The sequence below is a fragment of the Eulemur rufifrons genome, chromosome 7 (genome assembly GCF_041146395.1).
Source record: "Eulemur rufifrons isolate Redbay chromosome 7, OSU_ERuf_1, whole genome shotgun sequence".
NCBI classification, from domain to species: Eukaryota; Metazoa; Chordata; class Mammalia; order Primates; family Lemuridae; genus Eulemur; species Eulemur rufifrons.
The window spans coordinates 228,168,834-228,313,012 of NC_090989.1; the positions used below are offsets into that span (position 1 = coordinate 228,168,834).

At 40.9% G+C, this 144,179-nt stretch overlaps 1 protein-coding gene across 2 annotated transcripts; it reads left to right on the top strand.

Moving 5' to 3' along the window:
* Positions 1–732: 732 nt before the first annotated feature.
* On the top strand, positions 733–60,049 carry RCL1 (RNA terminal phosphate cyclase like 1). Of its 2 annotated transcripts, XM_069476460.1 has the most exons (9): positions 733–1,019; positions 18,775–18,846; positions 21,283–21,458; positions 30,095–30,169; positions 31,106–31,230; positions 39,877–40,002; positions 42,670–42,826; positions 46,276–46,379; positions 55,820–60,049. In XM_069476460.1, the coding sequence occupies exons 1-9, from the start codon at positions 884–886 to the stop codon at positions 55,968–55,970; spliced, it is 1,122 nt and encodes a 373-aa protein (XP_069332561.1). In that variant the 5' UTR covers positions 733–883; the 3' UTR covers positions 55,971–60,049. The 2 variants fall into 2 exon arrangements, with proteins under 2 accessions (XP_069332561.1, XP_069332562.1); XM_069476461.1 differs by lacking the exon at positions 18,775–18,846 and having other exon boundaries at positions 747–1,019.
* Positions 60,050–144,179: the final 84,130 nt, after the last annotated feature.

Sequence of the window (144,179 nt, forward strand, 5' to 3'; positions counted from 1 at the left end):
CTAGGAATGAAGCGCAGCGAATATAAACGAAAGGACCAAAGAGAAAGGGGCAAAGCGAAGTGACTCATAATAAAGTAAGCAGTGGCTTGGTGTCAGAAGACTCAGGGCCCAGGACAGGCTGCCACGGTCAGCTTTCCACTATTCCTCGAACCTGTCCCCACGAGTAAGACGGGATGGCTTTATCTCGCAGAGTTACAGCGGGGAGCGAGACAACCACGCCGGCAGCGCTCAGCACAGTGCCTGCAACAGGGTAAGCGCGCCAACCCAGTTTTCTCATCTATTAAAAAAAAGGCGGGGGCGGTAATACCATCCTTATCCCTTCGGTCGCCGTAAATAGTGATGCTAAGCACCCGGCACATAGTAGGCACCCAACCCCAGTCTGCCGTCTCCCCGTGCCCCAACGCGGGGAAAGACCTCCAGCAGACTGCCAGGGCAGGCGACTCTTAGTTAACCCGCGCCCTCCCGCGTTCCCTCCAGCCGCGCGCTGTTGCCGGGGCCCGGGCACCGCCCAGCTTCACTACGGACCAATGGTAGCGCATATTGTGCACCGCCCAACTGCAGCGCAGGCCAATGGCGACGTGGCGCGGGCACCACCCTTATCCTGCGTTGGCCAATAGCAGCGTGGCCCGGTGCAGAGGCCGCCCCCAGCCAGGCGGGGAGGCGGGGAGGCGGCCACTGGCTCCTCCTCACTCCCCTCTGACCCGGTGTCTAGTCTCTCCGTCTTCCTGTTCCAAACCACGTGGACGCGCCAGGGGCTGTGGGGCTGCGGGAGGCAACCAGGGCCGCCACCGTCGTTGTATCCCCCGCCGCTCGGGTTGCACCCTCCGCGCCCGTCTGAAGTCGCAGCTCCGGGACTCCCCGCGCCTCTGCAGAGGGCGCGCACATGGCGACCCAGGCGCACTGCCTCAGCTACGTGGGGTGCAACTTCTTGCGCCAGCGTCTGGTCCTGTCTACCCTGAGCGGGCGCCCCGTCAAAATCCGAAAGATTCGGGCTAGAGACGACAACCCGGGCCTTCGAGGTAACTTGGGGTGGGCAGTGTGGGCGCGGGGGCCGAGGGGAGACAGAGCTGATGCCCCGGTGGCCGGCACGCTGGGGGCCTTGGGGGTCCCGCGAGCGCGTCAGGGGCGGGGGCGGGTGGCGCCTTGCCCCTACTTAAGAACTCGCCGGAGCGGTGTGGGGAGGCGGGGTCGGGCCAGGAGGGGAGCGCTCATGCACGCTGCGCTTGGCGTCTCCAGGGCGTTTGTAGTAAACAGCTACACGTTTTCTAGTTTTCCGTGTTGCAACAAATCCCTGGCATCGCCCCCTCGCTTCCCTTGAGTCCCTCTTGCTCTCACCATAAACCTCTCAAAGGAGAAAACCAGTTTGTTGGACCAACATGTGATGCATGAGCTGATGGAGAGACATTTGGAGAGAAAAATAACACTGGTTGGTTCCTGCTCTGTCCCAAAGCTGTCTCAGGAGCAGCTGCCCCCCTTGGACACCGGCTGTTCCTGTCGCCATGATTTCTCGGCTGCCCTCACACTTCTCCTTGGGTGTGGATAAAGAATTAAAAAAAAAAATTCTGTGTTTGTTTTCAGCCGTGATTGTGATTGATGTGCGCAGGACAGGAGCTTTGAGATAGATTTTTAACAGTCATGGGCCTAATTGCCTTGACTTTAGAAAAGGGTTGGTGACAAGCGCTAAACTGCAGGATTCCAAGCTCACTTTTTGCCCTAGAAAGGTAGATGGATTAAAAATAGGCCCCATTTAAACCTACATCGCATTAAATGGCGCCGGTTTTCAACTGCCCCCCTGGAATAAGACGTGTGTTTAAAAGCTTCTGTCTGGCTATCCCAAATTGGGAGAGTCGGTTAAAAAAAGGAAAAACCTGTCTGTAAATGGAAGGAGAGGATTTGTGGTTGGTCTTGGTAGCTTCTTGGGTCATGTTGATGTGTTTAATTTTGCAGTGGCTCCTGTATTAGATGGCCAGCCCATTTTATCATCTTTTAGATTTCTGCCCCTCTTGAGTGGTGATTCGTTGCACATAAGGGGCAGAGATGCCATGTCATTGATGGACATAGAAGGTTAGGAAGGAAAGAACCAGAAGATCCCATGTACAGTGATGAGAAACCTATTGATAGTAGGTAAAGCTTGCGTTCATGGTTCCTGTCCTCTGTCTACTGCTCCAAGACACGGAGGAATTAAGAAGATACCACTAAATAGTTTATACTGAGGCTCTTCCTCTACTTCTGTCTGTTCCCTTTATTGTGAGTCTGGCCCTTGGGCTAAGTGATTGCTTGATTGCTGTACTCTGTGGCATTCTCAGACAGCTTTCCACTTCACCGCCAGGTTAGCCCGGAGAATATTAGGTGCATATGGTAAGAAGATAGGCTTCTACCTTCTATGAACACTGGGCATAGCTGGTTTTTTTTTTTTTTTTTCTTTTTGAAGATTTGTTATACATGCAGTTTTAACTAATGCAGCTAGCCACCAATAATGCCGTTTGCCCTGAAAATAAATATGTTCTTTTTCTTTAACTCTGAAAGAAAATGCTTGATTCATAAATAGCATTTACCAAAAATACTTAGAAGATTCACTTTTTAATCTTTCCCGTCGTTAATTAGCATTCATTGTGTATTATTTCCTTTGAAATCTCTGTGAATCTCAAATCTGCCTCTCATCCACACACTTACTCATTAAGCAAACATTTGCTGATTGCCTACTATATGCTAGGCTCACAGATAGCCTGGAATGGAATTACTAGAACTAGGAAGTCAAGATCTTAACGTAAATGGCAGCTTTATCAAGGAAAGTTGATGATGTTTAAAATGTCTGTTTTAAATAGTGAAGAAAAGAGTCTGTATCTTGGGATAACAAAGACCTGAAATAAAATGTGCAGAATCCAGCTCTCTGGCAACATCACATACCAAAAGACATGAAAATAAGGGGGAAAACCTCTGTGTTATCTAAATTAAGGCTGCCACTTATTAATACCTGCAGAAACCAAAATAGGCTTTTCAGGCTTTCCTTAAAGCATGCACCTTATTATTTGACTCATGATTCTAAGTCTGGCTATCCATGCCCTACCCCCCCCCCCCTTTGTTTTTTTAAAGAGGAATGGAAGCGTAGCCGGGAGACCTGGGCTTTCTAAAAGAAATATAGGGCCGATAAGATGCAATTCAGAGTTCGTCTATTGATAGGTGGCCTCTAATCTAATATTTAATGTCCCAAAGGATGCTTCTCCTACTCTCCTCCTTAACTGTCTGTGAGCATCTCTTCAGTGCCACACACATATGTGCTTCCATTTCTTCCAGAAACAGGGCTTTGGCCACTTGGCATTTTCCTGAAAGGGTGCCAGACGTGCTATGTGGGAGAGGTAGTACTGGTTGACAGATGTGCTAGTGTTTTATGAGGAGCGTTACTGTAGATCATTATTTTCCTTACCTCATTCATATACCAGGGGAAAAAAGAGACCCCTAATTTAGACCTCCGTGTGCTGGCCTCAGAGCCTCAGAAATCTTGTAGATGTTTGCTGAATTTCTTACAGAGGGAACTGAGATATACATATATGTGCATATATATATGCACATATATGTGTATGTACACACATATATACATAAATACACGTAGCCTCTGATGCATGATTTGTGGTCATAATCAAGGGAGTCCTTGGTAGCTTGATTGAGGAAAAGCCGATGGGCTGTGCTGCCAGTCATCTGTCCCCTTCTGCCTCTTCCTGACTCAGGTTCTGAGAGTTGGGAAAAACTCACATATTCAATAAAATCATTCACAAGTTTATTGAGCCTCAGTATGTACAAGGCTTGAGGCGGGGAGTATAAATGTGAGAAGCTGGCTGCCCCTGCTGTCAAGGAGCTTGCCATCTAAGTAGGAAGAGGATGTCTAACTTGGAGTAGAAAGAGTTGGGTGTTGTACAGGGGCCCAGTGGAGTTCAGAGTAGAGACTTCCCTGGAAGTTATGAGGGAAGGCTTTCTGGATGTATAATACTTCTGATCTCCTGACAGAATGGAGATGAGAGCTGCCGGAATCATTGCTGGTGAAAGAAACAGTTGTTAAGTTTATTTTATTGAGGTAATATCCATAATTTGTCATGGTTATAGTAGCTTGGTGGTTAAGAGTTTGGATTCAGTGTTAGACTTTGGTTTGAGTCTTGGTTCTGACTTTTGCTCTTGGACCTTGGGTAAATTCTTTAACATTTCTGAGCCTCAATTTTTTTTTTCATCACTAAAGTGAGGCCAAGTCTACTAACCTCATTGGGTTATTATGAGGACTAAATGGAAAAATACTTCGAAGTATACTGAACAGTGCCTGGCACATAGAATAAATGTTAGCTGGTTTTATTATTATGTAGCTGATACTGACTGGCTGTGGTTCATCTCCCTGGTATCCCAAATCTGTTCTTGCTCCTATATGGAGACTTTTTAGATCTGTAAAGAGAATTATACCTTTTCTTTATCTTCTCTTTTCAGTCTGTAGTTTTCCTTTAGGTGATTGTTTCCAGACATTTGTATATTATACGTATAGCATAGTGATTGTCAACCAGGGGCACTTGCACTTTTGTTCCCTAGGGGATATTTGGCAGTGTTCGGAGATATGTTTGGTTGTCACAACTGGGGGTGGGGTGGGGATGCTACTGGTATTTAGTGAGTGGAACCCAAGGATGCAGCTAAATATCCTACCGTGCACAGGATAGCCCTCCCCCCAGACCCCCCTCCCCCGCAACAAAGAATTGTTTTGTTCAAAATGTCAATAGTGCTAATGTTGAGAAACCCAGGCCTATCAGACTTTAATAATTAAGCCTTTTCTTTTCTCTGTATTTCTAATGATTAGGAATAGCAGCATGTGGTACTGAGAAGATGGCACAAGGATTCAGAGTGGATGAGACACAGGTCAAACTCTGTGACTTCAGGCAAATCAGTTAATCTCTTAAATAAAACTGTCCTCTTCCAGTGCGGAGGGGTTATAAATAATAAGAAAAATTTGAACCGCAGAGAAGGATGATCCTGGAAGGATCTTTATAATTATACAGCCACATGTGTAATTTATGCTTCACTCATGAGAAACATGAATAATTATGTTGTCTTATTGTACTCATCTTTCATTGAGGAGGAAGTACATATTCTTTGTTGCTGTTTTACTGAAGGTCAAAAAGCCAAGACATAGTTAAGTGAGATAGCTGGTGAAGTTGAACATCCACTGAAAGACAGAGCTGGAAAGAGAATGTAGCCAGCTCCAGCCTGGAGGGCCCATTCTTCTCTCCCGTTTAACTGCATGATGGACTTGTGTGAGGACATCAGTGTTATAAAGGAGCTGTCCAAAGTGCCTCTTTCTCTGGATTTCATGGACTGTCTCTCAGGGCTCAGTTTAACAATTTAACAATTTCTGTTTAATGTGAGATCTAAATGGAAAAGACCTCCATGAGAATAATTGTTTAAAGTGGGGATAGCAGGAATGATGGACTTGAGCAAGAGCATTGGTACAGGAGTCAGGGGACAGGACTGCCACTACCCAGGATCCTGAGCAGGTCACATGACTAAGCCTCAGTGTCTTCCCCTGTGAAATTAAGAAAAAGAAGTTGTTTGGTCCCCTGGAAGTGCTGCATATGGCTTAAGCACTGTGGTTCCCCAAGCCCCAGGCCATGGCCCAGTATGGGAGCTGTATTTATAGCCGCTCCCCATCCCTGGCGTCTTCACTGCCTCCCCCCATGCCCCCTCTTCTGCCCCAAAAAATTGTCTTCCATGAAACCAGTCTCTGGTGCCAAAAAGGTTGGGGACTGCTGCTTAAGCAGATGAAATTCTGAAAAAGAAAAGCTCAGTGGAGTTTTAATCAAAAGAGTCCTTTAAAATGTGCTGAGGACACATGCTATATAGAGGTCCTTTGAAAGGTAAAACATGTTTTGGTAAACTAATGCATTGTTTTGGGGATAAATCTGGCTGTTCGTATATTAGATCTTTTTGGTTTTAAATTTTTTACTCTTTTTAGGCAGAGTCTTGCCCTGTCACCCCCGCTAGAGTGTAGTGGCGTCATCATAGCTTGCTGCAACCTCAAACTTCTGGGCTCAAGCATTCCTCCTGCCTCAGCCTCCCAAGTAGCTGGGAATACAGGCGCGCACCACTGCGCCCAGCTAATTTTTTCTGTTTTTGGTAGAGACAGGGGTCTCACTCTTGCTCAGGCTGGTCTCAAACTCCTGACCTCAAGCATTGCTCCCACCTCGGCCTCCCAGAGTGCTAGGATTACAGGAGTCAGCCAATAAATTAGATCTTTTAAAAGGAGGAGGTACCTATATTTTATTTAGGCATGGTTTGGGACTTAGAATTGTTGATAGACAACTGGATTTGGGGAATGCCAGATGGCTATGCTCCTAAGTATAGATTGAATATTTTCTTGTTGGTTAGCAATCTATCCTTTTGTACCTCTGTTGACTTCCAAGTGATGATTTTTGGCTACCCCCCTCCCTAAAAAATACTTATATTTTAAAGACAAATGCCAAGAATTCTAATGACTTATTTTCAGATATAGTATTGTTTGGAAGCTGTAAAATACTATTCCAGATGGAACTATCTATCATCTTTTTTTTTTTTTTTAAACCAAACTTTCATTTTGAGATAATTGTGCAGTTGTATTAATAAGAAATAATGCAGACAGATCCTGCCTAAACTTTATCCCATTTCCCCCAGGGGTACTATCTGGAAAAATTATAGTAGACTGTCACAATTAGGATATTGACATTGATGGCAGTGAAGATAGAGAACATTTCCCTTACTACAGGGATTTCTCATGTTGCCATTTTATAACCACAACTACTTTCCTCCTTCCTCTACCTCCTCCTTAACGCTTGGCAACCACTGATCTATTAGCATTTGAAGAATGTTATATAAATGGGATCATATAGTATATAACCTTTTGGGTTGACTTTTTTCACTCAGAATGATTCTCTAGAGATTTATCCAAATTGGGTTTTTTTAAATCTTAGCAAGTTCATTCCTTTTTATTGCTGAGCAGTATTCCATAATATGAAAGTACCACAGTTGTTTCTAACCATTCACCTGTTGAAGAACACTTGGGCTGTTTCCCGTTATTGGCTATTACAAATAAGGCTGCTATAAAAATTTGTGTATAGTTTTTTTGTGTACTTAAGTCTTCCTTTCTCTGGGATAAATGCCCAGGAATGCAATTGCTGGGTTGTATGGTAGTTGCATGTTTAGTTTTTAAGGAAATTGCCAGGCCGGGCGCGGTGGCTCACGCCTGTAATCCTAGCACTCTGGGAGGCCGAGGTGGGCGGATCGTTTGAGCTCAGGAGTTCGAGACCAGCCTGAGCAAGAGCGAGACCCCATCTCTACTAAAAAAATAGAAAGAAATTATATGGACAGCTAAAAATATATATAGAAAAAATTAGCCGGGCATAATGGTGCATGCCTGTAGTCCCAGCTACTCGGGAGGCTGAGGCAGGAGGATCGCTTGAGCCCAGGAGTTTGAGGTTGCTGTGAGCTAGGCTGATGCCACGGCACTCATTCTAGCCCGGGCAACAGAGTGAGACGCTGTCTCAAAAAAAAAAAAAAAAAAGAAAAAAAAAAAAAAAAGAAATTGCCAGTGTTTTCCAGTGTGGTTGTACCATTTTATATATATTCCCAGCAACATATGGAGATTCAGTTTCTTTACATCCTCACCAGCATTTTAGTCATTCCGATAGGTGTGTAGTGATGTCTCATTGTAGTTTTAATTTGCATATTTCAAATTAATAATGATATCTTCAGTGAAATGTCTTTTCAAGTCTTTTGTCCATTTTCTAATAGGATTGTTTGTTGTTGAGTTTTGAGAGTCCTTTATATATGCTAGTTCTTTGGGAGATATGTGGTTTGCTAATATTTTCTCCCACTCTATAGTAGCTTACCTTTTCATTCTCTCCATATGGTTGTTTGCAGAGGAAAATATTTTGATTTTAATGATGTAGAATTTATCAATTTGTCCTTTTTTTTTTTCTTAGGGACAGGATCTTGCTCTGTTACCTAGGCCAGAGTGCAGTGGCACAATCATAGCTCACCTGCAGCCTTCTACATTTGAGCTCAATCAATCTTCCTGCCTCAGCCTCCTGAGTAACTGGGACTATAGGACTATAGGCATGTACCCTGGCTAATTTATCTAATTTATTTATTTATATTTTTGTAGAGACAGAGTCTCACTATGTTGCCCAAGCTGGTCTTCAACTCCTGGCCTAAAGCAATCCTGCCGCGGCCTCCCAAAATGCTGGGATTACAGTGTGAGCCACCGCATCTGGCCTAAAACTATTTTCTGTACCTGAATTTCTTCTTCTAACATCATAATAATGGCTTTTAGAAGGCAAAGAGAAAAGAAGGTGATCTTTATGCTTGTATTGTGTCAAAACACAATTCAAAGGAATTCTGGTCTTCCTCTTCGAATTCACGGATCTAATTTATAACCTGACATCTGCAACTTCCAGTCAGTCCCCTTGGCATTTTGTAAGTCCAGGAATATTCAAGTTGGATTTAGAATTAGAATGCTAGAAGATCCAGTCACAGACCGATCTGTTCTTCGATTTTCGTATTTTGGATTCCTCATTTTTCCTGATATCCATTCACAAATTGGTTAAGTTGGGAACTTGACCATGATTGTAGTGCTTTCCAGCTGGGAGTAGCTCCTATCCTCAACGGGAAGACGATGTGAAAGGTAAAAAATACTGAATTCTCTTCCTGTAATCTTGGATTGTATCTACTGTTTGGGATTTAAAAATGCCTCTTCATGTGTAAAGTGAGGTGGTTGGACCTGGAAAATGCCTGGTAGCACTTCTGACACTGGAACGGGCAGTGCCCTGTGTGTTTGCAGTAGTGTCTGGTCAGTTTATCTGAGTGGGCAAATTTCCATCCACAGCTGTAGCAATGATCATAGCTCACTGTAGTCTTGAACTCCTGGGCTCAAGTGATCCTCTTGCCTCAGTCTTCCGAATAGCTAGGAGTACAGGCGTGCACCACCATGCCTGGCTCATTTATTTTCTTTTATAGAGGTGGGATCATGCTTATTGCCCAGGCTGGTCTGAAACTCCTGGCTCAAGTGATCTTCCTGCCCCAGCCTTCTAAATCATTGATCTTTTGTAATATTTTAGTGTCTATTTTGTTTAGTTCTGCTCTGATTTTTATTATTTCTTTCCTTCTACTAATTCTGGGTTTGATTGGGTTTTGCTTTTCTACTTCTTTGAAATCCATCATTAGGTTGTTTATTTGAAATCTTTCTTTTTTAATGTAGATGTTTATTGCTGTAAACTTCCCTCTTAATACTGTTTTTGCTTAATCCCTTAGGTCTTGGTATGTTGTGTTTCTATTTTTGTTTGAAGACATTTTAGAATTTCTTAATTTTTTCATTTATCCATTAGTTGTTCAGGAGCATGTTGTTTAATTTTCATGTATTTGTATAATTTTGAAAGATCCTCTTGTTATTGATTTCTAGTTTATTCTATTGTGGTCAGAAAAGATAGTTCATATGATTTCAATTCTTTTAAATTTGTTGAGGCCTGTTTTGTGGCTAAATATGGTCTTAATGTTCCATGTGCTGATGAAAAGAATGTGAATTCTACAGCTGTTGGATGAAATGTTATGTAAATGTCTATAAGGTCCACTTAAAGTTTACTTTATTATTATTTTTTTCAGCCCAGGTAGCAAAACTGAGATAAAGTTTATTTTAAATTTAATGTTTCTTTGTTGATTTTCTGTCTAGATGATCTGTCTAATGCTGAGAGTTAGGTTTGGAAGTCCCCAACTGTTATTGTATTGGAGTCTTACTTTCCCTGTAGATCTAATACTGCTGCTTTATATATCTGGGTGTTCCAGTGTTGGGTGCACATATATTTAGAATTGTTAAATCCTCTTGCTGGATTGTTCCCTTTATCATTGTATAATGATCTTTGTGTCATTATACAGTTTTTGACTTAAAATCTGTTTTATCTGATGTAAGTATAGCTACTCCTGCTTGATTTTGGTCTCTGTGTGGAATGTGTTTTATAATCTCCTCACTTTCAATCTATATGTTTATTTATAGGTAACGCGAGTTTCTAATAGGCAGCATATAGTTGGGTCATTTAAAAAAAATCCATTCAGCCAGTCTGTATCTTTTAAGTGGGAGATTGAATTCATTTACATGCAAAGTAATTATGGATATGTGAAAACTTACTCCTTTCTTTTTTGTTAATTGTTTTTTGGTTGTTTTGTATATCCTTTGCGTGTTTTCATGATAGTGATCATCATCTTTTCATTTCCAGATGTAGGACTCCTTTGAGCATTTCTTGTAAGGTATACCTAGTGGTGGTGAATTCCCTCAATTTTTGCTTACCTGGGAAAAACTTCATTTCTCCCTCATTTCTGAAAGTTAGCTTTGCTTGGCATAGTATTCTGGGCTGGGAATTTTTCCCTCCAGTACTTTGAATATTTCTCATTCTCTCCTGGCCTGTAAGCTCTCTGTGAGGAAATTTGGTTTTAGTGTAATGGGGATTTCCTTTATGTGGCTTGACACTTTTCTCTTGCTGTTTTTAGAATTCTCTTTTTTTCTTTGGCTTTTGACAATTTGTCTATAATGTGCCTTGTGGAGGACTTTTTGTTTGAATCTATTTGGGAACATTTGAGCTTCTTTTTTTTTTTTTTTTTTTTTTTTTTATTTCATCTTATTATGGGGGATACAGAATTGCAGGTTACATACGTTGCTCCTGTACCGCCTTTCCCCCCAGGTCAGAGCTCCAGGCGTGTCTGTTCCCCAGGTAGTGTGCGTTGCACCCATCATGTAGGTATATATCCCTCCCTTCCCCACCCCCCCCTTCCCGAGCATTTGAGCTTCTTGAATCTGTATGTTTATACTTCTTTCCAGACTTGGGAAGTTTTCAGCTATTATTTTATTTAGTAGGTATATAACCATGCCTCTTCCCTTCTCTTCTCCTTCTGGAACTTTTATAATAGAAACATGTTTGCTTAATGGTGTCTCATATGTCTTGTAGGTATTCTTCACTCTTTTTCATTGTTCTTTCTTTTTATTTTTCTTAGTAGGTAATTTCAAACAACCTATCTTCAAGTTCAGAGATTTTCTTTGCTTGATTAGGTCTGCTGTTGAAGCTCTTGTACTTTTTATATCATTCATTGAATTCTTTAGCTGTAGGATTTCTGTTTTTTTTTTTTTTAAATGATTTTTATGTCTGTTGAGGTTTTTTTGTACATATTGTGAATTTTTTTGTGATTTCATTGAATTGTCTATTTTCTTGTATCTCATTTAGTTTCCTGAAGATCAATATTTTAAATTTTCTTTCATTGGGGTCTGTAACTAGAACAGTTATTATGTTCCTTTGTTGGTGTCGTATTTTCTTGCTTTATCATGTTTCTTGTGTTTCTGCATTGATGTCTGTGCATCTGGTGGAACAGTCACCTCTTCCCAACTTTCCAGAATAGTTTTCATATAGAAAAACTCGGCTGCAGTTGAGTCTTTATGTGCTGGTAACGAAGGGTATGGTGACTCTGTTTCTCGATATGTATCATGTTATTGTCTTAGTGCAACTTCTTCAGCTGTGGTCAATGTTAGCATTAACTGTGGGTGCCTCAGTGGCCTAGGCTGTAGAACTTTTTGGCAGTAGTGGTGGTATAGGTTATTAATGTACTCAGAGTCTAGGGCTTTTGAGGTCCTCTTGTTTTTCCCATAATGGAGAGACTTAGCCAAGGGGATTCCTTTTGGTGTCAGATTTGACATGACCTACAAGTAGCTACAGTGGCCTTGGGTTCCAGGTTTAGGCACACGGAGCAGCTGTGGGGGGAGGGTCCTAGGCTCAGGGTCTTGTGAACCTATTGTGGCACCTCATGTTTGGGGTGCAGGTTTACTCCTTGTGGCAGGGTTGTATGTAGGTTGCCCACAGTAACAGGATCTGTGACTGAAGCACCTCCTAGCAGTTCAGGCCCATAGGGGTCAGCTTGTAGCTGGGATTCTATCCCTAGGGGGGCAGGGTAGAACTCTTGCCTACTCTGGGAAAGAAGCAGTGTTCTAGAAGTTTGTGCCTCAGGAGCAGGGTATGGCTGCAATTTGGAAACCTGAGCCAGTAGGGCTCGGTGTCAACTTGAGTCCCAGGGGATGAGGCACCATGTAGCAACAGCTCTAGACCCTGGCATGGTAGGGCTCGCCAGTATCCCAGACTCTATGAGGTCACAGTGGCAGCAAGTCCCCCAGAATGGTGAAGCACATTGTTGTTTGGGCTGGGGCAGAGCAGGGAGCTGCATAGTGATGCCCCTACTCCCCAGGGAAAGGAGTATCTCAGCAGCTTAGACTCCAGGGAGCTAGTTCAGCTCCAGGGAAGCTGAGTATTAGAATTGTTTGGCTTGCAGGGTGGGATGTCTTAGCTTACCCATTGCTCTGTTTCCTTGGGATGTGAGGTACTACTTCAGCTCAGCCCTGGGTTGTGCAGCTGCTCATTTTTGCCAGGGCACTGATTCCCCAGAGGGCAATGTGCTGCTTCAGCTTAGGCCTGGGGGGCATGAATGTTCTGGACAGCCCAGGCACTGTTTCCCTGAGATGTAGTACACTACTTCAGCTTAGGTACTGGGGTGTGTGACTGCTCTGGACAGCCAAGCTACCATTTCCTGGGATGCAGGGCACTGCTTTAACTCAGTGACTGGGGAGATGTGACTGCTCTGAGTGGCCAAGATACTGTTTACCCAGGAGGCAGGGTACCATCTCAGGTGGAGGTAGAGGGGTAGGTAGAGTGGCTCTACCTCCACTTACGTCACATAAACAGGTGTAACAGCTGCTGGAAGCTTGGGCTGAGGAGTTGGGTAGTGGCTTAGCCTCAGGGATGAAGGGGAGGTGTTGCTGCTGGACCCCAGTGCAAGATACACTTCAGCCGCTGTTCCAGTTCCACAGGGGTGTAGTGCAGTAGCTGGGCAGGCCACGGGGGCAGGGCACTTTGTTGGCTCCTTCTCTAGGGGAGCACAGCTGTGTGGGCTCCAGGCAGCTCTCTCAGCTGGGCTTAGTGCCTGTGAGGGGTGTAGGGGTTGCTGGGATCCTTTTGCCTTCTTGCAGTAGGGAGAAGTTCCTCCTGGTTCGCAGCTGATCCTGGTTGGGGGCCTGGCATTTCCTTCCGCTCTCTCTGTGGTCATTCCAAGTTTCTGTATTCACCAGAGTTTCTTTTACTTTTCTGATTCACCGTAGCACTCTCCCTCAGTTATTTATTTTCATTAAAATGTAGTTGTTTATTTGCTGTTCTCGCTGTCATTGTGAGCGGCTTCTAGTTGGTCATCTTGCTCACAGCATCTTTTCTTTGATGTATTTGTCAATTGCATATCCTCTTTTGGGAAGTGTCCATTTAGATGTTTTGATCATTTTTGTCTGTCTTACTGATTTTTTGAGTCATTGATATATTCTGGATATGTTAAAGTATTGCAAATATCTTGTTCCATTCTCTGACTTGTTTTCGCATTCTTAATATAGTGTCTTTTGAAAAACAATAGTAATAGTTCCTACTTTCAGTGTCCAATTTGTAAATCTTGCTGTGTGTCCTTTTAAAGAAATTTTGCCTATACCAAGACCATGAAGATATTCTCCTTGAACTTTAAAGACTTCTGCTTTTAAATGTAAACACTTTATTGCATTAAATAAACTCATCTGCCATAACTTTTAAAATAGAATTTTACTGAAAAATACTGAGTTTTATTATGTGCTTTTTCAGTAATAATTAAGCTAATTACTTGAAATTTTCCTTGTGTTTATATGTTTAATACTAGTTAAGGTTTTAGTTTTTCTTATTCTTTATCTGCAGCCTATTCCTAGGATGTACTTTTTTTTTTTTTTTTTGAGATACAGGGTCTTTTTCTGTCGTCCAGGTTAGATTGCAGTGGTTTCTTCATAACTCACTGCAACCTCAAACTGGGCTCAACTGATCCTCCTGCCTCAGCCTCTCGAGTGCCTGGGACTGTTGACACCCGCCACCATGCCTGCCTAATTTTTCTATTTTTTGTTGAGATGGGGTCTTACTGTGTTGCTCAGGCTAGTATTGAACTTCTGGCCTCAAGCGATCCTCCTGCCTCAGCCTCCCAAAGTGCTAAGATTTAGGTGTGAGCCACTGCGCCTGGCCTCTTTACATTAAAGTATTGTTTATCACTTTAGGTATAATTATATATGTATGTATACATAAAATAAATAAAAGTATATATTATTTCCAAGTGAGTGGATATCTTTTAATTTATTCTGAGAATTGGGTATGTGTTTGTAATTTCTACTTTTTTGGATTTAATGAGGAAAATAATCACTCCTAATTTTACTTGTTAATAGTTCACTGTCTTCCAGTTATTCTCTAAAGAAATTGAAATTACATTGTATATATTTTTAACTTTTCCCTTAATATAGTGTGAAGATTTTGTTGTGTAATTATTAATAAATAATTATTTTAAAAACATTTTTAATGGGGTCATAGCCTAATAAAGATCTATCATAGGCTATTTAATGAAAGCAGTTTTGTTGGCTCTTTAAATTGTGCTACAGTACCTTTATTTGTATTTTTTAATTTAAATTTTATGTATTTTTAAAAATACATGCACATGTCACAAAATTCAAAGAGAAGGAAAGGGTTTAGAGCATCTGTGAAACAGTGTTACTAGTTTGTTTCTTTTCAGTACCAATTTTTTTCATAAATAAGCATATATATGCACACATGTACACTTTTCGTTTTTTCACACAAATGGTCGTCTACATCTTCTTTTGACTCAGTATATCTTGGAGATGACTCATATTAGCATATGAAAAACCTCATTGATTATAAGGCTACAGAGTGTTCTGATATATGCTTATGTCATAATTTATTTGACTAGCCCAGTAGTTGTAGACATTTGAGTTAGAACACTTTTAAATTGAGAATGTATTTATTGAAATTAGCTCCTTGTTTTTAAAGTACAGATTTTTAGATTGTATTCTTTCCTCACTCTCCTTTGAGACATGTTTTTGCCTTTCTTAGTGAGGAATGGTTCAGGCTGATGACTGCCACTGTCTTGTAGGACACACAAACACTTTAAAGAAATGATGATTCAACCTCATATTTTAGCACCAATACAAAACAAAAAGGAAAAGAAAAGAAAAAAGAAATGATGAAATCACTTGGGGGATTATTTGGGGGACAGAGAGTGGGAGGGGATTAGGCACGAGAGGTGATATTTAAGGAATCCTGTGATTGATGATCCCAACAGTTAAAGGATCTTTTAAATGTGAAATATAAGGACATATAATAAAAAGATGCATAGGATATGAAAGTAATGCTTCAGGGATTGTGAAATGAACATCTGTGTGATCCCCATCCATGCCAAGCAGAAGTTTGCCAACGTCTGTGCACTTCTTAGCATTCGTAGCTCCCTACTATGCCACCAGTGGTAGCCACTGTCCTGACCATCGTGACATTCACTTTGATTCTCTTTATAGTTTTATAACCTAATTATGTATTCCTAAACAATATAGTAAAATTATGCTTGCTTTTGGAACTTTTCCTTTAAAATTTTTAGATTTGTGAAATTTTATATCCCCAGGAGCATTCATGAAGAGGAAGAATGAGAAAGGGTGTGTGGGACATGAATGGGCAAAGAATCCTACACATCTTGGTTAATGAAGTTTGAGGACTTTGATCCTACTATTAGGTGAACTTGACATCTTTTTCACACCAGGTGATGGAGCTATATCTTCACTGTTGTCAGTGCTCCCGAACTAGCTCTGAGTCTGGTTCTTTGAATTGCTGCTTCTGAAGCACCTGTTTGCTGTGACCAGGGATGGTCCTGCCTACAAGTCTCTTTATGCCCATTCTCTTCCTACTTATGTTCCTGCTGGGCATTTCTGACTGTGTTTGTGCTCAAGAGCCCCTGTGGATTTTCCCCTGCCCCCAAATTTCTAAAGTCATATTTTCTTCTTTTAAAAGCTATAGGGTTCAATCTTGGGCATTTCCTCTTTGCCATTTAGGTGCCTAGAAGGCTTGAGCAAATCAAGGGTGGGTTTTGTGTGTGTGTGTGTGTGTGTGTGTGTGTGTGTGTTTATGTGCAGAGTACCTTGCGTAATCTTTCTCTCTTTCTCTCTCTTTCTTTCTTTCTCTTTCCATGAGGTCTTTGCTGCCCCAGGTGGAGTGCACTGATGCAAACATAGCTGACTGCAGCCTCAAACTCCTAGGCTCAAGTGATCCTCCTACCTCACTCTCCCAAGTAACTAGGACTACAGATATATACCACCATGCCCAGCTAATTTTTAAAATTTTCTTAGCAATGAAGTCTCACTATGTTGCCCAGGCTGGTCTTGAACTCTTGGCCTCAAGCAGTCCTCCTGCCGTAGCCTCTTGAGTCACTAGGATTAGAGGTGTGAGTTACCATCCCATCTCTACCTTGTATTTTGTATAAACCCAACTTGAAAGTGGCATTGTTATAGAGATTGTGCTTAATTTTTTAAAGACAGAATGTTCTATAGAAAAGGACTGTAAAAATAATTTCTAGTTCAATTCCATAGTTCAGTTACTTTCAAACTTTTGTGATACTGCTTATACTGTAACCTAGTACCCATACACATATATGTAAAACAAACTAAAATTTTATGAACAGCACCTTTAGTGTGTACAGTTACTCTGATACAGTCTATTCTGTTCTAATTTATTTTTAAAAATATGATGAGTGATCCATTCAATTAACTACAAGATCCTGCAGTTGCAAAGAGGAAGAACTTGGCTCTGGGGGATCAAACTGAATGGAGGCAAATTAATGTCATGGTGTGGTTAAGAGTGTGGACTTTGGAGAAAGACAGACTTGGTCTCAAATCCTGACTCTGCCTCTTGCTGATCACTTGACCAGGGAAGGCTAGTTGACATTGTTGGTTTCAGCCTTCTATGTAATGGTGTCTTAGTCCATTCTGTGTTACCATAACAGAATATCACAAACGGGATAATTTATGTAAAGAAAAGACATTTATTTCTCACAGTTCTGGAGGCTGGGAAGTCCAGTATCAAGATGTTGGTTGGCAACATGGCAGAAAGTGAAAGGGTGAAAGAGGAGGCCAGAAACAAGAAAGGACTGGACTTGTTTTTTTATTTTTATTTTTTAAGAAGATGAGGTTTTGCTATGTTGCCCATGCCATCTTCAAACTCCTGGGCACAAGGGATCCTCCTGCCTCAGCCTTCCCGAGTAGCTGGGACTATAGGCGTGTGCCACTACTCCCTGTTGGATTCATGTTTATAACAGCCCACTCTTAGTGTTAATGAACCCACTCCTGTGATAATGACATAAATCCATTCACAAGGGCAGAGCCCTCATGGCCTAATCACCTCTTAATGGTCCCATCTCTTAATACTGTCACAATGGCAATTAAATTTCAACATAAATTTTGGAGGGGACATTCAAACCATAGCAAACTCTGTGCCCAGGGTTATGAGGATTAAGTAAAAAAAGGTATGATACAAAGTAAGTGTTTGATACACAGCAGCTGTTATTAGCCATTATTATTTGTTTCAGGATTTAATGAAGTTTCTCTGATTTCTAGCCAGGTGTTTTTTGTACAGATTGCAGAATGTACTATGACAAGAGTTACGGGACAGTGTTAAGTAACAGACTAGGTGGATGGGAATTGCTTAGTTGATCGGCTCACCCTTTGGGATCAGTTTAGGTGACTGCTGGGGTTTGTGTCCGCAAACTCTGGTGGTTTAGTACAGGAGCGGGAACTGCCTACAAGTATCAGCATTCACCGTGCCTTCAGTAGCAGAAGAGTTGGCCTTTTCTGTCTTTGTTAAAACTAAAGGGGGTGTGTATGTGTAAGATTAGCTCAGGGGAGGGCCAGAGGACATATTCCCCTGTCTTGAGTCCTCATTCCTCCTCCCATAATTTAAAATTTAAAATCTATTGTCTTTTCCTCCCCTTCCTTCCCTCCTCCCTCCCTTTTTAAAATAATGACCAGCTTTTATGTTTTAGATAACAATCTGTTTATAAAAGGAATTGAAGCAAATTTGAACATAAAATATAAACATTTAATATGAAATTCATATAAAATCTTACCATAAAGAGAAGCCCATTTGTTGACATTTGGTCATTTTTCTTCCAGTCTTTTTTCATATAATTAAAAAAAGGTGGCAGTAATACTGTATATTCAAGCATGTTTTCAATGAAATAAAAAACCGAATTGAATAGTTATAGATAAGTAGGATGATAGAGGAAGGGATATTGTTGAATGAGAGAGACATTGAAGTGATCTCTTACTGTCTCTGAGACTGAAGGGTGGCCCTCAATTTAATCTCTTCTCTCTAGCATTCTGGAGCAAGGACAAATTTAAGGGGTTTTAAAACCCTTCTCTGTTTTCTACTGTTTGTCCCTTATTTGGGATGCCCTCCTGAGATCAGAAGAACATGTCTTTTATGGGTTTTCTGCTGCTGAAATTAGTATTCCATTAGATTGCTGGTAGAGCTGCTATTTTTTGTGTAATGTGAAAGCTGAATTGTTTCTAAGTTCTACTTGAACTCCTGGCCTCAAGCAATCCTCCTGCCTGGGCCTCCCATAGTGCTAGGCTTGCAAGCCTGAGCCACCATGCCCAGCCTGTTTCTAGGTTCTATTAAACGTGTATGTACCAGTCACTGCTATTCAACTGCCTCAAGTTCCTCAACCTGTGAACTCACCCAGGTCCTGAGAAAAGGCCAGGAATGATGCAGGAAGTAACCTACTCTCTACAGCAGTACCCAGATCAGATGTGCTTCCCAGAAACGGTGACCTGACATGAAGCCAATATGTTTTCTCTTTTCCTCACAGATTTTGAAGCCAGCTTCATAAGGCTGTTGGACAAAATAACTAATGGTTCTCGAATTGAAATAAACCAAACAGGTAAGGTCCTTTTCTCTCTATTCTTAAAAGCACCTACATGCACTACTTAAGCATTCCTGTTTCCTCACTCTTTTTTTTTTTTTTTTTTTTTTTTTAATTTTTTAAAATTTTTAGTCGAGATGGGGTCTTGTTCTTGCTCAGGCTGGTCTCAAACTTCTGAGCTGAAGCAATCCTCCCATCTTGGCTTCTAAGAGTGCTAGGATTATGGGCATGAGCCAGTGCTCCTGGCCTGTTTCTCACTCTTTTTAATGGTATAATATTGTGTTTAAAACTTTACTAATCACTTTGTGTTATATAAGCCAGCATTAAATTGGAATGTTTGGGGGTTATATGAGGAAGATGTGAGTGGAGATCATAATAAAAGCTTATCATTCTGGATCATTTAAAAAAATATGGTGTCAGTATTTTGTCAGATGGAAAGACCCATTATCCGTCTGTGATTTGATTGTCCAATTATGAGGCATACATTTGATTTAAAGAAGTGGGAAGAATGAAAATTTCAGATCAGCAAGCAATCACCTCCTCTTTTTTTAACTGTAAATATTTTCAAAGACAAAATTAAAAATTAAAATAGAATTTAGCACATAAACCACCTAACTGAATTTGTTGTAAGAATTTAATGTGGTAATACAAATAAATGGACTTTGAAAAGTTTTATGTAAATGTTAGGCATAAAATAAGTTTGTACAGGTATATGCAAAAAAAAAAAAAATATGACAATCCCTTTATCTCCTTCCTCTTCCATTCCCCTCTCCAGCAGTAGACACTGTTGCAGCATCTGCTAAGGGGGTACTTAGGTAGTTTAAAACATCAGTGGGGTCATGTTCTTCATGTTGTTCTGCTGCCAGCATTTTCTTGCTAGCACAGATGTCTCAGAGAACTTTCCATGCCAGCACATGCAGGTCTATCCCAATATTTCTGTGAGCTGTGATATAGCATTCCATTGTGTGGATCCATGGTAATTTATTTAACTGCCCCCTACTGATAAACATTTAGGTTGTTTCTAACTTTTTTTTTTTTTCCTATTAGAAATTTTTATCTGCATTGTATGGAAGACCATGGCAAACGTCCTTCGGCCAACTCCATGAGCTCTGTGTCTTTCCACACATATTCCACAAAGGAATCTCAGACCTTTCCCATATTTTGGCTTTCTTAACACAAGCTTGGGTTCATAGGTGGTCCTGTGCCATGTTAGGTGTGCTGATCTATAGCTTTGCCAGCTGTGATTCCTTTAATCTTCTTTGACTTGTTTACTTGAAATTGCTGGAGATCTTTTCAACCACTTTTATTGGTGGTTTGGAGGGCAGTTAATTTTATTCTTTCCTAGTTTTATCTACAGTGTAGGTTGAGAAGAAAGACGTTTGCATGATCCTGCTCGCACCCCATGTCTTCCTTTTTTTCTCCATCAGCTTAGAAGCCTTCATTCTGGTGATCTGGTCAGTTTCTCCTTTGGTCAATTTGTAGGCATAAACAGATAGATTAAAAGATTTCATGGTTATATGGTCTCTTTTTGGCTTTTTGACCTAAAGGATGGTTTTGTGACTCCGAATAGTATTTAGTATAACTGACCCAGAACCCTTCCCTTTGAGAAGTGTTAGTCACTTTCATCATACCATGATCCTTATAGTGATTGTTTCAATTTTGGTTTTTGATTTAGTAAAACCTAAATTTGTTTTTATCAAACTCCCAAGAGCTGTTTCCCATTTGAGTGACTGAACATGTCTCTTTGGTTTTAGTAAATTGTGCCAGAAAACCCTGAAAAAGATTTTAGCAGCAGAAATACCTTATTTATGATTCCTTAAATCATGTAGGGTATGTTACATGGTTTTTCCTCTGTTATGTAAACCTAGTAAGAAACTTTTTGGATGATGTGAATAAAGATAGTAGTTTTCACTAAAGCCATGAAATAATTTTATCTATTTCCATATATCAATATTGAATTAAAACAGCTGCTACTAATGGCATTGCATGCCATATAGTATTCGCCTTTTCTAGGCATGTTGTTTATTGAGTAATTTATCAGAGAAGTCTCATTTCAGGAGATCTAGAAGATGCTGGTTGCTGGTGTGATGGTTTAAGAACATCATTCGTAATTACTCCCTACAGTCAGCCCAGCCTGCAAGTGTGCTGTTGGGAAAATAGGTGCTTACTCGGATCTCTCCTCTGTGCCCTGCCATGACTTTGGCAACTCAGGTGGCTTAGAGAGGGGTTTAATTTATTACTGTTTATTGAATTACACTCACAGTTTATTATTGTTACAGGGGCTTGACAGTAGTGAGTCATCTTTTGGAGTGAAGTATGGGCTCTTAGCGATGGCATTTCAAGCTCCCTTGGATGCCCTTGTCAGACTTTCCCCTTGGGACTAAGTGCCTTCATTACCTTTGTGTACTTAATTTTTTTCTTGCTGAATGTGACTCTTTTCCCTCTGGTTTAAAGGAACAACCTTATATTACCAGCCTGGCCTCCTATATGGTGGATTCGTGGAACATGACTGTAGTGTCCTTCGCAGCATTGGCTATTACCTGGAGAGTCTTCTTTGCCTGGCTCCATTTATGAAGCACCCATTAAAAATAGTTCTACGAGGAGTAACCAATGACCAGGTTGATCCTTCGGTGAGTATTGAGGCCAAACCATGGTGTGATTTTTGTTTCATCTCTTCTCACAACCCAACTTCTCAGAAAAAAATTCGTTATAGAGAACAGTTTTATTTTCAAGTGTATTTCTTTTGCTATTTACCTTGAGATTTAGAGGTTAATCACTCCAGGAGGCAGATGAACCAAGACTTGTAATCATCAAATTCAGGATGATTGTTAACAGTTATCAAGGTGCATTCCATTCCTGTGTCTAAGATCCTTCAAAACAGATGGCTTGCCATCTCATCATGATAACATGAAATACAGCTCTGTTGGCCTGGAGTGTGTGAGGGTAGAGTTTCTATAAGGTCATATGATAGCTGAGACTGGAGGGCAACAGACCAGAATTTTAGGCAGGAAATAATATCTCCTTGACATTGCCACAACATAATCTTGACTTGTCCAGGCTTTAGTAATAAACTCGAGGACTGTCTTGTCTGAAAAGAGTTTGCAGATTTAGAGAAAGGGCTTAAAGGCAGGGAAGGAATGTGTGAGCTTTGATAGTTTGCAGGTACCAGCAAGCTTCTTATTAAGCATGCTGATTTTTCTACAGATATGGGGAGAACAATTTAATATCAAGCTAAACGTTTCATTGTGATCACCGCTATAGCTGTATTAGTGCCAGTCTAAGGTGAGTTTGTGTGTGCGTGTGTATGTGTGAGAGAGAGAGAGAGAGAGAGAGACACAAAGAGGCAGAGTGACAGAGATTGGAGAAGTCCTGTCCAGGCCTGCCAGAGTCCCCACTTTTTGGATGCCCTGCTGTCCAGAGAAGGTGTCTTAAAGCTGGTGGCCTTGATGTGAAGTCCTGACTAAGGAGGCATACTTGTCTTTGCCACTGCAGACATAGGCTAATACCAATGATTGGGCAGCTTTTGAAGCAGAATGTGAAGTATGTAGCTTTTCTAACCAGGGAGGACCAGTTAGGTCATGCAGTGAGCCCCAAGATGGAGGTTGCTGGTATTTACCAAGATACCTATTAGGGGAGGACTGGGGAACTTGTGGCCCTTTAGGTCCTAAAGTGCAGCCTTTTGATTGAATCCAAATTTTACAGAACAGACCTTTTTATTTTTACTAATACATTTTTGTTAATCTTTTGTATTTTTATTTTATTTTTAAAATGAACATATTTAAAATACCAAAGAATAAAATAAGTTTAAACAAAATAATCCTCCCAGATTGACTGGCACAGTTAGAACATTAGTAAACCATAAAGGCTGAACTGATGGCTACTACGCTCATGATTTAGTTCTAACTTCTCCCGCCTGACTAGTGCCACTACTGCATGAGTTGGTGAGAGTTTATGGGGGTCGAGTACCCCAGTCTGTTATCAGCTTTTGACATCGGTGCACTATGTTTCTGTTTGAAGTGGAATTTATGAATAGTTGCACAGCTTGATAGTATTTTTCTTTTTTGAGACAGAGCCCCGCTCTGTCTAACCCTGAGTAGAGTGCAGTGGCATCATTATAGCTCACAGCAACCTCAAACTACTGGGCTCAAGCTATCCTCCTGCCTCAGCCTTTTAAGTAGCTGGGACTACAGGCATGTGCCACCACGTCCAGCTAATTTTTCTATTTTTTGTAGAGAGAGGGGTCTTGCTCTTGCTCAACTGGTCTTGAACTCCTGAGCTCAAGCAATCCTCCCACCTCGGCCCTACAGAGTGCTAGGATTACAGGCATGAGCCACCATGCCTGGCTGACAGTATTTTTTAATTCTGTCTGCTTAACAGCCCATCACATCAAAGAAGACCAAGAGAATGCTGAAGGAAGAAAATAGATTTTTTAATGAGGAGTGGGAATTGCATTATTATCTTGTTTCTGCTAAAGATAAGATGATTTGCTTGCTTTGTGATACTGCAATATCAACATTAAAGAAATTCAGTGCTCATCAGTATTATAACACTCATATGGACCACAAATATTTTAAATTAGAGGGAGAGGTGCAAAAGGTTGTATTGCAGAAATTAAAAGATGAAAAGCAAAAGCAAAGACAATTGTTTCAAGCAGCAATAAGATCTGTAAATAATGCCACTGAAGCAACTTATAAGGTAGCTTATATGCTCAGGAAAAAAGGGAAGCCATTCAGTGATGTACAAATTGTGAAAGAGTGCATTGTCAAAGCTGTAGGATGTTTACACCCTGGTAATGTTTCAAAGTACAAACAACTGCCTTTTTCAAGGAGAACCATAACTGATCGGTAGCATGAATTAGCCTTCAACTTAACAGACAACTTTATCCAATACTTCAAAAGGAAAATATATACTATTCAATCACTTTGGGTGAATCAACTAACCTGATACTACCGACTCGGCACAGGTTTTATACTTCATTTGGGTCATAACAGTTTTGTTTGCTACAAAGAGTTACTCTCTTTGGGCACTCTTATGAACAGAACACGTGGTATAGATATCTTCAACAACTTTTAAGGTAAATGTCATGAAATTGGACTGAATTTGGTAAATTTAGTGAGTGTATGTACAGACGGTGCACCTCCCATGACAGGAAAACATGAAGGGTTTATTGCATAGTTAAAGTGTTAACAGATCCAGATGCTCTCCTTTCTTTTCATTGTATCTTATATCAGCAAAATCTCTGTTCTAAAGCAACTATTTTAAGTGACACTTTGCAACAAGTTATAAGTATTGTTAACCATATTCATGCAAATGCAACAGTGCATTGTCAGTTTTGTAACATGCTAAAGTTGAATTTGCCATACCATTCTAAAGTGTATTGGCTACCGCGGGGACAGCTGGTAACCAAAATTTTATCTCTGCAAGAACAGATAGTTAAAATTATGAAGAACAGGCCAAGCGCTGTGGCTCACGCCTGTAATCCTAGCACTCTGGGAGGCCGAGGTGGGCGGATCGTTTGAGCTCAGGAGTTCGAGACCAGCCTGAGCAAGAGTGAGACCCCATCTCTACTAAAAATAGAAAGAAATTATATGGACAGCTAAAAATATATATAGAAAAAATTAGCCGGGCATGGTGGTGCATGCCTGTAGTCCCAGCTACTCGGGAGGCTGAGACAGGAGGATCGCTTGAGCTCAGGAGTTTGAGGCTGCTGTGAGCTAGGCTGATGCCACGGCACTCACTCTAGCCTGGGCAACAGAGTGAGACTCTGTCTCAAAAAAAAAAAAAAAAAATTATGAAGAACAGAATCAGCAATGTGAATTATTGAAAGAAGATTTCTATGGGAATACAGCATTTCTCTTTGATATCATGTCATATCAAGATGACTTGAATATTTCTTTGCAAAGTAAAACTTATAAGTCTATGTATGATATGTGGCCAAAAAATCCAAGCATTTTGAAAACTATCTTTTTTCAAAACACTTCTTAAAGGAAATTTCAGATGAACATTTCCCCAAGTTAGCGAAGGTCATTGATAAAGTAGGATGATATATGCAAATCATTTGAAGAATACGCAGCTGTATTAGCTCTATTAATTGGAGAATATAATGAAAGCTTCACTTACTTTGAGAATCATGACATCACATTCAAATTAGCATTTCAGCCTCACCTAGTTGATATCACCAAGACACCTAAGGAACTATAGATGGACTTTATTGAGCTCTCAGTAAATGACATTTTACAGTCATCGTTCGATGCTAAGAAAGATTGAATTGAAATATGGAAAAATGCTGTAGAACGCCATCTTCAACATGCCTGAAAAATGCTTTCTTGCTTTTCAACCACTTAATGCTATGAATCTATATTCTCCTACCTAACCCAAATCAAGATGGCCTTAAGGTCACAAATGATGACTCATCTAGAGGATCAGCTGAAACTTCAGAACTCAATACTGCAACCAAATATTCACAATGCTTTCCAACAAAAAGCAGACACAACAAAGTCATTAAACTGTTAGTTAACTTTAAAATTAACAAGTAGTTTTTTTGAAATTATTAAATACATAGTAGTTGGATTTTTGCAAAATACTGTACATTTTAAGTATATCTAATTGAACTTTCTTGAATATGGCCTTATTTGATTATAGCTAAATTAATGTGGCCTTCCAACATAAAAAGGTTCCCTACCCCTGTACTAGGGTATAACCATGATTAATATGTTCTTAGGCAGTAAAGGACTTATTCCTCACTTCTTGGAAATTCAGCTGCATACAGTCTTTTCCCTAGGGCACTGACTCTAGTAGAAGATCTGAAACTCTTAAGTGGTAAAGGAATGTTGCATAAGCTGTTTAGAATTTTTAATTTAAATGACTGCTTTTTTTCCTACATTTTCTGGAAGATTCTAGGAAATGGGGCCTCTGGTTAAAAGTGTGAGAGGAGGCATACATACACTTAGATTGGAAGAGGCGGAGGTGTCTCAAACAATGGGAAAAGGCCCTGAAGTGTACAGAGGACTCCAGCAATGTCGTGTCTCAGTTGCGTACTCTTTTTCTGTGGTTACTAATGAACTTAAAAACTTTTCTCATTGTCAGTATTAAAAAAAAATTTATATAATTAATAGTGACAAAGCTCAGAAATGGTACTTAACTCTATTATGCAGAGTATTAAAAAAATGTGTTTTCATATGCTGTAGGACTATCTGCTTTTGCCAACTGTGTGACTGGTATCTTACTCCAGCCCAGGGTAAAATAAATATGCCTAATCCTGGATAAAGAGTAACTCCTTCAGTCCATTCCATGGCTTCTTCATTTCTAGCTTACTCTTTTCTGTGCGGTTTCCTCATTAGTTCGTGTCTGCATCTACTCTCTGCATATGAGGATGAAATGAATGATTGCGCCCTTAAAGAACTCCCAGTCTTATGGGTGGACAGCTGCGAACCCATCAAGGGAGATTACAAGACTGAATACCCCTGGGCTGTGTTAGAAGTACAAGCAAAATGCTAAGTGTCAGGGTTTCTAGAGGGGAGAAAACCAAAGTTAGTCTGGGTTTTAGGAAGATAATTCTGGAGGTAGAGTGAACGATAAATTGGAGAGGTGATAGACTAGTTTGGATACTATGGAGAGGGAAGTGGAAATGCAGGGGCAGTTATATGAAAGATAGGGACTTCATAATTTGACAACGAATTGGAGATGGATGAGAGGAAATTGCCACAGATGACTCCATGATTTCTGTTGTGGTTGACTAAAAGGATGATGATCAGAAAGAACTTGACACAGGGAAGAGGAAAATTGTGATAGGATAATGGGTGATGTGTTTGATTTTGGTCCTGTTCCCTGCGATGCTGTCATCATAACCAAATGGGGATATCCATTTGGCAATTGGAAATTAATGTTTGGAGCTGATTCAGGCAAGTTATCAGGATCTTACCTGCTGACAGCTAAATTCCTAGGTGTAAGAGATTAATCAGTGCTGAGGTTGAACACTGACAGCTTTTTGGCTGAAGTCATCCTACAGGTGTTTCCTTGCAGTGTGGTAGTGGTGGCAGTGTGTGTGTATCTGAATGGGTTGTTCATGTTTAAAGCCCCAGGTTTCACCTTATAGCAGGGCAGTGTCACAGCACTGAGTGGCTGTTCCTTCATGACAGCCATCAGTGGGAGCTGAGTGGCAGCTGCTGTCTTTGGGTAAGGCATGAGCTTTCCAGCTGGACACAGGTTGCAGTGGACTTTATCATGCATTTAAATTTGGCCTCTGTGGACATTAGAGTTTTTGCCCCATGGTCCAAGGGGCTGAGAATGGAAGAAGGGGAAATGAGCGTTTAAAGTGTGAGTGGGGGGGGGAAAAGGACCTAGTGACAGAGTGACTGTGGGGCTAGAAGTCTTCTGAGAAGCCAAGCAGGAGGCAAATTCCTAAGAAGCCAAGGACGAACTCTTTGCAGGGGTTGGGTCGGGATTGGGCAGTGAGCAGTTTTATTGACCTTTGAGAGAGCAGGGTCACTGGAACGTAAGGACATAGACCAGTCTCAGGAATGAGTAGGAACTAGAGCTGTGGAAAGTTAGGAGGTTCTTCCACAAGGTTAGGGGCTGAGGTATGGATTTTTTTTTTAGGCTGGGCCAGAAAATTGCACTTGCTTGTAGGCTGAGGAGAAGCTGTAATGAAAAGGAACGAATTAAAATAAAGATCTGAGGGCCCTTGCAGAAGTCCAGCTGGGATCGAAAGCAGAAGTGATGGGATGGATGAGCCTTAGAAAGGGGTAGGGACATTTTTTCCTTAGAGGCAAAAGGATAGGAAATGGGGAGAAATTTTGAAGAAAAGAAGGAAAATTCCAGGAGGTCTCCTCTGAATCTCAGTGATATGGCACCAGAGCCCCCAGTAAATATTTATTGGTGCCAAGAAGCTGGTTCAATGGTGGGTGAAGATTCCATTCCTTTTCAGTTCTCTCCTAGAAAGGGAAAAGAAGTAGAATAATGCCTACCACACGCTGGGCATTGTTCAAAGTGTACATGTGTGTATATGTGTATATCCATATTTATTTAATTCCTCTACCAACCCAGTGAGGTGAGTGTTCCTGTGACTGTTTCAGATAAGGTAACTGGAGAGCAGGTTTCTACTCCTCTTCTGTTGGCATGGATTGGCGTGGATCGTCTCATTTCTGCCTGTTGCTTGATTGGCTGCACTGTAAGCGTAATGCCTTTGCCCTGAGGTGCCACTTGGGTCAGATCTTTGCCTTTTCTCCCTGACCACAGAGTGACCACTCAGTGTCCCTTAAGCAGAACTTGCAGGCCACCCTCACTCTGCTGAAACTAGAGTGTGCAGAGCCGGAGAAGACCATACAGGGTGTCCAGCCCAGCCTTCATCTTCTATAGGAGGAAGCGGAGGCCTGGAGACAGGGGAGCGTCCAGGGCCTCAACAGCCAGTGAGAGGCACAGCGGGTCTCAGGGCCTGTGCCTTTCCAGCCCTTGTCCCATTGCCCTGCGTTGCTGCCCTCCGAGTCGGCTGGAGAGTGAGTAGGAGTTACACCTGGAATTACACTTGGGCTTCTGGCTGACCCTTTGAGTAAATTTGGCTTCATCCTTTGTGAATCAGTGTAGAAAGGACAAGCCAATAGGGACACTGTTTTCTCTTCTTTTCCCAGGAGAGCTGGTGGCTGCCTAATTCCACAGTAACCTGCATCGTTGCATCCCCCACTTTTTCAGAATCTGGCTTGGCCTTCTCTCCAGCTGACCTTAATTTAGCCTAGACTGAATTCTTCCTGTTCTGGCAATTAAGTTTTTAGGTGTGTTAGCATTAATATTTAATTGAAATTAGCTAATCTTTAATGGGTTTTCCTAGTCACTGCCCCTGCCCCACCTCATCCATTTAGAACATGTTGCTGGGCCTCACAGGTCATTTCTACCTCTGGTAATTTTCTTTTTTTTTCTGAACAGAGTCTTGCTCTGTCACCTGGGCTGAGTGTGATGGCATCAGCCTAGCTCACAGCAACCTCAAACTCCTGGGCTGAAGGCCATCCTCCTGCTTCAGTCTCCCAAGTAGCTGGGACTACTAGTGCATGCCACCATGCCCGGCTAATTTTTTCTATTTTTAGTAGATTTAGGGTCTTGCTCTTACTCAGGCTGGTCTCAAACTCCTTACCTCAAGCGAGCCTCCTGCCTCGGCCTCCCAGAGTGCTAGGATTACAGGCATGAGCCACCGCACCCAGCGGTAATTTTCTGATATTACAGTGCTTCTTTGGGGCCTCTCCAACTCTTTTGGAGTTGGTGGTAACTTCAGAGACAGCCAGGCTTGAGCCCCTTACCTTAGAGATAAGGAAATTCAGATAGTTGTGATTTTGTTGTCTGAGGCCACGCAGCTAATTAGAAACAGAGTCCAGAGCAGGACTAGGGCTCTCCCTACACTCTCTGTGCTGGGCGCCCTCTCTGCTCCTCTCCATTGGGAGCAAGTAAGGGACTAGTTTTCTTTCCCATGTTGCACGTCAGGCAACATTTGTTACTTGTTAGATATAAAATACATGATTTGAATGTCATCTTTTTATTCTATGAGGAATCCGCAAATGAATGAGAAAGAAGCGGGACTTGCTAGGAGCTCTGAGTGGGTAAGAGATCACAGTAACATGTAGCAAAGTCTTGACATTAGGGTGGATGTTGCAATTGTAGTTGGGGGTTTGTGCTGCATCATGAAGTGTGAGGCTTTCATTCCCCTCCATCTCCTCTCCCTTTACCTGCTTATGTGGTGCACATTATTAAGATTCTTAGGTTAGCTGTTGAATAGTTCATTTGGTTTGCTTTGACCTGGAGAGCTACCAGTTCTAAATATTAAGCAACTATATTGGGAAAAGATTAATGAATAAGGCTGATATTTTCTTCTGTAGTAAAAATAGAAGAAATATTATAGAAATATTAGAAATAGAATAATAGAAGTATTATACCTATAAGAATGAGCAAGGGGTCTCAGTCTATTTTATGTATGAGCCCAACAGTTTATCTATGCTTTTTGCATGTTGCATCTGATGCTCACGGTGACTATAAGGTAGGTGAAAGGTCTTCCCGTCATAAGCAAGGAAAGTGGGCTCAGAAAATCCCAGGGGCTTGTAAAATCGCAGTTTTACTCAGGGGCAGAGCCAGCCCATGTCTTTAATGATAAGCCAGAATCCTTTCTATTTATCATACTGCATTATCTACTTGGTTGCTAAACCTTGCACGCTTCTTGGACTCTTTCTTCTTTCTGTCTGCCCAAGGTTTAATTCAACTTTTTTTTTTTCCTGAAACAATTTCATAGGTTGATGTTCTTAAGGCAACAGCACTCCCTCTGTTGAAACAGTTTGGGATTGATGGTGAAGCATTTGAGCTAAAGGTAAGAACATACGAACTATTGACTATCTGTAGAACTTTCTGTTGTCGACTCATTGGAAGAGCTGTGTGAGTCAGTGTATGTGTGTCAAATTTAAAGTCACCATTTTTTAGAAGACCCACAGGGCTCATGAACCAAATGCTACAGACTCTGAACTGAAAGGGACTCTTTAGTACTGACAATAGTAGCTAACAATTATGTTGTACTTACTTTGTGATAGGGGTTGTTGTAAGCATTTCACGTATATTAACTCCTTTTCTCCTCACTATAACTCTGTTGGTGTCACTCAGCTGATTAGTAGTGGAGGTAGGATTTGGGCATATTACCTCTCTGATCTAAATGATCCTAGATATAATTTGTGTTTAGGGGCTCCTAACCAGGATGCACTTGAGAATTTTCTGTATTTCCGAAACCTAGTAGAAGTAATTTAAGCATGTGTTTGTTATTGAAAGGAATTATATCAATCTAGTGTGGTGTAGCATCTGTGCCTTTTAAATTGATGTTTTTAAACAGGGGAAATGACTTTATTTTTATTTAATAATGTGGAGTTTTGATAGATCAGTTGCATGGGAGGAGAAAAAGGGGTTCCTGATGGCCAAGAAATGGGATCAGCTGATGAACGAGGCCAGTTTATCATTTTAAAGACTAAGAAACAGGCCCTGGTGGTGAAGTGGTCTGCTCAGGGTCATAGGTTACTCAGATGAGAGGCAGAGTCACTTGGGTGATCTGCTCTGACTTTGACTTGGACGTGCTGCTGAGCAGGTGCCCTCTTGGAGCCAACAGAAGGTGCTGTTGGTCTTGAAGGGATCGACAAGTTGAATCTGAACGAACTTCTGCCTTGTCGGGAAGAGCCTGTTGGTGTAAGCCTCCCTGGGTTGGGTGTCAGGGTAATCCACCAGTTTGCTGAGTTCTGGCCTCATCTTTCTCACCCATGTGCAGATTGTGCGACGGGGAATGCCTCCTGGAGGAGGCGGCGAAGTGGTTTTCTCGTGTCCTGTACGGAAGGTCCTGAAGCCCATTCAGCTCACAGATCCAGGAAAAATCAAACGTATCAGAGGAATGGCGTATCCTTTGTGTTTGGTTTAGGTTTCTTATTTTTTTCTTGCCTTACTAAGATAAGAATGACTGGCTGCTTTACTTCTTCCCAAGGTTATTTACATTTTAATCTATTAATACAGTCTTGGAAAAGCCTTAACAGTGAAATTGTAATTGTTGGTTAAGATATGATGTTTCATTATCTGCCTCACTATGACTAGATTGATTGAGTCATTGATTGAGTTTTTTTTTTTAAGTTAATACTTAAGCAGTGGCTCCCGTGTATGCGATACCTTCTTGAGGGCTTTGATTCGGGGGCCACAAATGCACTGCAGTCCCTGCCTCAGAAGAGTCCATCATCCAGTGAAGGAAAAAAATATGCAAATAGTTCTGATATCACTTGCATAATGATGCAATGGATTGGGAGGGCCAAGAATAGAGAGTGGCCTGTTTTGTCTGGAGGACGTAGGAGGGCTGGAATAATAATAATGAACAATTTCTATTAAGTGCTTTCTCTGCATGTACTTCAATAATCACTTTACATACCTTATTTTTAAGCCTCAGAATGATTCTCTGAGTTCACTTACATCTTATTTTACAAATGGGGAAACCGAGGCATGAGACGCTTAACTGCTAATGATGGCAGAGCTTGGATTTGAATCCTGTCTGTCTAACTCTGGAGCCCAGGCCTTTAGCCCTGCTTTTTCCTATAGAAAGGAGCCATGAAGAATAGAGGCTTGTGAGGCTTGCAAAATGGAATAAGAAAGGAGGGGTGCTTCAGGCAGAAACACGGGCCTACACAGAGTGACAGTGCACAGTGGCTCTGGGGAGTGACCAGTAATGCCATGTGGCCAGAATTCAGGTAGGTTGGTGACATTTGATGGTCGGAGATGGGGCATGAAGACAGGCAGGAGCCAGTGAAGAGGTGAAGGAATCAGCTACCACGTAGAGTGCAAAGAGAGGAGGTAGAAGCCTGAGAGGCCACCAAAACCTGAAAGCAAGAGCAAAGTTAGGAGGAAAGTCAGAGAGTTGGGATGAGAACAAGAAAACACAGCTTCCCACGCCAGCACCTTAAAGGGCCTGAGGAGTGAGCATCCGGCTGGGAGAAAGCTGAGGGCTCAGCAGCAGGCCGCCACTCATGCCCTCAGGAAGAGCTCTCTCCAGAGGGTGGTGGAGACCAAGCCCAGGTGACCAGTTCAGGGTTGTGGCGTGAAGGAGAGGGAAATGGTGACACGTGGGAGCCACTCTTTCCAGAATCTTGACAGGAAAGACAGGGAGCAAGAATGATGAGATGCTGACTTGATGAAGAGAGAGTGGGGAAGACTCCCTCCCTTGTGAAAACAAGTTGGTAATGATTTGAGTGTTTCTGTAGGGTGGTAAAGTAGACTTAAGTAGGAGGGAGGGAGGGATACTGGTGGAGCAAGGTAACACGGTGATTGAAAGCCCAGGTGCTGGAGCCAGATAGACGTGGATTGTGATGCTGGCTCTGCCGTTTCCTGATGGGGGCGTTTTGGCCCCAAGCACTGTTGCCTCATGTTTCACTGGGCCTGTTACACCTGCGGTGTGGGGTGTAGAGAATGTTACATGAGGTGAGGTGTAGTCTATAGTAGGAGGCACTGGTGTGTGAGTGAGCATTTGGTAAACGGTGGCTGCGGTTCTTTTTATTCTTACTTGGGAGGGATAGATTCAAGTCCACAGGCATGTGGTAAGGATGGCTCCAAGTAGAGCTGTTTGGAGGTGAGTGGGAGGGGGTTGGGATGAGTTTTCAGTTTTTACTGGGTTAGGACAGGGTTGAGGACAAGGGATGGGCAGGGGTAGGATAAGGGAATATGACAAGGATGGTAAAGATGTGCCATCATCGTGGGACGCTGGCGTGGTGGCTTGGGCCTATAATTCCAGCAACTCAGGAGGTGAAGAGGTAGAGGCAGGAGGATTGTTTGAGGCCAGGAGCTTAAAACCAGCTTGGGCAATATAGTGAGACCCTGTCTCTAAAAAAAATAAGGAAAATTAGCCAGGTGTAGTGGTGTGTACCTGTAGTCCCAGCTACTTAGGAGGATCCCTTGACCCCATGAGCTTGAGGCTACAGTGAGCTGTGATTGTGCCACTGCACTCCAGCCTGGGTCAGTGAGACCTTGTCTCTAAAAAAAGAAGACTTGTGGAATACCAGTAAGTGCTCAGCTGAAGTTAGGATGTTATCATTGCCAGCTGCATGACTATGTCGTTATGTCCAGCAGCAGTTGGCAGCCCAAAGGGAGAAACCAAGAAGGCAGGAGGGCCATTTTCATCCAGCAATGGTGGTGGGTTGGTAGGATGGGTGAGTCCTAAAGGAGGATGGGGTGGAGGGCGTTGGGGTACTGGCAAGTGTCACTGAAGTGATTGCTAGCACAGACCTCACCAAGTAACATAGCAAGGGCTCACCAGCCTGGTGAAAGTAGGAGGTCAAGGGATTGGAAACCTTAATGGGTTTAAAGATCAGGTCTAGTGGAAGTATTAGATCATTACATATGAAACGTCTGATTTTGAATCAAAAGTGTGGTTTTTTATATCTCAAACAAGAGCTACAATTAATCAGAGTATGTATCTAAACTATTGACACAGTTTTGCCATCTTAATGGTAGCTTGTTTGTGCCAGCAGCGAAGAAGCCCGGAGAGCAAGTGATGATGAAATTGCAAAAGGCTTTTTCCACAGCTTGTTGAGAATTGAATATTTTTCCTTGCAAGAAGTGGTCCAAAGCCTGTAAGAAGGGGTAGTCAGTTGGTGCAAGGTCTGGTGAATCCGGTGGATGACAAACAGTTTCCAGGTCCAGCTTCTGTAGTGTGGGCAGCATTGTTTGGGTGATATGTGATTCAGTGTTCCTTGTCTTGCAAGAGGATTAGCCTGTCTCTATCGACCAATTTTTGCTGCTTAATTGCAAGCATCCTCATCGTTTCGTCCAATTGGTTGAAGTAGCCATCCGCTGTAAAGGACTGACCAGATTTCATGAAGCTGTAGTGGATAATACCAGCACTGGACCACCAAACAGACACCATTAGCTTTTTTTGATGAATATTTGGTTTTGGACTGTGTTTTGGCACTTCATCTTTATCTAGCCATTGTGCTAAACACTTGAAATTGTCAAAAAGAATCCCATTTTCATCACATATAACAATATGGTATAGAAATGGTTCGCCTTTATGCCTTGACAGCAAAGAAAGGCAAGCTTTGAGACAATTTCTTTTCTGATGCTCATTTAATTCACGTGAAACCCCATCTATCCAGCTTCTTTACCTCGCCAATTTGTTTCAAATGGTCCAATGTTCTTGAAATAGTAATGTCAGAACTTGCTGATATTTCACACGTAGGTTGAGATGGATTTGCTTCCACTACAGCTTTCAGTTCATCATCATCCACCTTGGTCTCAGATTGTCCATGTGGCTCATTTTCAAGATTAAAATTACCAAAACGGAACTTCTCCAACCATCCACATACTGTGCATTCATTAGCCAGGTCCTTCCCAAACCCTGTAGATATTTTTGAGCTGTCTGCGCTGCATTGGTTCCATGACAGAACCCACATTCAAAAATAACACAAATTTTTGACTTATCCATGGTTTTACAAAAATTGCTCTAAAAAAATAAGAAAGATAATCACAAGCCAAAATGTGCCTTTGAAAGAGTAAGGATATACCTTCACAATAAAAACAAAACAAGAAGTGTCAAACTGAAATGTCAGAGATATCAGTTGTCAAACTTAGTACTTAAGGAAATCGGACATTTCATACTCACTAACCTAATAGATATTTGTCCTGTGTAGGACAAGAGATTGTGTTTAGGAAATTCTGTTTTGGGCTTTCAGTTGTTAAAAGTGGTTAAAACCTTAGGTGCTGACATGATCCAGGTGGGGAGAGGTGCTGGAGGCTAGGGAGCTGGATGGTGACTCTCCTGCTGAGAGTATGTCAAGGGAGGTGGACCAGGATGCCTGCTTCTTGGTGTGAAAGAGTGGATGCTTGAGGTCACTTTTGTATTTCTCAGGAGGTTTGGGATGGTCTTACTTGCAGGAAAAGAGGCGTAGTGTGGACTGACTTTTCAGAAGCCTTGATTAGCTTGAACAGTAAGTGATGAGGGACGTGGAACAGGGTGGGCTGCACAGCCAGAGTAGTAGTTGAGATAAAGGATCAAACTTGGGGTGCTGCTTGAAGTTCTTTGTAGGGATTATAAGAGCAGAGGAGTATGAATAAAGCTTGCCTGGATTATGATCTGTTCTCTGCTTGGCTGTCCTGGGACCCACTTAAGGGCCAAGCCGTGTATGTATCAGGAGAGAGTGGACAGGAAGAGAAATGGTTCCCATCCTGGGAGCCCTCAGCTTGATGGATAGTTAAATCGACCCCGTCACTTGCTAAGGTGATGTTCAACTCTAATATTCTCTAGTTCTGAAGTTGGAACAAGGTTAATGAGAAGCTTAAAAGAGATGGAAATGCAATGTGACCAAAAGTGTTTTTTTTTTTTTAGAAAAATATCTAAAAATTTGGTTTTAGACAAACCAAATATCTCTCTTCTATCTGATCAGCATGAGTTATGTATAGCTCGATCTCATTCTTAATAGCACATTGTATTCCATCATATAAAGAACTCCAAATCAAACCCTGTTAATGGCCATTGAGTTGTTTTCTATAAAAATACTATAGTTAATGACCTTGTACACGAAATCCTACATACTTAACAGGACTATTTCAGGTTTTTTTCCCTCATTTGAAATATGTTTCCTTAATGCTGTTTTGCAGCAGTGAACTCATCTTAGAATCCAGTCTCTGTAATATGAAAATGTGATTTCCAGCATTGTGCTCTGTTTTGCCACAATCTTGTCATAACAACATGGATTTCATGGAGACTGTTAAAATTGGGTCCCCCCAGTACTCTCTGTCTGTATGTGCAAATGCTTTGATGAGGATGCTGGCAAAAAGAGCTGTGGTGTCCAGGCACTGTGGGTGTAACTTTGTTCTTCCTTGGCTTATGTTTTTTGAACCTTCCCTGAATAGAACCTGAGCCAGGAAGACACTTGTGAGGTCCCAAGTCCCTGCCTTCCTTGAGGCTGGGGACAGGACACCTAAATCATCCACAGTGTATCTCTGACTTACAGAGGCTTCCTCCTAACTCCCCTGGAAAGTTGACAGCGTCCTTGCTCAGATCCCCGTCTGTAAACCGAACATTCCAGCCACTGGTCTGCAGAGATGCCCATTTAACAAACACCTCAAAGGATTGTGGGTTTGAATGGAGATCACCTTCTTTGCCAGTTTTGAGACCTGGGAAAAAAGTGCTGCCTTTGGAAAAAGGTTTAGTTGGTTTGTGGTTTTTTTATAGGCAAGGCTGGTTGACTGTTGAATTGAGGTTGGAGGTTGTATTCCCCCTAGGAGGGCTCAGGTTGGGAGAACTAGCTCCCCTCTCCTGTGTGCATTTGTGGTTTTAACTGAGTTACTCCCCAAAGCACATCTTTTCCCTTTTGCATTCTACACGATGACCTACTGGCCAGGGCCTGGGAGGGAGCTGGTGTGGGTTCCTGCCAGCAGCTGGGACTAGACAGTAGTTACCTTTTATTCAATGCCACCCATGCTGATTCTCTCTCCTGCCTAATGTGGGGCGACAGAGAAGGGAGCACTCTGTTTTAGTTTTGTGGTGCTGTCCCAGTAGCTTATGACTTGGTACATAGAGTTAAGTGAAGAAGCTGGGGTAAAGGCAGACGAGGAGGTGAGTTGGAGTTTGTGGGATGATCTGGTTTCCTTTTCTTGACTATAGGGAAGGTACTTTGAGAATCAATCAGTCTCTCTCTCTCTCTCACTCACTCATTCACCACCACTACACACACACACACACACACACACACACACACACACCCTGTTAGCCCTCTTTTACCTGGAACACTAGTGTGGATGAAGGGTGGTGGGAGTCCATATGGACTGTAGCTATGAACTTGTCTCTTGGGTATTGGTTCTTAATGTGGTATGCATCAACGGGCTTTAGGAGGTTCACAAAGCTCTGAAATTTTCTGCAAAATTGTGAGTACACATATATTTCTCAGGAGTGGGTCCATAGCTTTCATCATATTCTCAGAGGGTTCTCTGATTCTTGAAAGGATAGGAACTTCTGCTTTGGGGTTGGAATCTTGGACTGACAATAAGAAAAGCAGTAGCTGGCATTTGCTGGGCTCCTACCGCACACGTGGCACTAAGCACTTTAATTAACATTTTATTTCATTTGTGCCTCCAAACCTGGTGAGGAGAGTATTATGATTATTCTTCTTTTACTGATGAGGAAGTGGAGGCATAGAGCAGTTAGCACACTTGATCCAGAATGATGCAGTTTGTTGGAGCTGGGGCTTGAACACAGTCTGATTCTAGAACCCAGGTTCTTGGCCATCCTTCAGTAGGGCCTCCATGCCAAGCCAGATGAGATGGCTCTAAGTAACTCGGTGTGTCTGCTTTAAAGCTCCTTTGCCTGCTCCATTTCACTGCCTGAATTCTAGTATAGGCTTCCATTGGTCCTGTTACCCTCCCGGTTTCCATGTCTCTGGAGGGGTGAGAGGAAGATGGTGTTTTTTGGGAGTCAGATCTGTTTAATTTTGAGCAAGTATCTTAGTTTTGTGTCTTAGTTGTCCTTAGTGTGAGCCCTAGAACTAAGAATCATGGCCCTTGCCACAGGGTTGCTGTGAGCACAGAATAAGGGGATAATGTATGTGGGAGCCATGAATGCTGTGGGATCATATGTTAGGATAGTGACATCTGTGCTGTGCTGGGGAGAGTGGGCAGCCTCGGAAGGATAGCACCAGCTCAGTCCAAAGGGTATGAGGTGTGCGACTGTTTGTCTGTGCTGTCTGTGGTCAAAAGTACGTTCTGGACCAAAGAGGTGGTGATGTAACTGGGCTCTGTGTGTGTATTGAAAAATCCCTCTTTGCTCTTTCCTCATTTCAGGTTTGTCCTTTAATTCAAGTCAAATATTTATTGAGCATTTCTGAGTACAAAAGTAGTGTATTAGAGACTTATGAGGGATACAGAAGTAAAGCCCTTGCCCGTATGGAGCGTGTGGTCTCGCTGAAGAGTAAGAACAAAATGTGTGTCTGTGAAGAGAGGTGTATGGTAAGTTCAAGTGGAGACCACAGCTGGGTGCTGACTAGAGGTTTTCAGGAGACAGAGGGAACTTGAGGCTGGAAGAAAGGGGGAGGGCAGCTCAGGTTGAAGAGTTCGGACAATTTGGATGGGTGGGGGGGTTGATAGGGCTGAGTTGGGGATGGACACACTGAGCCAGGGTGGGGGCTCCGACAGCGGGGTCTGGAGGGTCACAAGTCACCGGAAGACTCTCATCAGCATAAGATTGATCTTTTAGTGGAGTGTGCAGGACAGGTTCAAAAGGGAGCTAGACACCAGGTCAGGTTCCTTTCATGGTCTCTGAGCATTTTGTTTCTACAGCTCAAATGAAAATTAAATTTACATTGACAGTAATTCTTTTTTTTTTTTTTTTTTTTTTGAGACAGAGTCTCGCTTTGTTGCCCGGGCTAGAGTGAGTGCCGTGGCATCAGCCTAGCTCACAGCAACATCAAACTCCTGGGCTTAAGTGATCCTACTGCCTCAGCCTCCCGAGTAGCTGGGACTACAGGCATGCGCCACCATGCCAAGCTAATTTTTTTCTATATATATTTTTAGTTGGCCAGATAATTTCTTTCTATTTTTTAGTAGAGACGGAGTTTCTCTCTTGCTCAGGCTGGTCTCGAACTCCTGACCTCGAGCGATCCACCTGCCTCGGCCTCCCAGAGTGCTAGGATTATAGGCGTGAGCCACCTTACCCGGCCGACAGTAATTCTTGAACAGTTGGGCTGAAAGGTGCAGATCACATACCTTGTTTTGCCTGTTGGACTTGCCATGTGGGGTTTGTCTCAGGGTTATTGCTCCATTTTTTTAGTGCCACGTGTACAACCAGCTCTTGACCATACATTGCACATTGAAAGTACACGGTACATACTTATTTTTTCTTTGACATGTGGGGATGGGGAGAGCCAGCCTCTGTTATAAAGTCTAATTTTAGGTAATAGTTTCTGTTTCCTCAAGCTCCAGCCCTTTCACTTGAGTTAGTAGTGTCTTCCTCTTTTCTTTTCTGGGGTGCCCTGTTGTAGGAGTGCTAATTATTGGCATTTTGACCATAAGGAAGCAGGTGTAAGGAGGCTATTTCATCCACAAATGGAGTAATTAATTCTTAAATAATAGAAAACAGGCTCTATAAATTAGGAATACCTGTTTAGTTCTTCATAAATAGCAGCCACCCTGTTCTTTCATGAAACATTTTTTTGCTTTCTTTGTCAGCATACCAGGGGGCAGATTGGGACTATCCCAGTTTAGCCCCAGTGGGGTGTCTTTTCTGGGCTTAGGTTCTAAGGGTGGGTGGTGTGGGCAGGAAGTCAGGGCCAGGGTTGAGGAACTCTTACTTTATACTTTCTGCTTTCTGTATCATTTGGATTTTTTTCACCATGACCATGTAAGCCTAATATAATTATAATGAAAACAATTTCATTACGGTACTATAAAGTTCAGTAATTAATACAATTGGAAGTCCCAGTTTGTTACTACAGTTTCACAAATGTTTGCCTGCTTTATAACTGACTTGTCCCTGTCCTGGAGTCCAAGCAGAATGACATCCTTAACTCTAGTTTGTAGGTACTCTGTGCGCGTGTCACCTCAGATGGCGAACCGGATTGTGGATTCTGCAAGGAGCATCCTGAACAAGTTCATACCCGATATCTATATTTACACAGACCACATGAAGGGCGTCAACTCTGGGAAGTAAGTCTGCATTTTTGGAGTCTACTTCTGCAGCTACCCTAGCCTTTTTCAGATGCCTGTTCTAGTTGAAGTCAAAACTGCCAGCTCTGAGGTTGAGCAGCCAAAGGAAGAACAATTTCAGAATTAATTTTCTTCTGACTTACTCCTGTTGTCAGCATCTGGCATTTCTTGAGTGCCTATTGCACAGAAAGCATCACAGTGACTAGTGCTGGGAGCTGAGGGTTTAGTTCCTAGCTTTTGGGAATTAAAACCTATCTATTAATAAATAGTGTTTCAAGCTTTAAACCCCATCTGCATATTTGCCTGAGATCCAGAGGTGCAAAAGAGAAAAGAAAAAGAAAAAGAAATCCCATCTACACTGTGTTCCAAAAAAAATTAAACAAGTTCTTCCACCCTGAGTAATTAACAGTATAGGGTTAAAATCCTTTGTTACCTAAGTGAATGTCAGCATCTCTCTCCGTCCATGGAAACAACACACCTAGATTCAGAGAAAGTCATTATTGCAGATTTGAATTTGGCATAGTTAAAACCTTTGCTTTGCTAAAAAATAAAAAAACTAAAAACTAAAATAAAAATTTTACAAATTAGGAAAAAATTTAAATAAGGAAAATAAAAGAAATAAAACCAAAATAGAAAAAAAGGGATGATCTATGTAATGAAAATGCTTGTTTTAGGCCTTCCTTGTGTATTTAGAAACCAGGAAGTTATGGAAGCAATTGAAACCACTTTTTTTAGTTATGAAAATGTTAAATGTACAGACACATTTAAAGAACAGTATAGTGAACACCTGTTTGTATTCCTACTGGCTATAGTTAACAATGAATATTTTGCCAAATATTCTTATTTGTGTGTTTTCTTTCTTATTGTTTTTTGCTGAACTACTTTAATTTGAATGATGGCATCACTTTGAATCTGAAGTTTACAGTTTATGTCTCCTAAAAATAAGACTATCAGAGTCTAGGGTTAAGTGTTGTAGGTTAAGAAGTCAGCTTTTTCCTATGTGGTACCACAGCTGATCCTTTTTTTTACAGTTGTTCCACCTGCGGTTTCTTTTAACTTCAGCAAAAAGAAGAAAAGAGTAAAGGAGGGGAGAGTGTTTTACAGGATCTTTGACCTTCATAAGGCCCAAGGGAGAGATGAAGGTGATTTTAGAAGTACAGTGGGGGCTCGTAGTCCAAAGCAACGAAGGTGATGGTGTCAGAGGTTAGGGTTGGGAAAGGGTTTGTGTGCAAAGCTGGCCCTGCTGAGGGTTGGAAAGGTCAATGATGCTCCAGAACCTTTGATTAGATGGGTAACTCTCTGTACCCCCTTCCCTTGGCAGGCATTATTAATCCCTGACTGCATAGGCAGTTAAATTTTATTTTTAAAAAATTAAGGATTGACCAATATAATTTTTCCATACAGTGAACCCATAGTACATTTGAAACATCATTAATTTTACACATAGTTTTTCTGAAACAAATATTTTGGCTAGTGTGCTGGACACATAGGAAGCATTTCATGACCATGAACTGTGTTAAAGGAGGGAGGTCTCTGTTGTGATTGCATGTGGATTGAACTGCTGGGAAGGCTGCTGTACCTTTCTTGATGACATTTTTACTTAAAAGGCATTGGGCAAAGTAGATTTGAGGTGTCAGGTTTTGAAATTTTGTGGAGAGGTGCTTGTTTTTATTGTTTATGGACTGATTTTCTTTTGTGGCCAAACTGGTTGTCACCAGTCTTTGTGAGGGCAGGAAGTCTGGTGTTTACCGTGATGTTCCCGGTTCCTGTCCCATGGAAGCTTCTCCTGGGTGTTTGTTGGATGCATGAATGAATGCGTTAGTGATGGTCCTGGGCAAGAAGGGTGTTAGGTTCTGGCTGTTGGGGGCTAGAAACACAATAGGAGAGAACATGGTGCCAGCTCATTGATCATATTAATTGAAGTCTAAGTTTAGAGCTGTCCCTTGGGGACAAAAACATAAAGGTGTATGTTTTCCAGTCCCTTTCTGACTTGTGTGGCATTTTTCCTTATGGAGGAAAAAGCCTGATGTTTCTCAGGAAGTTTTGGTCAGGTGGTTTCCAGGCCTTTCATACCTCCTGAGTTGGTGCAGCTGAGGGTTGGGTCAGTGCTGTGGCGGGGAACTTGGGTGGGCTTTGGAATCTGGAAGCTCTCTGTTTGAAGCTCACTTTCCAGCTGTGTGGACCTGGTGCAGGTTGCTTCATTTCTCCATTTCTTTATTTGTAAAATGAAGATAGTGGTATTTACTCGGCAGAGCTATAGTATCACAAATTCTATTTGCAAAGCCCCTAGCTCAGTACTTGGCAGAAAGTAGGTGCCCAGTACTGGTAGGTAGCCCTTGTTAATGTTATCCTGTTGATTGTTATAAACTCTCACAGTATGAGCATTTACAATGTAGGAGATGGGGGAAAGGAGGGCTGATGGGAAAAGCAGTTCGAACTCACATCTCTCTCATTTTTGCCTTCTGTGGCCTCACTAAAGCCCTCACTAAGTCATCTGTGTCTGCAGTGTAAGCTAATAGCAGTGCTATAAGGCTAATGTAGCCAGAAGGAAGCCTTAGAACTTAGAACACAGTGCCATCAAAAAAGTGTTTGTCTTTTTCTATTTGCTGCTGAGTATAAACTCTATTTCATTAACCCTACTCAATGTCTTTGCCTTTGTATCCCCAGGTCTCCAGGCTTTGGGTTGTCACTGGTTGCTGAGACCACCAGTGGCACCTTCCTCAGTGCTGAACTGGCCTCCAACCCCCAGGGCCAGGGAACAGCAGTGCTTCCAGAGGATCTCGGCAGGAACTGTGCCAAGCTGCTGCTTGAGGAAATCTACAGGGTACGTCCCCAGCCTCTGCAGGGTCTGGGAGAGGACTGATCAGGAAGTAGTTTGTTGTCTCTCATTCTTGCCCCTTGGCAACTTTCTTCCTCCTCCAAGGGCTTAAGCCAAAGGATTTAACATTAACTAGTTTCACAGATTCGTTGAAATAGTCAGTGAGTAGAGATCCGGCCCCACTGGGTTCGCAGGGCAGGTAAGTTTTAACAGGGGCTCTGTCCTCCCTATTCACCATTTAGCTGGGAAATCTTGGAGGCAGGAGATGAAATCCTCCTGAAGGAGGAGGTGTTTTTTCACAAGCCCTGTGCAGTCAAGGTCGCCTCAGATTTTTTGATGCTAAATCAGTTCCATTTTTGACGATAAATTTAATAATTTTTTGAAAGATGAGTAGTAACTAAAATTTAGGGGAAAATGATCAAGAGGTTGCCCTGCCAGTTACTTAATTCACGAAGTTTGTTGTACAGACATTTGTAGGTGGGAAAAAAGGTGCATGTGATATGTGTGACCCTGAGCCCCTTGTTGACTTGTGCAGGTTTCCTTTTCTTGGTCCTGTCGTGGCTGGCAGGCTCTCCCTCCGACTGACCCAGGGGTGCTTCCATCCCTTTCTAGTAGACTTTGGGAGAATTGGAAGCACCACATTACAAAACAGTCTAGTAGGAGCCTACGAGGCACAGCTACAGTGTGGGTTTCATGTCTCTATAAATAGCAGATTATAAGGGCCAGGGTGAAAGCACAGCCTACCAGTCTACAACGGGAAAAACATGCAGCTTGAATTATTTGAATTTTTTTCTTTAGTTGAGATCTACATTAAACCATTTCATTATGCCTGGAGGAAGTTTGTTTTGTTTTAGTCATTAAGAAAATTTCTTTTGTGTGTCTATAATCTTTATTATTAAAAGGATGAAAATACTTCATTCTTTTCTGAATAATTCTTTTCAGAACTGTGCTATGACATGATTTGAATAAGTAATAAAAATCCGTCCCTTTTAAAGGTGTTTATCAAAGTTTTAAGCCTCTTATCTAACCCCTCCTGTTTTCTTGTCAATTACCAAGCTCTCTTGATTCTGTCCCGGGCTTTGTGGAACTGCCCTTTTCTTTCCATCCTCTTCACTGCTCCATCCACTGCCCGCCTTCCCGCCCTGCCCCACACCTGGATTGTGCGTACTGGCTCTTTGCATCTCCAGAGGGGCAGTTCTTTCCAAATCCCTTCCAACAGCCTTTTCAGTCTGAATCGCTCTCTAAATCACTGATCTGATCTCTTCATTCCTGTGCACAGAGACCTTCATTAGTTTTCCACTTTCCTAAGATAAAGTCAGAATTCTTGACCCATTTAGGAAAGCCCCACCTCAGTTTGGCTGCCCATCTTCTCTCTGTTGTACGAGCTTCAGCTCGCAGTGCCTTTCAGGCTGGCCTCCTGGCTGTTCCCTGCTGGCCCTGGGTCATTATTTCCCCATTGTCCTGCTCTTCCTTCCTCTCCAAACCTTGCTCATCCCTCCAGGGCTAGCTCAAGCCCCCACTTCCCAAATCCTCTGGTGTCGGCTGAGTGATGCCTCCTCCCTCTACCCTGCTACCTCCACCTCCACTACCCCCACCCCTGCTAGCCCCACTCCCACCTTGGCACCCACTCCCCACTCCCTCCATGATGTCCTGTACATGTACCCTAACATATTTATTGCATGAAAATATTGGTCCGGCATATGATAGGAATCAGTTGAGAATAGTGGAATAACAACAGTGACAGGAAGCAGAAACTAAAGAGAACAGTTTAATTTTAGGCAATCTTAGGAAAGGGAGCAAGATCTGTAACATAGAATTAGTTTTGTTGATCCTCATATTCTCCATGGGCCAGGTTTTCCTTTTTGGATGGAAAAGGAATTCTTGTAGTCCTAAAATTTGCTAAGTGAGGTACATATCGTTCCCTGTCTTTTATTAACTTAGGTAGTTTAAGGAAGAGCAATACATTTTCATAAAGGCTAGCAGTAGGATAAATCCCCTTATTTTTTACACTGTTATCAAGACTACTAATGAAGTCTGACAGCCAGAGAATGAGTGTCTGCACCCGAGAATTGATTTACACCCTACCCTACACACATTAGAAAGGAGGGGCAGTGCACCCGCATGAACAGTGCTGACTGGCCACCCATCTGTTCAGTCTAGCCTTGGACTGTGCTGTGGTCAGAAACGATTTCTTATCGTGACCTATGCGAAATATGTAGGAGTTCGAAATCATCCTGCTTTTACTATGTATAATTTAAGTTTAAGCCATTTTAAAGTTATCCCAGAAAGAATGATCAGAAATACAGACATTTTTAAGGCACAAATTTAAACAGTAGTTACATATGCATCTAATAGAAACAGAACAGCTGGAATGGTTGAGAAAATCAAGAATGAAAGAAGGAAGGCAACCAAAGCAATTGTACCTTAGAAGAAAGTGTTTAAAAGAGAATTCTGTCCTGCTTATTAATTTGGAGGAAAAGGAAGGAAGAGGGGAATAATAAGTAATAAGAATGGAGAGATCTAAACGTAACAGTTCTGCAGTTTTTTTGTTTGTTTGTTTGTTTTGTTTTGTTTTTTTGTGAGACAGTCTCACTCTGTTGCCCAGGCTAGAGTGCCGTGGCATCAGCCTAGCTCACAGCAACCTCAAACTCCTGGGCTTAAGCAATCCTTCTGCCTCAGCCTCCCGAGTAGCTGGGACTACAGGCATGCGCCACCATGCCCGGCTAATTTTTTTCTATATATATTTTTAGTTGTCTGGTTAATTTCTTTCTATTTTTAATAGAGATGGGGTCTCGCTCTTGCTCAGGCTGGTCTCAAACTCCTGACCTTGAGCTATCTGGCCTCGGCCTCCCAGAGTGCTAGGATTACAGGCGTGATCCACCGCGCCCGGCCCAGTTCTGTGGTTTTAAGGCACTCAGGAAGAGATAAAGAAGAGAAGTTAACACAGCATGGCAAGCAGTTTCTGCATGTATTTGCATAAGTGTAATAGTAAGACCCTAAAGGCCATTTCATGTCAGATTGACTGTATAACAGATTAAATAAATATAAGTGTCAGCTACTTAACCTTTGGGATTACCTATACATTTCCTAGAACTGATTATGCTTTTCTTTGGGCTTATATTCAATAAAAATGGTGTCCTCTTGCTGCTTTAATTATAAGGGGAGAGTTTCATTTCTCATTAGATTCACTTCAGGAGATTTGAATGTCTATTCATTTGGATAGTCTCAGCTATTACAGTTGCTTTGATGAACTGTTAGTTTAATCCCTAAAGTTAGTCGATACAAGGATTACTCTTATAAGATCTATATTCTGTTTTATTATTTCCTGACTTTGCAGCCTGCTCTTCTGTGGATCTTGATATTCTGAGCATATATTTCTGGTTTTGTTTTTTTTTTTCTTGCTCTCTTTTTTTGTCCATTTTCTGCTTTGTATAATGATTAATTTTTGTTTACAGGGTGGCTGTGTGGACTCAACCAACCAAAGCCTGGCACTACTGCTCATGACCCTTGGACAGCAGGATGTTTCCAAAGTCCTGCTAGGACCACTCTCTCCCTACACGTAAGTTGCTTTCTTTCAACCTCATTATTCTGTCCAGTTTAATTTCCTAATTGCACAAAATGACACAAGTGTTGTGTGTGCATAGCCAATCACTATGAACATCTGCTTATATTGATCCTTAAATGAGCCAGCAGTTGTCACTCTTAACATGATCTTTATTTTTACACACGAGGACTTTTGCCTTCCTTTCTTTCCTCATTCCCATCTGTCATTCCCATGTAACTACATTTGTGTGATATCTGTTAGGCAGTTCTTCTTTTGTTTGTGCTTTAGGTTGTTTCCATTTTGGAGGTAAACAACTGGTTCTGTGTAGCTTGGATTTTGTTATTAGTTTTTGTAATTGCTCTTTTCCCTAGCAGTCTCACTAGCTGTGGCAAAATGGGCAGTCCTTTTGTCCAAGATGATAGGGTACAAGCTGGCTGGGAAAGAACAAAGGCAGAGTTTGCAGTAATGCTACTGGACGAGTAGGGAAATGGTAGAAGTGGGCCATTGGATGTTAGCAGAAGTTGACTGCTAAGATAGAAAAGCAAGTGCTCTCCAAAAAGAACAGCTCACCAGGAAACTTGAAATATAAACAGCACAGCAAAAGCATTTCCTATCTATAGTAAATGAGGTTGCTGAAAACTGCCTATTTGAGTACTGACGTTGTGTTTGTGTGTACATACACACATGCATATGCTTATGTACTTAGAGGTCATCATGTGGCCGTCTGTGGGTGGTGAGCTGGGTGGGAGGAAATGTTCAGGTAGGTATGAGACTGAACTGTCCTTTTTCGGTTATCATGGTACCGATGCTGTATATCTGAAAGGTACAGTACTGTGATAACTGAAGAATGGTGGTGCCATCACATTGAGAAAGGGCTGAGGACTGTTATGCAGCAGTGCAGCTTTGGGCCATGGCTTCGAAGTATGGAAATCAAGAGCTTGAAAGAGATTCTTCTGAAGGCTGTTTCTTCTTCTTCTTCTTCTTTTTTTTTTTTTTTGGTGGTGGTGGGAGGTTCTTTTGGACCAGGAAAATGGAGGAGAATACATTCTGTCAACAATGGAGTGAGACAATAAGCAGGAAACTGGTGAGGACCACATTATCTCCTGATAACTTGTGTAAAGTATTTCACAGGACAGGAAACCTGTGAATTGAGTAATCCTAAATGACATGCTAACATCACTAGTCAACAGTGCTCAAGTAGAGTTGGTAGCTAGTGCTTGGAGAGGAGGTGAGGGCTGGAAGCACAGCACTTTAGCTGCAGAGATTCACTTCCCATAGAGAATTTGCTAGAAGCAGCCAACAGCTGTGTGACCACCATGGCCCTGGCCAGCTTTTCAACTGGTCTCGTTGCGGTTCTTTTCTCAGGCCCCGCTTCAGGCCTGCAGAAGACCTGACCACTCACACAGCATGAGGTGTCGTCTCAAAATGTGTGTGGTCCTGGGGCATGGGGTTTGGCAGAACATATGAAAAATGGAATATATATTTTTGTTTTTCCTTGATGCTTTTTTTTTTTTTTGGCTTTTGGAGATTTTTTTTCAATTTGGCTCCAGGGCCTGCTTTTCAAGTTGGCAGCTTTGCTGGAGATGGTCAAGATGTGACCATTTAAAAAAGTTTCTGTGTCCTCTTCAATACACCCCTTCACCAAACATTAATTGCAGTGTCTTTTCTTGTGGAAACCTTGCCTAAAATTACTGGATCTCCGGGGAAAACAAAGTGATCTGCTCTGAATGGAGCTTTAAAGAGTAGGACAAATCGTAAGATGATGTATTTTGAGACTTGGGGTTGCTGCTTAGAGACATTCTCTTTTCTGGATTACCTGCCTCCCAGGGCTTCACACAAAGGGGTCTGCCAGGGAGTGGGAAAGGGTAGCCTCCCTTCTTTTTGGTAAGCTAGCACCGGAGGGTTAAGGGAGTTTATTTTCAGAAGGCTGAATCCGTTTGGGACTGTTTCTGCCCTTAATCAAAGTGGAAGGGTCCAGCGGCCCAAAGGGATGAAGGGTGAGGGTGGGACCCAGCAGACAAAGTTAATGTTGTATTTGTGAGTACAGTTGAGGGTCAAAAAGGACAGAATCCATAGTCAGGACCATCGTGGCAGGGGAACAGTTTATTCTAGTTGGATTCAAGAGCTTTGGAGACCAGATTATCACATTTATTTTTATGTGCAGTTAAAGTCATAAAACCTGTTTTGTGAAACCTCAAATTTCCAAAATAAACCAGAAGCAAGACCCTCCTTGGTTTAAAAAAATATATTTCTTCTGGCAGTTTGCGTGTGTTTTGATTTGTATCAATAGCTTTTTAAATGTCTATTTAAAGAACACTGGGATTAAGAAGGGTATTTTTTTTTTCAGTGTTGTTTTCAAACCCTTTCTGGAAAGTAAGTCTCTATGTTCCTTATTGTCTTCTTCCCACTGTCTTACTTCAGGAGATTGCTGTCGGTAGTTTTCTTTGCTATTTGAGAAAATAAGTCTATATGTGTGAAATTCTCGAGGAAGGTCAGAGAGATGTTTTTTAAGGAGAATAAAATAGTATTGGATAACACACTGGTATGTGGAGACTGTTTCTATTAAGTTTGTTGAATTTTAGGTGGTTTACAGTTGATGACAGTGGCTCCACCCTCCTCTTAACAAGCTTAATTTTACAGTTTAGGGAAGATTTATACTTTATTTAAAAGTTGGATTAATAGCAAGAAAAATATATATCAATGAGTATCTTAATTAGCACTTTTAGAAATTGTGTGTAGAAGGATACCGCGGTTACTAGAGCTTTCTGCATTCTGCTAATACACAGGCCTTGGGATCCAGCCTGTCTGAACTTGAGTTCTGGCTCTGCCACAGCACCACCAGGAGACCGTGGAAGTGATATTTAGCATTTCTAGCCTTGGTCCCATCTGTAGATAAGGTGCCTGGTCCCGAAGTCATGGGCTCGTGGAGGCAGGGTAAAGCTTAAACGAGGCCGGGTGAGGTGCTCAGTCCGTGCTAGCTGCCGCAGTTCCTGCCTGGAGACCCCCTGCCCTGCCTCAGTCCAGTCTCTTGGTCAGGTCACTTTGAATCCCAGGAGGCCTAGTAAAGTTGCTTTGGGTGACCTCAGGCCTAAAGTCAGCTTTAAATTGTCTACTCAGCTACTGATAAATTCATAGCCATTATTTTTTTTTTTTTTTAATTTTTTAATTTTTTTTGAGACAGGGTCTCAATCTGTTTCCCAGGCTAAAGTACGGTGGCCAAATCATAGCCCACTGCAGCCTTGAACTCCTGGGCTCAAGTGATCCTCCAGCCTCAGATTCCTGCATAGCTGAGATTATAGGCATGCATCTGGCTAATTTAAAAATTTTCTGTAGAGACAGGGTCTTGCTATGTTCTTGAACTCCGGGCCTCTCGTCCCGCCTTGACCTCCCAAAGTGCTGGGATTACAGGTGTGAGCCACCATGTCTGTCCTATATTTATTCATTTTTAAATTCATGACTAACTTCCTCCAGTTACATTAATTACTAAACAAACTACCTATATCTTATTGATTGTTCCCATGAATTCTCTCAGGTAGGTGTTTATTTAACAAACACCATGTTTACTGTGTGCCAAATACTGTTTTAAGTGTTTAGAAATGTTAACTCATTTAGTTTTTATCATAACCTTGTGAGGGTGAAAAGGGCAGATACTATCATATATATGCTCCATCTTACAGGCGCTGGGATTGAGGCACAGAAAGGTTAAATTATGTGCCCAGGGTGACACAGACAGTATTCGGGGTTCAGACCTGGACAGTCTTATCCACAGTTGCTGCTTCCGGTAACCACTGTGCTCTTACGTAAAAGCTGGGATTCCAGCCATATTATTGGACTCCAAGCACCTTACATGAGGCACGATGCCATGTTGCATCTTTTCATGAGAGTCTTCGTTTCAAATTCTGCTGTAAAATGATCTCCTTCTATCTTTAGTTGGAAATCTAAAATAAACCATGCCTCTTTGTTTTTTTCTAACTGTGATAAATGACCTCTTTCTGTCACTTGTGGAAGTGCTGGGGGAGCTGGCACCCACTGTCCTTGTTAAACACCGACTGATGAGGGCTTGTCGGCTCACCCCGTCTGAAGCACAGCCACGTGAAGATCGAAAGAGATAATGCGTGGAAAACTGGGAACTGCCAGCCACAGGTGTTGTTCTTTGGATTCAGCGGCTTCACCAGACCCTGTGAACACAAAACCTTATGTTGGAAAAGTGTTTTAAATGCTGCAAGGTCCCATCACCTTAGTTATGTTTGAGCCCCAGAACATATTTGGGATATCCTTACTTTAGATGAAAAAAAGAGGTCAGTGAACTGCTTATACTGAGTTCCTGTTCGAGTGAGGCCTGAGACCCTCATCCCTTGACGATGCAGCTAGCCTGGTGCACTGTTTCCTGCTGCCTGTGTAACAGAATTTAATAACTTCATTCTCGGAGTAGAGGTCAGCTGGTCTTTTAGAAAGCTGGTATTTGGCATTAAAAGCACCACCAATATATTTAAAAGGTGCTATGTAATGACTATAGGAGACCCCATTGAGCAGATTCTTTTCTTACCCCCAGGCCTTTTCCCTCAACTTCCAGAGCATCTCCTTACACCTGAGATGTAGGTAACCCCTGACTCAGTCCTGTATCCTAGTGGCATGGAAACCAGGTGGCTTGGTGGAACAGGAGGCAGGACCTTCTCTCGTGGTTTTTTCCTATGAGAGCTGCCAAAGAGAGGGCTCACCCTGTGATTGCTCTCACTCTACTTTCTAACATGCTTCAGAAAGGGGACTGAGTGAGAGGGGCTGTGTTTAAGGGGTGGGGCCTGTCAAGTCCTGGGCCCTTAGGATTCAACAGGCAGATGACCAGGAGCCTCATGGCCTTACCTGTTGACCAGCAGTGGCAGTGGGAACAACCCACCTTTTGAAAATACCCAAGAAAAGTTATCTCTGTGCTCCAGAATTCTTTGAAACCTGCCTGTCAGTTGGACTAGAGACTTTCATAGAAAAGTTGGTTGTTTTTTATTTTCTGAAAATAAATCACTTTGTCCTGAAAGAAAAGGTAGGGGGCTCACTGCAGATACAGTTCTGTAAGTCAGGAGTTAAAGCCCTTCACACAGGAGTTGCATAGAGCCACGATCAGATTGCCTAAAATGGTTGGTCTGAAAAGCTGCTGTTGGCACAGTGCGGGTGGTCGTTCACTGAAGGGCAGAGAGTTCCTCTCGGTGAGCTGTGGCCGTGTGGCCACGTGGCTGTATGCAGGGAGTGTGAATCTGCTGTAGAGTGCCGGGCAGAGAAGGGCAGGGAGTGCTGTGAACTTGGGGCTGCCGCCTTGCTGGGGCTGCCGCTGTGCAGAGTTCTGGGGCTGTGGAGAAGGACGTGGATCAGCACCGGGCGAGACTTTGTTCACGTGCATGTAGCTACAGGGCGTTCTTTTTCATTCAGTTTTCTTTTTCTTAAGGAGGCTATTTGTTGGGATTTAATATCTTCCATGGTTATTTCTCAGCTTCTGAGCAGTTTTACTTTTTTTCCTTTCTTTTTTTAAAAAATTGTTTTAACGTGAACATGCCATCCCAGAAGTTTTACTTTTTAATATCCTAGCTGCTGGAGACATAGGGAGAATGATACTGAAGGTGGGGGAAAGACGTTCTGAAATATACCTTGATCCAGTCTCTTACACAGTCTTCCTCAGACAGGCTGAGGGATTGGCAGAACATTATGTAAAAAGTGGAACCAACTTTGCTTTTTCTAACTGTTCCAAAGGCTACAAATACCCTAAAGTTGGAAACAGGTAGGCCTGCACACACTCAAGCCTGTGTTTTTCCTGTCCTTCTCCAACAGATCAGAAGTAAGCTGAGGCCCCTTAGGAATTCTGCCAGCTGGGGAGGGTGTCTGGTTTTTCAAGCACAGTTGAATGATTCAGAGTGCAGTAGGCAGGGTGAGACCCTGCGAGCAGAGCACGCCCTAGGCTTGTGTTAGTGTGAGGCAGCAGCGAAAGAGAGGCCAAGCTGTTCGTGCAGACGAGGGAGTGAGATGGCCGGCTTTTTCTGAGCTGCTGCCAGCTGGAAGCTCTGCCCACAGATGTGGACTATTTACCTGTGGGTTTGATGTGTTTGTTTTCTTTTTCCCTAGGACTGGGTAGGGGAGGTGGTGGGATGGGTGGATGGAAAGCAAGTAACAACAAAAATTTAATTGGTTAGTAAGACAGGAAAGCCAGCAGGGAGAGAACGTCCCTTAATTGCCAAGAATGTTGAAATTTTTTCTCAAAATTGCCCTTAACTCCTAAATTCTATTCGGTGCCGCTATATTAAAAGCTTTATATAGTGCCTTCCTTGAATAATGGGTTTCAATGATAGAGGTCATTGCCCTTGAGGTACTTACATAATTTAATAAGGGGGAAGAGGACAGTTATGGAGACAACTATACATAAACATTTAATTAGACAACATAAGCAGAGAAATTTCAGAGAAGTTCTGTGGAAATTCAGAGAGGAAGGAAAGATGGTGTGGGGTGGGGGTTATTGGCTAGGAGAGCCTTTAGAAGAGCTGACAAACAGAATGTTATTTTAAAGATGGACATGAAGTTGCATGTTCCTAGGTGGAGGGGAAAGCTAAGAATGGGGAGATTTTTCCTGTGAGCATGCAGCACTCACTAGAACTGCTGCTCTCTAAGGTAGCAACCATTTCATCTCTTGGCCCCTGATGTGCTGGGGCTTTCGGCCAGACAGGGTAAGGAATTGTTCAGGCCCCCTTCTCCTCGTTGCCTTTTCCCTCCTTTGATCAGTGCTCAGGACAGACTACTGCCAGGGGTGGATAATTCATGGAAGTAGGCTTTCTATGTGGTTCGGCATGCATGGAGTAGGGGTGAGAACCAGGATCAGTATTGTTTCTTACTGTCACAAATATGTATTTATTTATTTTAAACAGTTTTATTGAGATAAAATTCACATACCGCACAGTTTATACCCATTTAAAATGTACAGTTTTTAGCATATTCACAGAGTTGTATAAACACAACCACAATCTAATTTTAGAACATTTTCATCACCTCAGAACAAAACCTGTGGCCATTTGCAGTCGCTTGCTATTGTCCCACTGTCCCTAGCCCCAAGCAACTACTAATCTACTTTCTGTCTCTAGTGGATTTGCCTATTGTGGCTATTTCATGTACTGTAATTAGAAACAAGCAATATGTGGTTCTTTGCAACTGGCTTCTTTGACTTAGCATAATGTTTTCAAGGTTCATCCTTGTTGTATCAGTACTTCATTCCTTTTTTTATGGCTGAATATTCCATTGGATGGATATACCACCTTTTATTTATCTGTCCATCAGTTGATGGACAGTTGGGTTGTTTCTATGAACATTGGGGTACAAGTTTTTGTGTGGATTTATGTTTTCATTTCTCTTGCATGTAAACCTACGAGTAGAATTACTGTGTCAAATGGTAACTCCTTGTTTAACATTTTGAGGAACTTCCAGGTTGTTTCCCATAGCAGCTGTACCATTTTACATTCTCACCAGTGGTGTATGAGGGTTCTAATTTCTCTACATCCTTACCCACACTTTTGTTATTGTCTGCCTTTTTATTATAACTATCCTATTGGGTATGAAGTGGTATCTCATAGTGGTTTTGATTTTCATTTTCCTAATAACTAATGATGAACATCCTTTTATGTGCTTACTGGATATTTGTGTGTCTTCTTTGAGGAAATGTCTATTTAGGTCTCTCTCACATCTTTGAATTGAGTTTATTATTATTATTGAGTTATAAAAGTTCTTTATATATTTTAGATACCTTTATCAGATATATTACTTACAAATATTTTCTCTCATCCTGTAGGTTGTCTTTTCACTTTCGTGGTAGTGTCCTTTGATGCACAAAAAAATTTTAATTTTGATGGAATCTAATTTATCTTTTTTTTTCTCTTAATTACTGTGCTTTTGGTGTTATATTTAAGAAATGGTTAAGAAACTGTTGCCTAGCCCGAGGTAATGAAGATTTACTCCAATATGTTCACCTATGAATTTTATAGTTTTTAGCTCTTAGAATTAAGCCTTTGATCTTTTCTGAGTTAATTTTTGTGTATGATGTGAGGAAGGGGTCGAACTTCATTCTTTGCACGTGGAAATCCAGTTATTCCAGCACCATTTGTTGAAAAGATTATTCTTTCCCCATCAAATTATCAATTGACCATAAATGTGTGGGTTTATTTCTTGATTCTCAATTCTATTCCGTAGATCTGTATGTCTATGATCAGTATTTTTGAAGGTTCTCAGGTGTGCAGTTGAGATTGAGAACCATCTGGCCAGGGCAGGGAGTTTGGCTGGTTTGATTGGGAGACAGCACAATACAAGGTTTTTGTAATACTTCATTGCAGGCGTGCAGACCATCGTTCTTCACTAAACCAGTAGTTCCCAAACTTGCCTGATGAGAATTGCCAGGGATGCTTGTTAATATATTTCTGGCCTCTATGCACTGGGGAGCACAGGGCCTGGTAGGGGATGGGGAGGGGACAGCTTTGCGTGTGGCCTGTGATTCTGAGCTCTTGCACATAGGTATTTCTTCCTACTGGTTGTAAGCTGATCAGAACCCCAGGAACCTGTGTATTTAATGAACTCTGCAGATGAGTGCTTTGGTCAGGCTAGCTGGGGCGATGCTGGGTCTGCTAGGGCAGACCATTAGAAACCTGTATACCTGCACTGTGGTCCATCCATAGAATTGCTCTTCGCAAGGTATTCTTGGGGTGATGCCATCACTCGTGTTAAAGGGGGATTATAAGAAACAGCCCTATGAAACTCCTTGCCGTGTTTACTGTGAGCTTTTCCGTGGCCACTTGATGTAATAGTGCCTCCTGCCAAATATGCACAAATATTGTTAATATCTGCAGTTCTTCCCCATCTGTGTTGTTTGCTTTATTTAAATTTCCATAGTACTTTTCAAGAATATTTAACTTATTTATCTTGTTTGCACCACTAGATTGAAATCTTCACAAGGGAAGGATTTTTATTTTTGTTGTTTTGGTTGGAAGTTCTGTCTTTGCATGGGCCTCTCAAAAGCCAGGCGTAGTGGCATGTGCCTATACTATAGTCCCAGCTACTTGGGAGGCTGAAGTGGGAGGATAGCTTGAGCTCAGGAGTAGGAGTCCAACCTGGGCAACCTAGTGAGACCCCCATCTCTTTAAAAAAAAATTATCACCATATTTATGTCTACTCCCTAATGGGTGTGTAGAACTAAGTGACTTAGGTGTCGTTAACCTTTTTCCCCCCTATTTATCTTGCTATATTGCATGCATCTCTGCAAGTTATCTAAATCTTTGGAAACTGGTAAGCTGGAAGTAAGTGCTATTTAATCAGATTTGGTGAGATGTTTTAATTTCAGTCCTTCCTCTTGGTCTGGGAAATTCAAATCTTGGATTCTAGGTGTGGGGAGGAGAAATTTTTTAAGAAATGAATTCTTTTTTATTCCTTTCTTTTTTTTTTAGGATAGAATTTTTGCGGCATTTGAAGAGCTTTTTCCAGATTATGTTTAAAATTGAAACCAAGCCATGTGGTGAAGAACTCAAAGGCGGGGATAAAGTACTGATGACCTGTGTTGGCATTGGCTTCTCCAACCTTAGCAAGACCCTCAAGTGATAACTGTCACAAGATAAGGCCCCAGTGCCTACAGACAAAGCAGAGACTGCCAAGGACAGCAAAGGGACCAAGTCCAAATGTATTCTTCCAGGACAGGACAGCTACTTATCTTAAGGACTTGCTTAATTTTCTGTTTTTAAAAAATCTATATACAAATAAAAGACATCTCTGTATCGTGTGGTTTCCTGCCATTTCTCCAGTGGCATTGATATTCGTCAGGAGGCTCAGTCACCGTAAGAGCTCCCTCGGCTTACCTGGAGGAAGAGTGTGCCTTCAGGACATGGTTGTCCTGCTAGACCAATGTTGCAGCTGCGTTCAGCCATGGTTCCTCAGCCCACATACCTGGGCTTATGTCGTATGTTCATTTTCCAGACTTGTGGAGTAACCTGTGGTTACTGTTCTTTCTGCAAGGATTTAACCTCTTTGAGCCTCGGTTTCTGTTGTAGGGATTAAATGAGATAATATATGTGGAAGTTATTTTATGAGGTTGTGCAGTGCTATGCAAAGGTCAGAAATGGGTATATTAGACTATCTGATCTCTTCTGAATAGATTGCTGTATGGGCACAGATACCGATCGTTATCTTGTTCATTGCATGCATATGTGAGGGATGGGTGGCTGTAGAGGGTGGGGGTCCAACTAAAGTTCTGCGTGTTTTCTGCAGCCCAGGTGTGCTATACATTTTGTTTTATTCTCACAATAACCATATAATGTAAATTTTATCTCCACAAGAAAATTCAAAAAGGGTATTTTTGTTCCTTTGAAATTTATAATGTAAAGACATTAGATCTCCTGATGTAAAGATCTAAATGTAATAGAGTCAAAGTCTGGGATTTTACCCTACTTGCAAGTTAATAAGTTAGATTATTACTGTTTTGTTGATGCTAGCAGAAGACATGGGAGTCCTGGGTCAGAGACAAAGAACTTGTATTGCTCAGCATAGTAAACAGCATAAGCTTCTTGTTTATATTGGTTCCCCCTACCCCCCACATCCCACAGTGGACGTAGAGGGGCCCAGGTAGATACCATGCACATAATGGGTTTGCGTCACAGCCAAGAAACAGGTATGCTTGGGGAGTCCACCTCTGTTGTGCAGGCCTGCTCTTTTTTCCACATGGAGGTGTTACTCCATCCCTCAGTACTGCTTGCTGCAAACACTGTTCTGAGAAAGGACCCAGGTAAAGGGCTAAAGGGTATTCCCACCTAGCAAGAATGTGTGGGAATACTCAGGACCTGTAATAGATTTCCCCTGCCAGCTAATAGAGTCTACATTTGGTGTGTGTATGGGGTTGGAGTTGGTAGAAAGGGAAAGATCTAATTCTTTCCGCTAGGATTCCAAATGGTATCCTCCACCTGGGGTGGGCTTTTGAAGTAAGCAAAGGTCTTTGCCTCACCAGTCCCTCTTGGTACCCTTTTATTTTTCAGTGAAAAGGGGTTAGAGAAAGGCTGTGCTCTGATGATGGGGTGTGGGAGGATGTGGAGGTAGAGAGCTAACACTGAGGAATGCCAGGACATTCTGAACTGAGGCATTGCCGAGAGCGTTACATGTTGTATTGGTATTCTGTCAGAGTATAACAAATGCCTGCAAACCTAGCACCTTAAAACAACACCCCATTATCATTTCACAGTTCTGTAGCTCAGTCATCCAGGCAGGCTTGGTTGGGTTCTCTGCTTAGTCTCACAAGGCTGATGTCAAGGTGTCAGCTGGGCTGGGCTCTCACCTGAAGGCTCTGGGAAGGAAAGAATGTGCTTCCAGCTCATTCAGGTTGTTGGCAGAATTCAGAGTGTAGGACTGAAGTCACTGTTTCCTTGCTGTCAGTTTGGACAACTCTCAGCTTATAGACACTGCCCTCATTCCTGTGCACTTGGTTCCGTCCATCTTAAGCCAGCAATGGTGCCTGGCTTAAGGCACCGTTGGTGCTTCCAAACTGGCTTCCTCTTATGATGCAAGCTGGAGAAAACATTGCTTCTAAATGACTCATATCATAATAGCCCACCTGGATAGTCTCCCTATCTTAAGGTCAACTGCTTACAGCAGTACCTAGATTTGTGTTTGAATAACCAGGGGCTGGGAATCTTAGAATTCTGCCTACCACACACCTCCCAATCTTATTATGTGCAGCTGACTTTTGAACCCAGATCTACCCATACAGAATTCAGATCCAGAACTAAGGGTCCACGTTGCTTTGTTTGTTTGTTTGTTTATTTATTTATTTCTACCTCCCAGAATTAGGAGGAGGGCCATGTTGCTTTGGATGTACCATATACTGTATAGCAGGGGCCTCTGTCCCTTGGTGCAAGCTCTGGAAATGGTACCATTAGTCAATTCAGGGTGGTATGTAGAGGCCGGGCAGTGCTCTTGTCTGCTACAGACATGGAAGTGTCTGGTGGGGTTCTAGCTGTCTGTTTGGCACAGCTGCTTCTGGAGCTAAAACATCTGGCAGTGGCGGTAATGGTTGCCAAAAGGAGTATAAATGTAATATTTATTTAAACAGCATGCTTCCAGTCCCTTCTTGAATTCCCAAGAGAAACAATACCATTCCTTGGGCAGAAGGCATCCTTTGCTGGTTGCTGGTATATTTTAGAGACCATTCAACTCCAGCAGTCTCTGTCTTGTTATTAGCTTAGCTCCTAGTCAGTCCAGTTACTCACTGGGGTAGTTTGAGGGGAGAGATTCCGGCATCTGGGGGCTTGGTTTTCTGTCTTGGTCTGTCTGCTCCTTCCTGCTGACAGACTGCTCTGAGTTACGGCAGCAGTTGCTCAATGGGACTGGCGAGTTTTTAAGGCACATACACCTGTGGACTTTTGGAAGGTCATGGCAGAATCACTGTGTTTGCCTTCCTGTCATCTACCAGGCCCTGCCTCTGTGTTTCAGCACTTTTCAACTACATTCTGCACAGACATCATCATGTTCTTTAGATTGGTGCAAAAGTAATTGTGGTTTTAGCATTGTTGAAATTTGCCCTTTGATGTTGGAATACATTCTTAAATAAATGTGGTTATGTTACACATCATTTTAATGCACATTTCTCACTTTATGTTTTTTTGCTAATGACTTATTACTTGCTGTCTATTTTATATTTATTTTAGACTATGGAAATGATGTTAGACAAAAAGCAAATTCTGAGCGATTTTGTTATTTGAGTTCAAAAGGGGTTGTAAAGCTGCAGAGACAACTTGCAACATCAACAACACATTCCGCCCAGGAACTGCTAATGAACCTACAGTGCAGTGGTGGTTCAAGAAGTTTTGCAAGGTAGATGAGAGCCTTGAAAATGAGGAGCACAGTGGCCGGCCATTGGAACTTGACAACGACCAATTGAGAGAAATCTTGGAAGCTGATTCTGTTACAGCTACATGAGAAATTGCCTAAGAACTCAGTGTTGACCATTCTACAGTCATTAGGCATTTGAAGCAAATCAGACAGGTGAAAAAGCTTGATAAGTGAGTCCCTCATGAGCTGACCAAAAATCAAAAAAATCATCGTTTCGTATGCAAGAACAATGAACCATTTCTTGATCGGGTTGTGACATGTGACAAAAGTGGATTTTATATGACAGCCGGCAATGACCAGCTCAGTGGTTTGGACCAAGAAGTTCCAAAGCACTTCCCAAAGCCAAACTTGCACCTAAAAAAGGTCATGGCCACTGTTTGGTGGTCTGCTGCCGATCTGATCCACCACAGCTTTCTGAATCCTGGTGAAGCCATTCCATCTGAGAAGTATGCTCAGCAAACAGATGAGATGCACCAAAAACTGTAATCAATGCCTGCAGCCGGCATCGGTCAACAGAAAGGACCCAATTCTCCACAATAACATCTGACCTCACATTGTACAACAGATGCTTCAAAAGTTGAACGAACTGGGCTGTGAAGTTTTGCCTCATCCACCATATTCACCTGACCTCTTGCCAGCCAACTACCACTTCTTCAGCATCTGGACAACTTTTTGCAGGGAAAACACTTCCACAACCAGCAGGGTGCAGAAAATGCTTTACAAGAGTTCGTCAAATCCAAAAGCACAGATTTTTATGCTACAGGAATAACAAACAAACTTATTTCTCATTGGCAAAAATGTGTTGATTGTAATGGCTCCTATTTTGATTAATAAAGATGTGTTTGAGCCTAGTTATAATGATTAAAAATTCATGGTCCAAAACCGCAATTACTTTTGCACCAAACCAATACTTTACCATGCTTGTCAGAACAGTGGCTAAGGGGTGAAAGGAAGATGGTGTATTGCAGCACAATGGGCTGATTGGGAAAGAGCAATAGGAGGACCTGCTGAAATCCAAATTGCTCTCACAGGCAGCTAAAACCTTGTGGGTTTTGTTCTTTATTTTAAAAAATTATTTCCGATAAAAAGTGGTGAGGGGTAGCTAATCACAGACCCAACTTAGAAAGACAAAAACTCACGTTGCACCATGGTGTCTGTCCTCAGACTGTCACTCCTACAACAAAAGGCCATGAGGTGGCTATCTTGCTAGGTCTCTGTTTTGGGAGGCTGCAAGGTGAGGCCAATGCTGGCAGTTAGTTTTATGGTCACAGAAGAGCTGAGAGTGTAGAGGGAGGGAAAGAACTGGGCAGGATAGAGGAAGCTGGAAGCAATTGATGAAATCAAGATAGATGGAGACACCGAAATGCCAGGGAGACAGAATTCCCAAACCTTTGGCAGTGCCTGATGTGGGAGTGGGATTCACCTGGGTTAGGTAGGAATCAGGGTAGGCTGAAAAGATGGATGGACTGGGGGCTTTGGTCAAGGCGGTGAGGATTAGAATGTGGGGTCCTGTTGACCTTACCATTTGGCACTGTGTGGGAGACCTGTGGATGTACAGTGGGTGATTTTAGCCAGTCTGATGAATGGGAATGCAGCACCGCGGGCATACGCCCAGCCTGGATCTCTGCTGTTCCTCACCCAGCTGCACAGCAGATGAGAACTAAGTGGCACTGAGAGTTTCTGTGTTCAGACAACCCTGGCCTGTTCTTTAGAAGTGCCTAGTTAATGGGAATGGTCAATAAGCGGTGGAGCCTTTTTGTGCTTTTGTTGGCCACATCTAAGAGGCCATTTGAGTTGAACACTTTATCAGTGTTTGGCATCTAACGGAGGCCAAGCCACATCACTCCTTTACCTAAGCAAATAAAAGCTGTCATTTTGTCAAGGATGCTTGGATGTGGGGCTGCTGTACTTCCTTGTCACATTTGGCCCGTACCTGTCAGATCATCTGACTCCCTACCCAGAGCACAGGTCAGCACCTATTTTAAAGCATTCTAGGCCAGGTACGGTGGCTCACAGCTGTAATCCTAGCACTTTGGGAGGTCGAGGCAGGAAGATCACTTGAGGCTGGGGGTTCAAGACCAGCCTGAGCAAGAGTGAGACCTCATCTCTGCTAAAAATAGAAAAATTAGGCACGTGCTTGTAGTCCCAGGAGTCTGAGGTAGGAGGATTGCTTGAGCCTAGGAGTTTGAGGTTGCAGTGAGCTATGATGACGCCACTGCACTCTAGCCTGGATGACAGAGTGAGACTCTGTCTCAAAAAAACCCTCAAAAACAAACAACCCCCCAACGTCTCCCCCCCAAAATCGTAGATGTTTCTGATTTGGCTTTCTCTGAGGGCTTGGGACATTCTTTAGTTCTCTGTTTCCTCCCTATTCCCAGCCCTCTAAAGAGCCTTGCATCCAGATTGATTAATTTGTTAATAATTTCTCTCTGCTACAGTTTGGGAAATGATATATTCAAATTGACAGTGGTAGGTGAATTTATAGAAAGTAGAGGCCAACTTAAAGGTGAAAGATAATGAACCAGCCCAGTGATGACATGTGTGGTGCCTTCATGTGTCTGTTCTCCCAGCGCCCTGTCACCACATCTGTGGTAGAGAGGTGGGGCTGTTGCTGTCCTCACTGGTGGCCGTCTGGGTAGCTGGTCTCCATCTTAGGAGCAAATGATGCCCCAAAGGCAAATGGTAGGAGCAGCTGCCTCTTCTGCTACCTCTGGGAATTGTGGCTGTCTGGAAGCTCTTTGTAGTCTTCAAGGAAGAATGCTCGTGGGGACCATATATTTTGAATGGTGCCTGGCTTCAATCGTTGCAACCAACCGCAGGCTTTGTAAGTGCTGCATGCACTTGGTTCCTGGACCCTCCTGCATGCTCCTCTCTCGATCTTTAGCTCTGTTTGACCACTCTGCTATTTTACCCATTAGGCAATTAAAGGCATCATGCCTAAGATCCATAAGCTTTGAATGACCTATGAAAATGCTTCTAAGAAACCAGGAAAAAAAAAATACTGGCTGCAAATTATGCAAAGAAAAGAACAAAAATAATTATCTACAAAACGAAATGCTTTCCAGCTTAATTGTTAAAATATTGAAGACAATGTAGGTGAGAATTTCTTTTTTCACAATTCTGGTTTTAGTATCTCAGCTGCTGAGACGATCACTTCACAAGAATTTCTGAGTACACAGTGTTTGCCAAGGAATCGCAGCTAATCATGCTAAATGGGTTGCTGGTCACCAACCATTTAAAAAGCAAAATTGTAAAAAGCCTTTCAGAGATTTTAATATGTGCGGTTCGATGACACTCTCATAAGAGGCGTAGAAAGTAAAACCGTCCAAGGCTTCTCCTCTCACTGAGTTGCCTCCTCAATCTTAAAGCTTCCGCTGTTCCTCAGGGAACCCCGACCCCTGCAATACAACCCCTACAACATGTTTTCATAGGCCCTTCTACCCCCTAATCCTAGCGCTCATCACACTGTTAGTTGTTCAGTTCTCCTCCCTTTTAACCTATGGTGGTAAGGACTGGGGCCATCTTTCAAGGTTTGGTGTGGCCACAATGTTAAAGTTTTTTTTTTTTTTAAGTGTTTATTTTTTAGAAAAAAAAATTCTTTATGAGAAAAGGTTTTGGTTTCTTTCTTTTTAAAACAAGTAAAGGAAAGCAGAATGGTTTCTTGAATTTGTGTAGAGCATTGTGGAAATAACACAGGCTTAGGAATTAAACCTGTGTTTGAATCCTGGCTGTGTCAGTGGCACTGGACTGACCGGTCCTCCATCCTTCTGACCTGAGAGTGGGAAATACCTACCTCATGCCCACCCTGACATTGAGAGGATTTGTTAAGCATGACGGTTGTGATTAGGATTCTTTTTAGTTCAGTCCTTGATGAAGATTCAAAGCAGCCTTCTACCTCACAGGTTAATGTCAGCATGAGTCACAAGTTTATCTTTACATCTAGTTCTTGGATGCACTCACCTAGAAAACCAGGGACAAACTGTGGCATCTGCATGCTGGTTGAGGTCAAACTGTCCCATAGCACATGTTATAAGAGTGAGTTCACCGTGATCTCAAGTGCCAGGATCCATCCAGTCGGGACAGAGTGAAGACCCTGGCTGACCTCAGGGCTGTAAGATCCTGGAGCTAATGTGTACACTAAAGCAAACTGAGTTGTAAGGAACTTCATCCTTTTTCTCCCACCAAGAAAGGAAAAGAATCATAATCTCTAGATGCCAATTCTGAAATTTTGTATGTCAGTCTACTTTTCCTGTAGCCAGTCTGGGGCTGCATGGGACATCATATATAATAGAAAAAGTCAGACAAGCCTAAGTTCTGATCTTGGGTCTTCTGCCTCAGGCCTGCCTTTGAGCAGCTTTTTGAGCTGTAGTTTCATTGGGATGTGAACAAAACCTACTGCAGAAGGCTATGAAGATTAAACATGCATATTGACAATACTAGGCATTAACAACCTGAGTTGCTTTCTTGACTGATGGTAGAGTGAAAGACTAGGTTTCTTGAGTCCAGAGATGCTATGAAAGCGATATGGAAGTCATTTTAACTTGGGTGAGTCCTGAGGCCTTGAATTGGGTATAATGTAGTTGTAAATGAGAAATCAAAGACATTGACTCAAACAAAATAATTTATAAGCTCTTTTAACTAAGAAGTTTAGTAGTGCATTTGGCTTCAGGTAAAGCTGGATCTAGGGGTTCAAACAATGTCATCAGAATTCAACTCTCTTCCATCTCTCAGCTCTGCTTTCTTCTGTGTTGTTTCCCTTGTCCAGCATTGTCTTTAATATGCTGTCCTCTTGGCAACCCTCATGGACAGGGAGATACTTTCTACCCAATATTTTTTAAAAAATATATTTTTTTAAACCCCTCAGAGGCCAGGTGTGGTGGCTCACACCTGTAATCCTAGCACTTTGGGAAGCTGAAGTGGGAGGATTGCTTGAGCCCAGGAGTTTGAGACCAGCCTGAGCAAGAGCAAGACCCGTCTCTACAAAAAATAGAAAAATTAGCCAGGCATGGTGGTGTGCGCCTGTAGTTCCAGAGGCAGGATGATCACTTGAGCCCAGGAGTTTGAGGTTGCAATGAGCTACAATGACGCCACTGCACTCTAGCCTAGGTGACAGAATGAGGGAACTTGTTTAAAAAAAAAAAAAAAAAATCCCACAGAATTATGTCTCCCTTTTTTGCTGAATACAAAATTCTCTGACCAGATCTATTCTCCATTTGATTCTCTTCCCTAGAGTTGTAATGATGTCAGGCTCACCTAGATTGTGTGGACTAAGAATAAGAAGAGGTGATTCCCAAAGGAAAATCTGAATGCTTTTAGAAAAAAGAATTGACACTGGGCAGGCAGAAACAACAGTTGTCCACTATAGACTGTATTGCCTACTTGCCTGAAGGTTCTCAAAAAGATGCCCCACATACTGCCTGCCCACCACCATCTTTCTGCATTCAGAATCTTCCAGCATTATGATATAGAATGAGGTAGACAAGGATGAATTCAGTTTAACAAATGATGCCCAACAAGGGAAGATCATTATACCCAGAAGACCAAAGTTAACAGGGATGTTTGGCAAATGCTTATCGTTTTAGCCAGTGGTATTCTGGGGCTAGAAGGGGAGCAGTACCCCAGATGATAACCCAGAGGGGGAGAAGCGGCAGTGATCAGTTCTGGGTGTGGGAGCAGCATGTGGGTGTGGGCCAGGAGGAGGGGTGGGGGCCCAGCCTAAAGAAAGATGTCCATTGATGTTCTTTATCATGGTTCTGCCGTTCCTAACCTCTGGAAAGATTCAGGAGTGGGGGAAGCAGACCAGGACTTTTTTTCATTGCCAGGAATAGAAGAGTTAAATGGATGACAATGTAAAAGAGCTGCCTGTGGAAGAGCAATGAAGACACATCAAAGCTGTGACAGGGTCCTGGGGTGGAAGCATGAGAGATGCCACTCTTATTTACAAATAATTTGCACTATTTTGTTTTTATGGTTATATATACACACAAATATATTTGCATATGTATATATATTAGTTTATATTAAGAGTCTCAGGTACAACTCCCGTAATTTTCCATCAACCCTAAGGCAAATAAAGATTAAGAATTCCCTTTGTCCCACTCCTCTGCACCGTCCCTCAAAAAACCCAAAAGTAACACAGAACTATGCAATCAACTTCTTTGTGATGTGGCAGGAGGCTTGGAAGCAGGTGCCACAATTAGAAGGAGTCCTGCTAGGAGGCTGGACAAGTGGCGTAGGCCCCTCCTGCACATTACCTGTTTTCCAGGGCTGGCAGCAGGATTCTAGGTCAGAGCATGGTGCTCAGCCTCCAAATTAGGGTCTCTTGAGGTCTCATGTAGTACTTCCCAGAACATGTTCAAATGCTACCGTCTCTATCCCAGGCTTGGAGAGTCACCATGTATGTTAATATAGCAAAAGCTTCGGGAAGTCCTGCAGTTGAAACTGCTTAACTTAGTACTTTTCAAACTCATTTAGCCATAGTACTCTCCCTACCCTCAAAAAAAAAAAGAAAGAAAATATTAATATCATGTAGTTTTCTTATTCTGGGGGCTCTGGGTCTAGTAGGATATTTTAGGCAAATAGAACATATAAGCTCTTGCATTCTTTTTTTTTTTTCCCCCAAGCCCAGGCTGGAGTACATTGAACTGCTGGGCTCAAGTGATCCTCCCATCCCAGCCTCCTGATAGCTGGGACTCCAGGCATGTGCCACTGTGCCTGGCTAGCTCTTGCATTCTCGATTGGGATGTTTGTGAGAAGCTGAGTAGCTGTAGGGAACCTAGGTGGAAAGCCCAGGCTCACGTCTGACCCTTACCCCAGCCCTGCAGCGCTGACCACTCGTGAGCTTCAAGTCAGTGGCCACCAGCCCACTGGCCCCATTGTCTTCTCTTGTTGTCTGGGCTTCTAGGAATTAGATGGGTCAGGTGTGTGGATAGGATGGGATTTTGTTGTTGGTATGGGGTTATAACAGTGTCCCCAGCTTCTTGAGAGTTATCCTGACTGTTCTCTTCCTCTTGGCTCAGAGGTTCAACGTGGCAGTAGAGCCCACTTTGGGTTCTTAGCAAGAAGAAGTTGGAGGAGGTCAGGGAGAAATCCTTGGGGAGTGGGAACCAAGGAGAAATGGAAAGTTCCTTGAAGTACGGTGTTTGACCATACTGTTAGGCTGAGCCTGAACCTTGAATCACCTAGCTTTTCAGAGAATGCTGACCAGTGCACCACCTGCCAGCAGCTGTCACAGAGATGCACAGACATGGTCCTTGGGGTAGTGGTGACTGGGAATGGGGAGAGGGCCTGGGCTAAGCCTCTGTGTTGAATCGCGGCCAGCCTTACTCCTCTGTTGATGGGTTCTCCAGAAAAGAGCCTGACCTATATTCTCTGAGTGTCTTCAAAATGTAGTTTACATGGTGCTTTTAGAAGCTGTTGATCCTGTATGCCCAGGATAAACTTTTGCAGCTCTCGACAGCCTGAGTGATTGCTATTTGTAGTCCCTGAGTTTTGTCTTTTGGGAGTACAGAAGGTAAAAGAGACCTTGATCTCCCTGTCCACCTACCTGAGAGGAAGAAGAGTGAGAAAGGAAGTGGAGGCCGGGCGCGGTGGCTCACGCCTGTAATCCTAGCACTCTGGGAGGCCGAGGTGGGCGGATCGTTTGAGCTCAGGAGTTCGAGACCAGCCTGAGCAAGAGCGAGACCCCATCTCTACTAAAAATAGAAAGAAATTATATGGACAGCTAAAAATATATATAGAAAAAATTAGCCGGGCATGGTGGCGCATGCCTGTAGTCCCAGCTACTCGGGAGGCTGAGACAGGAGGATCGCTTGAGCCCAGGAGTTTGAGGTTGCTGTGAGCTAGCCTGACGCCACGGCACTCACTCTAGCCTGGGCAACAGAGTGAGACTCTGTCTCAAAAAAAAAAAAAAGAAAGGAAGTGGAAAACAACCTTGGATGGAAGGAGTGTATGGTGAGGACCTTTGTTAACAATACTGAGAAAACAGCTTTGGCAAAATAAGAGGCCTGCAGGGAGAACAGGAGTGGGTCAGCCGCTCCAGCCCCCAGGGACTGGCCTGCTTGTCTGATCTGTTTGCCAGGAATTTGTGTGCCCTAGAGGATTGTCCCAATGCTGAGCACATAATATGCCTTGTATGTCTTGTGGGACTGTCTTTCTACAAGTGAAGAACTACTGTTACTGCAAATGACATACAAATCCACGTTAAAGCTGTACTGAATTCATACTTATTTCATTGTGTACTTTTTCAATCAACAGATTCTATCATCATACAGAAGCAGGTCTGAAAATTTTGGATGTTTAAAACAGGTCCTTGTGCTTTCTTAGAAAGGTTGTAATGACTGTTACATTGTAAAATCGCTTTCTTCTCCGTAGCAGTCTCTGATTGGTTACCTGTCTTGGTTATGTAATTATTCTTGAAGGTTGTAGAAAATTTGAATTTCTTGGCACAAACTTTGACTATCTGCCTTCTGTGGGGGAGGGGATGTAGAAGAGAGAAGAAGGGGAAGATGAGAGGGCAGCTCGGTAACTCAGCCGTCTCAGTCATCAGTCAGGGAGATGACGTTCCGCTTAGCATCACTGATCTCCTGATCCTAAAGTGTTGTCCAAGGCAAGGCGTGGGATGTTTTCCTCCACAAAGCAGCTGACTTCCAAGGTGGCCTTGACACCCAGTTGTCGCCACTTTATGGATTTCACAACACTTCCATGAACATTATCTCATTCCATCCTCACAGACACTTAAGTTTAGGCTTAGAGAAGCCATGAGACTTACTCAAGATCACACGATTTGTAGAGAAACTGGAGCATAAACATAAAATTTGGGGTTCTAGCAGCTCTGAACCATGATATATGAGTGTCTCCAGCAGGTCATACCTTGGTACCCTTTCAAATGGGTATTCTTTAAATTTATGTTCAATATCTATGTAGAGATGAAAGGATGAACATCTTGTGAAGGAAAGGTGGAAAAGGGGGGTGTTGGAGGTGGCACCCTGACTTTTCATGTTTTCTCAGGTAAACTAAAGTTAACCAAGGGCAAACTGGTTATCTTTTATTACTCAGGCATTCCCTTTGGAAGTTATAGTAGGAACTTTTTCCTTGAGGGTAAGTGACTGCAAACAACTCAAACAGGTTTAAGCAAAAATGGGAATGTATTGACCCATTTAGATGAAAAGTACAGGGGTGCTTCTCACTCCAGGCATAAACTAGATCCAGGGGCTTGACCCATGTCATCCAGACTCATCACCTTTGCTCCATTTCTCAGCTTTTCTGTTTCCTGCTCCATTCTCCAGCAAGGTTACCCCACTGATGATAACAAGAGGCCACGAGTTCTTGGCTTATATCCTATCCTCTCGGCAGCCCCAACAGAAGGAGTCTCTCCATTGAACAGTTCCTACACTTTTCACAACACTTCCACAACTTGTCCCAAAAGGTTGAATGTCATGGGATTAATCGAGTTGGGTCATTTGCCCAACTTGAAATCAATCACTGTCACCAGAAGGTTTGGTTGCTGTGACTGGCCCCGACTGGGTTGCATGCCAACTCCAAGAGCCCAGTGCAGTGAGACTTCCCATACCACATGGAGTAAGAGTAGGAGAGTTGATTCCCCAAGGAAAATACGGTTTCCAGTGCCAAAAGATAAGGACATGGGTGCTGGGCAGGCCAAGATAAATATTTTCTATAGAAATATGTCTCTAGCCCCCTAACACTCAGCAACTTATCAAAATATTCCTTTAGGGAACATTTAGGACACTCCCTTGGCAGAGTTCCAATTTTCTCTATTCCATTACATTACAGATTGGTTCCCTGGGCATCTTCTCAACTTGTTCTTCCTTATTCCAACTCTGTCTTCACCAGGTGAGGAAGTTGGAGAGCAGAGGGACTTGACTGAGGTCACATAGGTAGGATAGGGAAGAGTTCAGACCAGATCTTGGTCCCAGACCATTGGCTATTGGAACCAAGGAGCACTGCCAACCCTGCCACTTGGGCCAGCCCAGCAGCACAGCCTTGCTTGTCTCATGACCAGCCAGGTTCTTCTAGGACCCAAGGTTGGTGTGGGCTGTAGCTGCACCAAGAGATCTCCACACTCTGGAAGTGGTCCATTTTGGCCAGGGCTATGGTCTGAATGTTTTTGTCCTCCCCAAAGCCATATGTTGAAATCCTAAATCTCAAGGTGATGGAATTAGGAAGTGAAGCCTTTGGGAAGTGATTAAGTCTGGTCTAGAGGGCAGAGATCTCATGAATGGAATTGGTGTTATATAAAAGAGACCCCAGAGAGACCTCGTGCTCCCTCCATCCTGTGAGGACACAGCAGGAAGGCACCATCTATGAACCAGGAACTGGACCCTCACCAGACACTGAATTTACTGGCACTTTGATCTTGGACTTCCCAGCATGTAAAACTGTGAGAAATACTATAGATTTCTATTATTTATAAGCTACTCAATCTATGGTATTTTGTTACAGCAGCCTGAACAGACTTTAAAACAGCCCAAGGTAGTCACACCCTACTTAAGGCTCTGCAGAGGGTGCGTCAGTATGGCTGCTCCTGTGGACTCTGCTAGTATTCAGAATATGCATTGATGTAGATCAAAGAGTGTTCTTAAGAGTCCCCAAAGAGTAATCATCTAGAAGGATACATACTAAGCCATTAATGGGAGTAGCACGGGCCTGTGAGATTGGGAAGGGGACTTTCACTTTTTGCTTATCTATTTTCTGTTGCTGGAATTACTTAGAGGGAGGCGCTGAGTCACTGTGGGGTATCTGGGGGAGTCACTCTTGGCCCTGAACACAAAGTCTGAGGAAGACTAGCACAGTGCTTCTGATGGGGAGTTGAGTGGGAGCTGGAGGGAAGTTGGAGAGAAGACTCAGAAGCCAAACGTGAGGTGGCCACAGACTCAGAAAAGTTAAGGCCTTTGAAGGATGAGGACTTTTTCTCTCAGTGGCACTGACCCTGCTAGGCAATGACACTTGCTCTACACTGCACCTAACACTGTCAAGACTCTGTGGACCAGTGGGCATGATGATTACTGATCTGGCCACTTCCCTTCTGGGCACTCTTACCGGGCACAGGAGAAAAAACAATCACTAAACCAGCCACACCTACATTTTGACCTGAAAGGGAGTTGCCCAGCTCATTGTCTAGGCTTCACTCCAGATGACTTTAGACTTATTCCAATCATCAAATCTCTGCTGAAACATAAAGATTTACCATTGTTGGGGACATCTAGAAGAATTAAGTTATATCTTAAAGTCAACAGAGGCTTCCTTAAATATTTATATAAAAAGATCTCCTCTGTTAAAATAAGGAGTTCACCTTCCCAGGTGATTTCTTTGAAGAAGATGCTGTTCTTTTGCAGAGACGCCCTTCACACCATTGACCTGAGAATATCTGGTGACCCCAACCATGCTTTGGGACTCTTCCGCTTGCTCCTCCTTCCCTCTGCTGATTGCTTTACCAGAAGGGGCCTGAATCGATTCCCTTTACTTCATCCTTTCTTCTTATGCTAAGTGAAATCTCCAGTGGCTGGACTGACAGTGGCCATCGATGTATCTTTCTAGTCATTGGCAAATCTGAAGACCCTGGTATTTCTGGACCACTGAGTTGTTTCTTGTAGGGTCTATAAGAAGGAAAGACGTGGTGAAGGGGGATAAAACAGAGTCATTGTTTTCTTTCCTGTTTCCCCTTATCCACATAAGAAAACCCTTTTAGAAAAGTGCAAAAGAGATGTACCTTGAGTAAGTTGAAACTCCAGACCTTCAAGGGATGGGCACTAGAAGGAGATGCTCAGAGGGGCTGGGGTGGCACAGGAGTGTGGGGTTGAGCTGGGGGCAGCACAGCCAGCCAGGAGCTCCATCTGTCCCCTTGGGGTCCTTATTGAATTTCTCCTACTCGATCACTCTGGCTCTCAAGTTTCCTCCTTACCCCTATTCAGGCTCTGTCCCAGCCTGGTTTCAAGATGGAGGGGTGAGAACAGGATGACCTTCTTCTCTCCATCATTAAATTAATAGAAATGATAGAAAATGTATTTTGTAAACCAGGTAATAAATTGAAAACATGGAAACACAACGGAGGGATCTGTCTTGTTAGACCAGAAAGAGCAAAGCATCCCTAAGAGAAGGATGCAGACAGGAAACCCAAAGCAAATGGGACTTGTCACCATAAGCCAGGCTGCTCCTGTGTCGGGAAGCACAAGAGCACCAATCAAGAATCATCAGACCTTTGAGACAACAATACTGTGAAAGAAAGATAAACAACTTAGCTGATGGAAGTCCTTCCTGTAGTGTGGATGGGAAAGGCGAGGGCTGCGGCACATTCTCCCTCAAATAATCCCTGAGACCTGGGCATGGCACCTGGGGGAAAGTCCTTCCAGACTGCCTCTGGCAGCTGTGATGCCCCCTTCCCAGTAGACCAGCTCTTCCCAACGAGGTAAGCAGAGATGGCTGTGCTGAGAAGATGTTATGAGGGAGGAGCTGGTAGCAATGTAAGCACACAAGGATGGCTGTATGGATAGTCTGGACCTCTTGCTAATGTGGCGGGGGTGTTGCAGCATTATGTCCAGAATGCTCCTGGGAGAAGGGCCAATCTTTGCAGCCAAAACTGCAAAGCTGAACTCCAGGTTATACTTGCCAATTTATTCATTGCTTATGAAGCACTGGGCAGGTTAGATATGTACTCTGTCTCATCTCTGGGTCTTAAAGACAGGGATTCTCAATGGAAGGAGGGAGAGAAAAGCATGCCTCCCTGAGGAAGAGCATCAGAATCATATATTCTCCCCTCCCTCTGACCCCAGCAGTTATAAACTCCATCTCGCCCCATCCTCAGTTCTGATATGCTTTCTCTAGGGAGTACGTGGTGTCCAGCCTGCTGAAGAGACATGTCTTGATACTCAGCTGGGCTGAGGCAGATAAAAATTTGAAAGCCACCATTTTTAGGTAAATGTGATTCTTTCCAACTTGTATAAATCACTTCTCTAGGTACAAACTATCTTCCTTATTCTAATTGTTCAAATGCATCTCTCCTACCAGAGCTCTTTAACTGTTCTAGAATTACAGCCCTTGGGAACCCCACAGGAATGGGAAGCCTAAATGTGCAAAACAGAGCTCATTTTATCTTGCTTCCAAAGCTGCTTGTTGGCCTACATTTCTTCTCTTGGTGGGTGGTAGCTCAATTCAGAAATCTTGGACTACTTATTTTATTTATTTATACAGAAGGCACATGATGAGATCTCGGGGTCATCTTTTGCTCCACCCTCTTCTAGTTCTTATATTCTGCACCCTTTTAGTCGGTCTCCAGTTGTAGTAACTCTGTCTCCTTAGTAGCTCTCATGATTATCCCTTTTCTCCACGTCTATGGACACTTCTTTAATCATTTCATTAATTTAGGCATCCACAGTCTCCTAATGGGTTTCTCTGACTGCAATCTTGCTCCCTCTGATACATTCTCCACTCCGCTGTCCAGATATATCTCAGTAAAACACAAACCTTCCCAGGCCACTTCCCCATTAAGAGGCTTCACTGTAAAGGGGAATAGGGAATTTGTATCAGAAGTTCAAAAAATCTTCATAACTTTTGATGGGTATAATTCTCTTGCTAGAAATTTATCCTAAGGAAATAATCAGCTGTTTGGACAAAGGGTTGAGTATAGGATGGCCACAGGAAAAAATCTAACCATTCACTAATTAGGAAATTTGTCAATTAAATTATAGGGCATTCATATGATAGGATCCTAAATAGGCATTCTATATTGTGAGCCACAGAAAATTTAAGAATATGTGAGAGACAGCTTGGACCAGGTGAGGCGTTGGCTGGATCCCTGCGGTACCCTGGGCATACCTCTCTCAGAGCATCACAGCATTTATCCCGCTTTATTTACTTGTTCTGGCTTCTTCCCAGATGGATTATAAGGCCCTGAAAGGGGCAATGTTGTGTTTGTCGCTTTCCCCCCAGGGCCTGCAGCAGTGCTGGCACACGGTGTGGTGTGGGAGCGGGATCTCCTTAAGGGAAATTCCAGCTTTAAGATTCGACACACCCTTGAGTGGTATATCCAAAAACTGAAAGCAGTGCCAGAAAGAAAATCTCAGACCCAGAATTTTATTTCTCTCTTCATGGCAATCTCTGTAAAAGAACCGTTTTTGTTTGCCACGGAGATGCCGACCTTTCTCAAATTGTGAAGAATGTGGTGTGGTGTGGATTGCCCAACAGCTCCCTCATCTTCCCTACACCCAAATACCCAGATTTCTAAAAGCTGAGGGCTCAGGCTGGGCTCTGAGAGGAGGGGAGGGGAAAGTGGGGGCTGGCCAAGACCCTGAGTCCTGGGCAGGGCGTGGCGGGGGCCGGGGGAGGGTAGAAGAGACTGCCTGGGTGAGGCTCGAGTCACAGAGAAGCTTGACCTGGATCCACTCGCTGCCTGGGGTATCTTGGTCACCAAAACCTGTCTGGTCTAAAGGACAAGCACAGTTTGATCTGAGCCTTGGCGCCAACCTCGCTTCAACATTAAATCAATAAATGACAATTTAATGGAGCCGTTGCTGGGAAACTAAGAAGTATCAAGTGTCTGAGATTGTTTTGATTTGCTTGTTTTTCTAAAGCTATATCTTGCTTCTTGGTAAAGTGGCTCCCAGGTTGTCCCCTCCACCCACCCTTGGATGAGATTTGAAAATGCACTCAGCAGCTGCTCCCACAATTAGGGGGAGGCCCTGTGCTGTCCAGGTTGGCAGGTCCTCCCAACAGTAGAGTGAGGAGTTAGCGAATGAGGGAGATTATGGGCTTTTCAGAAGAAAAACTCTAGAGGAAAAACACTTGTAACAATTACCAGCTCGTCTTCTGAATCTCTCTTACAGCTCCTTGAGACTCTTATTTCCAGCTGAGCCGTATAGCTCTCAACATGGGTGCCTTTTATCTGGTATTGGTGTCATGCTGATCATCTCCATCTTCTGTTAGCTGGCCGAGGAGGACAGGCAACCACACTGGGGTCTTCTCTCCCGGTTGTCTCTCCTAGGAACAGAGACGTCAGGATTTGTGCTTGTTTTACTTCTTTTCTAGCCTTCCCCTCTTCTCTCTTTCCTATGCCCTGGGCTGGCCATCCCAGAGGTTGTGTTGGGGGGTGGTGCTGGCTGTTGGGAAAAAAGGATAATTCCTATGTTCAACATGGCTGTCACACTGCCCAGACACAGGTTGGGAATGGGGCCTTGGCTACCTCTGTTCAGTGCCTGCTTTCCTGCCAGTTCTGCCAAAGCATGTGGTTCTCATTGTCTCTCCTGCCTTGCAGCCAGCCATGAAGGCCATCTTCCACAGATGTCCGAGTCCCTTGGAAACTGGCTCTCAACTCAGTTCCGCTGGGGTTGACCATGGGCTATGCTACCAGAATTTCCAGCTAGGCCTCCAGTTTCCTTAAAGCAACAGGAAAACATATTGTGAAAGAAGAGTAGCGGAGTGGGAAGGTGGTCTAAGGACAGCTGTTCTGACATAAATAAAATTACAACACTGATGGGAGGCAGCGAGTCAGCACCTTCTGTACCCGAAAACTATCAACCCCAATAGTGCTTTGTGGTTTGGGGACTGTATTAGTCTCCTAGGGCTGCCATAACAAAGCACTACAAACTGCGTGGCTTAAAACAACAGCAATTTGTTATCCCACGCTTCTGAAGTGTAGAAGTCCAAAGTCAAGGTGTTGGCAGGGTTGATTCCTTCTGAGAGATCTGAGGGGGAATCTGTTCCATGCCTCTCTCTTAGCTTCTGGTAATTCCAGGCATTCTTGGCTCTTAGGTGCTTGTAGATAAGTCCTCCTCTATTTCCACATAGTTATCCTTGGGCCTCTGTCTTCATGTGTCAGTCTTATAAAGACACCAATCATATTGGATTAAGAGTCCACCCTACTCCAATATGACCCCATCTTATCTAGTTACAACTTCAATGATCCTGTTTACAAATAAGGTCACGTTCTGAGGTAATGAGATTAGGATTTCAATGTATCTTTTTTTAAGTGGATACACAAGTCAACTCATAATGGAGACCAAAGGCTGGAGGACCTGCAGTAGGGGGATCTGGAAGGAGTTACGTGGGTAACTTGGAAGCCCCTGTTAAAACAGTGGTCCTTGGAATTGCACTGGGTGTCAACATAAAACAAAAACAAAAACAAAACAGTGGTCTTGTTAATTCCACAGGCAAAATTGTCTGAACTCCAAGACTTTATAAAATTGTATATATTGTATTAGTTAAGATTTTGGGCCAGACGCGGTGGCTCATGCTTGTAATTCCAGCACTTTGGGAGACTGAGGTGGGAGGATCACTTGAGGCTGGGTATTCGAGACCAGCCTGGGCAACATAGTGAGACCCCATCTTTACCAAAAAAATAAATAAATAAATAAAATAAAAATTAGCTGGGCATGGTGGCATGTGCCTGTAGTCCCAAGGTACTTAGGAGGCAGAGGCAGGAGAATCACTGGAGCTCAGGAGAAGGGGAACACGTCATTAGACAAACATTATAACTACTACAATTCACTATATAATTCAAGCTAGCTTAAAGGAAAAGAGGGGAATTTATTTTAAGGATACAGTGGTGTCTCATGGAATACGAGGGAAGGCATACAGCTGGCCTTAGGAAAGAACTTGAACCTGGCTGCTTCTTTCTGCCCATATGCTTCATTCTTCTTTCTCTGAAATCTTCCTTTGTCTGCTTCTTATTCTACCCATTGGGAAGAAAGTTGTTTCCTTACAACCTCCCAGTTTTTATCTCCTTCATTCAAGGGACCAGCCTAATGTAAATTCCCAGGGAAGAAAATCTGGTTGGCCCAGCTTGAGTCAGATTCCCACCCCAAATCAATCAACTGTGTTCAGGGGAGTAGGGGCCACACACCAGAAACATGGCGTTCCCAGAGGAGGATCCAGTAAATGTCCAACATATGTCAGTTAATCTCCTAGAAGCGTAGAGGTCCCTAGAATCATCCTAAAGAGAATTTTATCCTAAGAACCCTCATTTTGCAGATGAAGAAATAGAAGATCTCATAACTATACACAGAGACCAGATAATGACTCAGCTACTGGTGCCCAAGTCTCAGAATTTCCATTCCATTTCCTTCTATAATTCCAGGTTTAGCCTTAATAATTCCATGGCTCTTGACTGTAGGGAAAAGCAAAAACAAACATAGCCACATGCACACCCCCCTGGCAAATAAGAAACCAGTCCTGCTCCTTCATGGCCTTTGCTCCTGCTGTTCCCTCTGCCTGGACGGGCCCTTCCACCTCTCACTCCTAAACCTTGGATTGGTTGATTCCTCCCATCTTTCAAAGCTCAGCTCAACTGTAACTTGCTCAAGGAAACTCTCCTGACCTCCCAAACTACGTCAGTTCCTACCCTGTTTTGTGTTTTTAAAGTACTTCTGTTCTTCTCCTTCTTTTGCCATTAAGTTATTAAGTATGAAAATTTGTGTAATTTGTTCAGTGGGTTCCTCCACCTCGATCACGATCACAAGACCTACATGGGCCAGGACTATGGTAATATCCCTGCGTTCAGCATGATTCCTCACACATGGTAGGCGCTTGGTGAATATTTGTCAGGAAAACCAAAAAGAATGAAGAATAAGAGAAGAAGAAGAAAAAGAGAGCCTTTACTTTCACCCTTTCTCTAGGAGGAAAATTCTCTAGGAGGATTAGGTTTAAAAAAGCTTCTGAAATGAAGGTTATTTCAGAAGTAATTTCTAGGGGAGAGCTTCCAGAATTTTTAGCCTCAATAATGATGATAATAGCTAACATTTTGGAGCAGCTGCCATCTGTCAGGCCGGGGGCTGAGTGCACGGCCCTTTTAAATCCTCGCATGAACTCTTTGGAGTTGGTACTGTAGGCACTGAGCCTGGCTGTTTAGAGCAATAAACGTCCTGTCCAGTGAGTCATTCCTTGAAGATGCATCTAGTGTGGGAGAGAAGTATGAAATAGTTACAAATTATTAATCTTTAAGTATAATTAGGAAAGTGGTTCTAAGGAAAAAGTACAGGGAACTATGGGAAAATGTAATAAGGAACCTCTGTCATTCTGTCACTGTTTTCTATCAGGCTGTCAATATTGTCACCACCACCCCTATCCTGCCCCCAGCAGAGAGTGGCTCCCATTTGCCAGAGCCCATTTATTGGCCTGAAGCTCAGTGGAAAGATGGCAAAGTAGTGTTGCTTCCTTTACACTTTCCAGATCACGCATGAACACATCTACCTGGCAGAACCAATTCACACCCAGCAGCCTGGCTGCAAGGGGACCTGGACATGTATTCTCAGCTTTCTAACCTCTCCGCATGGGAGATGAAATAGTTGGAGGGAGCCAATGTAAGTATCCAGCACACAAGGCAGGCCCAAATCTGTATGTTTTCTGCAATCTCTTTTTAAAATTGGGATATAATTTTCTTATAACAATGCAGATTTTAAGAAAATAATTTAGTGAGTTCTGCAAATGCACACACCCAGGTAACCCACAGCCCACTCGTGACACAGAACGTTCCCATCTTGCCAGCAAGTCCCCTTGTGCCTCTTTGCAGTCGATCATTCCTGTCTCCTGCTCAGAGGCATTCGCTGTTCTGATCCCATCAATTTGTTTTGCCTGATAGTCACAAGTCAGTATTGCTTGTTCTAGGATTTCAAATATATAGAACCATACAATACGTCCTCTTTTGTGTCTGACTTTTTTTGTTCTAAATAGTATCGGAGAGCATCAACCGTGTTGTTACATGTAGCAATAGTTCAGTCCTTTTGTGATGCTGAGTAGTATTCCATTATGTGAATATATCATATCCTCTCACCAGTAGGTGGATGTTTATATCATTTCCAGCTTGGGGCCATTATGAAAATAGCTGCTTCAGTCTATACTTTTTAAACAAACACCCAGGTAATTCTGATGCAGGTGGACCACACTCTGAGAAACACAGCTCTAGCACAGAGAACTGAAGCTTCGAAAGGTTAAGTAAATTGTCCAAAGCCACAGAACTAAGAAGGCTTTGATGCCAAAAGGTGGATTCAAGAGCCCGGGCTCTTCCTGCTTGTACAGTAGGCCTAAGAAGGAGGGCCTTGAAAATAAGGTGCATGTTTTGGTTATCAATTGCTGTATAACAAAACAACCAGACTTTGGCTTCAACAACAGTTATTTCTTTTTTTTTTAATTTTAATTTTTTATTTTTTTTTTTGAGACAGAGTCTCTCTCTGTTGCCCAGACTAGAGTGCCGTGGCGTCAGCCTAGCTCACAGCAACCTCAAACTCCTGGGCTCAAGCGATCCTCCTGCCTCAGCTTCCCAGGTAGCTGGGACTACAGGCATGTGCCACCATGCCCGGCTAATTTTTTCTATATATACTTTTAGTTGTCCAGCTAATTTCTTTCAATTTTTTTAGTAGAGACGGGGTCTTGCTCTTGCTCAGGCTGGTCTTGAACTCCTGAGCTCAAATGATCCACCCACCTTGGCCTTCCAGAGTGCTAGGATTACAGGTGTGAGCCACCACTCCCAGCCAATTATTGTGTGTCTCTAGCTAGGTGGTTTTTTTGCTGGTCTCTCTCACATGGCTGCATTCAGCAGGCAGGTCCCCTGGATGCTGGGTAGAGCAGGGATGGCTGGGGCAGCGGGACCTCTTTCCATAGTCTTTCATCCTCAGGGAGTCTAGACCAGGCTTCCCTTCACGGTAGTGGCTGTATTCCAAGAGAGAAAACTGTAGTGCACAAGCACGTATCTAGCCTCTGCATGCATCATGTTTGCTAATGCCCCACTGGCCAAAACAAGTCACGTGGCCAAGCGCAAATTCGATGTGGGTGACTGACTACCCTACAGAATGGCATGATTCATTCAGAGCCATTAATGTAACAGTCTACCATAGCAAGGAAGTGTATGTTTCCGACACAATGGAGGCTAAAGGGGGCAGAGCTAGAGAGAGCCAGGGAACTAATAATAAGAGGATTAAAAAAAATTTTAACGGAGCCAGAAGAAGTCAAAGGAGATAACTCTCTGAAGCAAGTGTCCATGTTGCCGCTAGTCATCTTTGTGGCCCCCACGGCTCCCAAGGGGTTTTTCCAGACAGTAGGTACTCAGAAAATGGTTGCTAAATTGAGTCAAAGTAGCAATGATAGGTTGAGGGGTGGTGGCCTAGAGGAAGGATGGCTAAATGGTAATGTACTGAAAGAGGCCAGACCCCTTAAGCATGGAAGGGTAAGTGCTAACAGGAGAAAAAACTGAAATGAAGAGAGACAAACGTGATGGAAAACATGGACATATTTTTGTTCTGCAAATAATTAAACTGTATGTCTGCTCTTTCAACCAGCGTTTATTGCTTGCGAGATGCTCTTCAAGGGGCTAGAGCTGTGTTTCTCAAAGTGTAGGTCACCTGAACAGTGTGGACTACTTAGGTAGATGGCTAGAAATGGCCAGCAGGTGTCTAGTGGATGGGCCTGAGACAATGCCCCAGGTTCCATTGTCTTCCTGTGGCCTGTAGGGGGATCCCCAAAATCACTGCCTGCCCCCAGTAGTGGGTAGCAGATATGGTCAGTCCTATGACCATACTGTCTTGCCTTTATCACTTCAGATCAGGACAGAATATCTAACTGCCAGCACCTGTTTTGCCTGGGGGCTTTCTCTGGCCACTCCCGCCCTAGAGGGAGCAGTCCTCAACCAAAGACTGACGAGTTGGTATAAGTGTTAAAACCAAAGCAATTATTTATTATAAACCTTAGAGGAAAAGAGTGCCCATTATCCTGCTGATCAAAATACCAGTTCTGCTGAAAAATACAAAAGACTGCAGTCTTACTTATTAAGACCATGTCCTTCCTTGCATTTCTGCAGCTGCCTGCTAGATGGGCTCCTGGCCCCAGTCTTGTTTCCCTGCAACCCACTTTCTACGTTTCTGAGTGACCTTTGAAATGCAAATGTAATTGTTAAGCTTTAGCACTGAGATGTCTCTTACTCTCCATTGTATCTTAAGCACCAGTAAATATTTATTGACTAGCTGTTATGGGGAATTCTTGGCTCACGAACAGGTTATATCCCCAAATTTCTCATGTAAGGAGGTGCTTTGGAATTTGAAATATATTTGGCCATCACAATGACAAGTGGGCCAGCTTGTCAGGCTAGCTCATAAAAACCAAGCTCATTCATGATGTTGCCTACTAGATGCTGAAGATACAATGGAGAGTAATGCTCTGGATTATTTTGGATTTTTATAACTTTGGGCTCTATAAAGATCCCTCTCTGCTTGTTTTCTCCCGCAATTACCCTCATAGCTCTGCCTGAGCAGGAGACATCTGTAAACGCAGCACTGTAGGTGGGGAGGCCTACAGAGTGGGTGCTTCTTCATTGACTTTGCTGATTTGACCATCCCTGAAGGCTTTGCCCTGGTAAGTTTGCACCTTTGACCTCACTCTGCCTTTGGGGACACTTGAGCCAAGCCCAACACCAAAATGTGGTCAGTACTCAACAAGCAAGAACCAGGAAAATTGGAGGGAATTTCTAACCGGACAGTCTGGGGATTTCCATTCTAACATTTGTATTGTCTTTAATTCTCTGTTATTCAAATGCATTTTATATTTGGCCGCCACAAAGAACTCTGTCCAGGGGATTTCTGCTTTTGCAGCTGTAGGAAAGAAATTGGATTACAAAAGATTAAAGTGATATTTGCCCAAGGTCGCACAGCTAGTTAGAAGAGAGTACATTTCCTGGTTCCTAATCCTATGTTCTTTTGATTAAAAACTTGGTGCTTCACATCGCTTAAAATATAAGATTTGCTCTAATAAGCTTGAAGATTAGCTTTTTCTTCTTGAGTCAGAGAAAAATAGTGAATTTATATTTGCAGCATTTTTCCATTGGTTTGAGATAGCATTTTGGAAAGTATGTTGTTCATTGAACACTAGTTATTTTAAAAAGAGTTTCAAACACAAAAGTTTACTCTCTGCCATTGTGGAAAATTATGGAGAACATTAACTGATTAGGTGTTCTGGGAAATCCTGCAACAATAAAATCATAAAGTTTGTTGAACTCAGCAATCGTCAAATTTATTTAGTCTGAAGTTATCTTTCTTCCTTCCTCCCTCCCTCCTTCCCTTCTTCTCTTCCTTCCTTCCTTCCTTCCTGTTCATGAAACATTATCACCAAGTAATACACTTTAGGAAATACTGGGTTAAGGTAAACAGAAGTGAAAATCAATCTACAGTAGGCCAATAATTTTCTTCTTAGATCAAGAACTTTCTTATTGTTTTGGCTGTGTTCTCTACTATGGACAGCATTACTAAATGTTAAATTAAGGGATATTTAGTGAATTTGTATCTCTGGGAAGGCTTTGATTTAACTTAGATCACCCATATGATGTCCTTTCATATGGGTGTGTGGGAAGTGTGGGGAGCAGGTATACAGATCTCAGTTGCACACAGAGAAAACCAGGAGGTGGGATATGTTCGTGTGCTTTACAGTAAGTCCTAAAATTTAGTGGTTGAAGCCCTCCAACTTTTTTTTTCTCCTTCAAGAAAAGACTATCTTGACTATTCTAGGATTTTTTTATTTACATATAAATTTCAAAATTAGATTGTTAATTTCTGCAAAAATAAGCCTGCCAGGATCTTGATTGTGATTGCGTAGAATCTATTGAACAATTTATGGAGGACTGATGCCTTAACAATATTAAGTTTTCCATGAATGTGGTACATTTCTCCATGTATTTGATCTTTTAAGATTTTTTTCAGTTTGATAGTTCTAGGTGTAGAAATCTTACATATTTTCGTTAATTTTATCCCAATTATTTGATATTTAGTACAGCAGCTTCCTCCCCTCCCCATTTCCTGGAATTCCCATTCCCCTTACCTTGCTCACTTCCTCTTTTTTCACAGTACTTATCCCTCCTAATATACTGTATAATTTTATAGTTTATTACTGATGTATAATTAAAATATACTTATTATCATGTTTAATACCTATAGTCTGTCTTTTTCCATAAGAATTTAAGTTCCATGAGAGCTCAGATATTTGTTTCGTTCATATGTATACCATGGACAGTGTCTTGAAACAGTGTCTGGCACACAGTGTAGGCATTCAGCAATAAAAATTCAAGGAATTAATGAATATAGCACAGTCAAGAAGCTAAAAGGGTGTTGAAGTGAGGACTGAATGACCCAATCTGCATTGCAATAAGTGTCACAATGAAGCCTACTTCCTCCTCTCGGTTTCCAGCCCCAGAGAAGTTAAATGACTCTATTTCCCGCTCTCTTACTTCCTACTCAATCTATTCTCCTCACACTTTCACTCCCATCATAGCACCGCAACAGTTCTCACCAAGGTCACCAGTGATTTCCCTTTCACTAAACTCTCTGGATGTGTTTTAGTCCTTATGGTATTGAATTCCGCGGCACCTTTTAACACTGTTTACTCTGCCCTCCTGGAAACTCTTTCTTTCTTTGGCACCTGGAATACTCTCCTGAGTATCTTCCTACTTTTAGGACACATTTTTTTTTTTCTCTTTTGCTGGTTTTTATTCCACTTCCTGAACTAATATATTGTCTTCTCATTTTATTCTTGAGTGATCTTATCTACTTCAATGACTTTATGTACAGTCTATATGCTGATTCCTCCAAATCTTTCATCGGTAGACTTCAGCTGCTGTCTACTGCAGGAGAAGCAGAGTTTAGACATTGAGTTCAGTCAAGTTAATTGCCTAATCAATCAAACAAACAGGCAAATCATCACTCTTCAGAAAAATATAACAGAATCAAGAGGTGCTACAATGTGTTGTCCGCATAAAATACAAATTTCCTAGGCATACAAAGAAGTTGGAAAATGTGATTTCATACTCAAGAAAAAAGGGAATCAATGTAGACCAACCTTAAGATGACTAGACATTGGAAGTAGTATATAAAGATTTAGCAGATAAAGATTTTGTAAGTATTGTAATAACTCATGGAGGTAAAGGAAAATATGCTCATCATAAAAAATAGAAAATATCAGAAGAAAAGTACAAATTATAAGATAGAACAAAATGGAAATTCTAGAATTAAAAAAATACAGTATCTCAAATAAAAATCTACTAGAGATCTTAATAACAGAATAAAGATAGCAGAAGAGTCAGTAAACTTGAAATTAGAGCAATCAATATCATTCAATTTGAAGAAAAGGGAGGAAAAAGATTTTTAAAATGATCACAGTTAAGGAACTTCTGTAACAATATCAAAAGGTCTAACATACATGTAATTGGAATTCCAGGAGAGTCAAGAGAAAATGGGGCATAAAATGTATTTAAAGAAATAAATGGACAAATTTACTCAAATTTGCTAAAAGACATGTATTTACAGATTCAGGAAGAACCCCAATCAGGGTAAATACAAAGAGAATCATGTCTAGGCACAACATAGTCAAACTTCTGAAAACTAAAGATAAATAGAAAATATTGAAAGCATCCAGAGGAAAACACCACATTAGATACAGGGGAAAAATGACTGTGAACATCTCATTAGAAACTGTGGAGGCCAATGATATCTTTGAAATGTTGAAAGAAAAAACAACTGTGAACCTAGATGAAGACTTAATACATGTGACAATGATAATATTAAGGACAAGGGGGAGGTGACTGGACATATCAAGTTACAAGAATCATATATTTTATGTAAATGTTCTGTATTACTATAGGGTTTTGGGTTACGCAGGTGTATGCATTTGTCAAAATTCATCAAATTATTCACTTAAGATAGATAGGTCCATTTCAAGGTATGTAAGTTTTACCTCAAAAAATGAGCCATAGACACATATTTAACTCCAGTTGAGGATATGTATCCTGACGTGTTTAAGGGTGAAATGTGCTGCAACTTACTTTGAAATGCATCAATTTTAAGTAAGATGGATTCTTTATCACGTAAGATTAATGTGATAAACAAAGTATAATAAAATGTTAATTAAAGGATCTAGGTGTTGGACATATGGATGTAAATCGCACAATTCTTTGAACTTTTCTGTATGCTTGAACATTTTTTATAATAAAATCTTGGAAAAAATTAACAGACCCCAAATTAAACTCATTATCACTTGTTACTCCCCTCAAGCCTACTCTTATGCTACTGCTATTTGTTTCAATAAATGGCACCAGCTTTTACCCAGTTGTTGAAGTTGGAAACCTGGCACTTGTTCTTCACTACTCTCTTTTCTTTATTCTTCACATCCAAATTATCACCAAATATTGTAGATTACATTTCCTACACATTTTTTCTAGTCAGCGAGCTTCTCCCTCCATCACAGCTACCAGTCTGGTCCAAGCCATCATCACCTGTCGCATTGGCTACTGCATGAGCCTCCTAATGTGACTTCCAGCATCCACTATGGTCCATTTCCATCCTTTGTCAGAATAATCTTTTAAAAATGCAAATATGTTATTTCATCCCTGCTTAGAATTCTTCTAGGATATCCCATTGCCATTAGGATAAATCTCCAAATCCTTTGTGTGGCTTAGGAGGCAACTGTCTGTCTCTCAACTTCATTTCGTCCTGTTCTCCACTTCATTGTCTCAGCTCCAGCTTTGCTGGACTAATTTCAGTCCTGCTCTGTCTGACGTTTCCTCTGCTTGTAATATTCTTCCCTCGCAATTTCTTCCTTCTGGCAAACGCCAGCTCATCCTTCATGTCTCAATTTAAATGAGTCTTCCTAGGGAGGCCTCCTGCCTCCCAGAATAGATCAAATCCCCTTCCTATGCTATGAAGTACTCTTTCATAGCACTTACCACATCACCATTATGTCACTATGTTCCCAGAACTTAGCACAATAAGCTGATATGTGACGTATGTTCAAGAGATATTTGTGATATGGATGGTTTAATAGGAAAGGGTGTGTTGTTATACATGTGTTAACTTGACTGTGATAATTAGTTTGGGGAAAAAGACACCATGTTTTTATATACTTGAGGGTGTATGCATCAGCATGTTTTAGATTGCAAATATCAGACACTGGAATCAAATTGGTATATAGGAGGTTCATAGGGGTAGATGTCTAGTAGTGGGGTAGACTTCAGGTACAGTGTGATCAGGGATTTCAATCTATTTCTCTTTAATTGTCTTGACTCTTCCCTTCTCCTATGTTTTGTTTGTCCTCAGGCTAGATTCCCTCATGATTTCAAGACGGATGCCAGCAGCCAACTGCAGCTTCTGTTCGCATACTTCAGGTGAGAGATACTTGCTTCTCATTGGTCTCTCTTAAGGCCAAGAAAGAACTTAGAAATCTTCAGCAACCATCTCCTTGTGTCTTATTGGCTAGAACTAAATCATATGCTCATTCCTGGACCAGTCACTCATTGGCTATACTAATCTGTCTGCCCCTGGGATCAGCTTTCTTCAATCAAAAATGCTGCATGAGGAAGGGGAGATACCTGAACAAAATTGATGTTCTCTTAGGAAGCATGAGGGGGAGAATGAATTCTGGGACGATAATCAACAATATCCAACTGTGTTTATTATTCTCCAACAGTAGCCTAGAGAAATGGCCTTGCTTTTTTCTTATAGGTACTCTCCATTTTGTAACTGAGATTATGTTTGACTTTTCATTGACAGTTGAAAGCTCAGAGATAAATTTGTGGCCCACTTATAGAAAACACACAGAATACTGGGGTAAATATTTTGAGATTAGCTTCATTCTTGCCTCCTATTTATGCTCTACTCTTATTTTTCTTTTGCTTCATTTTTCTTGTCCTTTTCTAATTTACTCTCTACTTTATATATTTTTGTTAAATTATCTTAATTTAAAAAAATAGATATAAGCAAATAAAATACAAATATTTTCCTTATGATATGCTTCCTCCCCTCCCCATTATGTCGCTTTGTCCTTAAATATCTAGAAATATAGATTATTTATAGTTTCTTCCTGCCAGGAATAGACAGGAGTTAGTTGATACAACCAGCATGTCATTGTTTTTCTCATTTTATTTCCAAAGAATATACCTTTTGGAATATTCTTTTCCTAATATTTTGAGAAGACAATGTAAATTTTTTGTTATTTTTGATGATAAAAACCAAGATAAACCAAGAAAATCTAATAATTCCATAGCCTTTTAAGAAAAAGGCTTATATATGGGATTGTAGAGAAATTATTTTTAAAAAGATATAATTAAACTGGTCTCATTATGAAAGGACTGCCCTGTCCTCACCCTTGCTAGGCATTATGTGTTATATGATTTTGTTGTTTAAAGTTTTATGCCTGTAACTATTTGGAAAAAAAAAAAAACAAAGTTACATCCCTTCCTTTATCCCATATACCCAAATAAATTCCAAATAGATAAAAGATTGAAATGTAAAACATAAAAGGAAATATGAATGAATATGTAATCTGAGGGAAAGAAAGAACTTTCATGGCATGATACCAAAGATACAAGCAAACACTGATGACAAATAGTAGCTAACATCTGTTGAGAGGTTACTATATGCTGGGTCACGTACTGAGGACTTGTGTTATCTCATTGTGTTCTCACATCAATCCTATGAAGCAGGTGTTATTATTATCACTGTTTTATGAATAAGAAAAATGAGGCTCACGGAAATTAATTACCTTACTTAAGGGCACTCAGGCATAAAGTGACTAAGATTTGAATCCCAATAGTCTGCCTCCAAAGCCTGAAAACTTAATGGGACACAAAATAGTATTTACTGTGTAAACCTGCCATTTCTTTCCCATAGGGGTGTTGAGAAAGCCAGGTGAGTTATTGTATGTACAAGGGCTTGGTAAACTGTGATGGAAGACCCGGTATTAGTGAGCGCGGGCTCACCCCATGCTCGCCAGGGTGGAACAAGAGAGGGCAGCCAGCAGCCTCTACACCTTCCTTCCTCTGTCTTCTTTCAGTACCTCTCATTTAAACTCTTGCTGCTCATTTGCCCACGTGGAGCCACCTCAGCGAGTCCAGGTGCCTCCCCCAGTCCTGCCAAAGAACCTGGCAAAGACCCTGCTTCTTTCTCTCTGGGAACAAAAGGGTATACATTCCACATCTGAAGAGATGAAAGAGAATTGAATCCAAACATGAGCAGTAACTCTCAATCACTTGGCCATTGTTGGCCATTCTTTCTTTCTCTCCCACTCTTTTTCCAGCAGGTAGACAAACATATAATAGTTAACCTTCCCAGCTTGCATGGAGTTAAGTATAGAGATAGATGTTTAGATAATTGGTAATTTAAGCCAATTTTTAGTTTACATTTTATGGGAAGAAAATATTTATAAATACAATATCGTTATTGCCAAAGAGTTTGTGGAATGTCACATTCAGTGATGTATTTATTAATAATATTGGAAGCCATTTACTCCTCTCTAATCTTCCCATTCATAGCAATTCTCCAAAGTGTTTGTTTTGGCTTATTACTACTAGAAATGTGAATGAAAAAGAAATGCTGCCCATTTCTAAAAGCACTGGTAAATGCATACCACTGTCATTGACAAGACTTGGCATGGTAAAGAAATGCAGTTTCCAAATCTGCTGCATTCCAGTGGATAAATGAATAATCAGGAATTTTGAGTGGCTCCCCATTGGGAAGAAAACCACTGGGATCACTGACCACAAAAAGAAAAATTTCACAATTTCCTGTATTTATTACTTTAGATTGATTTCCATCTCTGGGAAATCTACTCTTACCAGCACTAAAGGCAGTTTCCAAGAAAAAAAGAGAAAAAAAAAAAAAAGACGATGCCACTTTGGAAGACATCATTACTTTATCCTTCAAATAGCCACATAGGGAACGTGCAGCAATTTCCTTATTAGATGATCAAAGCATCCTGTGTTTCTCCACACCCAGACCAGAACTCTCTTGGGAGCTACACTGACAAACCCACCACCTAACAGTAGTTTGCTCATGTGGGCCCCAACGAAAAGATGTTGAACTCAGGAACTAGCAAATCGCGGCCGGGCGCGGTGGCTCACGCCTGTAATCCTAGCACTCTGGGAGGCCGAGGCGGGTGGATCGCTCAAGGTCAGGAGTTCGAGACCAGCCTGAGCGAGACCCCGTCTCTACTAAAAATAGAAAGACATTATATGGACAACTAAAAATCTATATATAGAAAAAATTAGCCGGGCATAGTGGCGCATGCCTGTAGTCCCAGCTACTCGGGAGGCTGAGGCAGTAGGATCGCTTGAGCCCAGGAGTCTGAGGTTGCTGTGAGCTAAGCTGACGCCACGGCACTCACTCTAGCCTGGGCAGCAAAGTGAGACTCTGTCTCAACAAAAAAAAAAAAAAAAAAAAAAAGGAACTAGCAAATCTCATGGATTTCTGAGTTCCAAACCCTCAGGCAAAGTAGGTAAGTATTGGAGTCATAGTCTATTTGTTTTCTTATTCTTTATACATTTTTCCACAGGTGATTTCATAATACGAGTATGAGGGAACTATTTACTTAATGACTATGCTGTATGCCTTTCTTGGGAAAAAAGTTATGATTATATAGGACATGATTATTACTGGTGTTGGGATTAAGACTTAGTTAAAGTGAGTAAAGTAAGAAGAAGTATGCCATTCACCGCATTAACTGCATAGATATTATGTAATACTCATTTGAAAAAAATCTTTAATTTGAATAATTGCTTGAAAAGGCTACTAACTTTAGCCTAGGTTCACTTTAGTACTGTAACCTGGAAAATTGAGAGAAGACAAGTTGGTTTTCATACCCTAAGAAATACATGCCATCTCTGAATGATCACATATTTCAAATAGCTTGACTCTAAGTGAACTGTCACTGTAGATAATTAAAGATGATAAGCCAGTTCCAAAATTTCCCTGAGTATGTTTACTTTCCAAGCTTTTGAAGAGGGAGCTGTTGGATTTATTTATTTCATTAAAAAAATAGTATTGAAGCTGGGCGTGGTGGCACATGCCTGTAGTCCCAGATACTCAGGAGGCTGAGACAGGAGGGTTGCTTGAGCTCTAACCGCCAGTACCTCAGAATGTGAATATTTGGAGATAGACCCTGTAAAGAGGAGATTACATTAAAACGAGGGGGGGACTCAATCTAATATGACTGGTGTCCTTATAAGAAGAGGAATATGGATACACAAAGACACCAGGCATGGTGTGCACTCTCAGCGGAAAGGCCATGTGAGGACGCAGTGAGAAGACGGCCAGCTGCAAGCCAAGGAGAGAGGCCTCAGAAGAAACCAAAGCAACTGACACCTTGATCTTCGACTTCTAGCCTCCAGACGGAGAAAATAAATTTCTGTTGTTTAAGCCACCCACTCTGTGTATTTTGTTATGGCAGCCCTAGCAAACTAATACACACCTTTGCCTGTTATTCCACTGGTCTCCCTAGGGTAACCATGACCAACAGTCCTTTCAGACTTACTGCCTATGTTTTTGCACGCAGAGTCATGCATAGGAAGTTTCTTTGTCTGCTCTGTGACTTGCTTTTTTCATTTAATGGTATATCATAGACAGCTGTCCATGTCAGTACCCATAGAAAACTACCTCCCACATTCTTATGGAAGACTGCATGGTCTTCCATTGTATGAATATGCCATGATTTATTTTAACTATTCCACTATTGATGAGCATTTAGATTGTTTTCATTTTTCTATATTTTCAGTAATGCCATAATAAACATCTTTGCACATTTATGGTTGGGCTCATGTTCTAACATATCTGTAAGAATAATCACAGAAGTGGAATTGCTAGGTTAAAAAACATATGCAATTAAAATTTGAAAGTTATTGTCAACTTGCCTTTCAGAAAGGATTAAACAATTTCCAATCCTACTGATATATATGAGACTCTCTGTTTCCCCATTCAGTCAGTCAGGTTTTTTTTTTTTCTTATTTATGGGTATGAGTGTGTGTATATAGATAGATTTTCAAAAATAACATGCTTGTACAGTATTTTTTTTTTTTGAAATCTGTCTTTAGTATTTTAGTCTTAAACATGAACTTTTCCCCATGAAGAGAAAATTTAGTCTTTATTTTTAGTCTTTCTGTATAGAATCATTCTTCTCTTTGGGGATCTCTTGCCTCCATCAACCACTGCTATTGCCAACGCTGGAACTTGTGAATTTGGACCAACCTAAACATAGCTCTGAAGGTTTTGTTTTCTGGATGGAGGCAAAAATCAGAGTGCTCTTTCCATAGAAATTAGTCAATAAATGCTTTGAAATAGTGTGCTAAGATGTCCCCCTGAGAGTTAACTTCCAGTTTTCTTTTAGAACTAGTTAAAATTATTAAAATGGTATTCAAACCCAGTAGGCTCACTAAATGCTTGTTAAATTGCATTGGAGTGTGTATGTAATTAAGCCAGGATTAGTTCTAATAGACTTTTTTTCTGGATGGATCTGAGAGAATTTGACCCTCTGGGAGGTGGTCTCTGTGAAGAGAGAACAGATGACTGATTTGGTTGGAGTAATGCCTCCTTTTTACCAACTCATTTGGGATATTATTACAAAATTTCAAGAAAAGATATCAGAAACTAAAGTGAGAGCTTTTTTGTTCCTCATTTATGAATACGTGTGGAAAATTTAATCAGAACATAATCCAACAGATATTTACTGATCTCTTATCATGTGTAAGATACTGTCTAATACACTGGAGCAGTAGAAAAAAGGCAACATGGTGGCTGGCTTCAAGTTGTTCATGTTTTAGTTCAGTGGTTACCAAACCTGGCATCAGAATCAACTGGGAAGCAGTTTAAAAATAGTCAGATTTCATGCAACCATGTTGAAAACCTACTTGACAATCTCTACTAATGCTAAACATATGTCTATTCTTTGACCCAGCAATTTTATTCCTTGATATGTACCCAAGAGAAATGCGTACATATATGAACCAAAAGACACGTATAAGAATGTTCATTGCAGCACTATTTGTAACAGCCCCTAGTTGCAAACAACGTAAGTGTTCATCAACAAAACAGCAATGAGAAAGAACCAACCACCAATAAAGTGACAACATAAATTTCACAAACATAATATTTAACAAAGAAAGCCAGACATAGAAAAGTATATATTTTCATTTATATGAAGTTCAGAAAAAGGCAAAACCAGTCTATACTATTAGAAGTCAAGATATTGGCTAACCTTGGGGGAAGAAGCGAAGTCTGGAAAAAACATGAAGGGGATTCTGGGTGCTAGTATGTTTTATTTCTTGATCAGATCAGTTTTCTGGGTATTGTCACTTTGTGAAAACTCTTTCAGCTGTATGCATATGATTTTTACATTTTTCTGTATGTATGCTATCATTAAAAATATAGAGAATTTTGGCTGAGCACAGTGGCTCACACCTGTAATCCCAGCACTTTGGGAGGCCAAGATGAGAGGATCACTTGAGGCCAGGAGTTTGAGACCAGCCTGGGCAACATAGCAAGACTCTGTCTCTACAAAAAACAAAAAGATTAAAAAAAAAAAAAGTAGCAGACATGGTAGTGTGTGCCTGTAGTCCCAGGTACTTGGAAGCCTGAGGCAGGAGGATCGCTTGAGCCCGGGAGTTTTAGGCTGCAGGGAGCCATGATCATGCCACTGTACTTTAGCCTGGGCAACAGAGGGAGACCCCTGTCTCTAAAAAACATTTTAAAAAAATACAGATTTTCAAGCCCCATCCCAGACCTATCAAATTAGAATATCTTCCTAATGTAATTATTTACATAATAGTTACCTGATGTAACTATTTATAGGAATCTATGTTTATAAAGTTCCCCAGGGATTCTGGGGCATTTGGATATAAGTTTTTGGGAACTGCGGCTTTTGTGAAGACAGCATTTTCTCTCTCCTTCCCGAGAACACATCTCTGCCTTTTTGCTAGGGAGGGCTCTTTGTAGAGATCATTAATGCATTAAGGGTTCATTATGGTGCTGTTCAGAGAAAGCACTTGGCAGCCTACCACATTGATTTCGACAGCCTCTGCACTTAGGAAGTCTGCTCTGGTACCTGCTTCAAAAGGAATAAGTTTGTTTTTTTTTTTCTTCCTCAGAGCAACATAAAGAGATGGATGGGTGAAGAGATGGGTGTGGTGATTTACTTAGGAGACTAGATTGTCATTACATTTTTAAACAAAATTGTCATTTTGGAGCAAATAAGAGGAGTGCAGCTGTGGAGCAAACAGGATCAAGGAGTATACCAAGTATTTCCTGAAGATTTTGCCTAAATACTGACAAATTATGACTTGCAGAACTGATATCATGAGATTATGCATTACTTTGGTTTCTTATCATTCATAGAATCATGCTGAACAAAGAAAGAAGTAGAAGTCACTTCTGTGAGCATGCTTTAAAGGGAGAAAATATGATAATACTCGTGAATCAAAGAGGAAAAGTTTGTTCTGAGAGACTGTGATAAGAAGCAAGAATGCATCTGCTTTGGTCATTGAGAAAAATTTCATGACAATAATCGAAGCAGATAACTCTCGTTTTCCCAACTTGATCAATTTTGGACAAAGGCAAAAGATGATCTGAGGAGGAACTAAAATAAGTCTAGTATGTGTGAACCTCCTTTCCCGAAGTCAGTGATGGTGTGAGGTCAGGAACGTGACTGGTGACTGGAGTGCCCACATTCTTCTCAGACCTCAGATCACATTGTCACTGCGCCTGGGAACAATGCTGACCTTTTCCTGTGCCTGGGCACTGACGGTGTACCAGAGCTGGATCCTCCTCTGGAACAGAGGAGCAAGATCCTCTGTCCCCATCATCCCTCTCACAAAATGGCAACACTGCACTGAGATCTTTGAAAATGTTGTCTCAGAAAATCCTCACCGCTTCCTGGGAAGTTTCATTTCCCCATTTTATAGACAAAGTAGTATGGCTAAGTGATCCTCTAGCAGCAGAAATGGTCAAACTTGGCAGATTCCAAATCCCATAGTGAAGTCCACAGGCAGGCAGTGAGCCTCAGAAGCCTGATGTTCTCATCCCAGCTCCACCCTTCACTAGTGTAGAATCTTGGAACATGTCCTTAATCTCAGTTTTCCTGTTGGTAGAGTGGGGATCATGGCAGCGTCCCCCTCAAAGCTTTGTTTGTTCATATGAGACAATGCATGTAAATCATATAGCAAAATACCTGGCACGTAGAAACTGCTCAAAAAATGTTGCCTATCATGCTCTGCCGTCTGGATTGAACTGTGTTCTAATTGCTATACTCGATCTTTAAAGATTCCCTTAAGCAGAACATTTCAGGTCAATTGCTCCTTGCTTTCTGGCTCTGGGCACATAATATTCTAAAATAAATTATTCTAATCTTTTTGAGAAGAGAAAAGCTGCAGGAAAAATACTAATTGTTTTAGAATTAACATGAATTTTCTCTTGTGCTGGTCACTTTAAATGGCCTTCTTATCAAACCCTTCTCTTTCCCCCTTTGAACTGGTTGACTGACAGGTGAAAATATCATTGGCACCAAGAAGGCTTTTTAAAGTTTCAGCGTGCTTACCCTCACACTGGTCAATTGTTTATGACCATTCACCTAACAGTGACAGTCCCAGTGTTGGTTTGTGTAACAGAGCATCCTGGCTGGGCTGGAGCTGGGGCTCAGGTGATTCTGTTGAGACAGGCACTGATTTGCAAGGGAGCCAAGGAACCCCCTGGAACAGAAGACTTGGACACTGACCACCAGTGGGTTCACATAGCATGCCTCTTATTTATCAAGGCATTTTTGTGTGAATCAATGTCCCTCACTGGCAAGATGATGTGGCCCCTGGGTGAACTGTCAGTGCCTAAACTGCTTATAAGGTGGCAAATGAAGGAGCCATCTGAACTAACCACTTAGCACCTGCAGACTCCCAGGTGAGTTCATTAGTTCATGTCCATGACTTTTTTGTGGACATTTGTAGGCACCTTTGCAGGCTCCAGTAAATAATTTTGAAGGAGAGATTCTGCATGGTTGGACTTCCTGCAGTCAAGAAGGAAGTCCAATCAATGGGAGGCTTGGAGCTGGTGAAATTTTGCTATTAATGTTAATGTCATTATTTTTGTTCTAAAGGCAAATGAAGGCTGAGCTATATTGGGTTTTTTTGTTTTTTTTTAAAGTCTCAACATCAGAGGACTAATAAAAACGAATGCTGATTTCTTTATAAAGAAAATTACAGATTATACGTTCCTCAAAGTCAGGAATGATATCCTGTACTTTTTTTTTTTTTTTTTTTAGCAGTACCCATAAAACCTAGAACATTGCTAGTACATTGTAGGTGCTCAAAGAAAGATTTAGAGTAAAGTTTTTTGCTGATTCCACTCTCTTATGGCATAAAGGCTTAGAGTGCTTATTAGTGAACTGTGGTTTCTTCTCGCAAAGCATCAAATTATTCTCTGCCATGACTCATGCTAACAGGAAAACTGATGAAATATCTTTTCGGTAGTGACTTGAATGGGTTTTTATTACTTAAAAGTGCAGTAGAATCAGATATGGCCAAGGCTGAACAACAACAGAGGGAAATGAAGCGTTTTCTAAGAGGACTATGGTGGAACTTGCCCTTTTTCAACTATTTTTTTTTGTTTTTAATGTGAAAACAAAAATGATTATATGTGTAGTAATAATTATATAGTGGACTGGTATCTGAAGAATGTGTTTACTTGCTTTGAAAATGCTTTCCAAACAAGTTAAAATTCCTTTTCACTGGGAATAAATTGTTTACAATAGGCATTTATATTTTTTATGCAGAACAGACATAAAATATTTGGAAAATTCACTCAGATAAAATTCACCCTCCTTCCCAATCCTAGTACCCCCATGAGTTTTGGGGAATTTGCTGTGTTTTCTTATTGTGTGAAAGATTAAACCTTCTATTACTGTCTCAGAATTTAAAAGTATATTGATACTGGATTGAGCAAGGGGAGAAATGACATCACCAGATTTTTGTTTCTCTTGAGAAGCCAGTGAGTAATGTGGGTGTGTCAGTTTCACTGGAGTTTTGGTCTAAGAGCATTTTCCCCGAACATTTTCCTCTTTGAGATTTTTATTCCAAATATAATGTTATTCCTTTGATAATTTCTCTGGAATAATTTATAAAATTAGTCAGACAAAGTAAAGACTATTAAATCAATGTCTTTGACTAATCTGGCAGCTAAATTGAGGACTGAGATTTAAATTATAGTGTTGCTTTGCCCATACACCCTCCCTTGCCTCCTCCTTCACTCCTCTCTCCTCCTCTCTGTAATTTCAGGCCAGAGGGGAGGAGAATGGGAGAAAAAGATAGAGCAGCCCTTTCTACTGCCTTGCTTGTTTTCCAAACATAGATCCCTAATGAGTGCTAGTTGCTGAGTATCTGGGCATTGTACCAGCAGGATCTCATTTAATCCACACAACCACCCTTTATGGGACCTGCTATGTTTGTCTTCATTTTCCTGATAAGAATACTGAGGCACAGAGCTTATAAGCAAGGAGCCTGATTTCAACGCAGTTCTGTTTAGTTCTCAAATGTGCACTCTTTCCACACATGCAATGCACTCAGTAAATAAGCGATCAGTTCTGATTCCTTCATTCCCCCATACCACGGAGGACATGGTTGAGTTAGACACAAAACCTCAGTCTCCTCTGGTACCAGGCCTAGGTTTAATGGAAAGGAAGGGAGGATCTTCTAGTTTTAAGAGAGAAGAAAGGAAGAAGGGGAGGAAAGCAGAATAGGAGAAAAGCCAAGTAGAAATGAGGGTATTTGGGAGAATTTATGGAGGCTAGGAAAGGAAAAATTGAATGCCCTGCACATTTGAGCTGTATCATATGGGAGATATTTCCCAGTCTTTTCACTATAAGTTCCCCAAATACTGAATAGTCTGCTCTAGAGTTTTTGCCATTTTAAAATTTAAGGCATTCAGATAATGAGAGTTTACTCATGGAAAGGAGTAAGAGAGACTCATATTACTTGTCCCCATTAGCCCTTCTGACCCCCGATTCTTGCCCTCCTCTTTAATTTATTCTCCTTTTCCTTCTCTCTGTCCCATACCCTCTTACTGTTGACAATCACAGAGTGATTACCCAATATCCCAATGGGATCCAGATATTTTTATACACACCTTTTAGAGAGGAGGGTGAGATGAGGAGTATAGGTAATTCTGTTTTGGGGCAATAAATGGTTGCTAGGGAGGATGAATAGATACTTGGAAGAATGAATGGATGAGAGCAAACAGACTGACTTGTAAATTTACCTGAGGGACAGGTATTATGTTTAAAATGATTTGGGCCAGGTCTGGTTACATTCTTGATTTTGTTTCCTGCAATATAGTGAGATAACAGGGAGGGGAAGGGAAGTCAATCGTTCTTCTGATGGGTCAGTCTGGTTTATGCAGATAGAAAGAAAGCCCCTTCCACAGGCCTGTTGATCTCTAAGGGCAAAATACTCTTTATACCAAGGAGTCATATTTTGGGGTGAATTTTCCTGAGCTGCTTCAATGTTCTTCTTCATATTGCTTTATCCATATTGTGGAACTTCTTAGGTATAATGCTCTTATGTTATTTATTTCTAAATTATTTATAATTTTTCTTTCCATTTTCTTTTGTACCCAAAAGTTATTTGGAGAGATATTTTAGAATGTCTAACTGCATGAATTTAAAACATTTAAACATTTTTAAATAAATTTTATTTTTAGAACAGTTTTAGATTTACAGAAAAATTACAAAGATGGTACAGAAATCCCATATACCCTGCACCCTGTTTTCCTTATTATAAACTTCTTACATTACTATGCTTCATTTGCTAAAATTAATGAACCAATATTGAAATATTATTATCTAGAGTACATACTTTAATGGTTTTTAAACTTTTAATTTAGTGTGCTTTTTCTGTTTAGGACACCATATAACATTTAGTTGTTTTGTCTCCATAACCTCCCCTTGGCTGTGACTTTTTGATAACCTTGACTGTATTGGTCAAATATTTTGTAAAATGTCCCTCTGATGGGATCTGTCTGTAGTTTTGGATTTTGGGGAGGAAGACCACAGAGGTAAAGTGCTATTCTCATCACATCATATCAAGGATGCATACTATCAATATGACTTATCACTGTTGATGTGAACCTTAACCACCTGGCTCTGGTAGTGCGTCAGGTTTCTTCACTGTAAAGTCACTCTCTTTTCCCTCCTTTTTATACTGTACTCTTTGGAAAGAAGTCTCTACGCACAGCTCATGCTTAAGGAGTGGGGAATTATGACCCACTTCCTTGAAAGCAGAATATCTATCTACATAATTTATTTTGACTTCTGCAAGGGAGATTTTTCCCTTCTCAGTTATTTATTTAATGATTTAGTTATTTATTATTTCAATGATTTGTTTGTCAGCGTGGACTCATGGGTATTTATTTCATACTTTGGGTTACAATCCACTACTACTACATTTATTTGTTGCTTAATTTGTTCCAGTTTTGGCCATTGGAACTCTTTCTCATGGCTTCTGTGTCCTTTGACATACCTCTATCATTGTGGCTGTTTTTGTTTTTGTTTTGTTTTGAGTACTTCCTTACTTTCCAGCATGACAAGATGCTTTAGGTTCATCTGGTGTATTTCTTGTTCCAGTCCTAGAATCCATCATTTCTCCAGGGAGCCCTGATTCCTTTTATTGGAGAATGGTGTTAGAAACCAAAATTGGGGTGCTGGATATGATTGTTGCAACTGGAGCAGTGTTGTTTTTAGGCCCTCTCAGTTGACAGAGCAAGGCAGTGTATGTGTGTCGATAACATGTGTGTTTATATATATATATCTCTCTCAATAAATATTTCCATATGTGTCCATCTATATCTATATTAAGCCAAACATGAGTTCATACTGATATCTCTTACTCTATTACCACATGGATCATTCTAGCCTCCTCTCCTTGCATATCTGTAAATTCCCACGGTGACAGTGAGAAACCTGGTCCTCACCAGCTGCCATCCATTTACTTAATTGTTCAATTCAGTATAAATGTATGGCAGTATCAGAATTGTTAACCACATTATGGAAAGCAATCTGCTTTACTCAGAGTCCACTGACTTTAATGTTAACCTTATCCAGAAACACCCAGGAAAATGTTTGTCCAACTATCTAGGCACTGTGGCCCAGCCAAGCTGACACATAAAATTAATTATCACAATACCTGACAGTGGAATTGCTGAGTTATGTGCTAATTCTATGTTTACTGTTTTGATGTTCTGCCAGACTATTGTCTTAAGTTGCTGGACCATTTTACACTCCCACCAGGAGAATATACAGGTTCTAATCTCTTTACATCTTCCCCAACACTTTTTATCTGTCTTTTTTATTATAGCCATCCTAACACATGTGAAGTGTTCTTATTTATTTTTAACCACTTGAGTTGTTGATTTGTAAGAGAGGTCTCTTCCTCCATTATGATTCCATACATTACAGCTCTTTATTAAAGAGCTGTGCTCTAGACATTGTCCTAGGTGCTGGGTATAGACAGAGCCATAAACAAGATAAGCATGGCCTCTTTCCATGCGGGGTTGACATGAGCAAGTCAACAAAAATTTGTGATTAACAGTTTAAAAAGAAACAAACATGGTAAAGTGATAGAAGTTACAGGCATACAAGTTGGAGACATTGCAGGTTCTGTTCCAGACCACCACAATAAAGTGAACATTGCAATAAAACAAGTCATATGAATTTTTTGCTTTCCCAGTACATATAAAAGTTGTGTTTACACTATACTGTAGTTCATTAAGTGTGCAATAGCATTATGTCTAAAAGATAATGTACATACCTTAATTAAAAAACACTTTATTGCTAAAAAATGCTAACGATCATCTGGGCCTTCAGTGAGTTGTAATCTTTTTGCCAGTAGATGGTCTTGCCTGAATGTTGAGGCTGCTCACTGGTGGTGGTTGCTGAAGGTTGGGGCGGTGGTAGCCATGTCTTAAAATAAGGTAACAATGAAGTTTGCTGCACTAATGGACTCTTCCTTTCACATAAGATTTCTTTGTAGCATGTGATGCTGTTTGACAGCATTTTACCCACTGTGGAACTTCTTTCAAAATTGGAGTCAGTCCTCTCAAATTCTGCCACTGCTTTATCAACTAAATTTATGGAATATTCTAAATCCTTTGTTGTTATTTAAACAATGTTCACAGCATCTTCACCAGGAGTAGATTTCATGTCAGGAAACCACTTTCTGGCCAACTATGGTGGCTCATACCTATAATCCCAGTGACTCAAGTGGCTGAGGAGGGAGAATTGCTTTAAGCCAGGAGTTTGAGACCAGCTTGAGCAACATAGCAAGACCCTGCCTCTAAAAAATATAAGAAAAATTAACTGGGCAAGGTGGTACACACCTGTAGTCCCAGCTACTCAGGAGGCTGAGGCAGGAAGATTGCTTGAGTCCAAGATTTTGAGGCTACCATGAGCTATGATTAGGACACTGCACTCTAGCCTGAGCAACGAGTGAGATCCCATCTCTAAAAAATAAAAAAGAAAAGAAAAGAAAACCATGTGAGAGAGAAACCACTTTCTTTGCTGATTCCTAAGAAGCAACTTCTTATCCATTCAAATTTTGTTATGAGATTATAGCAATTCAGTCACATCCTCAGGCTCTGCTTCTAATTTCTCATGCTATTTCTACTACATCTGCAGTTTCTCCCTCCACTGAAGTTTTGAACCCCTCAAAGTCATCCATGATGGTTGAAATCAACTTCTTCCAAAATGTTGACATTTTGACCTCCCCCCATGAATCATGTATGTTCTTAGTAGCATCTAGAATGGTGAATCCTTTCCAGAAGATTTTCAATTTACTTTTCTCAGATCCATCGGAGAAATCACTATGGCAGCTATAGCCTTACGAAATGTATTTTCTTAAATATAAGACTTGAAAGTCAAAATTACTCCTTGATCCATGGGCTGCAGAATGGATGTGTTAGATAGAAAAACAACATTAATCTTCTTGTGCATCTCCATCGGAACTCTTAGGTGACCCGGTGCATTGTCAATGAGCAGTGATATTTTGAAAGGAATCTTTTTTTTCTGAGCAGTAGATCTCAACAGTGGGCTTAAAATATTCAGACTTCTCCTCTCCAGCTATGAAAGGCCTACTTGGCATCTTCTTCCAATAAAAAGTTGTTTCATTTACATTGGAAATCTGTTGTTTAGTGTAGCCACCTTCATCAATAGATCCCCTGGCTAACTTACTGTGGTTTCTACATCAGCATTTGCTGCTTCACCTTGCACTTTATGTTATGGAGATGGCTTCTTTCTTTTTGAACCAATATCTAGCTTCCAGTTTTTCTTCTGCAGCTTCCTCATGTCTCTCAGCCTTCACAAAATTTAAGAGAGTTAGGGACTTGCTATGGATTAGGCTTTGGCTTAAGGGAATGTTGCAGCTGGTTGATCTTCTTTCCAGACCACTACAACTTTTTCCATATCAGCAATAAGATTGTTCTGCTTTCTTATCTTTCATGTGTTCACTGGAGCAGCACTTTTAGTTTTCTTCAAGAACTTTTCCTTTGCATTCACAACTTGGTTAACTGTTTGGCTACAAGGCCTAGCTTTTGGCCTGTCTTGGCTTTTATTGTGCCTATCTCAGTAAGCTTATTCATTTCTAGTTTTTGACTTAAAGTGAGAGACATGTAACTCTTCCTCTCACTTGAATGCTTAGGGGCCATTGTAGGGTATGAATTGGCCTAATTTCAATATTGTTGTCTCTCAGGGAAGAGGAAGCCTGGAGAGGGAAAGAGATTGGGGAATGGCTGGTCGGTGGAGCAGTCAGAACACACACAACATTTATTGATTAAGTTTGCTGTCTTATTTGGGTGTGGTTTATGGTGCCCCCAAAACAATTACTGTAGTAACAACAAAGATCAGTGATCATAGATCATTAGAACCCAAATGATAATGAAAAAGTTCGAAATATTGCCATAATTACCAAGAGGTGACATAGAGACACAACTTGAGCCCATGGTGTTGGAAAAATGATGCTGATGGACTTGCTACATGCAGGGTTGCCACAAACCTTCAATTTGTAAAAGATGCAACATCTGCGAAGCACACTAACATGAAGTGCAATAAAATGAGATATGCCTGTAGTAAGATGAGTGGGTTCTCAGAGTGTTCTCAGGACTAGTAGCGTCAGAATTATCTGGGTACTTTTAGAAATGCAGATTCTCAAGCCCTCACTTAGATCTGCTGAATCAGAATGTCCAGGAGTGGGACCTAAGAAGATGTGTTTTACTAGCCCTCCAGATGATTCTGATGTTTGTTAATGTTTGAGAATTGCTCTTTAACATTTTAATGCCTGAGCCTTGCCCTCCTGAGATTCTGATTAATTGAAGAGTGAGGCTGGAGAAAAATATTTTTTTAAGTAGCCCAGATACTCATAATTTTAATATACAGGTAGGGTTTGAGGACCACTGAGCTAGAGGGAGCAGAGAATGAGGTGAGTTTGAGTTATTAGCAGGTCCAGATAAGGCAAGGCTTCGAGAACTATGGTCAGAAGTCTAGATTTTATTCTAGGTGCAATGGGAAACCTTTAAAATGTTTAAGCAGATAAATCCCATAGTCTGATTTATGTTTTAAAAAGATCTCTCCTAACCATGCAGTTGTACAAAGGAATGAGGAAGATTTCTATATGTTTTACTGAGTTATCTCTATATTTTAAGTGAAAGAAATAAGATGCAGAGCACTGTTTATAGTGTCCTATCTTTGTATAAGGGGGCATAGATATGTCTACTTCATATTTTCAAAGCGATGGAAGTATGAGGCAGAAACTAATAAAATTACTTCCTATGGGAGGAAGCAAGGTTCAGGGGAAGGGGCAGAAATGAAGCAAGACTTTAGCCAAATTATTGTGTTATATGGTTTTGATGTTAGAGCCATGTTAATGTTTTACATAAAATTAAATTTAAAAAATAATAAAAAGAAATCCTTACAAATTAAAAACAGATGGCATCTGTAGTCCCAGCTACTCGGGAGACTGAGGCAGGAGGATCACTTGAGCCCAGGAGTTTGAGGTTGCTGTTAGCTATGATGATGCCACTGCACTCTACCCCAGGCAACGGAGTGAGACTGTCTCAAAACAAACAAACAAACAAACAAACAAACAAACAAAAAAACAGAGAAGTTATGTAAACACCCTGTAAATCTTAAGTGTGAAATGGAAAATCAGTATAATTCCATATTTTTTCTTTCAAAAACCAGTATGTCCTTTCTAACTCTGTCTACTGGAAAGATCTAAATGCAATAACAGTACAGCAGCAATGAGCCTCTTAGTATTCAAATAGTGATTTCTATTTCCAGTGAAAAGGAAGCCAGTCTCCTTGGAAACATGGGCGATTGCAGTTTCAGGGTAGGAAATGTATATAGGATAAACCTGAGTCATCTTATTGTACCAGAAAACAAGCAAGCTATCAAAGACTAACTGGAAAAATATAGACATTAGAAAAAAAACAACAGTTGAAATTCATTGAATCACATCAGATATGTAAAATTTCATAATACAAAACATAACAAACCTGTTTGGTCTTCATTGAAGGTTGCTAAGGCACAAACTTATCTACAAATTGGTAAATAAGGAGAAAGAATCAAGCATTTATTCTGCCTTTCCCATTCAAATTTTATTTCAGGATAACCAAACAATAACAAACAACCAAAAAAAAAAATTCTTTATTTTTTTTTTTTGAGTTGGTGGTGGGGGTGGGATCTTGCTCTGTCACCCAGGCTAGAGTGCAGTGGCTTGATCATTGCTCACTGTAACCTTGAATTCCTGGGCTCAAGTGATCCTCCTACTTCAGCCTCCTGAGCAGCTGGAAGTACAGGTGCTCATGACCACACCGGGCTAATTTTTAAAATTTTTTGTAGAGATGGGATCTCACTGTATTGCCCAGGCTGATCTCAACTCCCTGTCCTCAAGCAGTCCTCCAGCCTTGGCCTCCCAAAGTGTTGGGATTACAAGCATGAGCCACCACACCTAGCCTGATGAACATTCTTTATGGAAGTATTCCAACTAATAAATGCAGAAGGAATGATAGAAATGGAAAATCACCAGTTTGCAACCCTAGTGGACTTAAGAAACATGTTTATCGATGAATGTTAAAGCCATAAAATGAAAAGTGATGGTTAGTGGTACAGAATTTATTTTGGGGGGTGATGAAATGTTCTAAAATTGATTGTGGTGATGGTTGCACAACTCTGTGAATGTACTAAAAACTATGGAATTGTACACTTTAAATAGGTGAATTGCATGGTATTGGAATTACATCTCAATAAAGCTTTTTAAAAATCTTAACACATGAAAAAATAATGGCAAGGGGACTACTATAGAACAGAAGAAGCTTAAGGGACAAAACAAATGTAACGTGAGGAGCTTATTTAAATCTTGATTCAAACAAGTCAACTATAAAAATATATATTTGAAGCAATTCAGGGAATTTGAATATGATCTGGGCAATAGATATTAAGAAATTATTGTCAATTATATTAGGTATGATAATGTTATGATGAGTATGAACAAAATGTTATCAGTTAGTGTATGTACAGGTAAAAATATACAGGTGAAGTATTTATAGGTGAAATGATATGATTGATGTCTAGGATTTGCTTTAAAATACTCAGAAAAAAGTGGGGGTTATATGAAATATTAAAGGCCATTTGAATTGAGTGTTGGAAACAGAATTCATTCTACTTTCTCTAGTTTTATATGCTTTTAATTTTTATAAGAAAACAATTTAAAAACACTTATTTGTGCATTAAAAAATCACTTTGAGTGTTAGTGTGATTTTTGCTTGTATTTTGCTAGTAGTTTTAAATTTATATATTTTCATTCCATACAGTAAGATACATAAAACTTTTATAAATGTTTTAACTTATTGGTAGATAAGTTTATCAATATGAAACATTCACGTTTTCTCAAAGATTTTTGCCTTGAATTCTATTCATCCTATTAATTTTGCCACCCTTGTTCTCTTATTATCATCTGCCTAGATATATCTTCGTTTGTCCCTTTATTTTCAACCTTTCTGTGTCATTTTTTTTAGCTTTAACTTCTATAAACAGATGATAAGTGGATTCAGTTTTTAATCAAAGACAATTTCCTTTTTAAGAGGGGAAATTTAACCCATTCACGCTTTCTGATTACTAATATGTTTGTTCCTATTCCTGACATCTTGTTTTGTGTTTTCCATTTGTTTTACTTTCTCATTAATTCTTTTTTTTTTTTTTTTTTTTTTGAGACAGAGTCTCACCCTGTTGCCCAGGCTAGAGTGAGTGCCGTGGCGTCAGCCTAGCTCACAGCAACCTCAAACTCCTGAGCTCAAGCGATCCTCCTGTCTCAGCCTCCCGAGTAGCTGGGACTACAGGCATGCGCCACCATGCCCGGCTAATTTTTTCTATATATATTTTTAGCTGTCCATATAATTTCTTTCTATTTTTAGTAGAGGTGGGGTCTCGCTCTTGCTCAGGCTGGTCTCGAACTCCTGAGCTCAAACGATCCGCCCACCTCGGCCTCCCAGAGTGCTAGGATTACAGGCGTGAGCCACCGCGCCCGGCCTACTTTCTCATTAATTCTTAAAAAATTTTCCTCATTCTTCCATTTTTTTTTTAGTTGGGTTGGTGGAATGTCTCTGTTCCCTTTCGTCCTGTAGCACAGTGCTTCTCAAAATGTCTTCACAAGTACCACCTGCATCTGAACTCTCAGATGTCAGTTAAAACTCCAGGTTTCTGCATCCCACCCCTTGCCCTGACATCAGAATTTCTGGAGATGAGGGTCTGAAAACCTGCATTTACAATAAGCCAACCACATTATACTTACACACATTAAAATGTGAGAATCACTGCTCTAGCACCTTGAAATCTTACCCTTGCATTTCTAAAAAGCACAATTAAGCATAGTTTTAGATGGATGCTGAGAATTGATCAGTAAATATCAACTTCCTCCCCTTGAAGGTTAGACCCTTGCAGTGCTTTTGCTTTTCCCTTGTCCCCGCTTCTCCCTTCGTCTTCTACTCTTGCTGCTGCTGCCTATATTTTGTTAAATTCATTGAAAACATTAGCTATCTATGCTATTTATTTAAAAATTAAGTTCCACTGTCTTGAAATAATATTAATAGCAATTTCTTCAGAATTTGCTGCAGGTCAAGTTCCCCAGAAGGAAGTTTACTGGGGAGTGCTCTTGGGATGCACACCTGGGGGAGGCAGAAGGGGGGACAGGGAGGAGGGAACAGTCTGTGCTGCAGGCCTGGGGCACCTCAGCCAGCACTGCGGGGGTTCTGAAGTTGGATGCCTCTTTAGAGCTGTGTGAACTGGGCTGAAGCAGCCACTTGATGGCTGAGGGCTCCCACGGAAGGGACTCCCAGCAGGTGAAACCTTAAGTCCTTTTTTCCTCCGGCAGCATCTGGGAAGCACCAGCATCCACCAGAGGCTTCGCAAGCATGTTATCAATAACCAGTTAGAAGTAACTAGAACTTTTCCTAGTTATTTTTTTCTTCATGGCCGTTTCTTATATTCATTTTTCATTTAACTACAGGTGATTATTTTGGTCAAAGTTCATAGGTTGTAAACTTTCTGTGTCTCCACATGTTTAAATAAGCCTTTATTTTGCCCATATAATTAAATGATTTGTTTGGCTAAATACATAATTCTGGACTCAAAATTATTTTCTCTTAGAATTTTGAGGAACATATGCTATTATCATCTGACATCCACCTTGACAGATGAGAATTCTGTTGCCAAAATTTTGTTCTCATTCCTTTATAGGTATCTTTTTCCTCTATTGTCTGTTGCTGGAGGCTTTTAGACTTGTCTTTTTCTTAGAATTCAGACATCTTTCCAAGATGGGTCTAAATGTACTTTTTTCACATGACTGGCATATGATGTATTCTTCTTTCAATCTGAAGACTTAAGTCTCCACTCAGGGAAATTTTCTTCTCTAGTTTCTTGATTACTTCTTTCTTCCATCTGTCTTCTTTTTCTAGAACTTCTACTATACTGACACTGGAACTTGTGGATATAGCTCCATCTCAAAACTTTCCTATTATACTTTTATTGCCTTGTTTTTTTGCATTGCGTTCTGGGAAAATCCTTTCACTTGGTTTGCCAGTTCACTAATTCACTCTTCAGCTGTCTTCATTTAGCTTTTCAGACCGATACTGAGTTTTAATTTAGGCCATGATATATTTGATTTCCATGTGCAGTAAGTCCTCACTTAACATTGTTGATAGGTTCTTAGAAACCATGAGTTTAAGTGAAACCAATTTTACCATAGGCTAATTGATCTAAACAAGAGTTAAGTTCCTATAGCATATTTGTGGTCACAAAAACATCACCAAACTTCTAAAAAAAGACCCAAAACACTTCTAATATTAAACACTCATATAAATGTGAGCTACACATACATTTAAAAAAGATTAATAAGAACAAGTAAGATAATTATTTAGCCATCTTTTGGTGAATCAGTCAGCGACAGTGATCGTAGTGGTGGTGGGTTAAATCAAGGACCAAGTGTTTGCAAAGTGAAAATGTCAGGAGCGCCTCCTTTCACGCTGAAGTTCAAAAACAATCCCAAACATGGCAGCTCACTGAGTGCTTTCGTACTGCATCATTTACTGTCATATATTGGCATGGTTATCAGATACTTTATGAATTTTTATGTGATAATAATTTGTATTTATTCATTCATTCATTTTCCAACCCACTTATTCCAGGTTAGGGTCACCAGGTGCCCGAGCCTATCCCAGCAGCTCAGGCGGGAACCGCACCTGCGCAGGACACCATCCCCTTGTAGGGTGCACTCACACACCCCCACACTCCCCCAGACTGGAACCATGCGGACATGCCAGTTCACCTAGCATGCATATCTTAGGGATGTGGGAAGAAACCGAGTACCCAGAAAAAACCCACGCAGACATGGCGAGAATGTGCAGACTGCACACAGATAGTGGCCCAGCCAGGAATCGATTTTCTTTTCTCATTAACATTATAACCAAATGACATTGAACAAACTGTTATTTGAGGACCCGCTGTGCTCTTTTTCATTTTATAGCATTATGTTCTTTTACATCACCCAGTTTGTGGGGATGTTAACTGCAATGACAGTTTTCCCGGTGGAATCCCTATTAGTAACTGGAGTGTTTTTTCTTGCTGAGTGAGATCCTTTGTCATCTGACAGTGGCTACAAGTTCTTTTGCAAGAACCCTGTCTCTGCTGTTTGTTTGTTTTAATTGTGGTTAAAATATACATAAAATAAAAGTCACTATCTTAACCATTTTCAAGTGTACAATTAATTCATTGCCATTAAGTACACATTCACTATGTTGTACAACCGTCACCACTATCCATTTCCAGAACTTTTCCAACATCCCAAACAGAAACTCTGTACCCATTAAACACTAACCGCCATTCCTCCCCTTCCCACAGTCCCTGGTAACCTCTGTTGTACTTTGTCTCTATGTATTTGCCTATTCTAGCTACCTTATATAAATTGAATCATATAATATTTGTTTTTTTGTGTCTGTTTTATTTTACTTAGCATAATGTTTTCAATGTTAATCCATGTTGTAGCATATGTCAGAATTCATTCCTTTTTAAGGCTGAATAATATTCTACTGTGTGTGTGTATACACTACATTTTGTTTATTCATCCATCTGTTGATGGACATTTGGGTTGTTTCTACCTTTTGGCTGTTATGAGTAATGCGGCTATGAACAGTGGTTTGTAAGTAAAGGTTGAAGTCCCTGCATTCATTTCTTTTGGACGTATACCCAGAAGTGGGATTGCTGGGTCATATGGCATTTCTGTTTAACTTTTTGAGGAACTGCTGTACTGTTTTCTACAGTGACTGCACAGTTTCACATTCCTACCAGCAATGCACCAGGCTTCCAATTGCTCCACAGCCTCATCAACACTTGTTATTTTCTGTTTTTTTTTTTTTACATTTTTTTTATTATAGCCATCTTTATGTGTGTGAAGTGGCTGTTCATTGTGGTTTTGATTTGCATGTTCCTAGTGACTAGTGATGCTGAGCATATCTTTATGTGCTTATTGGCCACTTGTATATCTTCTTTGGAAAAATATCAATTCAAGCCCTTTGCCCAGCTGGGTTGTTTGTTTTGTTGTTGTTGAGTTGTAGAAGTTCTTTATATACTCTGCATGTTAATTCCTTATTAGATACATGATTTGCAAATATTTTTCACAGATTCTTTGGTTTTGTTGATATGGAGGTAGGAACATCTGGTGGGGAGGGTTTCCTTTTGCAGTATGCAATATTTTCTCTTCTGGGTGCAGAGGTAGAAGCCACTGGTTTGCTGAGGCACTGTCCCATTTCTTAGGGACCAACATCTTCTTTAAAAGGGGCAGAAGCTTTGTTCCCTGAATCTTTAACTTTGGAGCAAAAACCATAATCACTTACTTGGAGACAAAAGAATTAGCTATTTCCCCTTGTATCAGGTGCTTTCAGCTGTGAATATCAGAACATCCAAATGAAACTGGCTTAAACAATAAGGAAGTATATTTTCTTACTAAGAGCAAATCCAATGAAAGGAGGGTCCTCAGAACTGGTTGATGGAGATGGTTCAATAATGTCATCAAAGGCCCAGGCTCTGTTGGTTTCTCAGGTTTTCCATATATGGTGATGGTTTCACCCTAAGGCTGGCCTCCCTTTGTTGTAGGTTGGCTATTTTAGACAATTAGGACTACATACTTTCTCATTTCTATCCACAAATATTCTCTTATCCCACTGGTTAGTCCTGAGTCACATGTCCATTCCTGAGCAAATCACCAGCAAGGGACATGAGATTGTACTTAGACCAAAGAGTTCCAACCTTGAAGCTGAGAGAGTTGGTCTCCCCAGAAGCATATGCTCAGTTTTGGGGAGGAGTAGAACAATATTGGGGTTCCATCTAGAAGAAGAAGCAAATAAGTGCTGCTAGGCAATCAATGCTATTCACTACACTACCATTAATAAATTACCAAGCTGATAGCTCAAAGCCCACTCTTTCTCCCACATCCTGTTGTTCTGTTGGCATTCCAAAGTTCTTTCGGCAAACTCATTTTTGGGAGATGTCCTTTCTTTTGTCTTTTAAGCTTATCAGGTTTCACTATCAATCTGTGTTATATCTTCCAATTATTCCTCACACTTCAGGGCACCTGCTTTTCCTTCCTACATTTTCCTTGAGGTTATTTTTGTGTTTACATTTCTTCTATCATTCTAATAGGATACTGGGAGTGAGAAGAAACAAGCATTCAGTGAGCCATATTGAACTGGAAGTCAACATGCCTATGAATTATTAGGATTTTCCTATCTCTTATGCCTGACACAATTATTTGGCTTACGTTTCTCCAAGGTAGTGCTTATTCAAATTTTGGTCTGCAGATTGGTTCTCATCTGTGAACTGTTTGTTGCTGGTCCACAACAAGGTAAGTACAGACAATTAGAATGAGTATTTAGAAAATTTTATTTAAAAAGTGACATTTCTGGGACATTAAGCACATGATCCGTGAACTCTTCTTTTTGAACAGAGTAGAGATAACTTTAGGAGTTGTTGATTTCCCTGTTGAATTGCATTAACGTGGGCTGCATACTAATCATGTACAGTGGGGCTACATAATGGTCTGCAGCTGATTAGGGAAACAAAGCAACAAATAAACAAAATCTGGTCTATTACAGAAAGTTTGAGAAGTGTAATCTATGCAACGTGACTAACCTTGATTTTGGTAAATCAATCAATTTATCCTTTGCATATGTACTAACATGGCTATATTTTCTCCTCTATTCTGTAGATAGAATATTTCTAATCCTTTTTGCATGGATTATTTTGGCTGACTTTTTTTCCCCTAAATGTTTTCTAGACTAGTTATGTCAACCTCAGTAGCATGAAATGCCACAATGTAAAAATTGTTTGAGCACTAAGAACTACTGGAGTTTGGTGCTTTCAATGGCAGTAAGTGTTGGGCTGCCTCAGAGGTACTATTTTCCTTCAGGGAAATGGTTAATCCACCTACCCAGCCCCCACACTCCCAGATTTCTGAGTCCTAACTACTTGGCTTCCAACTTTGTCTTTAGCTTGACAATTTCTAGGATTACTTTTTCCATGCTGCTTTACTATCTCTCTTCCTGAAGTTACCTGGAACTGACCCAGGTTTTTCAGTTTGTTTCAATCTCTTCCCTTGGAGTCTTCAACTGATTTTTTCTTCTCTTTGGGTGTACTTCTCATTCCCTTATCTGAACCACAAATAGAGCTCCTTGTTCTCTCACCTAGTTCCAAGCAGCTGTAAAATTATATTTGTTAATATTTATTGCAAACTTCCTATGTGCAGAGCTTTATGCTAATTGCTTGACACATGTTATCTCACTCAGAGGTAAGTTTCTTATCTTCACAGGGTTACACAGGGTCATAGAACTTACAAGCGGCAGAGCCAGGATTTGAACCTGCTTATCTGAGCTCAAGCCCAGATAGCTTTACAGCCCAGCTGCAAAGTCACTTTAGTTCAGGTTTAAGCAAATGGATCATATTTTTGTGAAAGAGTAAGATTATGCTTTCTCTTGTATCTTCAATACCTTTATGAAAACATCTAATTGTTTCTTTTGTGTGTGTGTATATTGATATTTTCTGGCCTCAGAAGCAAGATGGTTGCAAACTTTCAGCTGAATCAAAGAGGTGGATCCTTTTTCTGTGAGATTATAATTGATATCTTTGAGGCCACCATCTTATAAGCATACTTTGATTCATACCTTTGAGAGTACTTGCTGTAGTTTATTCCCATCCAACTAGCACTTCATCACTTGGGAGAGTTATACGTAACTAATACATAAAATGTTAAGTAATTAGTCTTGGTACTGATCACTAAGATATATGCTGTATTAAGTCTCCTTCACTCTCTACAATAAAAGAGCAATTTAGCTTATTTATTTCATGTTTAATATCAGCTATTTATCCTTGACATAACCTGCTTGAGAATCCTAAATGGTGTTTAAAGAAATAGCTTCTGATATAGAATCTTAGTAAGAGTTTCTGAAAACAAATAATTTGTTTTCTTTAATTTACATTCTTATGGATAACTTTTCTTGTGTTGCTTTGAAAGAAAATTGATGACAATCATATTTCTATCCCTGTTTAACATTCATTCCTCTGAATAGCCAGATAATTTTAAAGTTCTTTCACCTGGAAAGAGGGCATATGGAATTTGGGATATTTCTTTGACTATTCCCTCCCCTTCTCCAACATGCACACAATCCTTTATATATTTATTAAATAGTGAAAAAGTAGAAATCCAGGGAAGAAAAATATTCAGTAAAAGAACACAAGATATTCTTGGTTAATTTTTCACTAAATTATTATTGGATTGTATTTGTTCCCAGGCATGTGGACTTCCCATTGCAAAGGGAGGAGTCAGGGTAATTTTGGATCCAGTTAGGCAACGAGATTAGCTAGATCCCATGACCCAGACTTCTGAACTCCTTTCCTGCACCAACTTGGTGACTCAAAGAGAAAATTATCTATGGTCCAAGACATAGGGAAAAACAAACCTTGAAGGACCAGTAAAATATTGAGAAATACTTCAATCTGGAAAGTGCAGTTAGTTCCAAATGAACTTGGACTTAAGAAATTAAATTAGGAGGAATAAAATGATATTCAGACATGCCATCCTAAAAAGTCTAGCCATTTAGAATTCTGTACCCGAAACTCTATTTTCTCAAAGGAAAGTACAAAGGAGAGGTATATCTAACTTAGATTCAGATTGGCACAGAGTATATAAATTTAAAAGATGTGTAAGATTGAGAGGAAATGGGGAAATGTCAAACTCTTGGATATCTAGAACCAACCTGAGTTAGTTTTATGAGTGACGACAGAGAAAGAATTACAATCCAATGAAGCATCATTATTAAAAATTATTCTCAACAGGCTGGTCCACAGTATTCTAGGCCAGCAGAATGCTTTAACGGGAAATTAGAAAATAGCCCTATTCTCTGCAATTAATGCAGTCAGCTCTTTCTCCAAGTAAGTGTAGCAATACTTGTTTTTAAGTGAAATAAAAATACCTAAGGCTGTTCCTGGCATAGAATCAGCACTGAAATTCCTTCCCCCTTTAAGTGACAAGTGGAAAATCTGACCACTTTTTAAAAAATTGTTTATTTTTATTTTATTTTTTTTAGAGATCCTACCACCTCAGCTTCCCAAAGTGCTGGGATTACAGGCTTGAGCCACCCGCCCAGCCCTGCTTTTAGTCTTATTAAAAGCTATTAAACTCATGAAGTGCAGTTAGGGGGTCTCTCCAGATTGTTCAGTGTCCCTCTGTTTTCTGAGGATACAGGCGGCCAGGGTACCAAGAGAGTCTCTGATAGAGTCTAAGTATGTTCCAGCCAGGCCAGCCTAGGGACCTCGGCCTCTGACCTGTGGTGGTATGCTGTGCTGCCAGAGGTGAAGGACATCAGTCAGTGGTTTGCAAACTCTTTAATCGGACCAAGAGGTTTTGGTCCTTCATGGATTCTGTGTGTGTGCTCTCTCGGCCTAGTAGTTTCCCGTGTCACCTCTTTCCTTTTCAGCAAACCAGTTCAATAACTAGAGTCTACCTACTTCATACCAGGTTCTGTTCATGGCACTTAGATTACAAAAATAAATAAGACATGTCCATGCCCTCTATGAATTTAGAGTCTGGGAGGGGTAATTAGGCAGAGAAAGATATCACTGAGATTTTATAGTTCGATGAGCATAATAATCAAGATGCAAAAATTACCATGGGAATTTAGATGTATCACCAAACTGGAAGATCAAGAAGCTTCCTAGGGAGGTGATGATTAAGGGCAGAATTGGAATTGGTGAGGTTGGAAGAGAGGAAATGGGGCCTCAATTTTCTTATCCACAGAATAAGTATTATAATGTCTACCTCACAGGAATTTTGCACGGATTAACTAAAACATATATGTAAGGCACTCAGCAGAGTTCTGTTACATAGTAAACAATTAGAAAATTGTGATAATGATGATGAAGATGATAGTGATAATGATAGTGATGATAATGATGATGATCTATCAAGGTAAAAGCAACAGCATGAACAAAGACAGGGAAGTTCTTTTAATATCTTGCATTTCACATTTAATCCCAGAGGATGCCTTTGACCCAAAAGATAACAGACTAGAAATTGTTAATAGCTTCACTAGTAAAATCATTGATGACAATGCTATAATTAAAAGGCAAACCCTGCATCCTTCTCTAATACACACGCCAAGATAGAATTCAGTCCAGCTCCAAATACCAGAAAAACTGATAGAAAATGCTAACTTGTTCTAGAATTGTTTAATATTTCATAGCCTTCAACATACATAACTTTGTTACAAGAGCAAAACAAGCCATTTTCTGAGAACTGAGACTTGATAAGAGGCTAAATAAATTACTCTATACATTTGATTTGAGAAAGTTGCCAGTTATTTTTGTATATATATTTCTGTAAAGAATCTGTGTCAGTTATCTATTGCCACAATAATGCTGAATAACAATCACAAAACTTCAGTGGCTTAATACAACGATAGATCATGTGTGGGGGGGGTTCAGCTGGCCTGGACTGGGTTCACCTGATCTTGCCTGGGCTTGCTTTGCCTCTGTGGTCAACTGCAAGTCAGCTAGGCAGCTCTGCGAGTCTGGGCTGGGCATGCTCACATTTCTAGGGATTGGCTGGCTGTTGGCTGATCTATGATGTCTCTGAGATTACTGGGGTGCCTTAGGCTAGCCAAGGTACAAGAGAAGGAGCAAGCCTGAACATGGAAGCATTTTTCAAGCCTTTGTTTATGTCACATTTGCTAATCTCATTGGCAAATCAAGTCACATGACTGATTTTGCACTCAGTGTGGGAGAGCATTACAAAGTTCCAAGGTAAAAAATGTAGATAAGGGAGATGTATTAGTCAGGGTTCTCCAGAGAAATAGAATTAATAGGATATAGAGAGCTATATAGAAAGAGATTTATTGTGAGGGATTGGCTCACATGGTTATGTAGGCCGAGAAGTCCCACCATTTGCCATCTGCAAGCCAGAGGCCCTGGAAAGCCAGTGGTATAATTCCAGTCTAAACCCAAGGGCCTAAGAACTAGGAATGCTGATGTCTGAGGGCAGGAGACGATGGATGTCCCAGCTCAAGTCGAGGAGAAATTTGCCCTTCCTCTGCCTTTTTTGCTGTATTCACACTCTCTACAGGTGGGATGACACCCACTCATATTGGTGAAGGCAGTTTTTACTCAGTCTACTGATTCAAGTGCTAATCTCTTCTGGAAACACTCTCAGAGACAGACCCAGAAATAGTATTTTACCTGCTACCTAGGCAACCCTTGGCCAGTCAAGTTGACACATAAAATTAACCGTCACAGGAGAGATGAGGAATTAGGGTCATTTTTTAATAATTGATCAGAGTTTTCCCTTTCAGTAAAATTATTCACGTTTCCCGCATGTAGAATATGCTCAAGCCCATACTACAGAAGTGTCATCCAGTGGTGGCAGTAGGCTCGAAATCCAGGTTCTCATGATCTATATCAAATCAAGATGCGATTCCTCTTGAAGCAGAGACTTGTAAACTAAAAAGACAAATTATCTGGTCCTACACACCCAAAATATTTAACAGTAAAACAGGGATAAGATAAATGCAATGAACACTCCAAGTCCGAAAGAGGAAGAATGAGAGGCATATAGGAGTTACAGCTCACAGTGGGTCTGAAACCCTGGTAGGCCAATATTGCCAGGTCTCCCTACTCTGGGGTGGGAAAGGTTTTTAAATTAGGCTCTAATTGCCAGTTGGTAAAGGCTTGTCAGCCTGCTCCTCACAGCTGTCGCTTCTGCACTCTGATATGCCCCCATATTTTCCATTGTTCTCCTCAACCTCTTCTGAAGAGGGCGTTAGAAAGCATCCCCTTTGAACAACTTTCTGTGTCTGCTTCTTATCCAGAGAAGGTTGGAGTCCTCAAGGCCTTTTTTTTTTTCCCCTTTTGAACAATCTCTGTCCCTTTTAGTTTGGGCTGGTGGTCACTTTTGCCATTACAGTGATCTCAATGATTTTGTGGGTTTTATATAAATTTTAATTTAATTCCATGTGCTGAGCAACATACTCCAAATTCTTTTGGGAACATTTCTCTTTTTTGATTTAATCAGTGCTAATTTGGGAATGTCAGGTTGCTGCGGAACAACACCCTTAACAGTCCCAGGCGCCCTTTCGGCCCTCTGAGTGGGCCTACTCTGTACCACCATGAATCTTTCAGAGGTTTCAACAAAGATTTCCCAGCCCTACCCTTGATTTGGTGTATATCGTGAGGCCATATCTTAATTTGAGAACCCTTTACTGCCTTGAGAGGCTGAACCTGAGAAACAGTTTTGTTTTCTAACCTAGCAAATTCTGGCCTCTTCATATTCTGTAAAAATTCTTCTTGCAAACTGGCCAGTTCTTGTCTGAGTTCTTCCCTTTTTTAAGGTGGCTTATGTACATGCGGCTGGTAAGAGCCAGTTGATGCTTTCAACTTTCTTCCTGGAAATAGCTATCCTCAAGTCCAGAAAGTGAATTTGATACACTTTCTGCCTTCTAAGTTACCCCAGGCTATACTTTTGCCAAATATTTTGCTGCTACAAAACACCATCACCATTTCTCAGACGTCTTCTAATAATTCTCTCACCTTTTTCCCAGCCTCCATCTACTGCCTGGTCTAAGAAGCTAAATGTCACAAGTTTTAGGCTTTGTTACAGCAGGACCACACTTTTAGGTGTCAATTATCTATCGACACAATTCTGTTTCAAAACAGAGCACGGCAAAAATCTCAGTAGCATGCAAAATAAACATGCGTTTAACTCAGGAGTCTGTAGTTTAGCTGATTCAGGTTGAGCTTACGTGATCTTGGCTAGGCTTGTTTGCATGTATGGGAGTCTGCCTGCTGTCAGCTTGTCCACAATGGCCGTGGCTGGGATAACTGGTACAATTGAGGTGTGCTCCACGTGCCTTTCATCCTGTAGCAGCCCAGTATGTTCTCGTGAGGGTCACCAAGGTGCAGGAGCCAGAGCAAGCTTCCTATACATAGGCTGACATAGACCATAGATCTAAACATGAAACTCAGAACCATAAAACTTCTAAAAAAAAAAAAAACCCAGAAAGATATTTTCAAATCATAAAATGAAAAATTGATAAATTGGGCTTTAAAAATTTCTGCTCATCAATAGACACCATTATAAATGAATAACAAATCACAGTTTAGAGAAAAAATATTTGTAGTACATATATCTGACTTGTATCCAGAATATATAAAGAACTCCCATACATACACAATAAAAACAATATTTTCCAATGAATAATTGGCAGAAGAGTTGGTCAGACCTTCACGAAAGAAGATATATAAAAGAATGGCCAATAGCATATGAGAAGATGCTCAACCTCATTAGTTATTGGGATAAAATACAAATGAAAACTCATCAGAATAGCTTAAATAAAAAAACACAGACAACACAAAATATTGGCAAAGATCTGGAGTCATTGGAATACTCATCACTATTTGGTGTAAATTGGTACAACCATTTTGCAGAATTGTTCAGCAGCTTCTTAAGTTAAACGTGCATCTACCCTAAGTGCCAGCAATTTCACTCCCAGATATTTACTAAAAGAAATTTACACATATGTCCATACAAAAATCTGTTTATTTATAGCAGCTTTATATAAAAACTTATCAAACTGAGCACTTTAGAAGTGTTCATTTTATTGTATGTTAATCTTACCTCAGTAAAAAAAATGCAAAAGACAAAAAAGAGTCACACAAGTGCTTTGCAAGCTCCCGTAGTGTCACGTTTGCTGGCATCCCATGGGCCAAAGCAAATCACATGGCCAAGACCAGCATCACCGTGGGAAGGCACTCAAAAGGACATGGCAGTTGGGTACGGAGGCTCATACCTGTAATCCTAGCATTCTGGGAGGCCAAGGCAGGAGGATTGCTTGAGGTCAGGAGTTCAAAACCAGCCTGAGCAAGAGTGAGATCCCCATCTCTACAAAAAATAGAAAAATTAGCTGGGGATGGTGGCACGCACCTGTAGTCCCAGTTATTTGGGAGGCTGAGGCAGGAGGATCCCTCGAGCCCAGGAGTCTGAGGTTGCAGTGAGCTATGATGACACCACTGCACTCTAGCTGGGGCGAGACAGAGTGAGACTCTGTGTCCAAAAAAAAAAAAAAAAAAAAGACATGGCGAATGGCCCATGGAGGAAGAAGTAAAGAACTGTGGCCAATTATTTTGCAGTCTGCCACAGAATCCACACAGGAAGCTCCAGTGGAACACCTATAATTAAGACATTATACCCTCCATTAAACTGGCGACCTGGAGAATAAATCTGAAGAATTTATTTATTTCACCTTCCACTAAGACTGGTCTCCAAAAGAATTTTTACCTAGTGTGTGATTTTCTCTGAAGAGGGTTTGTGTTGGGCTGAGCAATAACTGTGTTTCAAAGACAAATAGTGTGTCACTCTGGTTGCTCCACCTTCCACAATACAGCTCACAGCTTGAAGGGAAATCTAGATGCTTCAGGAGCAAAGCAATGAGCACTATCCTCTCCCTTTATTTTTTTAAATTACAAAGTAACATCATCTTTTAAACATTAAAATAATACAGAAGTATACAAAGTTAAAATGGCAAGCCTCCCTCTCCTTTCCTCTTTATCATCTCAGCCCCAGAGGTAACCGCTACTGTAGTGTGGTAAGATTCCTTCTACAGCTTTTATTTCTGAGTGTATATAAACTTAAATACATACACCACTCTTTATAGTTTTGTGGTGTTTTGTTTTTGTTTTTGTTTTTTGCACAAATGGGAACTACCACCCATACAATTACACAACCTGATTCTTGCCCTCCTCCGATGGATATTACCTTACTTTGGGCTTGCCCCAGAACAGAGTTTGAGTAAAGGATTTGGAGGGCAGGTATTTATTTTTTAGAGGTAATTCCAAGAAGCTGGAATGAAATATTAAGGAGGGTGATTCAGAGAAGGAGGGAAAACCAATCAAAGGAGTATCACTGAGCTGGCTACAACAGTGGGCCCAGGGTCAGTGCCATGAAGCTCTAAGAAACTGTGCAAATGTGCCTCAGAGTCGTCCCTCCAAAGGACAGGAAGCATCTCCTGTTTGCTGAGGGTTGCCGTAAGAGGTTGACACCCCCATACTTTCAATCACCCCTGGGAGGACTGGGAAAGCTCCTCAGCTCTGGAGAAAGCCTTGGGGGAGCAAAGCTGAGAGACTGCGGGCGGCACTTGAGTTGGGAAGCCTTCGGCATGCCCGGGAACTGACCACTACAGCGGCGGCTGAGCTTAGGGTTGCGGGTGTGGCATGGATCTCTTACTCGTGTTTTTCCAAAGTAGCACACTCAGGTCTCTATCATTTTTAAAAAGGCTGCCTATCACTGCCTGGATATACCATAATTAAATTAATTATACCAGAACCCAATGACGGACACTGAGCATGTTTTCTATCTTTTTTTTTTTTTTTTTTTCTGCTGTGACAAGTCGTGCTCTCTTATCACATTCTGACCAACCGGGCCAGCCAAAAGTCTGAGTTGAAGTACAAGGCGGCAGCTGAAAATGGTGTGTTGAAATATTTGGCATTCTTCACAAAGGAAGAATAAGATGGCATCTTTGGCTGACCTGAATTTCTTCATGGTAAACTGAAAAACATACTGGAATTAAGGCCAAATACATATTATTCCAGTATGGTAATGTTTGCACCAACAAAGCTTCCCACTTGATCTGTCCACTCACTTGTGGATGACTTACTTGGATAACTCTGCCCTATCTGTGTGTCACCTCCTTTGACTGATACTGCTGGGAATGACCCTTAAAACAAGAGGCATTTCTTTCAAGTCTCCTGGCTGACGTCCCAGCCTTCCAGTTAGACCCACACCATGTCCAGTCTAGCTTCCCACTTGGAGCCTTATGATGTGGCTATGGCCCTAATGCAGTCTGGTCTGGGGAAAGGCCCTAATGTTTCTCTTGTAAACATTGAAAATTATCAGGATGGGGAACTAAAACAAACCTTTTTATCATTATTTTTAGAGACAGGGTCTCACTCCCTTGTCCAGGCTGGAGTGCAGTGGCATGATCATTGCTCACCGCAGCCTTGAACTCCTGGGTTCAAGTGATCCACCTGCCTCAGCCTCCCAAGTAGCTAGGATTATAGTCACACATCACCAGGAAACAAACCTTTTAACAAGCTTCCTTTTCTCTGACTTTGATTGTAATACATTTTTTATTATAGAAAATATAAACCTGACCTCTTAACATTGCTATCTGGCCCATCATAACACTGAAAAAGTGAAATTAGGTTGGGTAGAGGTAAGGTTTAATTTTAAATGAATGGAGGGACTCTCCAATCCCAGATATGCATAACCTTTTGAAGTCTAAAGTCTTTGTAACACTCTGCTCCAAATCATATTTGTCAGTTTGCTTTTAATAGAGGCTTCCTTGCAGCCATAAAAGAGTGTGTTAACTATCACTGCTATATGTTTAGGGGACTGTCCTTCCTCTTGGTTTGAAAAAAGTTACTGCAAAGCAAAAATATAAATATCAAAAACAACAAAACAGGCAGAATTTATAAGAAGGAATGTCAAGTGGAAACTTAGTTAAATTTATATGCAATTGTATTGTTTGAATTTTCTTAAATGTGACAAATTATTTTAGAGTTATTAGTGGTCTCAGAGTTAGCCTTTCTATTGTTCTCAAGTGAAGTCTGCTCAATTTGTGTCCTATGGTCCCCTCATCCATTTTAAAGTATTTGATTACCTTGAAGAAAACAAATTGGCTCCAGGAGAAGATTTAAAAATACGCAAACTGCTTGAAGTCCTGTTCCGAATGAATTCCGATTTGAATGAATTGCAGTCCTGCTAAGTCATTTAACTCTCTCTGCTTAGTTCTCACAGATTATCTCACAGCCTCTTAAGAAATTCTAACTCTATATCCCTCCCAAATTACAGAATCATTCATTTGCACTGTCTCTTGATTCGAAGTGCTAATATTTTATCTCCAATGTTTTTTTTACCTTTTAAGAATAAATAGTCCACTATAAGGCATGATAGTAGTATTCTGCCCTACTTTCACTAAAAACTTTAATTCACAAAACCCTAATGCTTTTCACAGCACCACTTGTATATCAACAACCAATGGTAATCTGCATGTCAGGCCCTGTGCTAGGCCCAAAGTCACAGTTATTTTTTTCTCTTTAAGTGGTAGAATCAACATTGAATGCTGGGTCCATGTGACCTCAAAGCTTGTACATTTTATAATTCACTAAAACAAGTGACATTATTAAATTGGCATTAACTACGTATGGAATAAGAAACTGGCTTAAAAACGGATGCAGGACCAATCTGCCTATATTTTTTCTAAAGAGTAGAATTTATCCCAGCTCTGAGATCAACTGTACCTTCTTGGGTCAGGCAATTAATCTCTCTGGGTCTGACTTTATTCATCTGTAAAATGAGAATATTAGGCTAGATGACCTACTTTAAGATTTTATTATTCTTTTTAGGGACCTTTATACTGAACTCAGTATATATTGACACTAGCAAATTGAGATACTCCAAAGACTAAATTGTTCATTAAGAGTTTGGAACTTTTAAAATCCAAGGTATCTTCCAAAGATATCATTACAAAGTTCTTAGATACAGGGATCAAAAATGCTTACTACATGCTCTACACATGCCCCACATTGTTTCTGTTTCCTAAGAAACTTGCATTATCTCATTTAAGTCTCACAAAACAACCCCTGAGTTTAGTTCTATTGTTATTTTTTAATAATGGAAACTGACACCTGATGAGATTGAGTAATTTGCCCAAAGTCATACAGCTAGTAGGTGTCAGAAGTAGTACTCAGCCCAAGTCTGCTGGATTCCAGAGCCTAAGCCCAGGTGTTTTTTTTTTTTTTAAGAGACAGGGAATCCCTCTGTCACCCAGGCTGAAGTGCAGTGACATGATCATACCTCACTGTAACCTCAAAGTCCTGGGCTCAAGCCAGCCTCCCACTTCAGTCTCCCAAGTAGCTAGGACTACAGGTGCATGTCACCATACCTGGCTAATGTTTTGATTTTTTTGTAGAGACAGGGTCTTGCTATGTTTCCCAGTCTGGTCTTGAACTCCTGGGCTCAAGCAGTTTTCCTGCCTCTCGATCTCCCAAGGTGCTGGGATCATAGGCACAAGCAACTGCACCCAGCCACAGAGCAAGTTCTTAGTCTGTATGCTAAACTGTATTCCAAAGAAAAATTTAGATTAAAGTTATAATGGGGCTCAGAAAACAGTACCCCCAAATTAAGGCCTCAGAGGCAAAAGTTTTTCTCTGAACTTTTCCTGCCCTCCCGCCTCTCATCCCATTCTTCCCCGAGGCAAACCACAGAAACTAGCCTCCCTTCTCCCCAAGGCGGATTATAAAAGCCAGAACCCCTTAGCAAAAAGCCAGCCATAAAACCTAAAATTCTTCTGTGTAGAAACTGGCCATAAAGAAATTATCTGACCTATCTTGTTTGACTATAGGTCATAAGACCCCCCCATGCCAGTGAGAGTCCTGCCCGCTAGCCAGAAGGAAGGAATGCTGCTCAGAGAGGCCAAGAAGAATCTAGACAGACAGCCTTTGCTGGGTTTCCCCACCCAGTCTATTAGCCTTTTTGTCCAATCATATTTCAACAAGGCTGTCCGTATTTTGTTGAACTAAGCATAAAAACGGACAATTTCATTTGTATCTGAAGGCATCTGTGTATACATGTCAAATAAATTTGTATGTCTTTTCTCCTGTTAATCAGTCTGCCTCATGTCAGTGATTTTTCAGGGACCCTTTAGGGTCCCAGGGACCTTGCTCCCTACAGTTAAAAATCTTCAGCCTCCAAGTATATTTGTATTCAAATAGAGATACTCTTGAAGATGCAAATGATTTAATTGAATAATAGAATATCAGACTGGGTGAGATTTTTCTTGTTCCTAAAATTACACTAACTTTGATTATCTTCTTTTTTCTACTGTTCTCTACTTTGCACATTTTCTGTACTGCATATGTATGATTTTAAAATGGAAAAATATATAATTAATTATTTTGGGGAAAAAAATTACACTATCTTAGGTGGCTGTTTTTCTCTGTGTAAGACGAGCACTGCTCTGATTTTGCCAAAAGACTGAAGAGGTGTCAAACTAGAACTGTTTGAACCAACAGGCCAAGTCCCCTCTTAAAAGAGTTTGGAATATGTTGTTGTTGGAAGAGAGCAAGCGAGGGAAAATCAAGCCTGCCGGTAAATGAGCAGGGGTATGTAATCAAAGCTGACTTTAGAAAACCTATTTTTAGAAGAGTTCATGGCTGTCAAGAAAACTGAGTGAGTGGTAATATCTTACTGAGAATAATAACAAAAACATATGCCTGGAGAGAAGATTTCTGAAATTTTTAGACCTTTGCTAAACCCAGGTGGTATGCCCTGAGCATAATACATTGTAGTAGTTATAATTTGTGATACATTACTAAAGTTCCAATACGATATCTTGGGCTGTCTCAAAGGTCACCAGTGGAGAGGAGCTGTTTATACCTTTGTTGCATGCTCTTTTTTAAGGGCAGTTGGAAAAGGCCAGACAAGAGGAGAAGGAAGTCTAGGTGTTCCTCTACACCCTCTCCAGGCCCTGCTAGGAGACTAGATGTGACCTCAGCACTCCACGTAGCTGGAATCCACTTTAGTTTCTAGAACCAATTCCAGTCAGTGGCCCGTATCTTTGACCAGTTGGCCTGACAACTCCCTGGCTCTCCTGTGTTATCTTTTCTCTTCTTAGATCCTTCTTCAGCCCTCAGTCTTTTCTTCCTCCCTCCATGCCCCTCATTCCACATACACGGATTGTGGGGCCAACCTGCCGGCTTGTGCTTTTAAATTGTCACTACCTCCGTGGACTCAGAAGAAATTAGAAACATCAGTCAATTTATAGAGGTGCCCTCTGCTGGTTGTTGACAACCTGACCCCTAAATTAATTAAATCTAGAAATCGAATTTCTCAGTTTGTTTAATAAAAGGTTGGGGTGAAGACATTAGGATAAAACACAAAAGAACATATTGCTATTATGAAAGCTTTTAAATTTCACTGAGTTGTGTTTAGTTTACTGTGGCGTGCAGTAAAGCAGTGGTTCTGAGTTGGGAGATTTTTGCCTCCCAGGGGACACTTGGCAATGTCTGGAGACATTTTTGGTTGATACAACTGGAAACTGGGGGTGGGTGGGGAGCAGGGGCGATGCTGCTGGCATCTAGTGGGCAGAGGCACGGATGCTGCTCAACATCCTTCAATGCATAGGAGAACCCCACCCTCAGCAAAGGAATATCTGACTCCATTAGAGTGAACCTGATATAAATAGGCCCAAGAAAGCAGAAATTAGACTAAAAGAATTTTAAGGTTTGGAGCAATTAGAGATTAGTCGAGCAGTTCTCAATCTTGCTTGTCGCCTAGGGGATTGATGCAGAGAGTGCCCCAATAAAGGGAAGAAAGCCCGCTGTACTCGCCAAATGGGTTCATGGCTCCACACAGGAAAGAATTCGAGAGCGAGCCAGCTAGCTACAGAAAGTTAATCGAGAGAAAGACAGACAACAGGTCCTATTTCACAGACAGAGTAGGGGCAGGAAGGGGACCTCTTAGGGGGCAATGGTAACGTTTTTAAATATTCAGAAACCCTGTTAGGAAACAGCTGTACGTGACCAGCATTTGCTTGTGGTCAAGCCAAAAAGGTTAATCATAAACTGTTGTCACAGAAAGGTAAGCACAGTTTGTAAGGCATCCAGCATAGTCATTCATCCATCCTTGGGTGGTCACGGGCCTGTGACTTGCTGGCGACTTCTTTGTTCAGGATGGGTAGGATCTGGTATCGGCCAAAATGGCTGTACTCAGGCCTTCTCGACCTTCCTTTTTTGCCTTGTCCCTGCCTTAGGATCACCTGGGAAGCTTTAAAATACTGATGCTAGGTTCCCACCCCTGAATATTCTGATTTAATTTAGTTTCTGGTTTGAAGTGTGGCTTGGGCAGCAGGTTTACATCTCCTCAGGTGATTTTAAGGTTCAGCCAAAGTTGAGAATAATTGATGTAGTGCAACCCTCATTTTTAGGATGAGGAATCAGGCCCTGGGGGATATGGTATCACAGTTATAAAGTGGCCGAGCTGGAACTAATATCCAATCTCTCTCTTTTTTTAATAGACAGAGTCTCACTCTGTCACTCAGGCTGGAGTGCAGTGGTGTCATCATAGCTCACTGGAGCCTCGAACTCCTGGGCTCAAGCAATCCTCCTGCCTCAGCCTCCTGAGTAGCTGGGACTACAGGTGTGTGAGACCATGGCTGGCTAATTTTTTTATTTTTTGTACAGACGGGATCTCACTATATTGCCCAGGCTGGTCTCAAACTCCTGGGCTCAAGTGGACTCCCACCGTGGCCTCCCAAAGTGCTGGGATTACAGGTGTGTGCCATGGTGCCTGGCTATAGTCTCTTAAAGAAAAGAAGATATGTGGCCCTCATTTGATTATACACCATACTTCCAAAGCAAAAACCTTGAAAATATCTTCTTATGACTTTTAAAGAAAAACTCTAAAGCTTTTAATGTTTTTTGTTTAAGTAATACTTTCTAAATTTTACTAATATGACTATTTTTTTCTAAAAAATAACACAAAAAATTCAAGCTTAGGGAAATGGAAATTAAAACTATGAGATATCACCACACACACATTAGTATAACTAAATAAAAAAAAATAACTGACAAAATTAAGTGATGATGGGATGTCAGAGCTACTGCAAATCTCATACATTGATCGCTAAATAGTACAGCCACTTTGGAAAACAATTTGACAGTTTCTTATAAAATTAGATATACCTTACCATGTGAACCAGCAATCTCACTCCTGGGCATTTATTCAAGAGAAATGAAAACTTATATTCACATGAAAACCTATACACAAATGTTTATAGTGTCTTAATTTATAATCACAAAAATGAGAACTACCCAAATGTCCTTGAACTGGAGAATGGATTAACAAACTGTGGAACATCCAAGCATTGGAACATTGTTCATCAATAAAAGTGAACAAACTACTATTGTGATATATACAACATGAATTAAACTCAAATGGATTATGCTAAGTGAAAGAAGACAGACTCAAAAGGCTATATACTGTATTATTCCATTTACATGAAATTCTGGAAAAGGCAAAAATAATAAAGAAAACGGATTATTGTTTTGAGGGGTTTGTAGTGGGTGGAGGGGTTGAGCACAAAGAAGTAGCACGAGGGAAGTTTGGGGGGTGATGAAAGTGTTCTATGTCTTGATTTTTGTGGTAGTTACAGGACTATACATTTGTCATAACTCAAAGACCTGTATAACAAAAAGATGAGTTTTGCTGTATATAAATTTTAAAGTGACTAAAATAGTACATAAAGACTTAAGGAAAAAAAAAAAAAAACAAGAAGAAAAAAAGCAACAAGCCACCCAAAGTCCCATATCCCAAAATAATGTGTGACATTTGGTTAACATACTTGTAGGTACCTATTCATGCATACAGATGAAAATAATGGATAGATAAAAATAAATAAAGATCATACCCTAGGGCTTAGTGGATTGTGTTACAAATAATACTATTATATTTAATTTTACTTGAATTTATATATGAAATCACTCTATAAAATATTTTAAAGTTTAATTTTACAGGTTGGGCATCTTTAATCCAAAAATCCAGAATATGAAATGCTCCAAAATCTGAAACTTTTTGAATGCCAACATGACACTCAAAGGAAATGCTCATTGGAGCATTTTGGATTTTGGATATTTGGATTAGGGATGCTCAACTGGTATAATGCAAATATTCCAAGATCCAGAAAAATCTGATATCCAAAACACTTTCGGTCCCAAGCATTTTGGATAAGGGATACTCAGTCTATATTTGAATTTAACAAAATAAATAGTAACTGAAGAGCAACTGAAGAGGTTGATGAACTTTAAATAATGTTTTCTCATAAGACATATTTTCTGGAATATTCCTCTAAGGTTAAGAAAAGAAATTATAAAAAAATAACTGAGTTGGTAGCTTTTAAAAGAAAATATACTTAACTTTAGACAGTACAGATTGACTCCCTGTTAGAAAAAAGGAGATAATATGAACTCTTAAATTTTCTCCCGCCCCTTTGTACTCACCTAATTTTTGTTGCTCATATATTTTAACTTTGTCGTGAATTACAACATTTTGCATTCTGGGTTACAATTATAATTCTCCTAGATGTTTCATCTTAATTCAATGCTTAAAAGACTTTAGTGATTACCATTAGCCCTTCTACCATACTTTTCCGTCCCTGAGTTTACTTTGATTCAACCTTGGTTGGCTGGATTATATAGTTGAGTAGTTTTTCCAAGAAGGGTTTCATGGGTACTATAAAATGAGTTCTATAAAATTTCAAGAGGTAATATCTGCCTCTTGCCTTTAAATAACAACTTTACAGTCTGTAATACTTCTGGGATATACTTTTCTTCTTCAGAACATTGTAAGTATTTTTCCCTTTTGTTCTAGCATTAAGTGTGGTTAAGGAGTTTGAGGCTAACTTGATTATTCCTCCTTGTAAGTGTCCTGCTTTTTTTGTCTGTATGCCTGAAATATTCTTTATTTATACTGGAAGTTCAATAACTTAAAATATGAATCAAATGTTATTTTTTATGTGAAATTTTCACTTAACAAAAGCACTTATGGGTACTTTTAATCAATTCTTCCATCATTTCGGGGAAAATTTCTTGTATTTCTCAGTATTTATTTGTATTCTGTCAGCTTTTCCAAAGGTACCAATTATTTTTAGATAGAGTGCCTTCATTTTCCTCCTTATCTATCATCTGTCCTTTTAATTGCCTTAACTTTGTTTTTTTCCTCTGCATTAACTCTGATTATCATCTGTATTTTTCTTCTTGCCCTGAATTCAAATTGTCTTTGTTTCACCTTTACTGGGACTTGATTATTTACCCCATTCTACGCCTTTTAAGATTAAAGTGCTATTTTCTATCCACTTTTCTGCAAACCCAGAGTACAGATATGGGTACTGGGGAGGAGAGGTAGGCTGGGCTGAGTCTTTATTTGGTTTCTGCTGTGTCTGCTGAGATTTCCGTGAACTCAGAAGAGTGACTTCTTTGATCTTACTCCTCTCAGTCAATGGTATTAATATACGCCACACCCAAGGGCTCTTACGCATTTCTCTAACTCAGCACAATGCCCTGGAAAACTACAAGCCCCGGAAAAACCCTTCTTGCCTTTGCAAATCCTGACTTTGACTTTTTCTAGGGCTGCTTATCATCTCTCACTTCAGTTAAAAATTGAGGATAATTAATGAGAGTCACTTTTGACGTACTCTTCCTCAATGCTGTGCTTCTGGTTTGTGTGTGTTTAGCAACCAAGTTTTAAAGTTTATGGCAGAAGATTGATCTTCTTTCTCATGTTTGGTTATGTATTTGGTAAGTTGTTGGATTTTCTTCTTTTTTGTTTGTTTAGTAATATTAAGAGTAGAGATTCTGCAATCCTGCTTTGTTGTACCATCTGTACCAGGAAGTCTGTTTGTACCATCATTTAATATCTGAGGTCAGTTTTCTCATTTATAAAAATAGGAGTAAAGCCTATCATTAAATGGTAAAAGATTAAATGAGACTTCCTAAGAAATCTCTCTAAATTATTTTGGGCCTGGGAATCTAAGAGCGACTCCCAGTAGGGAATCCTGTCATTTGCTTGTCTGATTTCAAGAGCTTAGAGGTCTGTTGTTAATCAGCAGTATATTCCAGATGTTGCCAAACTTTTTCTACAATGGGTCACATAGTAAATATTTCAGACTGTGCAAGCCATGCACCCTCTGTTGCAACTACTTTACTCCGCTGTTGTAGTATGAAAGCATTCAGAGGCAACATGCAAATGAATGGGTGTGGCTGTGTTCCAATAAAACTTTATTTATGGACACTGAAATTTGAATTTCATATAATTTTCACATCTTACTAAGTAATCTTCCTTCTATTTTTTTTTAACCACTTAAAAAATGTAAAAGAAAATGCTCTTCCCTCATGGGTCACACAAGACTAGGTGGAGGGCCAGATTTGGCCCACAAGATGTAGTTTGCTGACCCCTAGTATATGCTCCCAGCACTCCAGACCCTTGTTAGCATGAACAATCAAAACCTTTACAGCTTCTATTAACATCCCCTGCAGGAGAAATGAATTTAGGAAATATAATTCCAAGGACATGCTATCTATATACTCCTGTATTAATTTTAGATTCTATCTTTGGATCAAGTTAAACTGCTGGACAACTGTTAACTTGAATCAACTCAACTCAACTCTGAAGAGTCTCCTTCACTGAATTAAATTTTAATATTATGTTTTCTACTTTTTTCAATGGTCTCCACAAGATAGAACAATTTTATTTCAACTTTTGCACTTGCAAAACAACTATTATTGAAAACATTTTTCCACCAAATCACTCAGTGTGCCTGTATATGGTGACCTACAAGGACTTTATCCCAGAAGTTAGTAAATTTGTCCCTCATTATTCACTGGGGATTGATTCCAGGACCCCCCTGAGGATACCAAAATCCAAGGATGCTCTGTATCCATGGTTGAATCCTATGTCTAGGAAAACCTCTCTTTTCGGATATTTTCATAGTACTTTTTCTCAGCTAACTACATACAATTATTACTAAACTTCCATGTTTACAATGGCTTCTGGGAAGCTGAAAGTTAGATTTTATTCTCAATCACAGCAACAATATTCACCCAGGGCTACTATATAATACAACTCCAGGGGACCCCAATTAGGAGGTTATTGCAGAAAGTTAGATGAGAAAACAATCTCTGGAAAAATGAAGGCCTTCTTTCTAAATCTGAGTCCAGACTTCCTTTGAGGATCCCCCACTCCATCCCCCAGCCCAGGTATCTTGAAGAGCAGCTCTTACTTGGAAGTGGGGTACATTTTATGCATCCTTGAAATGAGTGATTATGTTCTCCTAGGGGCAGATGGCAAAGGACACTTGCATTTGGAAAGTGATTTCCTAAAGAGTCTCTCCAGAGGCTTAGCTTACACGGACTCATTTTCTGTGTTTGGTTAACTGCACTCTCTACGGATTAAGAGAAGTGCTAAGAAAAAAACTTGAAGAAGAAACACTTGTCAGAACCTGGCAGACCACTACTTACTTCTCTTGTGACAAATCTAAGTCAAAGTGCACCTGTGACTTGCCCTCGACACTGAGAGATCGCATGCATACAGGTCCAATCCTTACTATCCTTCAGATGCGTGATTAAGCCTGTGAACGATCCGATAATTTACACAGAGATGCTCTATAAATTTCCTGGGAAAGAATACTCATTGACTCATCAAAGATTTGAGCAATCTGAATCTTCCAGTGGTCAAGGAATAATTTCAGATGGTATTTGGACTGATGTCTTTGTAGTTCAGAAGGTGGTTGGTTGTGTGCATGTATACATTCAAAAAGAGCATACCTCTCTATCCTCATCTACTTTGAACTTATACTTTGTCTCTAAGTCTGGGTAAAAATCCACATCTTTGTTTCTCCTATTTCTCTCAAAAACACACTGTCATTTCTCCTGAGATCTTTTACAGTGGGACTCTCTTGGTCACTCTGCTTTTAGGTGCCAGGCCTTGCATACTTCCAGCTACCTACTTGTGACCTGGCTGTTAACAGGTCATAAGTAGAAATATGATTGGTTTATCTGCCTCTGGGACTTCTCTAATGCTGCTAAGATCTGAGCATTTTTACTGATGCTCCTGCTAGTTTCACCCCAAGAATCAAGTGCATTGGGACAAGTTTAGATCAAAGGTAATGAAGGCCTTTCCCCCTATCTGGAGTCATGAATAATATTCATTCCCTCTCCTATAAAATGACTGTTCTTTTGAGTCCAATAGTTTTTCCTTAGCTGTTGGCATAGGTTTTCTTCATTCAGCCTATTTGTGACTCACTAATCTACTTTGGCTTGTCTCTTGGTCATCTGGTCCCCTACTGGCTTCACTGAGAGGGGCCTGAACTTTCTACTTGGAAAGAAGTATGTCCTATACCCATCCTTAGAAAGCCAAATGGGAACCAGAGAAAAGGAAGCCTTTGGACTGCAACTCTAGGGCTTCCAGATAATCCCTCTGTTTTACTTCTTCGTCCTGCATTATCATCCCACCTTTCCATGATTTGTGGGCTTAGGGGAATTGGGCAAAGAAGAGGGCTTTGCCAAGTTTGGTCGAAGGTGCTCAACTTGCATCTAGCCTAGGCAAATGGAATGTTTCCAGCTCACACACCATACAGTCCAGGATTCCAAGTATAAGGGTGTAGAGTCAATGCCCAGCTAGTAAGAATGGGCAAGCATATGTTTAGAGTCATCTTCATCCTTCCCCCGACATCTGTGGTCAGTGGAGATGTCAGTAATCCTGGGGTCATCAGTCTTCAACCTTTCTACCCTCTCTTTTCCCTTTCCCCTCTCTGTTTCTCTCCATCCCCCTCTTTCTTCTCTCTCTTTCTCTTCCTCTATCCCTTAGAAATATAACTAGCTCTACACATCATATTCCCTTCCAGTCATGCTCCTCTTCCTATGTCGCCTGTTACAGTGAATGACACTTTTCTGCCAAAATTGGAAGTCTAGTATCACCCATGCCTCTTCCCCTCCCTCACCTTACTGTTTAGTCATCAAGTCCCATCAGCTTGACCTCATCTTTAACTCTGGCCCCAGCCCCGCCTCTGGCTCAGCCCACTACAATCTCTTACTCCCCCAACTGCTTCCAGTCCTGCCCTGCCCTCGCTCACCCTTCGGGTCTCACTGAGGGCCTCCATCCCATTCCTGGAAAACCACTAGGGGACTCTGGTCTGTGCTTCCATCACTTCCTGTACTCACTCATTTTATAAGTAAAATTGCCCTTCCCCCCACTAAATAAATGGTAAGCTCTTAATTTCTCACCTTCACTTGTGTATCCTCATTGCCCAGCACAGGCCTGACACACAGTAGATGCTCAGTAAATATTTGATGGGTGGATGGATGAGATATACAAAAGAAATTTGAAAATTTGAGCTTGTAACTTAGGAGTTATATTAAGGCTAACATAGTATATAATATTTTCTTTGCACAGATTTTGAGACATTATTAACATTTCCATGTGTCTTTATTTTTTTCAAGTTTGTAACACTGATAAATAGACTTGCTGCTTTTTTTAAATAATTATAAGATATTGTTCTAATTGTTTTTCATTCTGTAATCTCCATTGCATTGAAAGAAAGCATGTGTCAATGAGTGCATTGCGCACCGTTTGGGGAGTGGTAACACTTGAAGGTGCTGACTCGGGAAAGGGGGGGTGGGGAAAAAAATATGAAACTATTGTTTTTTAAAAAAAAAAAAAAAAGAATTTCCTGTTAATTAATTCTCCTGTAAGTTAATAAATAGGCACCCTTGCTTTAAAAAAAAAAAAAAAAAAAAAGATGAAATGGGTTTGCTGTGTAAAAGGTTATGCATCTATATGAAGGTATATTAGCATTTTCTAAAAATGACGATGACATTTCTGTATGGAAATAGAAATATTTCATGATATATTAAAAATTCTATTACTAAAAACTATAGTAATATGAGCCCACTTTGGTGTGTATGTTGAATACATACAAATATATATACACACACATACATATCTTAGATGCATATACATATATAAAAGGATATGTATGTGTATATCTGTGTATGCATGTATATACATACATAGAAAATGGGAAAACAGTCTGTATTTAGAGCAAAAAGTTAGCAACTGAAATGGTTATCACTCATTGGCAGAATTTCAGATGTCATTTATTTTCTTCTTTATAGTTTTATGCATTGTCTGAAAAAAATTCAATGTATACATACTAGTCTTTCTCACTTTTTTTAAATAAAATATTTCAGACATTCAAACAGCAAAAAAAAAAAAAAAAGAAAAGAAAAGAAAGCATGTGTCTTGAATTCTCTTGATTTCCATGTGATTTTCATAATGTCTCCTATGGTGCCAAGACCAAAGCAGGCTTGGTTAGGTCTGGGTGTTGGAGGAGAGTTGGCTCTGGGAGGAATTAGCCAGTCTGCTGGATTAGCTAGGTGAGAACAGTTCTTAGCAGGGATGCCAGTAAGCACTGGAGAAGTATCAGTGCTGGGGAAGCCAAAGTAAAGACTGAGCCAGAAACTGGGAAGAAGGGCTCATGCACACAAGGCTTGTCAGAAGCATAGATTCAAACCCATGTAGCAGAGATTGCATGATATGGCTGGCCAGAAGATCTCACATGTGGACCAGGATTGGACCATGTATTTAAATGCTGGTTTATGCAAATGATAAGGAGTCTTTTAAAGGCCTTGGCCCGGGGATGTCTGCCTGGTACTGTTTAGTCTTAAAAGAGCCCATTTTTAGGAAGACCAGGGATTTCCAACTGGTGTGAACAATTTGTTCTATTAGATGCTGTGTTCAGATCTACATTTGTATTGATTTATTTCTCATGACATACTTCATAAAGGATTTGAGGTGGCTTAAAGTAAAAGCACAGATACACCAAGATCAACAACCAATAATGCAGGATAAAAGGCAGAAATCCAAGCAGAGAAGGAGAGAATTAAAAAGTCTTGACAGAAGAAAGTGACATCATTAGAGCAAAATTTGGCCCTGAGCTTTTTAGCAGTCTTGACAAAGCAGGGACTACATGGGTTTTATAATTTCAAATCTTTATGAATTAGTCCTATTGTCTTGTATAGCTTAGAAAGAGTATCTGTTAATTAGGAGAGGAAATTCTGTCTTGGCTGTGAGCTCTGAGAGGAATTTTCCATGAAGATCTTTTAAGAGGCACTGAGCAATATAAGAAGTTGTTCAGATCTGTAGTATTCTCATTAATGCTTTATCTTTTTGATAGATAGCATTCTGAAAGCAGAGGATTAAAACCTCTTACTATGATTATATTTCTACTTCTGTAAGTTTTTATTTTATGTATTTATTGCTATATTTGGAAGATAAATTCAGGATTATTGGTTTTTTGCATTATTTACTATGGCTTCTATTAATATAGTATCCTTATTTATTGCTCTAAATGCTTGTCTCTCAATGCTTTTTGCTACAAAATCAACATTATTGGATCTCATAATTGAACCTTTAAGTTGTCATCAACAGTTTGCTTAAATTAACCATATTTTGAGTAATAACTATCACAAATTTTTTGCTCTCTTGGCTTGATTCTCTTCTCTTCCTCCCTTCAATGATTTTTAGATTTTGCATCATCTTTTTAGGTACATTGCTATCATTCTTTACTGCTGCATATTGCAGGTTTATAAACTTTTTGTGTATTTTGAACCATATATTTTCCAGACGGGTTGTGTCAGTTAAACTGGCACCAGGATTGTATGTACCAGCATCAGCTAAAAGTTAATTTAGAGCAAAGCTCTGAAATTTCTCTTCTGTTTTCCTTGGTTTATATTTAATCTGACAAGTCGATGCTAAATGTGAGCTGTCTTTTGTGAACAACATCCATTGTTTGGTAAACATCCATTTACCAACTCTTTTAAATACCTCACCAATGAGTTTTTCAAACATCTGAATATTAGTATTTAAACTCCTAATCATCATCATTACTGGAGACTTCATGAATTTTCTTTAAGACCCCTTGAAACCTGAAGCTTCTGGATCTTGTCAGGAAAATTGTCCGATAAAGTAACTTTATTTAAAAATAATTGGTATCATTTTGAAATATGTTTCATTGGGAGTCATTTTTTTTTTCTTTTTTCTTTTTTTTTTTTTTGACAGAGTCTTGCTCTTTCACTCTGGCTAGAGTGCATTGGTGTCATAATAGGTCACTACAACATCAAACTCCTGGGCTCAAGCGATCCTCCTGCCTCAGTCTCCAGAGTAGCTGGGACTATAGGTGTGCCACCATGCCTGACTAATTTTTCTATTTTTTATAGAGACACAGTCTTTCTCTTGCTCAGGCTGGTCTTGAACTCCTGACCTCAAGTGATCCTCCTGCCTCGGCCTTCTAGAGTGTTAGGATTACAGGTGTGAGCCACTGCATCCAGCCTTCTTGCGAGTCTTAAATGTACTTGTCAACTTTATTACTGCTTGATACTGGGAAAAGGAATGGTTTTGACATCAGTGGCAAAACTGTTGAGATCTTATATGATTTATTCCTGAATTATCTAGCACAAAGTCTCACTGAAATGTTGATAATTATATTTTATATACTACAATCTAGATGTGGAAATAACTTTAGCTCATAAAATGGATATTTCTAGATCTATACTTGGATCCACAGGAACATGTGAAATCATACAAAAGCAGAAGTGATGAAAAGAAATACTGAGTCATCCAAAGTACCTGATGATAATATCTGGGCCTCTGGGGGAAGGCTATGGAAGAATTTTATCAGTCTGAAGAAATATGGTTGATAAAATGTAGTTGGACAGCACATTGGAATAAACTGGGGAGCTTTAAAATATATTGATGCCCACCTCCAGAGATTCTGCTTGAGTAGCTTTGAGATGTGGTCCTCACTCTGGGATTTTTAAAAGCTCCCCAGATAATTCTAATGTGCAGCAGTTTCCATTGCCTTAGAACTGGCTGGGATGGTTGGCTTACAGAAGCCCTAGACTTGGAAATCCTAATAGTTGTTTTTTAAGAAAATCATAAAATATACATAACATAAATTATGTTTTAATTGTGGTAAAACATATATAACATAAACTTTACCATTTTACCCATTTTAAGTGTAATAGTGGCATTAAATACATTCACAGTGTTGTGTAACTATCACCACTATCTATTTCCAGAACTTTTTCCATCATTCTGACTAGAAATTCCATACCCATTGAGTAGTTGCCCCCCATTCTCCCGTAATCCCAACCTATGGCCATTATTAGTCTGCTTTCTGTCTCTATGGATTTACCTATTCTTGATGTTTCATATAAATGGAATCATACAATATGTGACCTTTTGTGTCTGGCTTCTTTCACTTAGCATATGTCAAAGTTAGTCCACATTGTAGCATATATCAGAATTTCATTCCTTTTATCACTAAAGAATATTGCATTGCGTAGATATAACACATTTTATTTATCCATTCATCTGTTGATGGATTTTTTGATAATTTCCACCTTTTGGCTATTGTGAACAATACTGCTATGAACATTAGCTGTTTACAATTCTTTTGGGCATGTACCCAGGAGTGGAATTGCTGGATCAGATGGTAATTCTATGTTTAACTTTTTGAGGAACCATCAAACTATTTTCCATAGTGGCTGTACCAGTTTACATTCCCATGAGCAATGCATGAGGATTCCAATTTCTTCACATCCTTTCCAACACTTGTTATTTTCTGGTTTTTTTTATTTAAATGATGGCTATCACTGTTAATGATCATTACATGGGAATATATTAATATTACCACACGAACAAAACACTTACACAGTGACACATGGATGGCAGATTCTCTGAAGAGCTAGGTTATGTTGCTGCAGTGGGTTCTGCTCAGGGTCTGGCCCAGCCACAGCCGCGGCACTGCCATGCGTGCGTTTAGCAGGGAACGGGAGCAAGAGGAAAAGGGGGGGAGACGAGAAGAGCAGTGCTGCCCCGCTCTCATCGAGGGCTTCCAATTAGAGACCCCCAGAAGTGAGAGTCCCAAATGAATGGATTGCTCCCTTTACCGCAGGCCACCCTCCCTGTTTCCTGATACTCGGGTTTCGAACTTCCACAGAGCTGAGGTTACATGTGAATTTCTTCAAGGTTGGAAACTGCCTCACCTGACTGGGGCCCAGCAGCCCATGGTGCAGGTACAGGAGAGTTGTTTGGGTTTTTGTTCTCAAGGCGACTCTCTTGAATTACTGCAGGTAAAGAGGAGGGTGTTTTAAGGACACAAGGGAAGTTACATTCCTAACCATGCAAGAGAAAGCAAAACAACTGAGCTTTGGGGAGGCAGGAGGCAGAGGTTTGTTCTGCATTCTGTGAGGCTCTGGAGACCTCTCTCATAAGTGAATGGAGCTTTCCTCTGGTTTCCCACCATTAATGGATCCTAGGTACTCTTTGCATGTCTGCTTTTTCTGTTATGCAGGTGTATTCTTTCCCTCTTTGATGACTATATTTCCTCTACCTCAACTTGTGCTGCTTCAAATTCAGTTTGCACGAGGCTCATCCAGCTCCTAGAGCTGCCATTGCAAAGTGCCTCATCTCTTTAGTCAAAATTCCTTAGAGATGTCAGGAATCTGATCAGTCCAGCTCAACTTTCTATACCAGATGACACAGGTCACTGTCAGGCAGTGGTCCTTCTATCTGGTCCAATCAACTGTGGTCCTCACAGTCTCCTTGGCCAGGGACAGTGTAGAGTGCAGTTGTACTTGGAAGGGCTGGGGGGAAGGGCAGACACAACTCATGTCTCTTGAACAGACTGTGACCCAGAGGGTGGCCTCTCTGTCCTCATTGCTTGTGCACTCAGTTTGATATGAACACACTTTTCCATGGGAAAGTACCGGTCAATCATGAAGCCTGACTCTCCCACTCAGTTGTAAAGACTAGTGCGTTCTTAAATATAAATTTAAGAAACAATGAACGAAAGGGTCCAAATCTTTCCATGAGAGGTGGGGTTGCCAAATAAATCACAGGATGCTTAGTTAAATGTGAATTTCAGATGAATAAATTTCAGATAAACACATCAATGTTTGTGACATACACTGAAATAATTATTTATTGTTTATCTGAGATTCAGATTTAACTGGGCATCCTGTTTGTTGGTGTTTTCTAAATCTGGCAACCCTCATAAGAGGAGATTCTTCAAAGAAAGCTATTCCTCAGGTATGTTATGAAACGGTCTGGTAAGTAGGGAATGGTATGTGTCTGAGATATTCCAACTACCTTCTGCAGGTAGGGGCATTTGTTCCCATTATATTAGTACCATGCATTTTGCCATGTGTTACAATTCGGCTGGTGCTTTATCTCATACTCCAATAATCACAACTGCTACTGCTCTGCCAGGGCTGCTGCTCAGGCTGCTCCTGGCTACTGTATTGAGTGGCGCACTCCAGTTGGGGACTCTGAGGAGTGTTTCACAGAGGAACTATTAATATTCACGGTTCAGGGAGCATGTAAGAAACCACCTGGGAGAGTGCCTGACCCAAGGCAGGGCACAGGGCACAGTTACCTCGTCTAAGCCTGAAGGCTGGGTGGAAAGACCACTTCACAAGCCTTGTGGCCGTCTGTCAGGGGACGTCAGCAGCCTCATGGCAACCCTCCGGGCAGGGAGCTGGAGAATATACACCTCACCTTTGCCCCCTTACCTCCCTCCATGCTCTGCTGGGCCTGTCAGGTAACCAAGTCCAAGCGGAAACCACACGGGCTAGCCTCCCAGGGTGCAGGAAGGCTGGAGAAGGACGGAGAAGGCATGGAGAGGCAAGGGGAAGAATCGAGTCCACGTGTGTCCTCTGTGTTCCACCTGTTAAGCATTTGACATGGTCGCCTCTGATCTCACAGCAGTCCTAGGAGGAAAGCACTCTCCTTGTCCCCTTTTACAGATGTGGTGAAGGATTGGTGATGTTGAATAACTTGCGCAATGTCACAGAGAGGGTAAATAGCACTAGAATCCAGAACTTGCATTCACTCCCGTATCGCTGCACAGTACTTCCTGCTGGCATCTTTTGATTGCCCTTATTTTTTTAAAGTTTTCATGGTGTTTTAAAATTTTCATGGTTCACAAGTTATGTGGTCAACTATTAAAAATTCTCCCAGACCTAGTTTAGCAGCTTGTACACAAAACATGCTCACTCAGTGTTTGTTAATCTTCTGTTTGATTTCTGGCTTTGGGTGGCAGCAGTAGCAGGAAGTCCAGACCTAGGAGTTGGGTCGGTCAGTTGTTTCCTTGAAGAAAAGCAGATAGAAGAAGGCATCTGACAGAATACATAGTTTGCCTGGCACAGGGAGGCCCATCAAGCCAAGGCTCGAAGAACTCCCAAAAGGTAATTTTATGGAATCTTAGACTTGGAAGGGACTTTAGATATCACCCACAACCTCTGCCTAGTGTGTGATTCCTCTCCACGATTTGGACCATCTCTTTGTTCCTACAGTTGCCCTCTAAATAGACACACCAAGAAAATGTCTGGCCAGGAGATTTAACGAGGGGTCCACATCTCCCTTGAGTGATTCTTTTTGCTACCTAAGAATTCCATTTTACTTCTGAACTTCGGTGGGCTTTGGGCAACGTGAGATACATCAATCTCCATTGTCTCCTTGAAAATGTATGGTGCTTCCTGCAGAAAGTGCCAAGTCGTGCTGTTGAAATTAAGTAGGTGCAAACGAAAAAGCCAGCACCGATTGCTTAGTTAGATTTCTGATATGTAAAAGGCAGGACAAGGGGAATGTGGGTTGGAAGTTTTAATTGTGAGCTTAAGAATGAAAGAAGATTCAGTTAGTGTGTTATATAATTTGGAAAGTGGAAATAATAAAAGGGTAACAGTTTTTATTTCTGAGAAATGAAACAGAAAGAGATACAAATAACAACAGCAGCAAGAAAACCAACAAAGCCAGGACTGTTATGCACAAAAGCTGAAATCTTTTCTTTTAATAAGATTTGGGTTTTTGAATCATCACTCTCCCCAGAAAAATAGTTTTTGAGTTTTTAGTTCTCTTAAAATTGCATAAGCTATTTATACTATTAAATTTACTTTAATTTTTAGTTCTTTTAATATATATTTATTAAACATATATACATATGTAACATGTACATTTTTTTCTTACAACTTTTATGTCTAGGGTTTTTTAATAGTCAAAGAAGATATTTCTGCATTCAAAACTCGGTTTCACAGTGGAGTTGGCAAACTGGGGAAAAGTTTGCTTTTTACACATGGCTTTCTCTCTCAGCCTATTTTAGGAGTGCAGGTGCTGTGGGCTTAAATCCTGTGTTCACTATGTCTATCCTGCAACCCCTGACTTCCCCTCCACTATAGTCACCCAGGGTTCCCCCTTCCTGCTCCTCTAACACTTAATGTGTACTTCTATATAGTATTTATCACACACGTCTCCCTCCCACCTGGACCAGAATGTCCTGTGGGTAGAAAAAAATCTCAGTGATCCAATGTCCCTGACACATAGTAAATTCTCAGTGAATGTCTGTTGAAAGAATGAGTGGATTTTCTTATCTGTCTGATGAAACCTTCTTACCTGCAGGGCTCCCCGGTATCCTCTGTACTTCCGGAGGGTGGTGGCCTAAGTGCATCAGGGGCTGCAGAAAACTACATGTTTTCTGCTTTCCACATCTATGCCTGGAATTTCTCACTTTGTGCCTTATTTCTTAGGCTTAAGACAAACCAGAAGTTTTATTCCCACTTGAAATGAATATGTCCTTTGAAGAGGTAATCCTTTCAACTTTATGAAGGCTTAAACATTGTAAACCAGGAGGGTGTGTTTAGGAGAGGGTAGAGATACAGGCTGAAGGTACCGATGGCCTGACAGAGGGTGCAGAAAGGGGCAGCTGGGGACACAGAGGGGAACCGGCCCCTGTGCATTTCCTGTTGCTCTCACTAGACTGGGCTTTAAGGCTTTTCAAAGGATTTTTTAGGTTGTGAGATGAGAGAGTCCAAAACTCTTCTCTGGGCATGGCAAAGATAATGCCTGGGTCTTTGCTGTGTAATTCTAGATAAAAAGAAAAGTAACCGAAGGAATGACTCTAATGGTGGAAATTGCAGATTGGAAAAGAGGATGGTGCTATAGAGTCTGTTGGTAATTTAGGGGACAGGATGGTCTTTCTGGTAGCCCTTAAATCACACAAAGTCAGTGATAGTCTGCCTTAGTCTGCCTGATTAGAAGATGGGCCTTGCGTAATGCTCTGACTTGTTGGGAAATAAGTAGGGTGACTGACTATCTCAGTTTGTCTGGGACTGTCCCTATGCTAGCACTGAAATTTCCATATCTTGGGAAACCCCCCCCCCCCCATCCTGGGCAAACCGGACTATCTGGTTACCCTATATAATCCAAATGTACAGTGGATTGTGATCTCTTAACTTTCACATGAATATGCTGATAACTTGGACTCCAGTGCTTGTGGGAGAAAGATAAATTTTTAAGTAAGTACACAACTAGTCCAGTTGCGAGCATGTCAGTTCTGCTATCTCATTAAGATAAGGCGATCTTATAATCAGCAGAGAACTCTCAAATGTGCCTATAAAAATAACAGCAGTTTCAAAATTAAACTTCCTAGGCTTAAACCACTAATATAATATTGCCAAAGTTTAGCTTGTTGTGTGAAGATATCTCTCTCTCTCTCTCTCTCTCTCTTTCTCTCTCTCTCTCACACACACACACACACACATACACACACACGGTTTTTATTTTTCTGGCTTGTCATACTTTTGTTCTAATTACAGATTTCATTATTTTTCACATCAACAGAACTCAGTTTGTTTCTGTTACGGAATATTATTTAAATGGATACCTGTTGCTATGGTTTACTGAAACCATTTAAAAAATATGTTTAATGAAGCATCTTTTCATTTAAAGTTTACCTGCATTTAATGCAAACTTTGCCGAGTGAATCATTTCATCATTTATAGAAATAAAGAGGAAGGCTGTGCAGCCACCAGATGGCTGCTTGACCTCTCATGCCTAAAGTGCTACATTTATTTATTCTAAGAATATAGAGATAATAAGACCGTTTATGAATTATGAATTAAAAATAAGATAACTCTTGAGTTAAGAAGAAAACCAAATGAAATTATAAATCATGTAAAGATGATTGGGCACAGAAGCGTTACTTTACAAAATCTGTGGGTTGCAGTCAGTATGCTACTCTGAGGGAAACTGTAGCCTTAACTATGCATGTTAGAAAATGAGAGACATTGAAAATAAATTAACTGAACTTTCAAATCAAAATTTAACTCTGTAAGCTAACAATTGACCAAGCAAAAACTGAAACAAACACAAAGAAAAGAGAAGGGAAAAATGTAATGGTGGAAAGTAATGCAATAGAAAAATAGAGGCAGCTGAGTGAGGAAGTCCTCCTTTTACATAAGGTTCTCAGCTGAACAGACTCTGGCTTGGATACTCACCTCCCAGCCCAAGGAATATGGGTTATGGATGTTGAAGTAGAGACAGAAAGAAGAGAACAAGGAACGCATGATTACACCTTTGCAGGGAGGACTGCAGAGGGGAGAATAATCCCTAAGACATACCAAGACCTACGTGTCAAGCATTGTGTGCTAGGCTGGTTACATAAAATTCTTTGGTTTAATTATGTATCTTCCTCATTTACTGATGAGAATATTAAAACACAGGGTGGCTTAGTAATTTCCTCAGGATCACCAGACAGTAATTAATGGATCTGGAACTTGAACTCTAGAAGGGCTAGTAATTGGAGTTTAGTTTATCACATGCTGTTAATTAACGATGCTGTTGGTTTTAGAAACATCTTGTTTTAAAAATTCATACCTGTCTGGGAAGGTCATGGTACTATCAGTTGTTCACATTTTAGAGTGAAATGGTTCAAAGAGCTTGCTTTCCTCTCAACACCTAGCTGAAGTTAGCTGTACCAAAAGCCCTGGAGCTTTGAAGTGGTTAGAAAGGAGTAAGGCAGCAGGAGTGGCGCTGCCTGGAGACCCAGGCCCCCAGCAGAATGCTGGGCAGCGGAGGTCTGCAGGAGACCGTAAGTAAAAGTACAGAAAAGGAAGTGAGAAGATGCCAAAGATAAGCTCTATTTTGAAATTCTGACTGTGGTCAGCCCCACCCTCAAGAAGAAAAGGAAAGGTTCTTCCTCTTTCTCTCTCCTGTACAAAGCAGTCTCCTATTCCCAGGACCAAGAAGTTCAAGTCCAAGGGCTACCTAGGGAAAAATAGAGTTGGAAGGGACTTTAGAGGTTCTATCAGTTCCACTCATCACTAGGCCTCCCACACCCACCCACTTAGATTCACCCTCCAAACCACTCCTGACCATGTGCGCATCTTTGCTGCTCCACAGCCCACGTCCATTTGGGGGTTAACTGTCCTTTCTTTTATAGGCAAAAATCTTAACTCCCTTCAACTTTCCTTCATTCGTCTTCCTTCTGCCTTCTGGAATTGCTTCCATTCATTTAGCTACAAAACAAAACAATATCCAGAAAATGTTTAAAGCTTGTTAGTACTTTTATATATTACCGGTGGAATTAGAAAAGTCTTTTAGAAATCAATTTAGTAATACCTATCAAGAGAGTTTAAAATATCCATATCCTTTTGCCCAGTAGAATCCTCTGGGGATTTATACTAAGGAAATAATTCGAAGATTGAAAAATACATGCCTAAAGTTTATACTCCATTATAGGAAATTTATTTGTAATAGTGAAAAATTCAGCCTAAAATCCAGCAACAGGAAATGGTTAACTAGATTATGATACATCCACTCAATGGACTATCATGCAGCCATTACGAATAATGATTATGAAAAAGATACTGTGTGTAATCTAGATGGCCCTAGTGGAAACATCTTAGGTAAGTCAATGGTGTGGAAGCAGAAAAATGTTGAGACTCAGTAGTTTGTAGTCACATGAAAAATTCTTACAGTAATTTTACATACAGTACTATCCAGTATATCAAAAACAATGTATAAAAAGAAATGTACCAAAATTATTCTTATAGAAAGAGGATGGGAGTATTTTATAATTAATCAACATATTAGCTCACGCCAGTAGTCCCAGCAACTCTGGAGATTGAGGTGGGAGGATTGCTTGAGGCCAGGAGTTGGAGATCATCCTGGACAATATAACAGAAGCCCTGTCTCTAAAAAAAGAATGAAGAAAGTTAGCCAGGGGTGATAGTAGTGCCTGTAGTCCTAGCTACTCAGGAGTCTAAGGCAGGAGAATAGCTTGAGCTTCAGGCTGCAGTGAGCTATGATCGTGCCACTGTACTCCAGCCTGGGTGACAGAGTGAGATCCTGTCTCTTAAAAAAAAAAAAAAAAGTATTAACTTGGTGCCTCATTTTTAATCAAAAGCAATATATAACTTAATTGTCCTTTGCACAATTGCCAATAACTGCATCACTAACATTGACCAGCAGAAATACAGAAATATTACTGTAATCTTGTTGGGAACTTCAAAAAATATAAATGTAAAAACCCCCTTATCCAAAAACAAGCATCTCAGGGATATAGTCAAACTCTCAGCTTTTCTTTTGTCGCTCCTCTAATAAAACTGGAGAGAGACCACAAGAGGAAAAGGAGCTTTTCCTGAAGTAGATTTTTGAAGGATCCACTAATGCTAACAGAAAATCCCTTTTATCTCTTCTTTAATATACCCTGTTCACTTTACCTGGAGATTTGGGAGGAAAAAGTGCTAATGTTACTAGTTACAACATAGAAAAGGAGAAAAAGGAAGAGATCATGACAGAGTGAAACACTTCAGGCTCTCTGACAGCAGAGGAGAATTCAGAGCTGGACTAGAACACTAAATACTTTGCCAGTGGAGCAGAAGGCAGACTGCTTGGCTAAATGCAAGCCTTCTTTCCCACTCTGGTTATTTCTGTTGGGCTCCTACAGCTTTAGAATTTTCTTATATTTTGGTTGATTCCTTTACTGTCTTTTTTTTCAACTTCATTATGGAAAACTATCCAGTGTTTTGAATTTGTCTGGGGTCCTCATTGATATTAGCACTAGTTATTGGGATGTTCTTGATTATTTGAGTCTCCAAATCTCCTGATCATTGCATACTGTGGGACTGAGAGTTGATATAAGGATATGACTCTATCAGTCAGTTTTCACACATCTGTGTGTCACCAAACACAAAGTGAAATATGGGATGTGTTAGTCAGCTACTGTTACTCTAATGCTGAGTAACAAACTCAGAGGCTCATAAAAACAAACCTTTATTTTCCTTGTTCATGGGTCTGTTGATGATTTGGGACTGCTCTGCTTCCATTGCAGGACAGCAGGGCTTGTATCAAAGCTTTCAGGTTGGGATCAGGTATACTTCACATGTCTCCACAATCCCATTAGCTCTGTGGCACATTCTTCTCCTGGGGGATCACAAGAGGCCAAGTCAAACTACTTATTTAAGGCCTGTACTCATGGCTGCTATCATTCAGTTAGACAAAGCAAGTCACATACCTGATCATGCCCAACATCAATGGGGTAGAGAAATAACTCCTATTAGAAGTTCATATGGCAG

Excerpts from the sequence above, each read along its gene's own strand:
- RCL1 (XM_069476460.1), top strand. The coding sequence starts at position 884 with ATGGCGACCCAGGCGCACTGCCTCAGCTACGTGGGGTGCAACTTCTTG. Across the intron at positions 1,020-18,774 it reads CGACAACCCGGGCCTTCGAG|ATTTTGAAGCCAGCTTCATA; the intron begins GTAACTTGGGGT and ends TTTTCCTCACAG. Across the intron at positions 21,459-30,094 it reads ATGACCAGGTTGATCCTTCG|GTTGATGTTCTTAAGGCAAC; the intron begins GTGAGTATTGAG and ends ACAATTTCATAG.